Here is a 144,179-nt window from a genome sequence, read left to right as displayed (position 1 = left end):
CTATTTTGTCACTCCTGGGCCCCACAATATCTGATGGCAGCCCTGGACATCTTGACCATTGTGGGACACATGTTAGTACACTTGCTGTCTCCCTTTATAGGGACAAGCTCTTTGACAACCTGTAGGGCCCACTTTGGATCTTAATATCTTGTCATACATACATACACACACACTGTATATACATACATACACACACACACTGTATATACATACATACACACACACTGTATATACATACATACACAGGGGCCAGACATTACACTGACCTCTGGAAAGGTACTCTGGCTATGCATGTTGGTTTCTCCTCACAGCCAGTGTTTTATGCTGCCTTCCATCTGCGTTAGGCAGCTCAGCCTCTGCACTCGCAGGCTGACTCTTCTAAGCAACAGGGCACAATGCTATCTCTGACTGGATCGCACTCTTGCTGATTCAGCACCATGGCCAGCTTTGTGCACATTTTTTTTCTGTGACTTTGCTTCACTAAAATCATCACTGCTTGGATCTCTTTTGTCACAGATGAATGGTTTATACACCTAAACTTTCCTCGACCAATGCTGTATAGAATAGTGAAAACCCCATCAAAATCCGTCCACTGGTTAAAGAGATTAGCCCAAATGAATAGGCAGACTGCTAAACCAGGGACTTTATTATACAGGTATAATCAGTTTAGAGAGAGAGCGAGAGAGAAGAGATATATATATACACACACACATGTGCTGTACATACTGCATATCCATATAAACATATCATATATATGTTATATATAAAATATACCAAATAATAATTTGGCTCATCATGGCGAGGTAGAGGAGTCCCAACAGAAGTAACACCTCAACCCGCCACTTGCTGCAGTCCTATGTGCCTTTGGAGGAGGGGACTGTCACCATATTGGAAACCGAGGTCCCGGTGGGGCAGCTTTACACTTAAGTGAGAGCTATGAGGCTTCCTGGCTTAAGACAGCCAAGTACATCAAACAAGTAAGTGAGTGGTTGTCCAGGAGAGGTAGCGGCTCATACAGTGTGGAGAAGCCTGGACCTCTAGTAAGAATGTCACATATCCTATCCTATTGTATATGCAATCATATCAACTCTACATTGTTTTCTGAACCACACTTGCCAACTTTTGAAGAGCTCCCTCCGGGAAAGTTCCAGAGGAGGCAACCATGTTGGAGATGGGGGATGTTTTTTTTTTTATTAACAGCTCTACACTGTTGAAAGCCACAATTCACAGCATTGTACAGTATGGGGCTGGACCCTTATAAAGCAATTCATATTATTCTGATCCTGCTTTTTCCTAATTATTTTAGAATATAACCAGGGCTAAACTAGTCAGTTAGTATTTAGTTATATAGTGCCATTTTACATTCAGTAAACAGGGTTCTTGTCTGCAGGGTCTCTAAGGTGGGCAGGCAGGGTTGGACTGGCCCACAGGGGTACAGGGGAAATCCCCGGTGGGCCCTCAGATTCCAGACCTCAAATTATAGATTAGACGGTCAATTACCTGGAGGAGCAGGACCGCTGATCAACATAGGGGCTTGGTTCTCTATATAGAAACACCAATAGTTACTTAATGGTTAGCCATGTATCTGTGGTGGCTGACCACACCACTTCAGGTGGATGATCATACCCCTTAACCACTGCATTACCCCAGTGGGCCCTTCATGCTTCAGTCCGACACTGTGGGCAGGTGATAAGAAATGGTTTGCTATTGTTGGTCACAGACAATCATTTGTAGTAGTAGCACCAAATAAATGTCTGCCCCAGATGTTACACACTGACATTAATTAGAATGCAGTCCCTGCTCCTAATAATACTTATAGTGCTAATAATGAAAGTCAGTTTCTGCTTTAAAATGCACTGTTAGTGGCAGGTAGCATTAGTCTCTACCATTAAGTACGCTGTCACTGACACAATTACAAGGCTATCTCTGCTTTAAAATAAGCTGACGTTGACAAAAGGTAGTCTCTAATATTTTAGTACATTGATAGTATTAATTAATGGACTGTGTTCTCCCTTTCTAAGTAAGCTGCCAAAGATAGTACGAAAGTATATGCTTTTAAATACAGTGACAGTAGCAGTTAATACAGTGGATGGCGACCTCTTTCTAAAAAAAAAAAAAAAAGCTGGCGCTGGGAGAAGTCTGTGCCCATCTAGTATAGTTCATAAAAGGCCAATGAATCCTTAATAGATTATTTGCATTGGCTTTCTGTTAGTCAGGATTCCTTCTGTGCAAATACATTCTACTTCAGGTGCTACAAAGGGTGTGGTATGACTTGTCATCATTCAGAAGGTCGACAGTCAGAAAGTCTACAGGTTCTGAATGTCAACAGAATGTCGACATGGTCATAAGGTTAACAATCAATATGTAGACATGTATTAAGGGTGACATGGTAAAAATGTCGACACGTTCAGCTGACTCGCAACTACACAATTATCCTCATGCCATGTCATATGCCAATTATGATATTTCTTTCCTATTAACACAGAAAATAAATACATTTGTATTAATATCTCCACCTGGAAACACTGCAATTGGTAAAAGTGGGATCTGTATGAATGACCCACCGGACCTATGTCCAGCGGTTCAAATCCCGATGCCGGAAGACCGGCACCAATGAAGATCCCGATTGGGAAGTAAAGTAAGTATACCTAACCCTCTCCCCCCCCTAACCCTCCCTTAGGGGTGCCTAACCCTAACCTCCCCCCCTAGTGCCTAACCCTAACCCCCCCGGTAAGTGCCTAAACCTAATCTACGCAGCCTAAACCTAACTCCTGGGGGGGTCCCTGACCCTAACCTCCCCCTGGGGGTGCCTAACCCTAAACCCCCCTCCCCCTAGCCTAACCCTCCCAGGGGGGTGCCTAGCCCTATGTCCCCCCCAGGAGCCCCTAATCTAACCCTCCCCCCCACGGCTGTCTGCGCCCGCCGCCTGGCTTACCTTCGTTCGGTATGTTGGGCTCCCGGCGTAGGGATAATAATAGGCATCGGGATTTCAACGCCTATCTTTAGCCCCCTGTCGGGATTGGACAGTCGGGAAGCCGGTGGTCTTCATTTTGACCATCGGCTTCCTGACTTTATCCCGGTAAAAGTAATATAGCTATTTCTCTACAATGAAAATCCAGTAGACAGAGGACATTCTAATATATGGTAAAATGTTTAATGCCAGAGTATATTGAAATTCTGAATCCATTTACCAAATAACAAAATGACTCAGATCCTTAGATACTTTACATTCTGCCCTGGATGGTATACTCTGAATGTAATGATATTGGTATCATGGGTGCATGTCTCTGCCATTTGGGTAAAGGAGACCACGTGAAAACTCTGCACCATAGGAAGGAGTAACATATGACATCAGGATTCTTCCAATAATTGGTGGTATGATTGAATATAAAGTTAAAAAAAAAATGATAAAAAATCAAGAGAGCCCCAATTCACCAGCACGCCTGAGTCCCGGCTGCTATATCAAAGTATATGTCAAGAGGACCTGTTCAACACGTACAATATGATGCTATTTACTTATGGATTAACAGAAAATTAATGCACTTATGCATTTAAATTTGAACTAGCCACATGAATATTTCACTGTAGATTCACTTTTTATAAATACCCTTTATTGTAAAATGTATATACTGTACAAATCCATCAAATCACATTGTTTTATGTCAGTAAAGGTTTCAAAGTGAAATACTTGTGGAATTCTTTGTCTGAGTTTTTAAATGTTAGGTGTATCTGGCCTTTACATTTAATAGGAGATTACTGTAATTATCGCTCCTTCAAGATTCAGTAATACAATTTATAACCTTTTTTTTACCACTTGCTGTGGTCTACAAAGCTTCCCTAAGATGTTTGCTCTTTAATGGCCCTATTTACCACAATGCGCATCTCAGTTGCAGATGTGATGTGATAAAATTGCCAGGATGCACAATGCGATATTTGAATACATTACAAGGATGTATCCAATATCATATGCAGGGACAGAACTTGCGAGAAAGCTCTGTCCCAGTGAATCCTCTCCTATTTTTCGCAGCAGTCTCCTCTGCCTGCACATGATAGGAGAGGGGATCGAGATCTCCCCCCTCTGGATCTACCTCTGGCTGAGGGGCCCAATGGCGATGCTACAGATGCTGTTTTCTTTTAGGTCATGTTTCCTTCCCAATGACCAAACCTGGCTAGACCCTCTACAGCCCTGCCTAGGAGCTACATTATTATTCGTGAGAGGGACCTGAAGGATCTCTCCCCGTTAACTGCCGCTTGCACATGCGTAGTCCTCTGACCGTGCATGCACAGTAACTCTGCTAGGTCAGAACCTGGAAGTAAAGTGATTGCATTACTTTTTATACAACGCAGGGAGGGGCTCCTATCTGTGTCTCTGCATGTGATTTTGTGATGAACTCCCCTGAAGCATAGTTTTTTATTGCCTTGATATGCACCAATATTGTTTATTATCCATCTGTTCTGTACATTCCTATGGTATGGTACTTAAACTGTTTGCACTTTTCTTGAATTCATTGGAACATTTTTTGTGTTTTTACTTTTCTGATATTTGTAACAATTTTACTATGTGTTCATTTTATTCTCTATGTGACTGTTTTTTTAATAAACATATTTAAAAATAAAAAACAAGAAATGCAAACTATAATAAATATGACCCTTAAAGAGGAAAACAAAAGATGTTTGTATTTAATATAAATTGTTCTTTTAATTTGTCGCCGTCTCTGTATTTAATTATTTCTTACATGGTAAATGCAACTGTCACATTTACTGATAAGCTGTCCAGACACTATACTCTCATATTGATATGACACTTCATTATATTATTATATTGTATAGAAAGGACAATTAGAACATTTACTACTCTATGCTGCATATGTATACGGTCAGGGGTTAAAGTGGGCAGGAACGGGATGTAACTGAGTTCCGTCACCTCTAATGGTAGGTGGAACTAGTTCCATCTCCACCAAGTCCTTGCACAGAAGTCCCTCAAACAGAGATCCACTCACTGTCTGCCTAGGGAGGCTCTATTTCTTCAGAGAAACCAGCATATAGGTAAGGAAAGAATCAAGCAAAGGCAATACATAGGCAATACATAGGGGTTGCAAAAAAACATTGGGCATCCAAGTTACATAGACTAGTTTGTGGGGACCCCATAAAAAAACTCAGAGGCAGAAAAATAACACTGATGATACAGAACATTTTTTTTTTTAAGGGGTCTATTTACTAAGCAGTGTTAGGAGACAGCCTGTGAGATGACAGTTGGGAGCTGATTGGCTGGCACCTTATCACTTTCTTATCACTGTTCACTCTGTCTCCTAACACTGCTTACTAAATAGACCATTATGTGATCTAACATTGTATTTCACACTGTCATAGCTCCCAAAGCTTCTGGGGGCTTAGCCTGGCGTCCCCCAGCCATTCACTTTACCGTTTCCTATACACAACAGCAGGGGCGTATCTACCCATTGGCCAGGATGGCACTCGCCAGGTGCGCCGACCAAAGGGGGGGCGCCGTCCGGCAGTGCCACCAGCAGCCAAGGGGTGGACAAGTCCGCTGGCCCCACAAGTGTAAGGCAGACCGCAGTGGTAGCGGTCTGCCCTACACAGTTTACAAACACGCAGATGCCAGAGGCAGCTGTGTGTTTGTAATAGCAGCCAGCTAATGAGAGTCAGACAGACTCTCATTAGCTGCTGCATCGTCCGCTGAGGGAGCCGGCTGGAGCTCACTAATGAGCTCCGTGTTCCGGCTCCCTCTGCAGCATGTGATCAGAGGGATGTCATGACGTATGACGTCTCTCCCATGCAGGAGAAGAGCGGCCGGGACTCAGACTGGCAGCGGTGGTCGAGTCAGGAGCGGGGATCAGGTAAGTTGTATTTTTTTTTCTTTGTGTGAGTGTGTCTGTGTGTGTAGGGGGGGGCACTGAAATAGGGGGTGGCCGCTACTGGGGGCAATTTCTGGGGGGGTGCCCGCTACTGGGGGCTCTGTATAGGGGTAGCCACTACTGGGGGCACTCTATAGGGGTGGCCACTACTGTGGGCACTGAAATAGGGGGTGGCCGCTACTGGGGGCACTTTATGGGGGTGCCTGCTACTGGGGGCTCTGTATAGGGGTGGCCACTACTGGGGACAATTTAGGGGGGTGGCCACTACTGGGGGCACTGTATAGGGGTGGCCACTACTGGGGGTAATTTAGGGGGGTGGCCACTACTGGGGGCAATTTAGGGGGGGTTGCCACTACTGGTGGCACTGTATAAGGGGCACTAATACTGGGGGCACTGTATAGGGAGGACTACTGCTGGGGTCAATGCAGCATAGGGGGGACTACAACTGGGGTCTACTACTGGGGGCACTGTATAGGGGGGACTGATACTGGGAGCAATGCAGCATAAGGGGATTGCTACTGGAGGGTTACTACTGGGGGCACTGCATGGGGGGGTGCCAGTCCATTACCTTGCATGGGGAGCTTGGATCCCTAGATACACCCCTGCACAACAGTGTGTGTATGTTTTGTCTGTTTGTGTACAGAAATGTTTTCACGCTTGTTTTGGCCTGTCAAACTAGCATGGCCGGGGGCGGGGGAGTAGGTGGCGGGAGAAATGAGTTCCACCACCTCTCCAGGACCACTTTAAGCCCTGTATACGGTATACATACATGTTACCCCTGACGTAAAGAAGATGCATATGCATATTTAGCTGGACCTGAGACGTGTGCAACTAGGCATATCCAGGTAAATACAATCTTCCATGCCTGCACTCTTTAAGCAGAAATGCATCCAACTCTACATGAGGCCCAATTATATTTTTATCTGTTTTCTAAAAGTAGTATTATCTGAGTGTCACTGTTACTTCCTTCTCTACTACGCAGGACGTCATATTAATTACTATTTTACTTAGGTTTTCTAAAAAAAAGACTTTTTTTAATGATTTTAAAATAGTATACTTTTTCAAATGTCTATTTCTTAAAGATTTGCGTCTGGTTGGACTTACCTGAGCAGGGAGGACGTGTGACTGACATTCTAGTGGTAATATACATCATTGTACAATTCATTATTAATGACCATTTATTATTTCTACAATTATCTAAGTAAAAACCCTCTCTTTGGTCTTTAAGTTTAGTTTGAACAGCAAATGAAGTCTCTTTAGAGAAATCAAAACCCCCAGACCTTTCTGAACACTACAGTTTTTGTCATATTTAAAATGTTTAAAGAATTCTGAAACTGCAAACCTGTTACTGAAAGCAGCAGCACTGTGTTTCCTCCAATACAGCGCGGTGAGACAGCAGTGGGGGAGGAGTCCACTGACACCCACCTTACACCTTACTCAAACCTGCAATCAATGTGAAGTGGCTGCTTCAAGGGCAAGCACAAGTCATGCTTTCATCTGCATTGCACTTACCAGATGTTTGAAGAGAAGAATTACCACAATGAGACTCAATTAAAATGGCCTGTAAAATAGAAGAGATATGCTCCTGTGTTTCTTACTTTTTTATTTCTTTCCTGTTTTTCTTCTCTAGAGAGATTCTCATTTTCAAGTTTCTCACTTTTCATTTCATATTTGACATAAAAATAAATCAAACTAGACTGTACACGTCAAATCATAAAAAAATTATTTGTATGATACATTACACCTTTAAAGCATCAATAGCGCCTGCAAATGGAATTTTTGTCAGTGTCAAGAAAATGATGTAAATTCATTCTGCCACTGACCTCTATCTGAGATACAAATAGGTTTGATAAGAAGGAAAAAGGTGGGTTTAATTTATCCTTATACTTATGGTAATATATGCTATATTCATCCTTCATGTTCATCATGCATAAGAATCTGCAACACACATTCTCAGCTTTCTGTGTGCAAGGGTCTATAGATACATAACCGCTGGCACTCCGTCCCATAAAAGGGGTACCTTGCTCTGGTGCCTTCCTATGGGGACGGCGCCCCATCCAGAGCCGTAACTAGACTTTCTGGTGCCCTGTGCAGAGAGAGCATTGGCGCCCCCCCCCCTCCATTTTTTAAATAGGGACTTAAGATAGTGCACCTGAAAAAGGCCCATGGCCTCATGGGGAAGGGCCAGGGAAGACATGGGGAGGCGAGGAGATGCTGGGGATAAAAGAAGTGGAAGCTACAAGTGAGAATGATAATAAACAGGAAACTTGACTGGCCCAAACAGCGCCCCCTGCCCTGCAGTGCCCTGTGCCATGGCACTGGTGACACTACCCTAGTTATGGGCCCCAACGTAGAAAACTTTTTAGAATGTAAAATTGATTTTATATAGCAAGTTGGTAAAAGGTGGGAAAGGTGTCAATGCAGGATTTATTAAGTGTTACCACAAATTATTCTCAATCTTTTGTCAGAAACCTCATTATGTTGGTAAATTTACAGCAATTTTAAACCAATATAAACAGCATAAGAAATGAATGTTGATGTTAATACTCAACATTATATTTGCTCTTAAAATATCTGTGGATTGGAGACCTTACAAAGTGCTGAAACCCAGAAAATAATTAAACTAAATGCTCCTTACTATGAGATAATAAGGAGTTTGTTGGGGACAGAATGGGAAAAGATATGGGTAATTACAGAAATGTGTTATAAAAAAAATCCAGCCATTCAGGATATATGTGTCATATATGTAGTTCTATGTATATGTTTAGTATGTTTAGATAATTAAAAGATTCTGCTAATGCTCAAATCTGCCAATCTTTTTATTGCAGTATTTAAAAAAATGTGTCATGTGTAAGAGGTATGTCACACTAAGATGTAAGTCACATCAAATGGTATGTGTCATCAAAAGGCATGTCCCAACAGGAAGGATTTCTTATAAAGAGATCTGTCAAATCAAGATTTATGTCCCATTAAGAGATATTGCCCATTAAGAGATATGGCCCATCAAGAGGTACAGTACATCCGGAAAGTATTCACAACGCTTCACTTTTTCCACATTTTGTTATGTTACAGCCTTATTCCAAAATGTAATAAATTAATTTTTGTCCTCAAAATTCTACACACAATACCCCATAATGACAATGTTTAAAAAGTTTTTTAGCAATTTTTGCAAATTTAATAAAAAAAAATAAACTATGAAATCACATATACATAAGTATTCACAACCTTTGCTCAATACTTTGTTGAGGCACCTTTGGCAACAATTACAGCCTCAAGTCATTTTGAATATGATGCCACAAGCTTGGCACACCTATTTTTGGGCAGTTTCGCCCATTCCTCTTTGCAGCACCTCTCAAGCTCCATCAGGTTGGATGGGAAGCGTTGGTGCACAGACATTTTCAGATCTCTCCAGAGATGTTCAATTGGATTCAAGTCTGGGCTCCGGCTGGGCCACTCAAGGACATTCACAGAGTTGTCCTGAAGCCACTGCTTTGATATCTTGGCTGTGTGCTTAGGGTCGTTGTCCTGCTGAAAGATGAACCGTCACCCCAGTCTGAGGTCAAGAGCGCTCTGAAGCAGGTTTTCATCCAGGATGCCTCTGTACATTGTTGCATTCATCTTTCCCTCTATCCTGACTAGTCTCCCAGTTCCTGCCGCTGTAAAACATCCCCACAGCATGATGCTGCCACCACCATGCTTCACTGTAGGGATGGTATTGGCCTGGTGATGAGCGGTGCCTGGTTTCTTCCAAACAGAACGCCTGCCATTCACGCCAAATATTTAAATCTTTGTCTCATAATGGTCTGAGAGTCCTTCAGGTGCATTTTGGCAAACTCCAGGCGGGCTGCCATGTGCTTTTTACTAAGGAGTGGCTTCCGTCTGGCCACTCTACCATACAGGCCTGATCTGATAGGTGGATTGCTGCAGAGATGGTTGTCCTCTCTCCACAGAGGAATGCTGTAGCTCTGACAGAGTGACTATCGGGTTCTTGGTAACCTGGGCCCTTCTCCCCCGATCGCTCAGTTTAGATGACCGGCCAACTCTAGGGAGAGTCCTTGTGGTTCGGAACTTCTATTTACAGATGATGGAGGTCACTGTGCTCAATGGGACCTTCAAAGCAGCATATATTTATATCTGTACCCTTCCCCAGATTTGTGCCTCGAGACAATCCTGTCTCGGAAGTCTACAGACAATTCCTTGGACTTCATGCTTGGTTTGTGCTCTGACATGCACTGTCAAGTGTGGGACCTTATATAGACAGGTGTATACCTTTCAAAATCATGTCCAATCAACTAAATTTACCACAGGTGGACTCCAATTAAGCTGTAGGAACATCTCAAGGATGATCAGTGGAAACAGGATGCACCTGAGCTCAATTTTGAGCTTCATGGCAAATGCCATGAATACTTATGTACAGATGATTTCTTAGTGGATTTTTTTTTAATTTGCAAAAATCTCAAAAGAAATGTTTTACACGTCATTTGGGGTATTGTGTGTAGAATTTTGAGGACGAAAATGAATTTATTCCATTTTGGAATAAGGCTGTAACATAATAAAATGTGGAAAAAGTGAAGCGTTGTGAATACTTTCTGGATGTACTGTATGTCCCATCAAGAGGTATGTCCCATCAAGAATTATGTCACATCAAGAGATATATCACATCAAGAATTGTCACATCAAGAGATATATCACATCAAGAGATATATCACATCAAGATGTATGTCACATCAAAAAGGTTGGGAACCACTGGCCTAGTCTATATTGTGCAGTATGTATTTTCATTGTAAATTGCTACAGGGAATGTGGAATCCAACAGACTGGAACAGAAGTTGCAGTTCTATGGAAGTTCAGGGGTAACTGGAGAGGATCCCCCAGAGTTAGACTAGTTGGACATTGGTTGAAAATTAGATTTTGGTTTGGTCAGAATGAAGGGTCTGATTATGGGGCTAACGAATCTCTGTGCACAGACACAAACAAATGTGAATTTACTTATTTCTGCGCATCTCCTATTTTGAGTTATATGGATTTTGTTCAGATCTGTTTTCCATGAAATCAGGTGTTTTGGTGTGCCAAAAATGCGAGCACACGGAACTGCTTTGACTTGTGGGAGTGCCATGAGAGTGTCATTTGTGTATAGTGTCATGCTCCATACAATTCTGAGTCATGCGTATGGGGAAGCCTGTTTGTGACTGATCTGCACATAGCATGGGGCTGGAGCAAGTGCCAATACTAAAGATGAACTTTGCAGCATTTGGCATAAATATAATGGTTGGCATGGGTTTCTCGTGGCAGACACACACACTCCCATTATCCTTATTCTCGCATTAGCATAAGGTAGTAAATCAGGCTTCCGCAGCTGTACATAACTACAGCCACTTTGTGTGCAACTAGGAATCAGCCCCAGTATTTTAATGAAACCTTTTTCCCAGATAACAAGGATTCTAATGCTGGGCATCCACTATACAATTTTCTGTCAGATATCGGTCCAATACATTACCAGGTTTTCAATTCCAACCAGCCAGATTGGACAGATATCTGACAGAAAATTGTATAGTGGATGCCCAGCTTAAATAGTATGAAAAGTATATTTTGTCAATAATGTAAAATAAAATTATAAAAAGCATCAATTCACTGCAGAAAATGCATGGTAGTGCCTCTCATTATAACCCCCCCCCCTTCTCTCTGTATTTGTATATATAAAGTATGCTTGAAGGTAGAGACCCCTCCCATCTGCCCTTAGGTGATTTTAATGAGTACAGGTCCATGTATTGGTGTCTACATATAACAATGAGCAATTATGAGTAAGTCCTGGATAAATTGACATAATGTGTTAGTATTGGGGATGTTAGGGACCCATTCCATGAGGTTCACCTTGAAGTGGTAGATGGGCACGCATTTTTGGCCACATGTGCTAAAGACCTTATTTATACTCCATGTTAGGACCCACGATACTTTTTCGCATGCCGGACTTTTCACCTACATTGCATATTTTAGCAGCGGAAACTTATCGTGCGCGTCCCCGCTATTTGCCGTATTCAATTCCAAAAGACGTGAAAACGGAGACACGCGAAGTCAGAACAGGCGAAAAGTGGTGTCAGAATCGGGGAAATCAGCCTGTACCCAAAAAGAGATGCAGAAACATTGGGGAACAATGTAGTAGTGTCCGATTAGCACTAATAAAACTATTTGGGGTGCATAAGTTTGCACAACTGCCACGAATTAGCGTATTTGTACAAGTGGTGAAGAATAGCATAAAGTAGTATTTTTTGGAGAAAATAAGTAGTCCTGGCAAATTTGGAGGACGTGAAAATGGGTGCAAGCATATTTTAATATCTTCAAGGTGAACTTTTAAATAATGTGAATTTGCACCCCCAAAAATGCACCTACAATCCCCAAAACACTTGACCCCTTCTTAGTGCACCCCCACTAGCTTATTTCACTAGTTTGCAAAGTTGTACCCCCACTTTGCACTTTTCCCCCCAAAATTCAATCAACTTTTTTGGGATGTTATTAATTTTTTTTAGGATTTGCTTGATGCAGTTGTCCTTCCGGGGGCTGTCCCAAGGGTTCTGGGTGGTTTCCCAACCTTTGCACCCCCAAACAAAAATGTTGCACTTATTTTCTCCACTTATTCAGAGGCAAATCTTTTTCGTCTGTTACAATGCTTTGCGTGTTCGCGTACGCGAAAAGTGGACGGAATTGAATACGGCGATACTTTTCTGACAAGCGAAAAGTCGCAATCAGCAATACTTTTTCGCGGATCTCGACTTTTCACTTCTAATTGAATACGGCCCGTATTTGTAAACATTATCTTAATTGTTTTAATTATCACTATTCTTAGTGCATAGGGTGTGCACTTGCATTCTCTTTTTTCTGTATGGCACTACAAGTCTCAGCATGGTAGCAATTTTCATTATGTTTAAAATTAGGGTAAGCAGTCCAGCCTACCACCCTGCTTTTTTCACTCCACATCAATAAGGCACTATCACATTTCTTGTTAGTTATATTTATTTCTAGTCTGTCTACTTGGCTAGTAAAGTTTATGATGATTAAAAAATGTATTTTCTTTTATTATTGACCTATTAATATTTAATACTTTCCAGTGTTCAACACTACAGTGTTCTGCTACAGTGGGATTGTTGATTTAAAACGTATTCCTAACTTATCATGAATGTTGACCTGTTGGTTGTGGTTGGTAATAAGCCTGCTCCCTTTCACCATCTGTATGATAAGGGGAAGAGAGAACATCACGATTTGAGATTAGTAGGGGTATTCAATATGGAGCGAAAACTCAGTTTTTGCGATGTTTTCGCACCAATTACGTCATTTTCGGAGGTTTTGGTTTTACACCGTATTCAATTTCAAAGACTTTTCACAGGTGCGAAAAATCTTGGAAAAAAAACGGGGATAACTTTTCACCACTGAATAGGTGACGAAAGAAAGTGCAGAATTGGGGTTTAGGGGTGCAGGCTTAAAAAAAATAGCCTGCACCACTGGGAATGACATTTTAAAAATAACTGTGTCAAAAAAAAAAAATAGGGACACCCCAAAAAATTTATTTCAAAATTGGGGTGAAAAAAAAAATTGGGAAAAAAGTTTTAAAAATAGGGCAATAGGTTCAGGGCTATTCTGCAAGTATGCAGCAGGTGTTTTCTATAATAGGCTATTAGCGGCAGGTGCATAGTTGCAGAATTTTTTAAAACTTATCTTTAGGGACATAAAGATATGCTAGCACCCATTTTCATGTACCCCAAATTTGATGGGACTACTTAAAAAAACAAAAAAAAAAACACCTAAGTGCTCTTCTGCAACACTTCTTCTATGTCGGGAAAAAACACCTGCTGCGGCTATTTAAATCCCCGACTTTCATTTGCAGGCTAAAACGGGGGTACCCATAGTGATCCCCCATGTTTTTACAACTTTAGGGGGGTCCTACAATTCCAGGAAAATTAAATTTTTTTACGCAGATCCCACTTCGCAGCTTCCCGTTTTCGTAGGTTTTATATTGTATACGGGGATAAAGCGGGCGCGCGCCCGATACTTTATCCCAGGAAAATCTCCGATGTGGAGCGAAAAGTCCAGCACGGACTTTTCGCTCCCATATTGAATACCCCTCTAGGAATTGGGAGGGTTGATTTAGTTAGACAAGTGTGCAGCTGTCAGTTTAGAGAGAGAATTAGGCATCAGTTGTTTTGGTAACTTTTCCATGCTTTTGCTTTTAAAATCTTAGGGGTCTATTTACTAAGCAGTGTTAGGAGACAGAGTGAAAAGTGATAATAAAGTGATAAGGTGCCAGCCAATCAGCTCCTAACTGTCATCTCATAGGCTGTTTGAAAAATGACAGTTGGGAGCTGATTGGCTGGCACCTTATCACTTTTCTCTCTATCTCCTAACACTTAGTAAATAGACCCCTTAGTAATATACACACTGTTTTCGGAGCTATAGACCACCTAGGAGCTACTACTTTTCTTATACAGTAATCTGGTCAATCCTTCATCACTTTACAGTCAGTATTCAAATAGCAGGTTGGCAATCTGAATCTTGCAAGAAACAGATCTCAGGGTCTGATTTATCACAGATTGCAACTGCAACAGCGTACGCAGATCAGCCGATAGTGAGTACTGCACATGCGTATGCTGCGAAGTGCACGTGCGCTGGCCAGTATTGAGATCGCACTGTGATCATGTACGCAGATACAATGTCATCGCAGAGTGAATTACGGGACATCGGCGTTTGGGGGTGGTGACGGGGGAGTGGTTGCAGAAACACAGGTGCTCCTATCCGTTTGAACGCAGCATGAGTACTTACTCACTGCGTGCGACAACAGTTGCAATATCTGAGTCAGGTCAGACCTGCTGTAATTCTGTGTGAGGGTCCGATGTTACTCAATGTTACCGATGTATATGTAGGATTGCAAGGTCTTACGTACGTGAGAAAGCGGTACTGGGCGTCTCTATTCCGGGTGAGCAGTTGCAGACATTAGCATATTTTCACAGCAGAACTGCGTGCATAATCGCAGCTGCGATCGCAATAGCAATCCCTAGTAAATCAAGCCCTCATTATTTCCAGCTTTGAATTACCGGTCTTAGTTTAAACTGAGAGTTGTCCTCCCAATCACACAAATATATTCCTCCAGAATTAACTCAGCCACTAATACAAACTGACAGGACTGGTTTCTTGAAAAACATCCCAGTCTACATACAGTATGCAACTCTATTTACTTATACATATCAGCCTAAAATGCCCAATCTCACTAGTCATGGGTAACAGATGGGCCTGAAGGGGTCACAGGAATCCTATTTATGGACATTCTCAACAAAAAATTATAATGCTACATTGTGGCTTCAAAATACCCTAGTTGGCGCCTCAGACATAACCTGTTACTATAGAAATTCAGTGGGGTCATTGGAAAGCCCCTATTTTTCTCCTTGGCTGCAAACTAAGGTCAATTATTCCATTATATTGGCGGCAGTCACTAACCTTTCTATGCTTCTAGCAATACTAGACAGCCATGCAATCATATCCATCTTGGCACAAACCCCATAATACATGTACAATGACTTCAGAAAAGCTTTTTTTCCAGCTTCATATAAAACCTTTACCAACTTTTTCTACTATCTTGTGTTGATATTTATACATTAGCCAGTTATCTGTTACATAAATCAACAGTGACCTCTGCAGGCAAAAAGATATTACAGGAGCAAAACATATAATAAATAAATATACATTTCTGATTAAATACAGTAAAACATTTTGGTTTTCAAAACATAGTTTTAGATATTATCTTTCTAAAATATGATATACAGTATAATATTGTACAGTATATGTAATTATTATATGTCTGTGTTCCTCTATGAGAGGCAATGGGTAAGTCCCTGCTTTACAATACAACTGTACATAAGCTGCACAGAGACAATGATGCTGTACATAACTACCATTAGGACAGCCTCAAATTTGAAAGATTTTTCACAGAAAACTCTTAGTATTGTCCCTGCTGCCCACCAGTACAGTACATGGGCCTGATTCAAACTTGTTTGCAAATGCCGTTGTTTGCGCAGTTTGAGCGATTGTTTGCCATTATACATGTGTGTAAGCCGCACTGTGCACGTGCAGCGATTGTATTCCGGTTACACTCACAGAGAGGATTTGCAAAGTGAGTGACAGGGAGTCAGCAATTGGGGGCGTGGCTAGAGAAAGGAAGGCGTGTCACGATTGTTTAAACACTGTTTTCTGGGCATGCATAAATTAGCTACAGCGTCCTTACTTACAACAGGACAGCCCTCTGCGTTTCTGGAGACCTGCTGTGTCTGTGGCAGCTTAGACTTACTCAGAAGATTGGTGGCCACCTGACCGGCGCTGATGTTACCAATGTTTACGCTATTGTATGTCGTCAAGGGCAGCAGTGGACGTTCCTATGCTTGAGAATTTTACCCATTTACATCAGTCCCTACCCCAGTGGAGCTTACAAGTAAATTGTGCTTACCTGTCATCCTTCGGTTCAGTTATGTGTTGGTGGACAGGTTTGCACTTCTTTTTGCCCACATATTTACATTACACTGACCATAAATAATTTGATTTGGTGCTGGACAACCAACCTGAGGTACCCCTGCATGTGTCCCGAGGCACCCCAGGGTGCCAATGCGCACAGTTTGGGAACCACTGCACTATGGTTACATTTAATTGGGAGCCAATTAACCTACCAGTATATTTTTGTTAGTGTGGGAGGAAACCAGAGCAACCGGAGGAAATCCACGGATGCACAGGGAGAATATACAAACTCCACACAGTTTTGGCTGTAGTGGGAATCCAACCCACAACCTCAGTGCTGTGAGGCAGTAATGCTAGCTATTACACCGTCTATTGGCTATGGCGACATTAGCATATTTTCACTGTTGTGATCCAGAAGAGATCGCAGCTGCCATGCCACTTGCGTGTGATCTGAATCAGGCCCCATATCTCTTCTTTTGTGTGCTGGAAAGTATTTAATATAGAATACAACTGCATTGTAATAATGCCTCTTAGTTATGGTATTCAGAGACTATGTATTAAATGTAGTTAATTGCTGCATAGTTGCCATCATGTTAGGATAATTATAAGGGACACATTTTAAAATACAAACTGAAAGAATAGGAATGTTCTGAAAGTGGGCACTCTGGGGTAATTCTAAGCAAACCCAAAGAAGTCAACTTTAATCACAACATGCATCAGCAGGTGGGAAGGTGGTACTAAGCCTGGCGTGACCCTCTGGTCTTGGTCATCCAAACAAGTCATTCTGCTAAATGTGAAAATAGTACTCAACAAATGAATGTTGTGTGAGTGACATTGGTAGCATTAGCTGAAATGGTTACGTCACAGAATATGAGTAACAGAATATGAGTAACAGAATATGAGTAACAGAACTCCTATATTTCACTTGAGTCATTAGTTGTGGATAATAACTTCCTATTCCCCACATTGCAAATCTATTCTAGTAATAACTTCAAAGCAGCAGATTATATTCTAATATATATTATATATTAGTGGTCTAGCATTTGGTACAAGCATCCATTAAATAACTAACATAGCTAAATAGCATCAGATAACTGATACATTTTACACTATTTTGAGCAGATACAAATATTTACTGTTAAGCTGGGTACACACCTTGCGATGGTGTGACCCAAGGATGTGGCGAGCGATGCAATGATACTTCAGATGCGTCATACACACTGCACAATCCGGCGTACGATGGCGCAATGTATTATTACATGCTGCATGCAGGTACACCTCATCATTCATTACATCATCCCATCAGAGCAGATAGGATGATCCCATGAACGATGGCTGGGAACGACGGATCTGGTGTACACACTATAGAATGTGTGCGATATATCATTTGGATCTGTTTTGGTTACACTATATCCATGGTGTATACCCAGCTTCAGTCACCTACAGTTGTTTCCAATATTTTCATAAGCTCTGGACAATCTAAGTGCTAGCTAAGCCTGTAACAGATGAACATACGACATTTTGCAGAGCGTTTCTTCTATGTTACAGGCTTTCATACGCTCTGGACAATCTAAGTGCTAGCTAAGCCTGTAACAGTTGAACATACGACATTTTGCAGAGCGTTTCTTCTATGTTACAGGCTTTCATACGCTCTGGACAATCTAAGTGCTAGCTAAGCCTGTAACAGATGAACATACGACATTTTGCAGAGCGTTTCTTCTATGTTACAGGCTTTCATACGCTCTGGACAATCTAAGTGCTAGCTAAGCCTGTAACAGTTGAACATACGACATTTTGCAGAGCGTTTCTTCTATGTTACAGGCTTTCATACGCTCTGGACAATCTAAGTGCTAGCTAAGCCTGTAACAGATGAACATACGACATTTTGCAGAGCGTTTCTTCTATGTTACAGGCTTTCATACGCTCTGGACAATCTAAGTGCTAGCTAAGCCTGTAACAGTTGAACATACGACATTTTGCAGAGCGTTTCTTTTATGTTACAGGCTTTCATACGCTCTGGACAATCTAAGTCTTAGCTAAGCCTGTAACAGATGAACATACGACATTTTGCAGAGTGTTTCTTCTATGTTACAGGCTTTCATACGCTCTGGACAATCTAAGTGCTAGCTAAGCCTATAACAGATGAACATACGACATTTTGCAGAGCGTATCTTCTATGTTTTTATACTGTGCATGCTTTGGAACTGTGAGCACGCAAGTCAGGCAATGCTTAGTCATACACATTTTTATTGCATCTCCACTTATGTTCTTGCAGTAGCAAAGTTCAGTGTCACTGCAACTACAAGTTGGACATAAGCATAAAAAGACCTGTTTTCAGATGTACTGTATCTTTAGCCTAGGACTGGTGCAAGTATTACACCAAGCATACAGATAGGGATGCTCCACAAGATGAGGGTATGGGCAAATATATGCATTTTGTTTCTGTATATTCAAATAGACCGGGTTTAGCCACGTCAAACTAAAGTCGTTGTTAGCACAGCAAAACGGCCATTTTGACGGCCAAAACCTGGACTTTTTGGCGATTTCTGCTCACCACCTCAGGAGGGTGTGAGCAGAAATCTGCGCCCGTGGCATTCGAGCCTGATCGGAGCAATTCAATTAAATTGCTCCGTCATGTGCCCACTAGTAATAGTTGTGGTCGCAAACAATTGAATCGCCCTCAAAGTGCTTTATAATATTGTGATAAATATATAGGCTTGGGGAGGGTATGACTCATAGCTGCAGAGATGGTTTAATGCATATCTAATATTGTTTGGTTGTATTTAGAATCACAGATCCCAGAAGCGCCCAATTGCAGAATGTTCCTGTTCTTTCTGTCTGTATATTCATGTTTCTATTCTGAGGTGCACTATCCTAATAACTGCACATTAGTGTAAAGGTCATTATAGGACGTGGGTTTTTTCTCTCTCTGAGGATAATGATGGACTTGTAATATTAATGATGGTTATTTCTGTGCGATTATCCTTATCAGTAGAGACACTGCCTGTGCCTCAAGCATTTCTTGTGCAGTGTTGTCTAGGTCAGGATTTCTGTCTATGAATCATGTACCCTTTATGGCTGTAAATGATTACCAACTACTGCCTATTGTGTATCATTTTATCTGAAGTATTGTTGTTTAGAAATGTTTGGCAAGTAACCCTTTTATGTCTTTAATTGTTTAAAAAAATTCACTTGCTCATTAATTGTATTCATGAATTAAATATTGAAATGTTATTTGGAGTTTAATAGATGAAAATATGAAAATACCCCTTGTATTTGCTGTATGCTTTGGGTTATTATGCAACTGGAATGTGAATCTCCCAGGTGTTCTATGGGGCTGATTCAGACTTGTATGCATACCGGATGGCTGTGAATGTGAGAGATAGCGCATGTGCAAGATCTGTACTGCGCATGTGCAGGTCTCTATCTGAAAATTGGGGTCAACCCCATTTCCTTGGAGTGGAGAATCTAGGGTCTGCTTCTACCACTGCAGATTTCCTGGCCCGGCTGACCAGTGTCGGCGGTAATTCAGGGGCGGTCATTCAGAGTAGGCCTAGGCTTACTCAGATGGCTGATGGCTGCGATCATCGCGACCAGGTGATCCAATGCTGCATCTTCGAACACAGCACTCGGATCTGCAATGCTGTCAAGGGGCTTCTTTTGTCCTCAGACACCTCCTGCTGCATTAGCATACTGTATTTTCTCTAAAGTACAAATGTCAGAACGCAGTGTAGAATCTCTGGCGCACCCTTCCCAATGAATAATCGTCTACTTGGAGGGGTTTAAACAGCATAATTTGGTCAATAAGGACATGTCAGTTTCAGGTGAATTTCTCTAGGAAGCTCAATAATGTATTAAATGATGTGGGACAGGTATGTGGGGGTATAAATGATGTGGGACATCTATGTGGGGGTATAAATGAAGTGGGACAGGTATGTGGAGGTGTAACTGATATAGGGCAGGTATGTGGAGGTGTAAATGATGTAGGACAGGTATGTGGAGGTGTAACTGATTTAGGGCAGGTATGTGGAGGTGTAAATGATGTAGGGCAGGTATGTGGAGGTGTAAATTATGTGGGGCAGGTGTGTGGGGTGTAAATTATGTGGGGCAGGTATGTGGGGGTATAAATGATGTGGGACAGATATGTGGGGGTATAAATGATGCGGGACAGGTATGTGGAGGTGTAACTGATATAGGACAGGTATGTGGAGGTGTAAATGATGTAGGGCAGTATGTGGAGGTGTAAATTATGTGGGGCAGGTATGTGGGGTGTAAATTATGTGGGACAGGTATGTGGAGGTGTAAATTATGTGGGAAAGGTATGTGGAGATGTAAATTATGTGGAGCAGGTATGTGGAGGTGTAACTGATGTGGGACAGGTATGTGGAGATGTAAATTATGTGGAGCAGCTATGTGGAGATGTAAATGATGTGGGACAGGTATGTGGGGGTCTAAATTATGAGGGACAGGTATGTGGAGGTGTAAATTATGTGGGAAAGGTATGTGGAGATGTAAATTATGTGGAGCAGGTATGTGGAGGTGTAACTGATGTGGGTTTTGTCCATCTTGGTGGCTTACACTTGGTGTCACCCCTTTGGCGTGCGGGCTCAGATTTGGAGGACAGTCTGTTCTACACAGAAACATAGTGTGAGGGGTGGGTGCGGTGCAATGCCTGCTGCCGTGCAGGTGTACGTCTGTTACTTACCTTGCGTCGCACCCTCTCACCTTCAGGCTGTGTGTTGAGCAGACGGTCCTGGAACCTCCAAATAGAACACGGACACGATGACCTAGGGGGAAGGAGACGAGGTGAGTACCGTCCTTCCTCACGTCGACCGACGCGTCCTACCGAACCGGGGGATAAATTCAGGTTTTAAGTGAAGATCATCATTGGCACTTTTGGCCTCAGATCCCGAATATTCACCTATCGGTACTCACGCACCAGGTGAAGATCCGTCCTTGCACCGGGTTGCAAGGTTCACCGTCCGCCCAGAAGGAAGGAGAGATAGATAGTGACAAACAAACAAAGAGAGACAGTACACACAGATATTCCTCACCGTGTCCACACTTGCTCTTTGTCCGCTCACTCGCCTACAGGTCCCTGTAAGGAGATACACAACACAGCCGTGCAGGGCCTAAACCTATGTCAAGCAACTACACAGACTAAAACGGCATCACCCTCAACCTACAGTGTGTGTAGTGCGACAGATATAACAACAACTAAACATTTGCCCTGCACGGAACACCAATCACAGACTAAATATACAAGAGTCAAACACAGTACTGTCTCTTTAAATGTCTGCTACCTACCTATCCAGAGCTGGCCAGCTCCTCTTCTCGGTGACTGGGGAAACCACTATCTCATGGGTGGAAGCCGTACAGCTCTCCACCACTGCTCACACCTCTCATCCGCCTCTCTGTTAGCGCTGCAGATAATGGGCTCAGGGCCCTGGGCCTAACGCCCAGGGTCTTACCTGCGGCTCAGGCCTAGGTGCCTGCCAAACGGTGGGCTCTGGTAGTGGTCTGGGCCTAATGCCCAGACCACATTTTATGGGGCTCAGGCCTATTTGCCTGCCTGTCTGTGGGGCTCGCCTAGCGGTCTGGGCCTAATGCCCAGACCACCTTATATTCTGGGTGCTCGGGCAGTTGCCCGCCTACTTTATTATATAGTGACCTGGGCCTAGTACCCAGGCCACTCACACCTAGTTATGGGGAAAGTCCTTTTATGGGGCCTAATGCCCGCTACTGTGCCCCGGGCCTTGTGCCCGACTAATTGCCCACGTGCCTAGTGCCCGACAATGCTCCACGGGCTTAGCGCCCGACAACCCTGGCGGTCTAGGGAGGGGGTATATGGTGGGCCTCACGGAGGGCCTACCTGCTACGTTGGAAGAGGCTGCGGGGGGGAACTTCGTGACGCTCTTTCACTTCCCTCCCCCGCAGTCCTCTCCGGTCCTCAGCCGTATTCTTCGGCCGCTGGCCCGTCCTGGCCAGCGGCGCCGCCTCTTCTTCTTCTCTTCCAGCCGGCGCCGCCTGTCTTCTTTCTTGACAGCGGCGTCTTCTGGCCTCTTCCGCAGCCGCCGCCCCTGTTGCCGCGTCGATCTTCCGCTCTTCGGGAGGTCTTCTCTCCTCCCTCTCCGCCGCCGAACTAACTTTCCCCGCTCTGCGCCGTCTAATACAAGACGGCACGAGTGGGCGGGGCTATGACGTGGCGAGCCGCGATTGGCTCATCGCGTCCGCCTCTGATTGGCTGCTGGCCAGCGAGCCAGGTTTGGCTCGCGGCCAGAGCCAAACGCTCGCTGCACTGACTGCCGCGCCCAACGCCTGACCGGCGCTGGGAGCAGGTACTCTCTCCCAGCGCCAGCTACCCACCGCTTCTTGGCTGCCAGGCGCCAAGCTCCGCTGAGCTTGCGCCCGGAGCCAAGCTTCTCCCGGCGCCAAAGTACCGCCGGCACTGGTGAAAGGGTCCAGGCGGTCCATTCACCAGGTGCCCGCGGTATCTGCACCGACGCTAGGGACATTACTGTCCCAGCGCCGGCAACAGATGTGTCCCGCAGAGGACACATCCCTTCTGCCTGCCCCTGCACCTCGGCTGATGCTGGGATCAAACACGTGATCCCAGCACAGCCTTCCACATTTCCCCCCCCCTTTTTCCTTTGTAGTCCCTACAAAGTCTTCTTCCATCTCCATCGTCCGCGGGTCAGGGTATTCTATGGTCCCTCCAGCGAGGATCTGTTCAAGGGCCCAGCCGGGACCGACCATGACCCCACATTCCTTCTCCACTGGCTCCGGGCTCTCCATCTTCGTACCTCCTGACTTCACTCTGCGGATCCTCTGTGGGAGTGGCAACTCGGAAGTGCCACTCACGATGGGCCACCATGGGGAATTTTCTTCTAAGGGTACCGCAGCCACCCACTCTTCTTCCAACTGGTCTGGTGCATCTTCACTGTATTCAGGGTGTGGCACTAACCACCACCCAATAGTTGCTTCCTCTGGGGCATCCTCTTCTTCCCGGGTCTCTGCCGACATTTTACAAGAATCTAGACTCTTCTCCACAGACTCCTGCAGCAGGCGACAATTTCCTTCTTCAGCGTACTCCATCTCTTCCGCTGACATCTCCGGGTATCCAGGTCGCGGACTCTTCCAGCATGGGGAGATCCTAGACTTCTTTGCCACTGGGTCTTCACGCTCTTCCTTATAGCGTGGCATCTTCACCTCCCAGTCATCCACATCCGTCCTCTGCGGGCAAGGATTCTTCTTCACTGGGACCTCTTCGGGGCATAACAGTGCCACTGCATCTTCCCAGGGACACTCATGCGCCAAGTGTCCCTGCCGCCGACACTTCCAGCATGGGGGTGCTGTTGCCATCTTCATCACAAAGGGGTCTCTACCCTTCGGCTCCTGCTCAGGAACAATGGGCACCTGCGAACGTACTTCCAGCAGGCTCTTCTGCTCCACTTCCCTGGCTTCTTCTATCCACTTCTGGGCTCGGCCATCCAAGATCATCTGGTTTTCGTCCCATGGACAATCTTGAAGCTCATGCTCTGGATCTCCACATCCTTCACACACGAATTCTTCGTCCTCCTGGTGCCACTCTTCATCACGTGGACAGCTATTATGCTCATGCCCGTAGGTTCCGCAGAGCATACACCAGAGTCTCTTCTTCACAGAGTTCTTCTGACCACATCTCTGGAGCGCTTGCTGGGCCATCTGTGTGATCTCCAACGGGGACATTTCTTCCTCTTCTGTCGCCCTAAATTCACGCCAGGGACATTCGCTGGCATCATGTCCCAGCCGCTGACACGTCTTGCAGGGGGTCACAGCGGATTTCTTGCGCCCCTTCTCCTGGTGCTCTTCCTTGCCGCGCTGTACCGACCGCTGCACCATCTTCATGATGTCTTCTCCCGACACCGTAATCCAGTCACTCTTGTCCTCATACGCCCGGGGATGGTTCCACTCCGGAGCTGTCTGTAGGGGGGTCCTCTTGCCGGTGGTCCACATCGTGTACGTGATCCTGCCGACTACGCCAAAATGTGAGGGGTGGGTGCGGTGCAATGCCTGCTGCCGTGCAGGTGTACGTCTGTTACTTACCTTGCGTCGCACCCTCTCACCTTCAGGCCGTGTGTTGAGCAGACGGTCTTGGAACCTTCAAATAGAACACGGACATGATGACCTAGGGGGAAGGAGACGAGGTGAGTACCGTCCTTCCTCACGTCGACCGACGCGCCCTACCGAACCGGGGGATAAATTCAGGTTTTAAGTGAAGATCATCATTGGCACTTTTGGCCTCAGATCCCGAATTTTCACCTATCGGTACTCACGCACCAGGTGAAGATCCGTCCTTGCACCGGGTTGCAAGGTTCACCGTCCGCCCAGAAGGAAGGAGAGATAGATAGTGACAAACAAAGAGAGACAGTAGACACAGATATTCCTCACCGTGTCCACACTTGCTCTTCGTCCGCTCACTCGCCTACAGGTCCCTGTAAGGAGATACACAACACAACCGTGCAGGGCCTAAACCTATGTTAAGCAACTACACATACTAAAACGGCATTACCCTCAACCTACAGTGTGTGTAGTGCGACAGATATAACAACAACTAAACATTTGCCCTGCACGGAACACCAATCACAGACTAAATATACAAGAGTCAAACACAGTACTGTCTCTTTAAATGTCTGCTACCTACCTATCCAGAGCTGGCCAGCTCCTCTTCTCGGTGACTGGGGAAACCACTATCTCATGGGTGGAAGCCGTACAGCTCTCCACCACTGCTCACACCTCTCATCCGCCTCTCTGTTAGCGCTGCAGCTAATGGGCTCAGGGCCCTGGGCCTAACGCCCAGGGTCTTACCTGCGGTTCAGGCCTAGGTGCCTGCCAAACGGTGGGCTCTGGTAGTGGTCTAGGCCTAATGCCCAGACCACATATTATGGGGCTCAGGCCTATTTGCCTGCCTGTCTGTGGGGCTCGCCTAGCAATCTGGGCCTAATGCCCAGACCACCTTATATTCTGGGTGCTCGGGCAGTTGCCCGCCTACTTTATTATATAGTGACCTGGGCCTAGTACCCAGGCCACTCACACCTAGTTATGGGGAAAATCCTTTTATGGGGCCTAATGCCCGCTACTGTGCCCCAGGCCTTGTGCCCAACTAATTGCCCACGGGCCTAGTGCCCGACAATGCTCCACGGGCCTAGCGCCCGACAACCCTGGCGGTCTAGGGAGGGGGTATATGGTGGGCCTCACGGAGGGCCTACCTGCTACGTTGGAAGAGGCTGCGGGGGGGAACTTCGTGACGCTCTTTCACTTCCCTCCCCCGCAGTCCTCTCCGGTCCTCAGCCGCATTCTTCGGCCACTGGCCCGTCCTGGCCAGCGGCGCCGCCTCTTCTTCTTCTCTTCCAGCTGGCGCCGCCTGTCTTCTTTCTTGACAGCGGCGTCTTCTGGCCTCTTCCGCGGCCGCCGCCCCTGTTGCCGCGCCGATCTTCCGCTCTTCGGGAGGTTTTCTCTCCTCCCTCTCCGCCGCCGAACTAACTTTCCCCGCTCGGCGCCGTCTAATACAAGACGGCGCGAGTGGGCGGGGCTATGACGCGGCGAGCCACGATTGGCTCATCGCGTCCGCCTCTGATTGGCTGCTGGCCCCCGCGAGCCAGGTTTGGCTCGCGGCCAGAGCCAAACGCCCGCCGCACTGACTGCCGCGCCCAACGCCTGACCGGCACTGGGAGCAGGTACTCTCTCCCAGCGCCGGATACCCGCCGCTTCTTGGCTGCCGGGCGCCAAGCTCCGCTGAGCTTGCGCCCGGAGCCAAGCTTCTCCCATCAGGGGGGGACTGCCGGTACTCGAGTACCGGGCCCGGACACTGGCAGTACGGAAGGGGGCCCGGGCCTGCTCCTGCAACTGCTGCATAGTCCCTCGCACTACCCCCTTGACTGAAAAGGAAGTGGGGCACTGCTACCAATCTGAGAAATCCCTCCCTCCCTTACTTCCTTCACGATTCCCCTACTTCTCTCTTCAGTCGGCTTGAAATGGGGGCGGAGCCAGTGTCAAGCCCCCCCGAACACCCGCGAATCACGTCGTTCCTTAGGGGCGGGGCCTAATAATGCAAGATGCCCACCACCCATTAGCAACCAGCTGCTGTGCAGAAGTGTAAGTAATAAATATGTTTGTGTTTGTATGTGTTAGTGTGTATATATGTGTATGTACTGTATATGTCTATGTGGTAGTGTGTATATGTGTATGTACTGTATATGTCTGTGTTAGTGTGTATGTACTGTATATGTCTGTGTTAGTGTGTATATATGGGTATGTACTGTATATGTCTATGTGTTAGTGGGTATATATAGGTATGTACTGTATATGTCTGTGTTAGTATGTATATATGTATATGTACTGTATATGTCTGTGTTAGTGTGTATGTACTGTATATGTCTATGTTAGTGTGTATATATGGGTATGTACTGTATATGTCTGTGTTAGTGTGTTTATATGGGTATGTACTGTATATGTCTATGTGTTAGTGTGTATATATGGGTATGCACTGTATATGTCTGTGTTAGTGTGTATATATGGGTATGTATGTCTGTATGTGTTAGTGTGTATATATGCGTATGTATATATCTGTATGTGTTAGAGTGTACATATGTGTATGTATGTTTGTGTGGGTGTGTGTGTATGTACGTACGTTAGCGTGGATATATGTGTATATGTGTTATATATAACATGTACATGTGTGTCATGCTGTATATATTATATGTGTATGTGTGTGTTTAACAAAACACACACACATATATATATATATATATATATATGTGTATGTATATATAATATTAAATTTTTTTATTAGAAACCCCCCCCCCTCCTCAGAAAATCCTGTATTTGCCCCTGCACTTGTTTAATACATTTTTTTTTCCTTTGGAGTTGGGGTGCATGACATCACGCCACTGGATGGGAGATGTCAAATGAGCCGCGGCGTGTGAGGAGCAGCGCCAGCCAGCCCAGGAGGAGAAGAAGCCAGAAGGAAGAAGCACAAGGTGATAAGGTAAGTCATAATTAATTAGACCTAGCAGTAGCGGGAGGAGGGGCCCAGGGGCTCTGCCTATTTTGTCAGTCCTGGGCCCCACAATATCTGATGGCAGCCCTGACCGCCGGCACTGGTGAAAGGGACCAGGCGGTCCCTTCACCAGGTGCCCGCGGTATCTGCACCGACGCTAGGGACATTACTGTCCCAGCGCCGGCAACGGATGTGTAACCCGCAGAGGACACATCCCTTCTGCCTGCCCCTGCACCTCGGCTGATGCTGGGATCAAACACGTGATCCCAGCACAGCCTTCCACAATAGCACATTTTCTTTATTGCTTTATGAAAGAATTGACATTGCAGGATGATGTTTTAAGCAGCAGATTGTGATGTCAGTAGCAAATGCTTCATATCTGTTCATTTTTATTAAATGGTCAGTAAAATAATTTTAAAGGATTAGCACTTCTGTGATCACTATATAAATTCTAGAGATGAGTGGGTTCGGTTCCCAGAGAACCGAACCCACCCAAATTTAGCATATCCGAGTCGGATCCAAGCAGGCTCGGAGGTTCCCGCCTTACTCGGTTCTCGAAACCACGGCAAAACTATATAAACGGAAATCTCGCGGTTTGCGAGCTTTCGTCTCTATGATCAATGTAGTATATAAGGACCACGCGACAGACGCCATTTCACTCCGGCTGTGGAGACTGAACAGGGAGGGTGGGTAGTGTAGGGCTGGGAGAGGTGCTGGTGCTATCTGCTGTGTCCTGGGCTGGTGCTGCTGATCCATTCTGGTCTCTGGTTACGGTGCTGTCACTGTCACTGTGCTGTCTCCTGAGTCCTGATCCATTCCGGTCTCTGGTCACGGTGCTGTCACTCACTGTCACTGTGCTGTCTGCTGATCCATTCTGGTCATGGTGCTGTCTGCTGAAACATCAGAGCTGTCTGCTGTGTCCTGGGCTTGTGCTGTGTTCATCTCTGGGCCCAAGTTCTGGACTTCAAAAAAAACAAAAAGTAAAAAAAAAAAATCAAAGTGTCTTTATTATATATTTCTGTGTGTGCTCATGGGTGTTAGGCTTAACCGCAGTAGCGCACAAGAGCCAGCCAGTGCTGCCCGACTCCAGTCGTGCTCAATCAAAAAAAAAACAATACAAGTGTCTTATATTTTTTTCTTCTGTGTGTGAGTGGGTGTTAGGCTTAACCACAGTAGCGCACCATGTACAGCGACTCCAGTCATGCTCAATCAAAAAAAAACAATACAAGTGTCTTATATGTTTTTTCTTCTGTGTGCTCGTGGGTGTTAGGCTTAACCGCAGTAGCGCACAAGAGCCAGCCAGCAAAGCAAGTTGCAACCTTGTGCTGCCCGACTACAGTCGTGCTCCAAAAAAAACTCTGGGGCCAAGTTCTTCTGGAGCTGACAAAAAATAAAAATCATAATTTGTCTTTTTTTCTAATATTTTTGTGTGCGCGCAAGTTTGTGAATTTTGGAACCGCACCTTGGCTACACTATTGGTGATTGTGACACTGCTTCTAGACTGCAGAAAATATGGAGGGCTGTCACATGACAGGAGAGCAAGGCCAAGAACCACATGTTGTAGCTGCCGCCAGCAGTGCAAGGCCGTCAACTTCCTCGACTTCTAGGAAGGCCCATGCCCCAGGGCTTAAGTCATGCCATCGATATGGTAAAGCAAGTTTTACTGAAATTTTAAAAAAAATATTGAAAGGATATTTGCCTTTAGATAAACAAAAAAATTGCCAATATGCCATTCACTACACGGAGTGGAAAGGAAAGGATAAGGCCTTGGCCTTTCTTTATGAAGACTGCTGATAGCCCTTCTGCTTGTGGTAGTAGTGGTGGTGGTCGAATTAAAAATGTGAAAGTTGTTAAGACAGCTCCGGAAAAACCAACTGTGTGCCCTGAGAAATCGAAATTACAAATCCCTGAGGAGAGTGCAAGTGTGTCCGCGGTTGCCATGTGTGAACCCGACCTAAATACTAGTGTACTGGAGGATCCTCTAAGTTCCAACATTTGTGTGCCCTCTGTAAAGCCCATTGTTGTCATGCCAGGACAAAAGACAAAAAAATGTACTTCTCACGTGTGGAATTATTTCCATTGCGATCCGGACAACAGTTGTCAAGCCATATGTGCCCATTGCCATGCAAGAGTGAGTAGAGGGAGGGACCTAAACCACCTAGGAACCTCCTCCTTGTCACGTCACTTGGCGCGCATTCATCAAATTTCAAAGTGTATGTCGCTAAGTTCCAAATCTCAAAACGTAACAAGTCCAGTGTCACCTACCTCCGCTCTCTCTGTGAGATCCAAGCGCCTTCGATCTCAAACAACAACACCTGCATCATCAACATCCTCATTCGTCATCGGAAGTAGTCCTGCTGCATCCAATGTTGGTATTCGAAGCATGATTGACTCCTCTCCTATCCGTGATTCCTCAGAAGGATCCTTGATGACTACGCCTGATGCTGCTGCTGTTGCTGTCAGTGGATCTTCATCCCAGAAGGGGACCAGGAGGAAGACTACTTATAGTGTATCCTCCAAAAAACAATTAACTGTTAAACAATCGTTTGCAAGGGCAAACAAGTATGACAGCAATCACACAGTTGCAGAGCAGATTACGGACACCATAAGAGCTATGCTGGTATTAGATGTGCGTCCAGTATCCGCCATTTCTGCAGTGGGTTTTCAACAGTTAATTCAGGTCCTGTGTCCTCGCTACCAGATCCCTTCTAGATTCCACTTTGCTAGAAGAGCAATTCCAAATCTGTACAAGGACATTAAAAAAAACCTTATTAATGTCCTCAGAAATGCCGTTGTACCCACTGTCCACTTGACCACTGATATGTGGACAAGTGGGACAGGGCAAACTAAGGATTACATGACTGTGACAGCCCACTGGGTAGGTGTATTGCCTACAACAGCAACGGAAGCAGCAGCAGCAACATCTCCCAAAAGACAGCTGATACAGAGGCAGGCTACTCTTTGTATAACTGGTTTCACTAAGAGGCATACGGCTGAGAACCTCTTAGAAAAACTCAGGGAAATTATTGCTAAATGGCTTACCCCAATTGGACTCTCCTCAGGATTTAGATTTCGGACAATACCACCAATATTGTGAGAGCATTACATCTGGGTGAGTTCCAACATGTCCCATGTTTTGCTCACACAATTAATTTGGTGGTGCATAGTTTTTTAAAAAGTGACATAGGCCGTGAAGGTGGAATGCACCTTACTCAAGCGCAGTGGAGAATAATTTCCGTGTTGTGCAAGGTTCTCAAACCCTTTGAACTTGCCACACGTGAAGTTAGTTCAGACACTGCCAGCTTGAGTCAGGTCTTTCCCCTCATCAGACTTTTGCAGAAACAGCTGGAGAAACTAAAGGAGGAGCTGAAACGGAGCAATTGCGCAAAGTATGTCGGACTGGTGGATCAAGCCCTTGATTCACTTCACCAGGATCCAAAAGTCGTCAATCTGTTGAAATCTGAAAAATAAATTTTGGCCACCATTCTGGATCCTAGGTTTAAGTCCTACCTTGTGAGTTTTTTTCCGACAGACCAAAATCTAAACTATGGTCAAAAATTTGTCAGCTGCAGCCGCATGTGAAACGCCTTCATCTTCTCTTTCAGTTTCAACAGCTGCCAGGAAAAAACTACATTTTCCTTACAGAATACCTGCTGGTCATGCAGATCAGTCATCATAAAATGACATCTGGTCGGGCCTGAAAGAACTGCCTACTAGTGACATGTCTTCTACCGTGACTATGAGTGATACAGTCTCCATTCACAGAATGGTGGAGGACTATTTCATAGATAACATCCTAATAGACATGTCAGACAGTCCCTTTCAGTACTGGCAGGAAAAAGAGGCAATTTGGAGTCCCCATACACAAACTGGCTTTGCATTACTTAAGTTGCCTACCCTGAAGTGTGTACTCCGAAAAAGTTTTCAGTGCAGCTGGCAACCTTGTCAGTGATCGGCGTAGGAGGTTACTTCCTCAAAATGTGGAAAAGATGATGTTCATTAAAATGAATTACAAATTCCACGAGGAAGGCCTCTACCAACAATTACATCAAAAAATTACAGAGGTGCCTATGGTGGATTCCAGCGGGGACAAATTAATATTGTGTGAAGAAGAGGATGTACACACTGATGGGGATGACGAGGACGAGGGCAACTTGTAATGTAAAGCCAGTTTGTGTATGAGATCAGCTTGTTTTATGTGGGGTCCAAACAAAACAATCATTTCAGCCACAATTGGCAGTCCTTGTCACTGAAATGATTGGTTTGTTAAACTGTCCTGTTTCGTATACAACATAGGGGTGGGTGAGAGGGCCCAAGGACTATTCCATCTTGCACCTTTTTCCTTTCCATTATGTGCTGGTTGGGGCATTGCTGCCTGACATTTTAAATTAATATTATGGTTGGTTTAGGAACCAATTAATTGTTTTTAAATTAATTTATGATCAATTTAACAGCCAAGGGCTGCACCCAATGAATTGTTTTTTAATTTATTTATTAGCAATTTTACACCTGGTTGTCACTGTCAACGGCGTAGCTGCGCAGGGGTGCTGTGCTCCTATCTGTCGAGGGGCTGCTGCCCAAAATAATAAATAAACAATTTTTTTTGTGTGTGTGTCAGCCACACCTGTCATTGGCATAGCTGCGCAGGGGTGCTGTGCTGCTGTCTGTCAAGGGGTTGCATGAATATTGCAATGAAAACTTTTTTTTAAGTTATTGGGTTACAAAAATTTTAATTTTTTTAATTTTAAACATAGCAGAAATGGTATCCTAACAGCCTATAAAGTTATATGCTCTAAAAAACTAAAGCCTATATTTGTAAAAAAAAACTAAAGCCTAATTCTGCCAAAAGAGAGACTGACACCAAGGCTAAACACAAGAGTCACCTTCTGGATGTGAATTATCTCATTTGCATGGGGAAAACCCGACCCTCAGATGAGATGGATCTCAGCCAGTGGACAACATTGAAATCACCATTAAAAAGTCACAATGGAAGACTACAGTGTGGAGGATCTTTCTTCACAGTCAGTAGAGGCCTCAGAGAACATGAAAAAAAAGATGCTGTAGGTGCTGAACTTCAAGGGATTTCTCCATCATGTTCTGCAGTGTGGAAAGGTTTCATTCACATGTTTTCTATAAAGCAGTTCAAAGTTACAGCCTTCAAAGTGTCTGGCTATAACACCCACCTTTGCCAGGAAATACCAAAGATTATTCCAAGCAAAGGATTCATCTGTCCAGAATCTGTCTGGGAATTCATGGATTATATTTGGTCTGAATGCACTAAGATATCCAGTGATTCTGTCACTGTGTTCTGTAGCCCACTTTATTCCTACCTGAATCACAAACTGAAATACAGAATAGTAAGCACAGACAACATGGAGGCCTTTGTTATTCCGCTGCCTGCATGCCAACCAATACCTTCCAGACTACACCCACTGGTGGGACCAGGTCTTGATAATGACCATCCCCATCTTTTGCTAGGCCTTCTTCTTTCAAACCATCCATGCTGGACTTCTTGTCCAAAAAGGGTAAGCAGGGTACAGAAAGAGGAGCTAGATGTCCCCAATTAATTTTTTTTTTCTTCTATCATAGATGATGTGGAGAGATAAGAGCTTCAGATGTTGGAAGTACAGGGGCTCCCACCTATTTGGCTTCCCTCCAGAGAAAAGAGCTCTGTTCCTCAGGAAGTGTCTATGCCTGAGCTGATAGGTAGGTAGTCTCTGTCTGTTGGTAAAATAAACACCCTTCAGGAGATGGCAACCCAGAATAACAACAACTAATGTGTCCACTGATAACCAGCCTGATCCCTTAACAGCAACATACCCCATATGGCCAACTCATAACATGACACCCAGTTAAAAAGCCTCCTCTTCCTTATGACACTAATTCAGTCGCCATGGTTGATCAATCAGCCATGTGTGGTCCACCCAATTTTTGGCCTTCCACATAACATTCACATATCTAAGAAGAAGTGGACAGTGGGAACAATGGCAATTTGAAGACCACTAACTAACTCTGTTTTTTTTAATGTCCCTGTACAGATCGGAAAATTCCGTTACAGAACAGAAGGTTTGCAAAGGATTATTTAAGTCAATTGTCTATTTAATTTTGGAAAGCACGCTTCCTGGTCCCCTTCTGGGATGAAAAATATCAACTCCCAGAAAGCAGGCATGGCGCTCAAGAAAGACACAACGTAATACTTAAACCTTAGGTCTGAAATGTTGCATTTGCTGCTCTGTTCCACTTGTTCACAATATATCTCATATGGTTAAGTGGACAGTGGGAACAACGGCAGTTTGAAGGCCACTAACTATGGTTTTTTTTATGTCACTCTACAGGTTCGGAAATGCCAGTTTATAGAATATTTGCAAAGCATTATTTAAGTCAATTGTTTATTTATTTTTGGAAAGCACGCTTCCTGGTCCCCTTGTGAGCTGTGAGGTGGTCAAAATTGACTGGAAATGAGTGGAAATAAATGTTATTGAGGTTCTTAATACTGTAGGAACAAAAAAGGCCCATTTTATGTGATTTTAGCTGTTTTTTTTATTTTTTAAGAAAAAATCCAGATCCAAAACCAAAACACGAAAACAAAACACGGAGGTGAGGTTTTGGCAAAACCAATCCAGATCCAAAACCAGGGGAGATCCAGATCCAAAACCAAAACATGAGGGTCGGCGCACATCTCTAATAAATTCATACATTGGTGTTCATTAATTTTATATCTTGTACTATTGTGCCACCTAATGGCTGATACAAGATAGACATGTTAAAATAGTAGATGATTTACAGTAGGTGCAATTTTACCAATGTAATAATAACATTCAAATGTACAACATGTAAAACAGGCTGTCCTGATGTCCCCTCATGACATAAATGAGGCTTGGTAGAGCAATATTTTACAAGGTACAACTTTATCATTACACTTTTTCTCTTTACACTGTGCATTTCCAGCTTGGCCTGCAAACTCTCAGTAGGTTGCACAGAGTATTTTTACAAAGGCAGCACTTTAATATGCACAAGGCAGACATTCAGGTCCATATGTGCTAAATAAAATACAATTAATATTAGCGTATTTCTCATTTGTTAGTGTCCTACAGGATACCTGAAAATGTATGTTTAAGTAAGTTGATTGCTGGAAGATCATAAGAAAATATATGCACAAAATATGTAAAATGTTTCAAAAGTGCTACTAGCCAAAATGTTTTAAATATGTTAGTTATATAAATATTTATATGACCATTATTTCATTATTGAGCATTGTAGTGTATACAACCCACATACTGCCTCATCACTGGACAAATCACAGTAGCCCACTTAGGGCCTTATTTATTAATGAATTTTATCATTCACGAGTGATAAATCTTGTTGCGTATAATAATGGTACTCCAGCCAATCAGCTCCTAACTGTCATCTGTTTCTAAAATGAAAGTTGTGAGTCGATTGGCTTGAGCACCATTTATCATACGCAGTGAGTTTGATCGCTCGTTGAGAATTATAAAACTCATTAATAAATGAGGCTTTTAGGCACTCAACAAGACTATGACAGCCTCAAAAATGGGGAGAATATACCTCTCGTTACAGAGCTATAGTTTAGCGTGTTCCTAAAGAATTACCCCACACCCACTCCCCAGATGGGTCCCCCCTGAGTGGGAGTATACCAGCAGTCCAACTGGTATACATGTGAAGGGTGACCCTGAGGGATTCACCTGATAGCAAGCATTGTGACTCAACTGTTTTGTGTATGCACAATAAATATTAATTCCCACCAAATGCGTGTCAGGTCTTTATTCACACCATCTGGGCCAAACATATACAAACTCACCAACAACACATCAAACCAAACACATATTCACCAACAGTGCCTAACACTCCACCAACCACCCCCCCACACCTCACCTTATTTGCAGCACTGTCTCGCTCAAAACAGGGCTGGCTCCAGGGTTCTGAGCACCCTGTGCCGGCTCTTGAGAGAGTGCCCTAACCGAATTTGGGGGCATGGCCTAATTACCATAGGCCACGCCCCCTGTGTGACATTATTTGGAGGCGTACCCGATGAATCGTGTAAAATATGGACAAATCGTGAGTATCCACTCTTGATCACGATGCCGATGCGCGTCCCCGCTCGTCGTATCTCGCATTTTCAGATCTGCCGTGCTGTAGGGCAGATTTGCAAATCTGAGACACGATGGGTGACGATCGTGAGTACTTTTGTAGTCACGATTAATCGTACAAATCATCGTACATTGCGGAATTTGACAGACAGGAGCCTGCACACGCCCATCTGCCATCTTGTGCAGCATCGTGATTGCAAGAAGAAGGAAGCACGATCAGGAGTCTGCACAACAAGTCTGGATTTCAGCACTTTGGTGAGTATTGGTACTGTATTAAATGCAACCCCAATGCCCACCATTGTGTGCCACCCACCTACCAACCAATGTGTGCTACTCACTTATAAATGCATGACCCAGCCACCGCCCGCCGGAATGAGGCGGGCGGTGGCTGGGTCATGCATCAACCTCCCACTGCCCACCAATGTGTGCCACCCACCTATAAATGAATGACCCAACCACCGCCCACCAGAATGAGGCGGGCGGTGGCCGGGTCATGCATTAACCACTGCCCACCAATGTGTGCCACCCACCTATAAATGCATGACCCAGCCACCACCTGCCGGAATGAGGTGGGCAGTGGCTGGGTCATGCATCAACCTCCCACTGCCCACCAATGTGTGCCACCCACCTACCCACCAATGTGTGCCACCCACCTATAAATGCATGACCCAGCCACCTAGCCAATCACTGGCCACTAATGTCATGGACAACCTAAAAAATACCTGCAAAATCAGCAAACACTAAAAATGTAATAAAATGCCAAAAACATATTTAGTTCAACAACAAAAAATAAAACATTACAACAATATCAATACATATATTAAATGTGTTTTTGTTCGTGTGACACATTTGTTTATGATGGTTGAATATACCACTATAAACAAATATACATCAACAACATAAACAAATACATTGCACCAATAAAATAAAAAACATATTACAATACTTTTAAAAACATATTACATTCCTGTAATAAAAAAAATAAAATACAAAAAAACATTAAAAACCAGAAAGAAACATATTACAACACTTTTAAAAACACATTACATTCATGTAAAAAAAAATATTAAAACTAAAAAAAAACACATTAAAAACCAGAAAAAAAACATATTACATTACTTTTAAAAACACATTACATTCCTATAAAAAAATCATATTAAAATAGAAAAAAAACATTAAAAACCAGAAAAAAAACATATTACAATACTTACCAAAAAATCTGGAAAACTGTAGAAATATACATTAAAAATGTACAAAACAATTCACATTTTTAGATTAATAAAATGTCCTTATTTTTTTTTCTTCCTAGCAATGTCTATCAATAGTGAATGGGAATTTGTGACGGGATTGCTAGAGATCCTCCAATCAAAGGAGTGTCTATGGTGGATATCCTATCGACAGTACCACAACAAATCGCAGAAATTGGCAACTTTGGGGGTGTTGTTGGACTACACCCAAAATTTAATTGCGGATGCTGACCTAAAAACAGTCAGACACAAAATCCAGAACCTGCGCACCGATGACTTGTACCAGCCAACACTCTGGTACTATCACCTGATCAGCTTCATTAGTGAACAGGAGCCACAACGCCAGTCAGTTGTCCTGATGGCTGAGCGAGAGGGAGGGAGAAGAGGAGGCGGCAGAAGTGAGTGGACAGTCTAATGAAGTTTTGGTAAGTAGAGACACAGGGCCTAATTCAGGCCCGCTCGCGAGCGCTGAGCTATGCGAGCGACCTGGAGGCCGCTCGATTTGTAGGTAGGTGGGCCCTGATTCAGAGCGAGCGCTCTGGTCAGAGCGTCCGGCTCTGAATCAGACCCACGGTTCATAAACCAAAACCTGTTATTGATTTTGTAGTTCAATCACAATTGTCCAATATAGTCATTTATCTCACAAATAGTCCTCCTGCCATGGCACCGCACCTGGTCCATTGAAATAGGCTATATACTCATCCCTCACTTCTTTGGCACATGCTGTCAATGTTGTAGAAATTGGTGGTGCAGACAAAGATGTAAACTGGGCAATGTCCATAGGCAAACGCAGGGGGGGTTTCCGGCTGCCTGGAAACCCCCCTTCCCTGCCTATGACCACAATAGAAATAGAATTTTTCTAGTGCTTCATGTTCTTCTCAGTATCACAAATTAAATAATTAGCACCACCTGTAGATCTTTTAACATGTATCACCCAGTAATAAATAACCTGTACACCAACTAGGAGTTATAGAAAACATGCACTGTTAGGGATGCACTGCTATAGAGCCCAATATGTACATATATGTCCAGGGCAGTGCTAGGTTCTTCTGCTGCTCCTCCAGGCTCCCGGACTTGCTCCAATACTCTGGAATGGTGCTCACATATAAAATAAAAAAATTCAGCTCAGGCAGGATGGCCCTACTGACGCATCTAATGGCTTACTGTGATCGCTGGTCCTGTATATACTGGAATTATGACACACAATACACTTTGTATGATGCATATTAAAACTGGTTAAGTACAAATTCTGCCCTCTTCACGGACTGGCCACACTCACTCAATCAAGCTTTTGGAAACCCCCCTCTAGAAATCCTGCGTTTGCCACTGATGTCCTATGGAGGTCCTACATCTTCTGGTCTAGCTGTGACTGGTCCTCGCTGTTTAGTTTTCCTTCGCAGAAAGTTATGCCGCACACAGTACGCCATAAAGACACAGTCTATCTTCTCCACGCATAGGTTTATGGTGGTGTGGAAAATGCGGAACCAGTTGCTGAGTATGCCAAACGCATTTTCCACAATGCGCCGTGCCCGTGATAGACGATAATTGTAGATCCTCTTCTCTCTGGTGAGGCCCCTCTGTGCAAATGGCTTCATTACATGTTTATGTAATGGAAAAGCCTCGTCTGCGACGAAAACGTAATATAGGCCATGCTTTGTCTCGTCCAGTGACGGCAAGTTGAGGGTTTTGTTGGTGAGTCTCTGGTAGAAAGCCATCTGTTTAAAGGGCCCACCATCTGAAGCATGGCCATTCTTGCCAACATCCACAAACAAAAATTTGTAGTTGCCATTCACCACTGCCACGAGAATGATGCTGAAGAAGCCTTTATAGTTGTAGTAATATGATCCGGTGTTGGCAGTTGGGTTGATGTGGATGTGTTTTCCATAGATGGCTCCTCCGCAGTTATGGAAATTCCAATGTTGCTCAAACTCTTTAGCGATGCTCTTCCACTCCTCCACGGTGTTAGGAAACTGGAAAAATTGTTAAAAAATGGGTTAAAACATGACTATAATATTGTTTTTCTTTTTTTTCCAATATAGACTCCCACCCAAGAGCCTGATATGTCCTCAATGCCAGACCAAAGTTTTCTCAGGGACAGTGAAGGGGATAATTTGACCCCAGTGGCCACACCCATTCTACCAGGACCATCATCTTCATCGGTACCACCCAAAAAAAAAAAACAGGGAAGACAGCAGCAGCACATTGAACAGGAGGACTTGTTTCTCCAGCAAGCTGTAAGAATCCTTCATAAACCACCGGATGATATCGACAATTTTGCTGCATATATTAATAGTCAAATTAGAAAAATGGATGAGGTAACTAGTAAAAATTTCCAAAGGCTCACGTATGATCTTTTAAGTAGGTCACTCAACAGAAATTCGCACGACTCCACTTATATTGCTGACCCACTGCTTTATTTGCCTGCCCCAAACACATATGTCAGCCCCCCCCCAGCCCAGTTAGAGATTACTCCCCCACCCAGCACCCCAAGAACAAGCCATACCATTTATAATGCTCTACTGGAGTTAGAGGAATATTTGCCACGTTACTCTTAATTTTTATTTAATTTTTCTACTTCTTGCCTTTACTATCACCATATTTTATCACTCCCAATAGGTGCTGACTGTATGCTATACGGTGGTGATGACACTAATTGGACAAGGTCACTACACACACTGGCGCAAGTACAGATTGCTGGAAGCCGGGGCTACAATCTGTACTTGTGCCATGTGTGTATTGGCCTGTTCAATCTGGTGTCTGACCCACCGTACAACATACAGCAGGTTACCTATTGGGATTGATAAAATTTGGTGATAATGCTGTTTTGTACAATTTATATACATGTTGATTTTCTATATAAAAAAATTAACTAAAAACTATGTTATTGCCTACAGTTCAATGCACAATCTGGTTTATGCAGAGTTTAAATAAAAAACACATAACGATTCTTATTGACAAAGTGCAAAGCAGTGTTATTGCCACAGTGCCAGTTTTAAAGAGTTAAAAAAATGTAATTGACTACTATGTAGTGTTGTTGCCACACATATGTTAATGACTGCTATGCATTACAGTCTTGTTAATGCTGCCTTATTGGCTGTCACAGTTATGATACAGAGTTGAATTTAAAAAAAAAAAAATATATATATATATATATATATAAAAAAAAAAAATTATTTGACAAGAAACAAATGTATAGTGTGTTTTTGTTTCCTTACCTTGCAATACTGGTACTGCAGCACTTTAACGATAGCCTTGCAGGTCTCCGGAATGATGACACCCAATGATTGAGGTGAGATGAGTGTCCCAAACTTCAGGTCTTCAAATGACCTTCCTGTAGCCAGGTACCTCAGGGTAGCCACTAGCCTCTCTTCAGCAGGGATTGCCCTCCGCCACCTTGTGCCTTGCCTCCAGATGTGGAGGGTCACCTGTTGTTTCCTTTGTAAAGCACAATGAAATATGCTGCGCTATATAACAAACTGTTAATAAATAAATAACCAAAGAGAGAAAATATAATAATACTCTAATGTATAATGTACTTACATGAGCAAAGAATCAATGTAACATCTGTGGACCAATAATGGACCCTGCAAAATACAAACTGGTGAAAAAAGAATATAGAAACAAGACAAGTGGGGGAGGGAGGAAAGTGTGAGGGGAAGGCCACATCAACTGTATCTAGAATTCAGTCGCCTTTTTATAAGCCTCAGACAATTTAAACTACAGCTAGGGCATTAATTTGCACTAAAATCTACACATTTCTCAGATCCTAAACAAAGGTCCTCCATATTTATATAGAGATCTATCCTAGTAAACGATTCCTTCAAGGAGGGCGGGACTGTAGACTTCCAATGAACCAGAATCACTGTCTTTGCCGCGTAGTTGAGGAATTTAAGCAAAAACTTTTTGTAAGTCACCAAGGAGCCAGAGTACAAATTTAATCCAAAAGTCCAAAAGGACGGGTCAGAGGGGACCACTCAGCCCAAGATAGGTGTAGAAACCTGCTCCCAGAAGGGGCGTAAAGCTAGAAGTTCCCACCAGATATGTATCGACAAGCCCTCGGCAGAGTTGCATCTGTCAGAAACACTAGAGAACATTTTGGCTAGAATTTGGGGGCACCTATACCAGCATGAAAGAACATTCTACTGAGTTTCTATGACAGAATATCTAACAGAGCTACCAAAGGAATGAACAAAAATTTTGTGCTGATATATAGTGTCAAAAGAAACCTGCAGATCCTTTTCCCAATCACTAAGGAATTTAGGGCATTCGGAGTATGTATGTTCAATCAGTAGCTTGTAACAATAAGAGAGAATGTGACAGGCATGTCGGAGCTAGGACCATGGACTCAAAAGAGGTCAATGGTCTACTGCAGGCCAACCGCATGTCTCTACTATGAGCAAAATGTTTAAGTTGCAGGTAAAGCCAAATCTCGGTATTCGGCAATTCCAACTTAACCTGTAATAAGAAAAAAGGAAGCACTTCTTCTGACTCCACCAGCTGGCCGAACCGGAGATTACGCCTTTCAGCCCACAACCGAAATAAAGCACCCAAGATACATAGAGGGAAGTTGAGGTCAGTGGCATCACAAGGGGGGAGCGACCGCACCCAGGTGTTGACTGTAGCAGCACTTGACTACTGATATAGTGAGGGAGTCGGCACTGCAAACAGACCGGTCCAAGGGGGCAGTCTGCATGTCCAGGACCCCCAGAGTGACAAAAATGCCACACCCCATGCCCGCAAGGCCACGCCTCCTTTTGGGGTTGCCAAAAAGTGGGATCAGAGCCTAGATCAAAGTGGAAATCCAGGGAAGCCTCCTCAACTTATTCCATCTAGCCAAAGTGGAGTCTACAGTGGGATGAGATAAAGTGGACACCCTGGATCTCCATGAGTATTTTGAGAGGGTAGAAGAAACAGAATGACGCCCATCACCCATCAGCCTCATCCAATTATGATAAGAAGTGTCTGCAGTAGCACTACACAGGATGGGTATGAAATCCCAGCTGTCGGGATGCCGCTGGTCAGAATACCAACAGCGGCATCCTGACAGCCAGAATCCTGACACCTATAGGGAAGACAGGTTAGTGTTTTCCTTACCCTAACCCTTACCCTCCCTCCCCAGTGCCTAACCCTAACCTCCCCCCCTAGTGCCTAGGCCTAACCTCCCTGCACCCTAAACCTAACACCACCTCCTCGGTGCCTAAACCTAACCTCCCCCCTAGTGCGTAAACCTTACCTCCCCTCCCCGCACACCCTAATCCTAACCCTCCCCGGTGCCTAACCCTAATCCCCCCTAGTGTGTAACCCTTGCCCCACACCCTAACCTCCCCCTAACACCACGATACCTTCAGGATGCCGGCGGTCAGGATACTGGTGCCGGTATTCAGACCATCGGCATCCCGCACACTGGGATTTTGACTACATCCCCACTAAACTAACTCTACCCAACAAAGAGAAACATTTGACACCATAGTCCCTAATCTCAGACTGGATAGTGTAAAGTAGGGGCCTAAAATTGTCCACAAGTAAGTAAGAGATAATTGAGGCTAGTTCATTGCCAAGAAAATGCAAAGGGCTGCTTCAACACTTCTACTAAGGATGAGGGAGCTGTCAAGTTAACTGCAATGGACTGAGTAATCAACCGTAAAATTAGATAAAGCGACAAACTTGTGAAATTTGCTTAATAATCTGGGGACAGAAACAACTGGATTGACAAGATTGGACCAAAAGGACATCTGCAAATAATGCAAATTTATAGTCTACAACCCCCCCTCCCCCCACCCATAAAACCCGTCACATCAGGGTTAGAGTGACTAGCACGAGCAATGGCTCCAATGCAGAGCACAAAGATTAAGGGGGAAAGGGGGCAAACCTGTCTAGTGCCATTACTAATATTATCCGGGTCTAAAGGGCACCATTAATCCTGGAAGGTGGTAAAGCACCAAAATGTTATAAAGGATTGCAGGACCTCCGTGGGACAAATCCCGCCTGATCCGAGGGTATAATATTAGGGAGCAGGAGCTTAAGCCGGGTGGCTATAATTTTTGCAAACAATTTAATGTTTGTATTAAGTAACAAAATCGGGTGGTAACTGGAACAAAAGGCTGGGTCCTTACCACCCTTATGGATTATGGTAATGTGTGCCTCTAAGGATTGGTGAGAGAAATAACGGTCTGCAGTAATTGCATTAAAAGCCAGGAGCATTTCAGGGAGTAGGGAATCCATAAAAATCTTATATCATGTACTTGTAAAGCAATCAAGACCTGGACTCTTCCCTGAGTGGGTTGACTTCAAGGCTGTCTCTAGTTCAGAGAGGGAAAAGGGAGAATCTAACCAGGACCATTCGGCTTCAGAAAGTGTTGGATAGCCCACGTTGTGGAGATATTTTTCAAATAACACTTGGAAAGAGGCTGTCTCACCCAGGGATTTGGGATCAGATAAATTATACAATTTGGCATAATATAGGCGAAATGCAGCTGCAATATCCTGAGTGAGTGTGTGAGCAATAGCCATAGAATATTTAACCTGCTGGATGTAGAGAGTGGGCCTTTGTGCTCTAAGGGCCCTGACTAAATATTTGCCCAGCTTGTTTTACCACTGGAAAAATCAACTAACACACAAACAGAAGTCACATTTTACATGATCAAAAAGTAGGCTCTAGTTGCAACCAAGTCAGAAAGGAACTAGCCAGAGTGGGAGGACTTATGCATCGTTTCAAGAGTTTGCAAGAGAGTATGTTTTGGCCCTCCTTCTCCTTTTTTAGCATTGTACCCAATTAAATCAATTTCAAACAAAACACACATTTATGGGCTTCCCAGACTGTGACCCTGGAGACCTCCAGCTTTTCATTAAAAGCAAAATGGTCAGCAATAGTGTCCACAAGCTGAGGGTTAGCAAGAATTTGCTCATTAAGATGCCAAACACATTGTTTCATATGAGAGCAAGGTCATAGTGGTTGTGTCATGAAGGAGGTGAAGAAACCTACGCAGTAGAAAAAGGTATTTTGGAATACACGTCATGTGGGCTAGAATAGAACATATAATATCTGTCACCTGGATGCTGAAGCCTCCAAGAGCCTACCAGCTGGTGGTTGTATAAAGTATGCCTAACCTGTCTATGCAATTTTGTGGAGTGTCTGACAGAGGTGTCTAATTCTGGATAGACAGTCCAGTTAAAGTCACCTCCAATGATCCGAGGTGTCTAGTTCTGGATAAACAGTCCAGTTAAAGTTACCTCCAATGATAGGGATACCTTCCACTAGGTGCTCCACCTGACCAAGGACTCTGGCAAGAAAGACAGGTTGATTCTGGTTAGTAACATAGAGATTAATAAAAGAATTTGAATGGCCATACAGTGAGCATTTAACCATAAGTGCCCTACCCTCTTCCAAAAAATTCTGAACAAAGTCCTGAAAAGGGAGTCTTCTAGAAAACAACATAGCAACCCCTATAGTTTTGGCTGTATTATTATTACTAAAGGAGGTGTGGTAGTTATGACCCTGAAGCAGTGGGGCCGCCCCTGCTTTTAAATGAGTTTCCTGGTTAAATATTATTTCTGCCTTAGCTGAATTAAATCCAGCAGGGCCTGAGAGCGTTTCTCTGGAAAGTTTAGCCTCTTAGCATTCAGAGAAATTACTCTTAAGGTGCGTACACACGGGACGATTTGCTCCCTGAACGAAAACCGTCCTGTGTGTCCCCGGCAGGGGTGTGCTCAGTGTTGTTAACAACACTGAGCACAACACTGAACTAAATCAATAACGATTTCATTCAATGCCGGGCTTCCTCCCTCATCCCCGAACATGTTCAACCTGACATTATCGACAGGTTGGACACGAAGTTCGGACAATGAACGAAAACTACGAACTACAAATGGGAGTGCGCATTTGTAGTTTTTTGCTCATTGTTATACCTCAGAAACTGAACGATTATTAACGACAAATTGTTAAAAAATCGTCGCGTGTGTACGCACCATTAGAGTCTTGACACCATCCTTAACTGCCATCATAATCACTAAAAGGACAGCTACCAGGGGAAAGGAGAATAACATGAAGGGCAGGGGAAAGACAGACACAACCGTGAAAGTAAGTATCAACATAAAGCATATATTACGCAAAAACAGAGAGCTATATGAGAAAAAAATACCCCTTGGAAGCTCGGTCATACTAAGTATGACTAGGAATTTAAGGACAAACTAGGTGGTGTAGGGGTCACCAGGGGTTGACAGTAACAACCTTTTAAAAAAATAGCAAATAGAATACAATTAACATACAATTTACGAGAAATATGAATATAAGCATGAATATGAATATAAACATAAATACAATCTGTCAAGCAAGAAAATAAAAATATGTCCTAAAATCAAAAGACATAATAGGTGCATATTAAGCTATAACATATAATAGCATATACTCCTAAGCATAAAGACCATGTCGGAATGTGATAAAAAGGACAAAAACATAAAATATAGTCCCATAAACCTGCATAGCAAAAAAAAATTTTAGACATCAGGAATCTCAGACAATGTCATACTTACAAAGTCCTCCTGGATGGGGAATTATAAATGAAAACAAAACCTGAGGGGGAAACTTCCGGAGAGGGCATTCATAGAAGAGCTATAAGGCACCTAATGTACTGTATATAGGTTTTGGGACATAAAACCTGCCAGGGCCCTAAGACAATCTTTAAGATGGAGTAGAGTACGACTCAGTACGCCGTCGCCTGGGGGGCTTTAGGCAACGGCCCACAAGTTCCCAGTCACCATCAAGAGGAGAAAGCTCAGGTGGAACAAAACAGAGAATAAAGTCTTGCCAATCCGGTAGATCAACTTGGGGAATTCCCAAATCAGAGCAGAAGGAGAGAAGATCCCTGGGTTCCTTTAGAACAGACAATTTCCTATTGTGGGAAACTTGTAGGCTAAATGGCTATGTATATATATATATATATATATATATATATACATAATATATTATTATATTTAACTTTTCACATACAGTCATACAGTCAGGTGCATAAATATTGCGACATTGACAGAATTTTCATATTTTGGCCTCTATTCACCGCCACAATGGCTTTGAAATGAAACAAACAAGATGTGCTTTAACTGCAGACTTTCAGATTTAATTTGAGGGTAATTATATCCAAATCAGGTGAACGGTGTAGGAATTACAACGGTTTCAATATGTGCCTCCCACTTTTTAAGGGGCCAAAAGTAATGGGACAAACTAAACAATCCTAAATCTAACTTTCACTTTTTAATACTTTGCAGGCAATTACAGCCTGAAGTCTGGAACGCATAGACATCACCAGACGCTGGGTTTCATCCCTGGTGATGCTCTGCCAGGTCTCTACTGCAAATGTCTTCAGTTCCTGCTTGATCTTGGGGCATTTTCCCTTCGGTTTTGTCTTCATCAAGTGAAATGCATGCTCAATCGGATTCAGGTCAGGGAATTGACTTGGCCATTGCATAACATTCCACTTTTTAACCTTAAAAAACTCTTTGGTTGCTTTTGCAGTATGCTTCGGGTCATTGTCCATCTGCACTGTGAAGCGCCGTCCAATGAGTTCTGAAGCATTTGACTGAATATGAGCATATAATATTGCCCGAAACACTTCAGAATTCATTCTGCTGCTTTTGTCAGCAGTCACATCATCAATAAATACAAGGGAACCAGTTCCATTGGCAGCCATACATGCCCACGCCATGACACTACCACCACCATGCTTCACTGATGAGGTGGTATGTTTTGGATCATGAGCAGTTCCTTTCCGTCTCCATACTCCTCTTCCCATCACTCTGGTACAAGTTGATCTTTGTTTCATCTGTCCATAGGATGTTGTTCCAGAACTGTAATGGCTTTTTTAGATGTTGTTTGGCAAACTCTAATCTGGTCTTCCTGTTATTGAGGCTCACCAATGGTTTACATCTTGTGGTGAACCCTCTATATTCACTCTTGTGAAGTCTTCTCTTGATTGTTGACTTTGACACATATACACCTACCTCCTGGAGAGTGTTCTTGATTTGGCCAACTGTTGTGAAGGGTTTTTCTTCACCAGGGAAATAATTCTTCTGTCATCCACCACAGTTGTTTTCCGTGGTCTTCCGGATCTTTTGGTGTTGCTGAGCTCTCCGATGCGTTCTTTCTTTTTAAGAATGTTCCAAACAGTTGATTTGGCCACACCTAATGTTTTTGCTATCTCTCTTATGGGTTTGTTTTGATTTTTCAGCCTAATAAAGGCTTGCTTCACTGATAGTGACAGCTCTTTTGATCTCATATTGAGAGTCGACAGCAACTGATTCCAAATGCAAATGTCACACCTAGAATCAACTCCAGACCTTGTACCTGCTTAATTGATAATGAAATAACGAGGGAATAGCCCACACCTGTCCATGAAATAGCTTTTGAGTTGATAGTCCCATTACTTTTGGCCCCTTAAAAAGTGGGAGGCACATATTGAAACCGTTGTAATTCCTACACCGTTCACTTGATTTGGATGTAATTACCCTCAAATTAAATCTGAAAGTCTGCAGTTAAAGCACATCTTGTTTGTTTCATTTCAAAGCCATTGTGGTGGTGAAAAGGAGGCAAAAATATGAAAATTCTGTCAATGTCCCAATATATATTATGCACCTGACTGTAGTTTATAACACTTTTTACATAGTACATATAAAAGTCATCCTTCCATGATGGAAGTTTCACTTATAACGTTGCCCTCACAAAGGCTAGCTTGTTAACAATCAATCAGAGTTATTTTGGACAACAATATCACCCACATATTGTACTGTATATAGGCTTGGCATACCATCCCTTTAATTTGGGACACGTGAATTACACAGGTTTTGTGCCTGATTTAGACCAGTTGAAATGGAAACTTGAAGTCAGCCAGCCACAGAATCTGTGTAATTCACGTGTCCCAAATTAAAGGGATGATATGTCTGTCTGTCTGTCTGTCTGTCTGCCTGTCATCTATTTATCAACCAGGCACTCAAAAGGGACTTTAAAAAAAACTTATTTTATGGAAATTACATTTTGGCCCAGGACATTACTTTTGGCATAGCCTGATTCAGACACGCTCGCAAGCGCTATGCGCTCGCCAGCGGGTTGATGTTAGGCCACTGCGCATGTGCTCGCCAGAGCCGGCTCCGACGTGCGCGTGCGCGAGACCCGGCTAGCAACGGGCGCTCCGTCGCTCTGGGTCTCGCACCAAAAGGGGGCGGCTGACGATTTTGATCGACAGCTCGCACCGTTTTGGAGGTGTGGCGTGGGGGTGGCTTCACAAATGGAGGCGTTCCCATGCAAACGCTCTCTGGAAGCCAGAAGCTCTCTGGGGCTTGCGGCCACGAAACCCTACCACAAGGGTCTTGTCGCAAGCACGATGGTCGCGATGGTCTTGACCATCGCGACCATCATCCTGGCCGCTCGCAATAGCTGTGGCTGGTCACCCACAGCTATGCGAGCGCCAGGAGGCCGCTCCAAAGAAAAAAAAAAAAGAACTAATTCAGAGCGGGTCCGGCTCTGAATCAGGGCCTGAGTTCCTGCTTGTTCCTGCTGAAAAATAGCACTGAGAGTATTATTTATCAAGTCTATTTTTCATAAAATTATACAGAAACAACAGGTTTTGCATAATTTTATGTTTCCCGCTTGCTAGCGTTATTGTTGCAAATCGCAGTCCCCATTTTTCTCAATGGAGACTGCAGTTTGAGACCTACGTACCAAGCTCCAAAAAGCAAAGCTTTTCAGAGCTTGGTCTCGAAGGATAGCTGCTTTATGTCTATGGATGCATTTTCAGAGGAGTGGGATTTTGTAGTACCTCTCCAGCCTCTGTCCACCGACGAGGAGTTTCAGAAAGTATGCGCAATGTCAAAAACTCTGGACTCTTTCGAAAACACACATCTCCTCCAACGTTGTGGGAAGTAATTTACAGGGACAGCTCGTTATCGAAGCGCTGTACTTGTAGAAATTGTTAGTACATAGAAGGGATAATAATGGAAACAATTATTATTCCTGGTGAAATATGTACTGATTGTATCGATTATTACTACATAGGCCACGAAACCTCTTAAGAAATTCCTGTATACAGTAGGTGATAAAAAGCATTGGGAGGGCTTGTATGTTAAAAAACCCATCAAGTTCCTTGTTGTAACTAGCTAATTTGCCTTATGAAACACTGTGAATTCAGTGATCACCTTAAAGCTGGGTGCGCGCTGGAGCAATGGGCATTCGTTCCGACTTCGGAACAAATGGCCTTGAATGGGGATTGCCTGTCCACACTTGAACGAGTTAATGAACAACAGAATGATCACTGCTCTGTCCTTCAATAACTTTCTACAGGTCGCTAGCGGTGCACATCAAACCTAGCAACCATGGTGCGCGCAATCGCCGGTACACACAGAGCGATGTAGGCGATTGTCATTACGAAATTACTAATTGGCCCAGCATCACTCCAGTGTGTATCCAGCTTAAGCATTTTCACTTGCTGCTTTACCCATACCAGCAAGCATAAGGGACACAATTTATTGACCAATATTTCATCCCTAATTCACCCAGTGAGGTGGTTCACATATTCAGGCAGGACTTCCAGTAGTTCAGCCCTGCAAGGTGGGTCTGGATTCTGATGATGAATTTTCAGCTAACCAACGAACACCTTATGAGGCATAACAAACTGCAAGCATTCTATCACTAGTCCGTTTCTATTGTTGCCAGCTGGCTAAACTGCAATGTCTCTGCTTCACTTGAAACATACAAATACAGGTTGACTCTCCTATATCCGAAAATCCAAAAACCGAAATATTCCTAAAACCGGAATATTTCGGGGCATCTGTGACGTCACAACGTGATCTGACATCATGACGTCACTAGTATAGTGGCCAATGAATAGCGGCGTGGGCGTGGTCCACACACCAGGCCACCCCCCCGCAGCACCTGTCAGACCCCCAGCGGCAGCCGCCAGACCCTTCAGCGTCACCCGCCGGTCCTTTCGTGACACCTGCCGCACCCGCCGGACCCTTTCACCTTACCCTTCCGTCTCACTCGCCGGACCCCTCACGACACCTGCTTCACACGCCGGACCACCGCAACATCCACAGCACCCGCGCGACACCTTCCGGACCCACCCGCAGCACAGGCCGGGCCTCCCGTGACAGCCGCTGGGCCCCCCCTCAGGTATTTTCGGAAAACCGTAATAATCCAAAATCCGAAATGCTCCTGGTCCAGAGCATTTCGGATATGGGAGACTCAACCTGTAAAGCTATGCTGTCATATAGCAGCAAGCTTACGAACATGTGCTCAATATTGTGCAATTGTTTCAATCTAACTAGCGCCCAAATGTAAAAGCTTGTGAGTTGCAGGCTGCTGTTAGAATTAAAGCAGTAAATTTTTAAAGACCAATCTGGTTTTTGCTTTTTAATAAATCACCATAATCTTGCATCTTGGGCCTACGTGTTGTATCAGATGTTCATTGACCCCGTTTTTCCATCCAATATATAAAAGACTATTAATATTGTCTACTGTTGACAGGTGGATTGTGCTAGTGGTCTATTTGCATCTTACAATATATATAGGGTCAGACGATGTGGCAAAGCATTTTATTGGGAACATCTTTCAAGCTAATACCACCTTAGCCAACTGACTCTCAATATATTTCCATAGGCAAACGCAAGGGGGGTTTCCAGTTGCCTGGAAACCCCCCTCCCCAGTCTACACCATGACCACAATAGAAATAGTAATATAATAGAATATTTAACAAGGGTTTGTGAAGTAGTTGAAACCTTGCTGAAATTTTCAGGTTTTAACTACTTCACAAACCCTTGTTAAATATTGTTGATTTATTTGACTCTTGGGAGCAGTATTTTTATACTACTGATATCTGGTACAGCAGATATACTGTATACAAATTTCTAAAGTCCAGTGCAGAAATAATACCCCGCCCAACTTTCTTCTCTTCCCAATATATTGACGCCCACCAGCGCACGTCATCTCCTGGAAGTGCATGAAAACATTGGTACATCGAGCACCATCGGATGCGATCGCAGCGCTAGAGGTGACTATACCCACATGAGGAGGCACATATTGAAACCGTTGTAATTCCTACACCGTTCACCTGATTTGGCTGTAATTACCCTCAAATTAAATCTGAAAGTCTGCAGTTAAAGCACATCTTGTTTGTTTCATTTCAAAGCTATTGTGGTGGTGAATAGAGGCCAAAATATGAAAATTCTGTCAATGTCCCAATATTTATGCACCTGACTGTATATATATAGAGCTATTTTTCTGGAGAAATAGGTTCAGGAACCGTGGGTGGGGCTATAGAAAAACATATATATCAGCAGCAGCTCCTGCCCTCTTACCTGCTGGTTTGGGTCCCGGCGCCTTCACAGTAGATCTGGCAGGCTCCGGGACCGGCAAATGCACATGATACCGGCTTGTGGGGGCTGAAATTCACTACAGCCCAGAGAAGCCATGTAGGGCTGCCCGAAACGGCAGAGCAGCGGCTTCCACTGGAAGCCACTCTCTGCTAATCATAGCCTGAGCTGGCAGTCCCAGGGGGAGGAGACACCTGTCCTGTGCGTGACTAGCAAGGTGGCACTTCCAATGGGAAGCCATCTCCAGTCATAGTGTAGCTGGTTCACTGTAGTGGAGGATATATATATATATATATATATATATATATACACACACATATATTTATGGATGGCCATATATTCCACCAATATGCTGATAACGCTCATCCACACTGTATGGATGAGAATAACTGCTTTTCACTTATGATGGCTTTTTATATGATGGCATAATTTTGGTACTATATTAAAATCATTTGTGGTTGTGGGCTGGTCTCCTCAAGTTTACTGTTGTTGGATAACTTTAGGTGCTTACACTGGTTAACCTGACCTAGCACCCATATGCTTTGACTTTAGGTGTGTGCGATTTGCTGCTTGTATATATAACTGCAGTACGCAGTAAAGGTATGTACACACTACACACGGGACAATTTTTTAAATGATTGGTCGTTAACGATAACTAATGCGCGCTCCCATTTGTAGTTGGTAGTTGCAGTTCATCGCCCGAACCTCCCGTCCAACCTGACGATATTGTCAGGTTGAACATGTTCGGGGATGAGGGAGGGAGGCCGGCACTGAACGAAATCGTTCTTGATTTTGTTCAGTGTTTGTGCTCAGTGTCGTTAACGACACTGAGCACACCCCTGCCGAGGACACACCGGATGATTTCCTTCGGGGAGCAAATCGTCCCGTGTGTATGCACCTTAAGATTAGGGATGTGCGCTGGACCATTTTTGCCAGATTTGGATTTGGTTCTAATTCATCGTCCGGCTTTGGATTTGCCAAACTCAGGTGGCTGGCTTTGGATTTGGATTTGGATTTTTTTACAAAAATTGACAAAAAAAAAGCTAAAATCACATTAATTGGTCTTTTTCTTCTTCCTAGAGTATTATTAACCTCAATAACATAAATTTCCAGTCATTTACAGTCAATTTAGAACACCTCACAGCTTATAGTATTGTTTTCAACATTATTGGCCAAAGGTTGCAGTGAGCTGACTGGTTACCAAGCGACAAAGCAGCGGCACAGACACCACAGTTTAAAGCACATCTATGACACATTACCACACAGCAGTGGCAGAAATGAAAAGTAGTGCAAGATGGAATGGTCCTTGGGCCCTCCCACCCACGCAGAGGGGTACGGCCAGCAGAATCACAGTACTTGTATACAAAGTGGGCTACGGCCCTAGGAGTCACAGTGCACAATCTTATTCACATTACACCGTACATAGTGCCCCTAATTCACATTACACCATTAAGTAGTGTCTCTTATTTATGTTACGACACACAGTAGTGCCCCTTTTACACAATGCCCACAGTAGTAATGTCCTTTATGCAATGCCCACAGTAGTAACCGCTCATCTCTACTTAAGATGCCATTGTTTAGTTGTTCTCTTGTCCCATTGATCCAAGGTTATGGAGGACAGCTGTAAGGAGTCTGTCAGAGACAGACACAGCACCTTCCATTACATAGAAAGATCTGGCAGTTAGGAGTATGCAGGTGAGGTCGTGTGATCATGGGCAAGCATGTGACACAGAGTGCTTTCACAGTGAGTGCAGCAGGGGAGATCACTTTTGGCAAATTTATGCAGGGCATACACTGCCAGATAAAATGCCTGTCAGACCAACAGACATTTTATCTGTCAGCTTGCAGATATCACGGGCATATACTACGATATCTCACAGTTTATTGGACACGATATCCGTTTTCCTCCCGTGGGGAGGAGAAATTTCTCCGTTCCTTCCCTGTGAAGGAACAGGGGAAATGTCTGTCCCTGTCGGTTGGCTGCGGGCGACATGCAACTTACAAAATATCACATCGGATGGATGGGCATGCTGGACAATCCGGCATGTCTGACCGATCAATATTTTGCCCTCAGTCGCCCGCACACACAGTGCAATTATCGGGAAGATCCGCTGATATCTGGCGGATCGCCTTGATAATTGTATAGTGTATGGCCGGCTTTAGAAAACAAATGTATTACACTTGCCTGACAGAAAAAGGTTATTTTTTCATTATAAGTAATACCCCTTTTCCCCTGCTGCAATAACCAGAGTTATTGCTGGCTCTGCTCAGGTCACAGCTCAGTTGAAAAGGATTCAGAAAAAAATAACACGGGTCTAATGACCCGGGAATCCAACCAAGGTAGCGACCAGGGATAGACACGGCAAGGACCCGGGTTAAGGGGCAGTGTAAATGGGTAACTCGGCTCAGACGAGCATGTGGAAATCCAGATTTCCCAGCACTTAAAGATGATTTAATCTCAAAGCGCAGGCAGAAGAGCGCCACTGCACCCGGCCCAGGTGCAATGTAAAAGAAGCTGAGCTGGTAATAACTCCAGGCAGCGCGAGAGTGTGAAAGGGGTCTGACCAGATTTGGAAGAATGTTCCAAATCTCGGGTCGGACCTGGGCTTTTGCTGAAAATATAAGATTTTTACTTACCATTAAATCTCTTCCTTGGAGCCCATCTGGGGGATGCCTTACATCTGGGTTATGCATAGTGAAGGGTGGAGTTGGACACTAACTAATTGAAAACTGTCTCCCAACCCCTCCCCTTCCACCGTAAGCTCAGTCTAATGTTTAACAAAGCCGGAAGAGACCCATTAAGAGAATGGAGAAACCGGTTACGTGTATCTAGTATGAAAACCAAACAAGGGAGGGTCCTTGGGACTTCCCAGATGGACTTCAAGGAAGAGATTTTATGGTGAGTAAAAATCATATTTCCTTTTTCATCCATCTGGGGGATGTCTTACATCTGGGATATACCAAAGCAAGCCAATTAAGGAAGGGGAATGTCAGAACCGACCACTCTAAGAATTTTCCGATCAACACTGGCATCCCTTGGGCCAAATGTATGGGAGTGGAAATGCATACGGATGACCAGGTAGCTGCTTGGCAGATCTGCTCAACCGAGGCACCATGCCATACAGCCCAAGAGGCTCCGACAGCAGGAGTTGAGTCTGGAACCGTCACACTCAAGGACAAATATGCCTGCCTAATGGCAGAAGTGACCCATCTAGCAATGGACCCTTTTGAGGCAGGCCAGCCTCTTTTTGGTGCATCAATGAACACCAACAGGAAATCTATACGCCTCAAAGACGCAGTATGGTCCAGGTAAATTTGTAACGCACTTACTACATACAACAGTGCTAAGTAAGAAGCTTCACTAGTCACTGAATTCTGGCGAAAAGCCGGAAGGACAATGTCTTGGTTATTGTGGAAAGCCGATACCACCTTTGGCAGAATTGAAGGCTAAGTGCTTAACACTCCCCTATCCTCATGAAAAATAATAAGCGGAGCTTTACAGGAAAAAGCCTCTAATTCAGATACCCTTCTGGCCAAGGCAATGGCCAAAAGGAAAACAGCCTTTAGAGTGAGATATCGCATTTCTACCGATTCCAAAGGCTCGAATGGTGCCTTTTGGAGTGCCTCCAAAACTGAATTCAAGTCCCAAGGAGGAACCGGTGGGACATAAGGAGGCTGTATGCGAAAAAAAACCATGCACAAAGGTCTGAACTTATGGAATGGTGGTCAATTTCCTTTGAAACAGGATCGATAAGGCTGAAATTTGACCCTTAAGAGAGGACATTCTCAGACCCTTTACCATCCCCTCTTGCAGAAATGACAAGAGACGAGACACTCGGAACCTTTCAGGTTTGAACTTCTGTTGTTCACACCTGTAAATTAGATCTTCCATATCCGATGATAAATCTGGGAAGTAACTGGATTGCAAGCCTGTATCATGGTTTTCACCACAGATTCTGAAAACCCTCAAAATATTGGATTCAAGATCCATGCTGTCAAAGCCAAGCGAGGCAAATTGGGGTGATGGCATGTACCCTGAAGCAACAGATCTGGACGTAGAGGCAGATGATATGGAATTGCATACCAATGACGGCGCGGCCAGTCTGAAGCCACCAGAATGACCAGCCGTGCCACCAGTCGAATCCACTGAATTACCCTTGGTAATATTACCAGAGGAGGAAAGATGTAACCCAGCTGGAACACCCAAGATGCTAAAATGGCATCCACCAGAGATGCCTGAGGATTCCTGGACCAAGATCCGTACCTTGGAAGTTTCTTGATGAGACGAGATCCCCAACTGACAACTATTTCTGCAAACACCTCCTGGTGTAATTCCCATTCCCCTGGGTGCACACTGTGGCGACTTAAGAAGTCCGCCTCACAGTTAACCTCCTCCGGAATGTAAATTGCTGAAATAGCTGGAATCCAGTTCTCTGCCCATTGAAGGATGTAAGAAACTTCCCTTATTGCTAGTCAGCTGCGTTTGCTACTCTGCTTGTTCATGTAAGCAGCTGCTGTGGCATTGTCTGATTGGTTTCGTACTGGTAAATTCTGTAGATAACATTGAGCCTGAATCAATGAATATCAAATTTCCCTTAATTCTAGTATATTGATGGGAAGAGCGGTTTCCTGTATAGACCAAAGACCCTGTAAGTGTCTGTCCAGACCCACCACCTCCCCCCCCCCCAACCTGTTAGGCTGGCATCTGTGGTGACAATACTCCAGTCTATTACTGACAATTGGTCCAGTCTATTACCTACTGTAGAACAGATTTGCATCCTGCAGCCACCACCGGAGAGACTGCCAGGTCAGCAGTGATAACCTGAACATCTGCCCCTTTAACAGATGATCTGATTTTATCCATCGATGAAGCGATTGTTTTTGTAGAGATCGGGCGTGAAATTTGGCAAAAAGAACCACTTCGAATGAAGCTACCATTTTCCCCATTATCTGCATAGCCCTTAGAACCTAGATATGGGATATCTGTAAAATGGTCCTTATTCTGGATTGTAGATCCTGAATCTTTGCCTGTGGAGGAAACACTCTGTGACACTGAGTGTCAAAGAGAAGACCCAAAAATACCATCCTCTGAGATGGAATTAAATTTGATTTGGGAAAGTTGATGATTCAGCCGAATCTCTGGAGCATGTCTAAGGTGATGTGAAGATGTTATTGCAATAGAGCTATTGAGGGAGTCCTTAGCCACAAATCATCCAGATAAGCCAACACATTTATCCCCCACTCCTAAGTAAGGCGATCATGTGTGCCATAACCTTTGTAGATACTCTGGGAGCAGTGGTTAAACCGAATGGCAGAGCCTGGAACTGAAAATGCTGATGTCCCACTGCAAACCGCAGAAGATGCTAATAGGAATATGGAGGTAGGCATCCATGATATCTATAGAAGTCAAAAAAATCCTCTTTTTCTATTGAACAAATGACTGACCTTATTGACTCCATCTTGAATTGTAACAAGTGAAGATAAGCATTTAACCCGATGAGGTTGAGAAAGGGACGAAACGACCCATCTGGTTTGTCTACTAAGAAAAGATTGGAGTAGAAACCCAGGCCTTGCTGTAGTACTGGAACCGGAATGATTACTCCGGAGTCAGAAAGCACAGAAACTGCCTGCCTCAAAGCAGCCTTTCTGAAACCCTCCACAGGGAGAGGAGTGGAAAAAATCTTTCTGGAACAGGACCCTCTAAATCCAAAATGTAATCCCTGGTTACTATTTGATTTAACCAAAAAACTGGATTGGAAAGAATCAATCAAATTTTTCCAGAACCTGAGTAAACGACCTTCCACCAGAGGACGGGTCCCAGTCTTTTGACAGTCATGTGGATAGACTAGCTGGCTTTGCAGCAGGGGGACTAGTGCCGGGGACACCTTGTTCCCTAAATGTCCCTCTTCAGGAACCCCTAGGCACACCTTGGAAAGCCTGAAAGCTTTCTCTGCCTTGAGTCCGAAAGGAATGAAACCTAGGAGATTTTGATTTAGGAGTAATTACAAGAAGGTAAGGACTTTTTCATTCTGCAACTTGAGAAATCAGTTTTGTTAACTCTGGACCAAAGAACGTCCTTCAAAAGGCAATGCCTCTAAAGCATGTTTTGATACTATGTCTGCCTTCCATGTTTTAAGCCATAGCGAACACCTTCAGAAACAGCCAAGGCTGAAATATGAGACTGTACCTGAATAGCATCTATTAAAGCATAACCCATATAGGTTAGCGCTTCCAAAATCTGATCAGCTAAGGAGTTAGCTTCAGACACATCCCCCTGTTTGAAAACCAGTAATCAACTGATTCATCCAGGGACCTATAGCCTTTATCACCCAGATGCTGGTCAGAATTGGCCGCAGCGTTACTCCTGGCAAAGTGAATAAAGATTTAAGTACAGCCTCATTCTTTCTTTCCATAGGATCTTTAAAAGTTACAGTATTCCTGACCAACCTAGCAATAGGAGCATCCACCACTGGTGGAATTACCAAAGATTGGTATCCTCTTTTGATTTTTTTTTTCGGAATACGAAATTTGGAAATAGGCTTTAACCAGGCTTCTTTTAATATTTCCTCAAAATATGTACATTCTGGGAAAACAGATAAATGTTTATCTTTATGTTTAAAGAAAGAAAATGCACTAGTCCCTGGAATAGCCGCATCCTGTAAATGCAAAGTTTCTAACATCCATAGGTATTCGCATGGATACCATGGGGATGACCTAAAGCAGTTCCCCTAGGGTGGGGGACGCTCCTGAGCAGAAAGGTGAACTCATCGGCCAAAGGAAGCATTCTGAGAGGCAAAAGTATCAAAGGCATAGAACCTAAGCAAAGTGTGGACAGAAGACCACATGGCTGCCTTACACAACTGTTCAGCAGAAGCATTACGACTAAATGCCCATGATGGCCCTACAGACCAAGTAGAATGTGCTGTCACCATGCTTGGGACAGGGAGATCAACCTGTGTGTACACCTGAGATAGTTATATGTAGCCATCACACCAGAGTCTGCTTGTTAGCTGGCCATCCTCGTTTGTGAAAACCATATAATACAAAAAGAGCATTTGATTTTTCTAACAGAATTTGTATGCTCTGCATAAATACGGAGAGCACAAACTACATCCAGCTAGGCTCCACCCACAAAAAGATCTGAAAAGCTGGAACTACAATTTCTTCATTCAAATGAAACGGGACACTACCTTAGGAAGGTAACCCTCCCTTGTATGAAGAACAGCTTTATCCTGGTGAAATAGCCAAAACCGGGGAGCGACAAGAGAGCGCTGCCAAATCAGAGACTCTGCGCGCAGAAGAGAGCGTAAGGAGAAAAAGGTGTCTTTGCCATCAACCATTTCAAAGGGTTCAAATGGGGGAACTTGTAGCCCCTTAAGAACAAACAACAAGTCACACGGTGCTACCAGTGGAACAAAAGGAAGGTGATCTCGCAGAACTCCCCGAAAAAAAAAAAATTCTAAATATCTGGTAATGAGACAATCTTCCTCTGGAACCAGACTGCCAGGCGGAGACCATGGTCTAAACCAGCCTGGAGAACAGCTGGTACCCTGAAAATCCTGAATACCTAAGGATCATACTTTGTGGGCAAACCACTGACCAAAAGAATGCCAAACCCTGTAACAGATGCGGGCAGGTGCAAGCATTCATGCCCTAAGCATCGTCTGAATTACAGAACTGGAAAAACCTTTTGCTCCTAAGATGGAAGATGCAAGAGCCACATCGTCAAAGCCAGACGAGGTAAGTCCGGATGCCGGCAGGGACCCTGTATTAGCATATCCTGCCATAGAGGAAGAAGATACGGACTGTCTATGGATATATTCTGTATGTCAGTGTACCAGTGATGTCTGGGCCAAGCCGGAGCCACCAGTATAACTGTTCCGCCTTCCTGCTTGAATTTCCTGAGAACTCTTGTGAGGAGGGAAATTGGAGGAAAGAGATATGCCAGCTTGAAGTCCCATCTTACTACCACAAAAGCTGCTGATGGGTCTCTGGACCTGGACCCATACCTGGGGAGCTTGTGGTTGACATGATGCAATGAGATCTACATCTGGTAGACCCCATTGTTTACCAGAATCTGAAACACTCTCCCGGATGGAAAGACTACTCTCCGGCGTGTATGTCCTGGCGACTTAGGAAGTCTGCTTCCCAATTGTGTATTCCTGGTATGAATATTGACGAGATGGTTGGAAGAGGACGTTCTGCCCAAATCAGAATCCTGGTCACCTCCTTCATGGCTGCATAACTTCTCATGCCTCCCTGATGATTGAGGTAGGCCACAGTAGTCACGTTGTCAGACTAGCAGGGGTATTCAATATGGGTGCGATAACATCGTTTTTGCGTTAATATCGGAGGTATGACGTCATTATCGCAGGTTTTACTTTTACACCGTATTCAATTTCAAAGACTTATCGCAGTTTTGAAAAGTCTTTGATAAAAAACGGGGATAACTTTTCACCATTGAATAGGTATCGAAAAAAAGTGCAGAATTTGGGTTTAGGGGTGCAGGCTTAAAAAAAATAGCCTGCACCCCTGGGAATGACATTTAAAAAAGAACTGTGTCAAAAAAAAGTAAAAAATAAAATAGGACACCCCAAAAAATTAATTAAAAAATTGGGGTGAAAAAAAATGGGAAAAAATTGTTTAACAATAGGGAAATAGGTTCAGGGCTATTCTGCAAGTATGCGGCAGATGTTTTCTAGAATAGAATTATAGCGGCAGGTGCGCAAATGCAGAATTTTTAAAAAATTACTTTAGGGAGTTAAAAATATGCTAGTACCCATTTTCATGTACCCCAAATTTGATGGGACCACTTAAAAAAACGAAAAAAATAACCTAAGTGCTCTTCTGCATCACTTATTCAATGTCGGGAAAAAAAACACCTGCTGCGGCTATTTAAATCCCCGACTTTCAATTAAAGGCTAAAACGGGGGTACCCATAGTGTTCCCCCATGTTTTTACAACTTTAGGGGAGTCTTACAATTATTTTAAGGAAAAATTCGTAACTTTACGCAAATCCAACTTCGGAGTTTCCCGCTTTTGTTAATTTTATATTGAATACGGGGATAAGCAGGAGTGCGCACCATACCTTAACGCAGAAAAAAACTCTGATATGAAACGTTAACTTCGACAGCGAAGTTAACGTTTCATATTGAATACCCCTCTAGATCTCAACCGGCCTGCCCTGGAGCAGGTCCTGTGCCCTGACAAGTGCTTTGTATACTGCTCGCAATTCCAGAATGTTTATGGGCAGATGACTTTCTTGATTTGTCTATCTTCCCTGAAAGGTGTGATGACCTGTCACTGCCCCCCATCCTCGAAGACTGGCGTCCGTGGTGAGAAGCACCCAATTTGGAATCCAGAATGGATGCCCTTTGTTCAGATGATTCTTTCTTCGCCACCACAGGAGGGAGTGACGAACCTCTGGGATCTTATTAGATGACACTGTCCTTTTCACCTGGAGAGGATCAATATTTGCAGAGGCCCGGAATGGAACTGAGCATACCCCACCATGTCAATGGTGGATACCATTGATCCTAGGACCTGCATCACTAACAGAATGGATACCCTTCACTTGTGTAGCAGCTTGCGTATTCGCAATGATAAAACAGCAATCTTGTTCTCTGGCAGAAACACCTTTTGTGATCGAGAATCCTGAAGAGCTCCCAGATGTACCATCTGCTGCGTTGGAGAAAGCGATGATTTCTTCCAATTGATGATCCAGCCATGCTTTTGTAGGCAGGCTATGGTCAGTTGAAGATGGTTTTGTAAAACCACCGAAGTCCGTGCCAATATCAGAAGGTCGTCCAGATATGGTAGTATTTAGTCTCCCTGACGCCTGAGACAGACCGTCATGACCACCATTATTTTGGTAAATACCTTGGGGGCTATAGATCGGCCAAAGGGTGGTGCCTGAAATTGGTAACGTTGATGAAGGACAGCAAACCGTAAGAATTGTTGGTGAGATGCCATAAAAGGAATATGCAGATATACATCCTGAATGTCTAGGGAAACCATATAATCCCCAGGCTCCATTGCCATAATAATTGACCGGAGAGTTTCCATATGAAACTTGGGTACATGGATAAACCGATTGAGGGTTTTTCTAGATTCAGAATAGGGTGATAAGCCCCATTCGGCTTCTGAACCAAGAATAGATTGGAATAATAACCCCTTCCTTGTTGCAACACAGGAGACTGCATCGGAGGCTCTCTGCAGAAAAAACTTCTGGGGTGGATGCCTCCTGAAACTGAGGGCATACCCGAGAGACCACTTCTTGGACCCATGCACCTGATGTTGTCCTATGCCAAAAATCCGCTAACTGAAGCAGTCGGCATTCAACCCTGGGATCCCCCAGGAGGAGACCCGCCCCTTCAGGCCGAAGGTTTGTCATCTGGTTTAGAAGCTGGATGTCAGCCGGCCCAGACCTTAAGCTGCATACACACGCAAAGATTTTCTGTCCAACCATCCAACTAGTTGATTAGTTGGAATGAAAATCTGGTAACGTATGGGAGTAAATGATGATCAGCAATTTGCTCCTAAATGCCAGAAAACAGATGAAAATGGTCATTAGGCAAGTTTGTTAAATGTTTGCTCTAAACAATTCGTTCAAACAAGTTTATCCATTTTTCAGCGTTTGGGAGCAAGTTGCTGATTGTCATTTGCTTTCATACCTTACCAGATTTTCATTCCAACCATTCAACTAGCTGGATGGTTGGCAGAAAATCTTTACGTGTCTATGCAGCTTTAGTTTGTCACCGTGTAGTCCTGCGAAAACTAGACGGTTTAGAGAAAGACTGTTCCCTTGCTCATCCCTGAAGATGGAAGGTCCGAAAAGAAACCTGCTTAGACTTTATTGTAGCCGTAGTTGGCAGACCTGCTGACTTTGAAGCCGCCAGTGTAGCTATTATTTTATCTAACTTTGCTCCAAAAGGTACTATCCCATAGAAAGGTAAGACTCCCAGAGCCACCTTTGATCCTGTATCAGCTTTTCATGATCTTAACCAAAGGGCCCTGAGTGCCACTATTGAAGCTGCTGTTGCCTTAGAAGCTAAAATTCCAGCATCTACTGCAGCTCCTCCCAGATATGTATCTCCCATATATGGGAAGGGACTTCCTATCTGTTCTCTGGTAGCATTTGGTAGAGAATCTTCCAATGCCCCTATCCATTCTTCAACAGCTTTGGCTACCCAGGTTCCAGCCATAGCTGGAGGAGTAACAGCTCTATATAATGAAAATATTGTCTTAAGATATGCTTCAATTTTGCTATCTGTAGAATCCTTCAGAGACGCTGACGAAATAGGCAATGTAGCATTTCTGATTGAGTGCGTCTCAAGCATCCTCAGCAGGAGGTACTTCCCATTTCTACATAGAGAAGCTGGGAAAGGATACAATGTTATTTTTTTATTCACATAAAACAGTTTGTCTGGGTTACTGGACGCAGTGTGGGAAAGCCATACGATCCACAAACTGCTTCATTACCTACCTGTGACAAAGAGGATACCCAAGATGGCTCTTCTTCAGGAACAGGTAAACTGGACTGGTGAGGTGGCTTTTTATAAAAGACAACACACAAAGCTATCCTTCACATCCCCAGGAGACAAAAAAAACAAAAAAACAAACAAACACATAGATGATTTACATGAAACCAGCACAGGGGGCTCCCCTTCCTGTTTTCCTTTATCCTTTGATATGTTCAAAATAAAGGCAATAAATGCAGTGTTATGAGACAGCCTTCACAAAATCTTCATGAATGTGAAGTACTCAAAGAAAAACCTTCACCCCAAGGGGATAGTGAGAAAATATGAGATATGGTAAGAACTTATCTTTGTTATCTCTATTTCTACAACATCCATAGGGTTCCACAGGTACCTTGGGGTATAGGTGATAACTCTTTGGTGCCCGATGCCTGACGTCAAGTTTTCAGCCTCCCAGGATGCACCAGGGTCCCCTCCTATACCCCACCCCCGAGCCAAGGCATCTCAGTTATGTACCAAGCCATAGGGCGGAGGAGGTGAAGGAAGAGAGAGAAGAAAGATCTGGACACACACAAGAATCACATTTTCACCAGAGGGAGATGAAAAAAAAACGGTGACCAGAGTAAAGCCCATCTGCAGCACAGGTGCGACAGGGCGGGAGTCCTGTGGAACCCTATGGACTTCATAGAAATAGAGATAACAAAGGGTAAGTTCTTACCATAGCTCATATTTTCTACATCAGGGTCCATAGGGTATCCACAGGATACCTTGGGGATGTCCCAAAGCAGTATCCTTTAAGGGTGGGGACGCTCCTGTGCTGAAAGGAGAATCCTGCACGAGGTGACCTTGGAGAACCCGATGTGCCTGCTGGAGAGCATTGAAAACCGCGCAGAGTTCCAAGATGTTTATTGGAAGCTCCGTTTCCGCCTCAGTCCATCTGCCCTGGAACAAGTGTGGACCAGTGACAGCTCCCCAGCCCCGAAGGCTGGCGTCCGTTGTCAACAGGACCCAATTCGCCACCCAAAATGGACGACCATTGTTGAGATGGTTCATCTGCAACCACCAGGTTAGGGACAGGCGAACCTCCGAAGTGAGCACCGTCGTCTGGGACTTTATACTCTGAGGCAGTCCATTCCATATGGACAAGATCAATTTGCTGCAGAGGTCTGGAGTGGAACTGGGCATACTCCACCAAGTCGAATACTGACACCATGGAGCCCAGTAACCTCATCGCCGAGTGCAGAGACACACGGCGACTCTGCAGACAACTGCGCACCCTCAACTGTAAGGCAGAGATCTTTTCCCCCGTCACAAAGATCCTTTGCTGTCTGGAGTCCAATAAGGCTCCGAGGTGCAGAATCCTCTGAGACGGGATCAGGGTGGTCTTCTGCCAGTTTGTTAACCAGCCGTGCCGTTGCAGTACCGCAATAGTCAGGTCCAAGTGGCGTAGAAGGAGCTCTGGAGATCCTGCTACCAACAGAAGGTCATCTAGGTACGGTAACATGCAGACTCCCTGCAGCAGCAGGGAAGCCGCCATGACCTTGGTGAACACACGTGGTGCTGTCGCCAGGCCAAGAGGTAACGCCCGGAACTGGAAGTGATAGCGATAGTTGCGGATTGCAAACCTGAGGAACTGTTGATGGCGTAAAAAAATAGGGACATGCAGGTAAGCGTCCTGCATGTCCAATGACACCATGTAATCCCCAGGGTCCAGCGCCAGAATGATGGACCGTAGGGTCTCCATCCGAAACCTCGGCACTCGCAAGGACTTGAGTGCTTTGAGGTTGAAGATTGGACGGTATGACCCATTGGGTTTCTGCACCAATAGAAACCCTGGCCCCTCTGGGAGAATGAAACAGGCACTATAACTCCAGTCTGGAGCATAGTGTGCAAAACCTTCCGTAGCTCCATGGCTTTGTTCCGGTCTGATGGAAGACCTGTGGTGAAGAATCGGGATGGGGGCCTGTGCCAAAAGGATACCCGTGAGAAACCACCTCGTGAACCCAATTGTCTGTCGTGGTTACCGACCAACACTGGGCGAACTGCAGCAGGCGGCCTCCGACTTTGGGATCCCCCAAAGGGAGGCCCGGACCGTCAGGCCGCAGGTTTGTCATCTGACTTAGGGGCCGGATGTCTGGTACTCCAGGCCTGTTTCCTGGGCTTGGCCGATTTCTTGGGGCCAGCCTATCGGGGAAAAGACACTGCTTTAGGCCTGTCCTGGGCCCTGTAAGGCCGACATACACAAACTGGAAGGGACCGCAGCCGACAGGAGACATGCAGATTTGGCTGCCGCCAGCGTGGCTACAATTTTGTCCAGATCCGGACTAAATAGGCCTTATCCATTAAAAGGTAAAGCTTCTAAGCCTTTTTAGAATCATCGTCCGCCTTCCAAGATCGCAACCATAAGGTGCGACGCACAGCAACAGCTGCTGAAGAAATCCGAGATGTGAGGATACTGATATTCAAGGCCGCTTCATTGATGTAAGTGGCCGAATCCCGGAGATTGCCTACCAACTCTGCCTGCTCAACCGGTCAGAATCCAAAGACGCCTCTAAACTATCAGCCCAGCGCTCCATAGCTCTGGCTACACAACATAAGGCCATAGCTGGTCTGGATGCCCCCTGCGAGGGAATACATTGACTTTAGGCAGATCTCCACCTTGCGGTCCGTAGCATCCTTCAACGAGGGCATGGGCAATGTGGCACTTCGGACTAGGCGTGTCACATGAGAATCCACCTGTGGAGCGGATTCCCACTTAGAAAAATAATTGTCCGCAAACAGATAAGCCACCGGTAAGCGCCTCTGAGGCTGATACCGTTTACCAGGGTGTTTTTTCCACGCCTCCTCTAAATGGTCTACTAACTGACCCGAAAGAGGAAACGCTGTGGAGTCAAACTTAATATCCTTAAAAAAGGCATATTTGGACTTTGACACCAGAGGATAGTCATCCTCAATAACTAAAGCTGTGCGGATCGCCCAAATAAGGCCAGGAATATAAACCTTGGACTTAGCGTCCGACTCTTTAGTACGGAGAGGTTCTTGGTCAGATAGATCCAGAATCTCCCCATCATCAGACGTCACGTCGTCATCCTCATAAGGAGCAGAGAGACGCCACCGGCCGCAACAGACTCCCCTTGTAAAACATCCGACAAATGCTGTACTGAAGTTGTCAAGAGAATTAACCCACGCAGGCTGCTGAGAAACCTGGGGGACTGTGGGGTACCATCAGTTGTCGTCTCGGGAAACCCTGCATGGGTTACGACACCACTGACTGCTGAGACAATCCCATCTGGGAAAACGCAGGTTGAGGAGCTAACTGGCCCACTAGGGTTGTAAGCGCCTTAGCGAAACAAGCCCAGGGAGGTTCCTGTACCGGAGCAGTGACAGTAATTGGCCGCGCCAATAAATAACACTGCCGACATAGCCCCTCCACGTTACCCTCCCCCTCCGCTATAGGTACATTGCACTTAGTACACATAAGCTGGAGACGAAAATCACTCTCAGACATGATGGAAAGTATGTGACTCCTCTCACTGATACTTATTAGTATAGTGGGAGAAACACCCTGCAATTACCACACCGCAAGGGCTTTAGCAGAGTAAGAGCAGGGACAGAAAAATGGCTGACAGTAGAAAATGAAAGTACAGGCAGCAGCGCTAGCAGTAGTCACATACAATGCAGAAAATCAATTCCCTGCACTGTCAGCGCTGATTTCAACTACACAGAGTCTGGTAGGACACAGCGCCGCATACACAGACCTGTAATCGGAGGAGAGGTATGCAGGGGGGACCCAGACCATGATGCCGCACTCAGCTTCCAGCAGCGTTCACCACCCTACAAAGATGGCCACCGAGGAGCAGAGAGGGGGCCGGCCTGGAGGAGGAGCGCTGCCACAAGACCAATCGGCAGCTGTGCAGAGAGGACAGTGTGCAGCAGGGGAGATGCCGGCTGTTAACAGGGAAGGCACGCTCCCCTGGCATGCAATTATCCCCCGGGACGCCGTATCGCTTGCCGCTCAGCCACGGCCCGCTGTCCCTGGGGTATAGTGAAAGCGCAGGCTGTTTGCCTGGCTCCACGTGCAGCCAGTCCCCAGGGAGCCCCCTGCCTGGGGACTTCTGGATCGTGTGCTCAGCGGGGACCCACCGTGGGACCCCACTGCTTACCTGTCCCCCTTGGATCCAGCCACGGTCCAAAGCAGCTGGGGTCACCGCTAGGTGTGACCCCAGATACTTCCAGCATCCCCGGATCAGTACCGGCGGGGTGAAGGGGAGACCGCATGGACATCAGTACTGACTGTCCATGCTGTACTCCCAGATGTGCAGCCACAGCTGCCGAATTTTGAAGAAAACTTCAGGGGCTTCAAGTCCCCCTCTAGACATGTGCTCTGACTCAGAGCCGGGCACCAACGAAACAGATGCCTTGGCTCGGGGGCGGGGTTTAGGAGGGGACCCTGATGCATCCTGGGAGGCTGAAAACTTAACTCTATGGTGCCCGATGCTTGACGTCATCACCTATACCCCAAGGTATCCTGTGGATACCCTATGGACCCTGACGTAGAAAAAAGTGATAGCTATAATTGACAGACATAACAGTGTCAATACAGCAGCTAGCAATCAGTCACATACAATGCATATGTAATATAATTACAATCAACTCTAAAACAACTACACAAACACCAGGAATGGTAGGATATATAGAGCACTATATACCTTACCCAAGGGAGAGGTATACAGGGAGACTGACCCAAACCCTCCTGAGACCAACAGCTACAGCAGCGCACTGATAGTGAACCGTGAGGGTCTCATACACATGGAGGGTAGGCGGTCTAACCCAGACATGAGACTGCATCACGGTCGGAGCCGCCGGGGGGAGCTCCTACCTCCCCTAAGCTGCATCAACCATCCGGGTACGCTGGCCTCATGGCAGCAGAATTCCATCTGCTGCCATTCCCAGGCATCAGACGCTAAGGCCCCAGCGGTTTAGTGCGGAAGCTATCGGGCCCTTACTGCAGCGGCTTCCGGTGCGTCTCCCGTAAGCAATCACCTTACCAGACATCTCCATGCATCCGGTTGCAGTCTGGATCCCAGCATCGCTACTAGCAAGCTCTGCCGAGCCCCACCGGAATCACCAGCCCTGTTACTGGAGGTAGATTGAGTCGCAGTATATGAGTCTTAATTCAGACGCTTAGTACTGTTAACCCAAATACAAGAAAAGCTTAGGACTTCCTGAGCATGCCCATTACAAATGTGTGTCTTAATCCTGCCACACCAAACTAACAACTGAATGCCTGTGGCTAGGGGTGGGGTATATATGGGAGGAGTACCCAAAGCATCCTGGGAGCTGAAGCTTTAACTGTTTGGTGCCTGGATCTCTCCAACCACAATATCCCCATGGTATCCCTGTGGATCCCAAGGTAAAAAAAAAAAAATTATTACCTGTCAAATATATATATTTTTTCTCTCATCATAACACTTCAACCGCCAGCAAGATAATCCTTGCAAAAAATCTCTCTATTCAGAGTCCATGGTAAATACAGAGAGTACCATATAATGTTAATAGGCTATTGTTTACATATTGCATGTTAAATTATTTTTGATCAAAAAATGACTTGTTCTACAAATTGGTTTAAGAGTGGTTTTGCTTTTTCTAGAAAATAGTATTATATTTGTGTGAATATGTATGGTCAGTCTTCCTTAGATTACTGGGTTTTCATAACAGAAATTGTGTGGCTAAGTGTGGTACTAATAAACCCACCAATAAGGGATTTTTTTAAAAAAATACTAGGCTCCAATTCCAGATGCAGAAAAAAAAAAGTCAATTTCTCTTCAAGTAATAAATTCGGCCATTTCAATTTTATTAATGATTTGTCAGGTTACTTGAAGGCCACCTTGAGGATATTTGCTACATAGCTGTGTTTATAACTGTAGACACATCAAGTGCTTTAGAAAAATAAAAATCTGGGTTTGCATATGGCAACCTGTTCTAATAGAGCCTTAAGTGCAATGAACTATAAATTGGCCCATAAGGAAGTCCAGTTCTGGAGGATAACCACCAAATAGGTATGTATAATGGTTAAACAGGTGTTGCATTGTGAGCAAGTGAAAAGAGTCTTCGTCACATGGGTGCTGGCTTACATATAATCACCTGAATTTCACACTCTTAATTATATGCCATAAGACTATATTTACCTGACCAATTATACTTGGTGACACTTTTTTCCCCAATAATGGTTGGTGTATTGACTATTGTACAATTAATATAAAAACTATACGTTTTCTACAAATCTTTAGCAAGAAGGCACATTTAAATCAAGCTTTAATGCTTCCCATTCAGTGCTTTATTTATATATTTTTTTTAAATTAACCCCACTCACAACAGGTTCAGGAAAAAAAGCATTTTACAATACCTTTCCAGTGGATTTATATTACTTTAACAGGTTTAAAATCCATTGGTCATGAAATAAAAAAAAAAAAGAATAGCACACCAATGCATTACTTTTTACAACTGTACAGCAGAGTAGCATGTCATTAATAGATCACACGACCACCAGACCATAAGGCAAAACTAAACATCACACATTTGTGCACAGAATATCCATTATTTCAAAAGCATTACTTTGTTTCTGTGCTACAGTTTTTAGCAAAAGTTGACCAATAGTGTGGAAATTGCAAAGTTCCCTTTATTTATTCCAGTGTTCCGATACAAAATATTAGTGATCTCTTTATATATATTTACAAGATTTGCACAGCTACAAAATAAATTACACATCAGGCTTGGCAACAGGATGCTCCACAAAATGTACACGCAGGGCAATATACATTTTAACATGTTCGATTTAATTCATGACCCCTCTTGGAATCTCAAACCTAAGAGTCTAATTCGGTCATCTGGTGCCTAAGTGACAATACTGCAGTTTATCTGATGACTGTGGAATAAATACAGGTTACCCAAGAATGTTCCATGGAAATACAGCAGCAAGTCTCATGGCTACACAAATATGGCTTTCTAGGCAGTACTTTGAATTGTCTAAAGTTTATTAGGTGTTGTAGACAAACGATGGATTATTAGAAACATAAGGTGGAAAATTAAGTGCCTTCATATGACAAGTCTGACTGTACAAAAGTTCATCTTTAAAAATGGCATCGGGACAGCTAATAGCCGTCTATCCACTGTGCGAAGCCTCTTTCCACAAGAGTCCGGTTAATGGACACCACCTACAAAGCAAAAAATACAAACTTTATCATCAAAGATGTGTGCTCTGCACAGAGATAACTTATTATAAAATGAAATCCAATAAATACAATTAGGACAGTGAGGGTCATTTGTGAAGCTGAAATATATGTAAAAGGTTCCTGCACACTACAGTCTGTAAGGACAGCACACACGTTAGCCCAGCCAGGTGGTATAGATGGTGACAGGTGTATATTTCACTGCTTCAGCTCATAAATGCCAAGACTGTTCAAATTACTTTAAATATCCTTTATGGCAGGGGGTTGCATTTTTTTGTAGAAGGAGATCTTTTTTTTGTGGCTGTCCATAAAGTCACAGGCTTCAGAATTCTAAGTCAAATTATAGTAGCATGTATAAGAGTATAGAACTGCGCCTGAGGAGATTAGGTTGTTATGTAATCGGCAATCTTTGGCGGTGTTTCTAAATAAGTAATAAAAGTAACAATAGTCTGTTTTGATATTTGCAAATAAATCCTTTATTAGGCGACACAGAGCTCCATGATTATTCTATGTCCCAGTAAAATACAAAGAATAGTCAGTCTGATCTTATTATAGGTGTACCTCAAGCCAGCAATTCGGGGGAAATGGATAGAAGGGGGTTAAGGTAAGGTTTGGGTTAATGGGGACACACGTAAGGTATGGAGTGATCAGTCCCAGGGTGGTGGTCCAGTGCTAATAGGTGGGCATCCTTCACCTCTGCTTAATAAATGGACATAGCGGTGGATAACGAAGAAGAGTCTAAAAGTAAATGTCTCAATATGCAACAAGTCTTAGGGCTCGATCCAATTAAGTGCGATGTGCCGTTGCAACAGCGTCAAAACACCGGCAACGGCCCAGCACATCGCACCCCGACTCGCCATTGAATTCGCCTGAATTTGCTCTCTGCCCTATGGTGCAGTGAGCACTTTCAGGTGAATCCGGGCGGCAGTCAAGCACAGCCACTGTGGCGATGACTCGCAGACGCGAGTACATCGCACCTAATTGGATCGAGCACATAGTGAGGCCTCACCTGTGTCCTGGTAATGTCCTCTTTCTTCTGGTCGCCTGGAAAGTTTGGACTGTATTCTGGTGAGCATGCAACTCACTAGCATGGTTCCCGCAGTATACACTTACTTCACTTCCGGGTGCCCACGTTCTCCACTCCCGGGGTCGCGGGAGGGATGGATAGGGTTCCAGTGGTGGCCTGCGCGCTCAACTCTGCCGGATGACCGGGTGGCAAGGAGACTTGGATATTAGAGTAGTTCTTCAGTGGTGGATTTTGAAGTATGTGTGTACAGATTAACTCCTACATGTGTCGGCCTAGCTGGCCTTAAGGGAGAAAATGAGTGGTAGCCATATTTGTTGTGGGTATTTAACATCCCAGTTAGTGACTTAACCCTGTCCCGCTATTGTATTTCGTTGGAGTGATTGTTTTGTTGTGGGAATGTGTCAGTTTATGTATGCGCCTTACATTACATGCTATGAGGCGAATAGTTGCCTGAGTCACAGTCCCTATAGTGCGAGTATACTCAAAATAGAGAGGGTGGGGGAAAGGAGAGAGCAAGGGAATACAAAATAAAACTATATTATTCCTAGGTGGGTATAATCTTTGTATACAGTCATCTTGAGGTTTAGAGAGACTAATACACGCATCAGTATAGTCTTCTATGGTATGTTTTTGAGCATGATAGGAAGATTGTCCCATAGCCAGGGGATTAAGATGCACTTGGCATTGTCCTGAAATAGGCTTACCAGCTCACTACAACTGGTAAGAACGCCAATAATTCATATAACATCTGCCACCCCAGTCCACCTCCAAAGAGACTGTTGGAGTGGCTTACCACAAGTCTAAACTAACCTGTATATTATTGCTAGAATATTCAGATCCATCCAAAATAAGTTATAAAACTAGCCTGAAGAAAGTCAGAAGACTATACTGATGCATGAGGAAGGCCAGCTAGGCAGACACTCGTAGGAGTTCATCTCCACAAATATACTTCAAAATCCACAACTGAAGAACTACTCTAACATCCAAGTCTCCTCGCCGCCCAGTCACCCGGCAGAGTTGAGCATGCAGGCCACCTTGGGAACCCTATTCACCTCGACTGTGGAGAACGTGGGCATCCGGAAGTGAAGTATGTATACTGCGGGGACCACGCTAGTGAGTTGCACACTCACCAGAATACGGTCCAGACCTCCCAGGCAACCAGAAGAAAAGAGGACATTACCAGGACACAGGTGAGGCCTCACTAAGACTTTTTGCATATTGAGATTTAAGTTATCCACCGCTATGGCCATTTATTTCGCAGAACAGTCTAAAGTAGAAGTGAGGAATGCCAACCTACTAGCAGTGGACTAACGTCCTGGGACTGATCACCCCATACTTTACATATGCCCCTATTAACCCAAACATTACCGTAACCCCCCGCCCCCTTCTCTCTATTTCCCCCCAATTGCTGGCTTGAGGTACACGTATAAGATCAGACTGCCAATTCTCTGTATTTTACCGGGACATAGAATAATCCTGGAGCTCTGTCGCCTAACAACAAGAGACATGGTAAGAACTTACTTTTGTTATCTCTGTTTCTACGAAGTCCATAGGGTCCACAGAGTTGACCTTGGGGGTATAGCTGGATCTGGATCCATGGGCACCACGCAGTTAAAGCTTTAGCTGCTCCCAGGAAGCACTTGGGTCCTTCCTCCTCTATACCCCGTCCCCGAGCCACAGGCACCTCAGTTGGTAAGCAGCCCAGGCCGAAGGAGGAGACTAAACAGAGAGAAGGAAGACTGGAACACACAAGAAACCATACTCACAGAAATGGGACACGGAAAACCGGTGACCAGCCACACAGCCGATTTGAAGCCAGGTGCGTCAGGGAGGGCGCCCTGTGGACCCTATGGACTTCGTAGAAACAGAGATAACAAAGGTAAGTTCTTACCATATCTCTTGTTTTCTACTTCAGGGTCCATAGGGGGTCCACAGGGTTGACCTTGGGGATGTCCCAAAGCAGTTCAACTAAGGGCGGGGACGCTCCTGTGCTGAAAGGAGCACCCGGCGCCCAAAGGATGTATCCTGAGAGGCGAAGGTGTCAAACGCATAGAACCTCAAAAACGTTTGAATTGAAGACCAAGTGGCCGCCTTACACAGCTGAACAGCAGAGGCGCCACGTCTAGCAGCCCAAGAGGGACCCACAGAACGAGTGGAATGAGCCTTAACAGAGGCTGGCACAGGTAAACCCTCCTGTGCATAAGCCTCACAAATAACGGAACGAAGCCAACGGGCTAACGTTTGTTTGTTGGCAGGCCAACCCCTCTTGTGAAAACCGAAGAGGATAAACAAGGAATCAGACTTCCTAACCTAAGCAGTCCGGTCCACATAGATTCTAAGCGCCCGGACCACATCTAAGGAAGTCTCACCAGGTGAAAAATCAGGGGACTGAAAAGCTGGCACAACAAGTTCCTGATTAATGTGGAACTTCGAGACCACTTTGGGCAAAAACTCAGGACGAGTGCGGAGCACCGCTCTGTCCTGGTGAAAAATCAGGAAAGGAGGGTGACAGGAAAGCGCCCCCAATTCAGACACCCTCCTGGCCGAAGCAATTGCCAGGAGAAAAACAGTCTTAAATGTCAGCCACTTCAGTTCCACCGACTCGAGAGGCTCAAACGGAGGACTCTGAAGGACCCGTAGAACCACCGCCAAGTCCCAAGGAGCCACAGGAGGCACGAAGGGAGGCTGGATCCTGAGAACACCCTGGAAAAAGGTGTGAACATCCGGCAGTATAGCAATCCGCCATTGAAACCACACGGACAAGGCGGACACATGAACCTTCAGAGATGCAAGGCGTAAGGCGGTTTAGAGGCAGTCTTACTCGCAGACTGTCTCGGGAAGGACTGACCTTTTGCCTTACCCTGAACCCGAAAGGAACGAAAAGCCGAACTCCGAACCTTAGCAGGCAGTGCCGCCGAAGGGAGGAAAGCAGACTTGGATTTAGCCAGGGTATCCACTATTTTGTCCAAGTCCGGGCCAAATAGTAATTCTCCATTGAAAGGTAAGGCCTCCAGGCCTTTCTTTGAATCAGAGTCCGCTCTCCAGGACCGCAACCATAAGGATCGGCGGGCAGACACCGCTGCAGCCGATACCCGCGAAGTCAGCAGACTAGCATCTAAAGAGGCTTCCCCAATGTAATAAGCAGCGTCCCTCATCTGTCCCAACAACGCCCTCTGGACATCCGGAGCGTCGTCCGGAAAGGTATCTTCCAATGCATTGGGCCCACCCCTCAATGGCCTTGGCCACCCAGGAGATGCCATGGACAGTCGGGCCACCACCCCGGAGAGGGAGTAAATAAACTTTAAGCAAGTCTAAACTTTCCAGTCCGTGGGATCCTTCAGCGAGAATAGAGACTGTAATGGTAAGGTAGCGCCCCGAGTTAAACGGGTGACATGGGAATCCACCGCCGGTGGAGTTTCCCATTTTTTACAATATGCCTCAGGGAAGGGATAATTAGAAGCCAACCGCTTCTGAGGAAGGAATCTTACTGGGCGCCTGCCAAGCTACCGCCATATGATCCGTCAACTGATCCCACATGGGAAACACCGCAGAAGCCACCTTAGTTGTTTTGAAACTAGGATACTTCGACTTAGGAGCCGGTGCCTCATCCTCTATAAGAAGAATGGCTCGCACCGCCCTAACCAGTGCTCGCACATTAATGGACGACTTGGTATCCATTTCCTGGATCGAGGCGTCCGATTCAGTGTCATCAGGGACCTCCCCATCATCTGAGGATCCCTCTGAGTCCGATACCTGAGCCACCCGCGCCATGAGTGGGCGTTTTGCAACCCTAGAAGGCATGTCAGTCTGCAACACTGACTGAAAAGCCGAGGATGCGGCCGCCAAATTTTGCACGGAGTTGGAGAGCACATTCACCCAAGGTGGAGGAGTCGCCAAAGGGGCCTGAAAAGGTACCACAGGCTGCTGCGGCACAGAGGAAGCCTGTATATACATAGGCAACCCCGTATATGGACCCACAGACTGAGTCCCAGGAGGACTCCGCAATAACTGCGGGACACCCGGGGAATGGGGGATGGTCGGCTGGGGTAACGCCCTAGCAGGGAGAGCAGTCGGGACCGACAGACGGTCCGCAATAGACACCAGCACTTGAGAAAACATCGCCCACGGTGGTTCCTGCGTCAGAGAAGGTCTTGATGGGCCAGGAGCCACCTGGCAACGACTACACAGGCCATCCTGTGACAAATCCTCCCTATCCACTCCAGCAGAACAGCGTCCGCAGGAGGCCAACACCGGAGCCACTGAGCGCTCAACCTCCTCGTCTGACATGACAAAATATATTATATAGACAAAAATATATCTGGCAACAGGGCAGAAGTAAACGCACTCACCGGTGTGCTGAACAACAGCCCACAATATGGCACTGTGTAGCACACAACTGTATGTGACGAACCTCATAAATACTATATAGGTGAGGTCAGTAGAAACGCCCCTCCCCCACACACCTGTAGGGCTTGTAGGAGAAGTAAAGGGATAGGTATAAGCTGACAGTAAGCGGAAAATAAGCACAGACAGGCAGCACTAGCAAAAGTCACATACCATGCAGAGAAGATATACTCACTGCACCTTTCCACTACAATCAACCTGCCCAGATTCAGTGTCTGGGAGGGCTATAGTGCTGTGTACGCTGTCCTTAAATCGGGGGAGAGGTACACAGGGGTACCGGTCCGCATGCTCCCTGAGATCTGCGTTGCCACAGAGAAAATGGCCACCAGAGACCTCAGAGGAGGAGTGGCCGAAGAGTCTGCAGCTCAGCGACGCCAGACTGCGTGCTGAAAGGCGCACTGAGCTGAGGGGAGGAGCCGCAAGACAGGGAAGGCTTCCTCCCCTGGCTAGCCTATTAACCCCAGGGCTTGCCGGCTTCCTGCTTGCCAATATATCCCTGGTGGTCTAGTGGTCCCACGGGGTATTCCTCCTCAGAGGGGGAGCCCGCCACCACCGCTAGCAGCCCCCGGTCTGTCCCCAAGGACCAGGGGCAAAGGACTGCATTTGCAGGCAACACCCGCGAGCCGCCGCTAATCGGCGACTTGCGGCTTACCTTATCCCCGGCGACTCCGGCAGCAGTCCAGGGAGGTACCCAGAGTCCGGCTAGTACAGACTCTGGCCTCCCGCCGCGATCACCAGTGCAGTACTGGCGTCGCGGCGCCAGCGGGGAAGGAGAGCGGCAGCGTGGGCGTCTGCATAGACAGCCTGTCGCTGCCACACTAGAGAGCCTCTGTTTTCAAAAAAAAAAAAAAAAAGCCTGTTAGATTTTTTTAAATAAAAAGCTTTTGGGGGCTGCTCCTGCAGCCCCCCTGCGCAGGTGACCCGACTCCGGCCGGGCACAAACTCAAACTGAGGTGCCTGTGGCTCGGGGGCGGGGTATAGAGGAGGACGGACCCAAGTGCATCCTGGGAGCAGCTAAAGCTTTAACTGCGTGGTGCCCATGAATCCAGATCCAGCTATACCCCCAAGGTCAACCCTGTGGACCCCCTATGGACCCTGAAGTAGAAAGGATTTATTGGCACATATCCAAACAGACTATGGTAACTTTTATTGCTTATTGAGAAACACCGGCAAAGATTGCCAATTACATATCTACCTAATCTCCTCATGTGCAGATTACAACAGTTCTATTTATGATATTTAAGGGAGGTGGAGACCTCACCATCTAAACATCTGCTGCCACACTGCAGTGAGTGCTAATTAAATTTCTCGATATGTATACAAGTATGCAGCCACCATTGCATGTTGCTGTATACAAATATGCACAACACTATCGCATACATGTGGGGCTTCTGACCATTCTTACAGTTCAAGGACTCTCAAGTGACAGTTTCCTAACCTAATGTCACTGTGACAACACCAGTTCCATTACCACCACTATTCTGACTGGAAAATGTGAAACTAATTAAATATAGAACGCCCAGAGGAAATCAGTTACTGGTCAGGATGCCAAAAAAAATAACAAATATATGTTAAAAGGTTTTTTTTTTTTTTATTCATCTAATCTACATCTTCACATAAGAAATAGAAGCACTAAAGAGCATTTTGTGCCACTGACTTAACTTATTATAAGAACAAAGGGCAAAAATTATGACATGTTTTTCCCATCACAAAAGGACATCCCTAAAATGTCCTATAAGAATCTATAACGAAGGACTGATTAGAGGACTAGGAAACTGTTTAAAAAAAAAAAAACACAAAAGGATATATTGTTTTAAAGACCTCACCTCATCAGCCATCATACTCCATAACTGCACAAGTGGAAGTCCTGTTGCACCATCATAATTTGTAACCTGTAAAATAATATACAAAAAGAACTTAATATGATGCGTTTTAGAGATGAGTTATGCAAGATAATTTGAAAAAGACTCCTTCAAAACAATCAGAGTAGCCTAACTGCATCATTTCAAATGGGCCAAGGAATCTGTTCCTGCATAACAAACATACAGGTCGCCATTTTGAGAACACACATTTCAAAGATCAGGATAAAAGACCTTTTTGCACAATTTGAAACCACTTGACTTAATCTAGGCACATGCACACGGGTTTATGAAAAACAAAAAATTGTAATATAGTTACCATGAACACAAACAAGAATAGGAATTAAACACAGTTAAACTGTAGCATACTTTCTAAACGGTTCGGGTATGAAATCCCGACTGTCGGTATGCCGCTGGTCAGAATACCGACAGCGGCATCCCGACACCCATATGAAGTCATGGGTAAGTATTTTTTGAACCCCTATCCTTACCCACCCTCCCCGATGCCTAACCCTAAACTGCCCCCCCCCCCCAGTGCCTAAACCTAATCTCCCCCTCCCCACACCCTAAACCCAACACTCCCTACCCGGTGCCTAACCATAACCCTCTACCTAATGCCTAACCTCCCCCTAACACCCCGATACTTACCTTTGGTATGCCGGAGGTCGGGATACTGGTGCCGGATCCCACCTGTCGGGATTTTGGCATCAGTATTCAGACCATCGGCATCCAGAACGCCGGGATGCCGACAACATCCCTTTCTAAACTATGCGCTTTCTTTTTTTTTATTTTTTCAAACATTCAGGAAATAATCACCAATGTCTATTTTTATAATGGAATTCATTTTGAGAACAACACTACTAGAGGAGATTGAGTGCTTCAAGATCAAAAGCAATAACTGGCCAATATTACTCTGAGCATGCTATCGGAACACGTAAAAAGGAGTATTATGGTAAAACCTTACAATTGTTAACGCTCTTTCTTCGAAGTCCATAGGGTCCACAGGGAAACAATGGGGCGTAGGTGGTAGTTGGGAGGACCAGACACTAACAGCAAAGCTTTTTTCTATACCAGGATCCTCCAGTCCTTCCCCCTATACCCTGCCCACAGCCTGAATGCAACTCAGTTTTGCCCAAAGCAGGAACAGGATAGGAGAGAAGGGAGACTGGTACACTGAAGAATCACACTCACACAGAGAAGGAAACAAGTGACCCAAGAGAAGAAATCCATAGAAGCCAGGTGCGTCAGGACGGGTGCCCTGTGGACTTCGAAGAAAGGAGTTAGGGTACGTTTTACCATAATTCCTTTTCTTCTTCAGGGTCCATAGGGCTCTCAAAGCAGTTCAAGGGCGGGGATGCTCCTGAGCTGAGAGGAGAACCATGCGCCCGAAGGAAGCATCCCGAGAGGCAAATGTATCAAAGGCATAGAACCTAAGAAAGGTGTAGGTAGAAGACCACGTTGCCGTCTTGCATAGTTGTTCGGCAGACGCGCCACGACGGGCTGCCCACGAAGGACCCACAGAGAGTAGAATGAGCAGATACTGTAGCCGGCACTGGAAGGCCAGTCTGCGTGTAAGCTTGTGAGATAGTCAGGCGAATCCATCTGGCCAGAGTCTTAGTTGGCCACCTCTTCTTGTGGAACCTATATAGGACAAAGAGGGAGTCAGATTTCCTGATGAAAGTAGTACGGTCCACGCAGATCTTCAGAGCACGGAGCACATCCAAAGAAGCCACACCTGCCAAGAGGGCTTTTAATTGAAAGGCTGGAACCACAGTTTCCTTAGTAAGGTGGAAACGAGAGACCACCTTGGGAAGGAATCCAGTGCGCGTTTGAGGTACAGCCCTGTCCCGATGAAAGATTAGAAATAGGGAGACAACACTGTTTATCAACACCTTGTCTTTCACATTTGCAGGAAATTCATGTGCAGGTATATTTATACCTGTGCCTTTGCCCATTATTATTTTCATTACTAATATCTAAATATTTATTCTTCTTTTTACTGATGCACATATACATGCACAATTTATTAAATAATTAACTTCAATAATTTTCTTATTTTTAATTTTCTTTACTATATGATAGAGGTTACACTAATACTACAAATCTTTATTAATTATTATGATATTAATTGCAGTTGATGACTTCTCAAATACCTCCCCAAGTAAATAACTGTGTTTTTCTGTCCAAAAACAAACAAGTCGTTTATTATAAGAAATTTTGCCTAATAGCTGTATTATAGTTAAATTAAATAAGCTGTCCAATATCTGTAAACACATAATGACAGCTTGTATTTTCTTGCACTGGGATGTTAATCCCGCCCCCTGGTCTTTTATTAGCCTATGATGGGTGTATTATTCACCGGAGACTATATTTGAGGACAACTCTGTCAGAGCATTATATCCAATCCCAGGGCAGCCAGGGGTATTTACATCCGGCTCTTGTACTTACAGGTGTGCCTCCTTGAAAAAGCCATCAGGCGAAACATGCGTCGGGCCACGTTCTTCACGGGACTCTGTGCGCACAGGATCTCCTCACACCACGGACATTGTTTTGTGGCACACATACCCTTTCCCCGCTGTTGTGCTGACAGGTACTCTATTTCTTCTCCCTCACGAGACTCATCAGTTGCCGGCTATACACGAACCCTGCAATGCTATGGTAACAGGGTGAGTGTACTGCCCGCACTGACAGCAGAGAAAGTACTCTATTGTTGCTTCACTGTGCCCTCGGACATAAACCCTCATTTCCAGTCCAATGGTAATTACAAGACTGGTAAAAAGCAGATCTATGTTCCTTTAAGTGCACAGGCACTATTGTCAGTTTCTCAGCACACTTTAATCAGGGGCATACCATTAACAGGTTTGTGCAGAAAGACGACTCATGCTATTATAGTTTATTAATTTAGAACTATAATGTCCATGTTGTTATGGCAATTATCTATCATTATATTATGTAATTATTGAATGGTGACATTTGTTTAATATTACTGCATTTTCGCCTTGACATAGTCATATTTACTAACAGCAATTGATGTTATCTTATGTGCTTTTCCAGAATGTGACATACAGAATTAGAAGGTATGCACATTCCTGACTGTTTTCCAGGAATCATTTATGTAGCATTCACATATTCCATTATACGGTTGCATACGGCTTTTAGGCATACATGCAATGGATTATAATGCACTAGCACTTTATTAACAAATTGCTGCTATTCATGTGTTTTTTTTGCTCAGGTATACATGCAATGGATTGCAAAGCACTAGATTAACAAATTGCTGCTATTCATGTCCTTTTTGAATATCACTATATTTATTCATTTTTCATGATTGTTTCACATGTTATAAATGTCTGTTTGCAAACCGCAAATATATCATGTTTCACTAGCACTTTTGATTTGCTCACAATACATTTTTTCATATTGTTATTTATATTGATTTAATATTTCTGCATTTTTCACCGTCTGCATGTACATAGTGAATACTTTGAGAAGCAACCCTAATATTTATCTTCACATGTACAATAGTAGATGTGAGAATACGCCACATTATATGATGGTATAATTCTCTGTCTTTTTCAAGGATTAAAAAATAAGTTTGTTTTGTTTTCAGAGTTCCAACTAATGAAATTTTTTTAGATATAATAAAAGTTAATTTTTAAATATTAATATATGACTCAGTGTGCCCCAAACTAGGGAGTTGTTCTTTTCCTTTCTTCTTTTCAGTAGAAATGGGGAGCATCAGGAAAGCGCCCCTAAATCAGATACCCTACGGGCAGATGCTATAGCCAGAAGACCAGTGAGCCATTTAACATCTACTGAATCCAGGGGTTCAAATGGAGGTTCCTGAAGTGCATGGAGAACCACTGAAATCCCACGGAGCCACAGCAGGGACAAAGGGAGGTTGTATACATAGAACACCTTGCAGGAAGGTGTGAACATCCGGTAGAGGAGCAATTCTGTACTGGAACCAGATTGACAGAGCAGAGACGTGAACTTTCAGAGAGGCTAGACGGAGTAGAAGATCCAATCCAGCTTGAAGAAAGGCAAGGATTCTGAAAACCCTAAAAACCTGAGGTTCATAGTTTCTAGTAGCACACCACTGGAAATATGTATGCCACACCCAGTTATAAATCCTGGCAGAGGCCGGTTTATGCGCTCTGAGCATTGTCTGGACCACAGAGCTAGAAGACCCTTTAGACCTTAGGAGGCATGTCTCAAGAGAAAAGCCGTTAAAGACAGATGGGCCAAGTCCGGATGTAGACAGGGACCCTGAGACAACAGGTCTGGTCGTAGAGGAAGTTAGAGAAGAACGTCTATGGAGAGACTTTGAACATCGGAATACCAATGGCGTCTGGGCCAAGCCATAAGCTACCAACAAGACCATGCCCCCCTTTTAAGGCTTGAACTTCCGAAAAACCAGAGGCAGAAGGGATACTGTAGGAAAAAGGTATGCCAAATGGAAGGTCCACCTCACAGATAATGCGTCCACAAAGGCTACGTCGGGTCCCTCGTCCTGGCCCCGTACACTGGAAGCTTGTGGTTGTGCCGTGAGGCCATGAGGTCCACGTCCGGTAGACCCCATTTGTCCACCAGTAGCTGAAAGACTTCTGGATGTAGAGGCCACTCTCCTGCATGCATGTTGTGACGGCTGAGGAAATCCGCCTCCCAATTGAGAACCCCCGGGATGAACACACAGATGGCTGGGAGAAGTAGTTTAGCCATGTGAGAATGCGAGACACTTCTGCCATTATTGACCAACTTAGAGTGCCTCCATGGCGATTGAGGTAGGCTACTGTCGTGGTGTTGTCGGACTGTACTTGTACTGGCCTGCCATGAAGACTATCCTGAGCCAGAGTGAAAGCTTTGTAAATGGCTCGAAGTTCCAGGACGTTGATTGATAAGATTGCCTCGGCTGGAGTCCAGCGTCCTTGGAAGGAGTGCTGGCTGGTCACTGCATCCCAACCAAAGAGGCTAGCATCCATGTTGAGGAGTGCCCAGTCCGGGATCCAAAAGGGGCGACCCTTGTTTAGGTGGGACATCTGTAGTCAACAGGATAGGTACAGGCGAACCTCTGGGATCTGAGCAGATGGGGCAGCCCATTCCACCTGGAGAGGATCAGGTGTTGTAGGGGCCTGGTGTGAATCTGAGCGAACTCCACCATGTCGAAGGTAGACACCATGGCTCCCAAGGTCTACATTGCAGAGTGAATTTACACTCTGTGACTGGAATAATATGCGCACTCTGTGTTGTAATACAAAGAATTGTCTGCTGTCAGGAACATTCTCTGAGCCTGAGCGTCCAGGAAGGCTCCCAGATGTACCATTCTTTGAGAAGGGGTCAGGGAATACTTATTCCAGTTGATCAGCCAACCGTGCGTTTGTAGAATAATGGTTACTTGTAGATGGTGGTTAAGAATTTCTGGGGAGCTTGCTAAGAGCAAGATATCATCCAAGTATGGGAGCAGTCTGATCCCTTGACGACAAAGATAGGCCGCCATAATCTTGGTAAAGACCCAAGGAGCTGTAGAAAGTCCAGAAGGCAGTGCTTTAAATAGGTAAGGTTGCTGCAAACTGGAGATACTGCTGATGAGAAGGCATAAAGTTCCCAGGCTCAATAGTCAGGACAATAGAGCGTAGGGTTTCCATACAAAACCAGGGCACCCTGATAAAACTTGTTCAGAGACTTGAGTGTAAGGGTAGGCCGATGAGACACGTTGGACTTCTGAACCAAGAAAAGGGTAGAATAATAGTCCTTCCCTCACTGTGATGAGGGGACCGGAATTATTATCCCCAAGAGCAGTAAGGACTGAATGGCCTTCTTGAGGAGCAGAGCTTTGCTCGAGTCCGATGAAGGTCCTGTGCAAAAGAACCGCTGGGGGGGGGCCACCTCAGGAATGAGAGGGTGTATCCGTGGGAGACCACTTTTTTACCCAGGCATCTGAGGTGGTCTGATGCCAGAAGTGGACAATATAAAGAAGTTGGCCTCCCACCCAGGGAGAGGTCCGTCCCGTCAGGCTGAAGCTTGTCCTCAGATTTGATAGGTGGACGTCTAGTAGCCCAGGTCTGTTTGGTCCTAGGCTTGGAGACCTTAGTGGATGCAGACTGCCGTGGAAAGGACTGACCTTTAGCTTTTCCTTGGCGACGAAAGTATGACATCCGAGGCTTCGTAGTAGATGCAGAGGGCAAGAATGCCGTCTGGGAAGCTGCCAAGGTAGTCATAATCTTTGCCTTAATCTGGGGAGATCCTGTTTGGCCCAGAATTGGACAAGACTCCAAAGCCTTTTTAGAGTCCGAATCTGCCTTCCATGAGCGAAACAATACGGCAGGCTACCACGGAAGTAGCAGATGCCTTGGAAGCTAGGAGACCAGTTTCCAAAGCAGCCTCTCCAAAATAGGTGGCGGCATCTCTAATGTGAAATATGTAGGACAGCTATTCCCTCGCAGCATCAAAGGGAAATGTGTCTTCTAGGGCCTCTGCCCAACTCTCAATGGCTTTTGCCACCCAGGCCGTAGCCCTGGCAGGACGAGTAATAGCTCCTGTAAAAGAGTCTATAAACTTCAGGGAAGCTTCAATCCTTCTATCCGTGGTCTCCTTTAAGGAGGTTGCCGTATGGATAGGTAAGGTAGCGTCCTTAACTAGGTGTGTCACATGCAAATCTACTGCAGGGGGGGAACTTCCCATTTAGTGCAATCAGTAGCTGGAAGAGGGTAAAAGGAAATAAAACGTTTAGGCAGCTGAGACCTTTTACTTGGCATATTCAATTCTCCACACATAGAATCAGATAGCTTATCAGAATGAGGAAACTCTGGCAAAACTACCTTCTGTCGCTTAAATAGTGGCTCTTTTGCCTTAGGAGTGGGTTCTGCCTCTTCTCTTTGAAGAATATATTTTACAGCTCTCACAAGTGCAGGTATATTTGATTTAGAAGGGTGCTCCTCCCCTCCTGAGGGGGAGTCAGAGTGAGAGAGGTCTGCATCTTCTGCCTCCCCAGAGGATAACTTAGAATCTGATAAGCTGGGTGGACTGGAAAGATAACACAGCATGCTTAGTAGGTTTACTAGGTAAGGGTCTCACTTTTTGCAGCATTTGCTGAATGGCTGTAGAGGTCTCCGCCAGACTCTGCACTGAGGTAGAAAGTACGTCTACCCATGGGGGAGGAAAAGGTTTTGCAGGGAGTACCTGTTGTGGCCATCTTATAGGGGGAGCTACCACAGGGACCGCTAGGTGGTCCGCAATTTTCGCCAACACCTGTGAAGAAGCAGCCATGGGGGGGTCCTGAAGAGAGGATGCATGGGCTGAAGGGCCAGGTGCCATATAACAAGATGCCTATAGACCATCTTGAATGAGATTCTCTGAAGCTAAGCCTGCTAAACAGGACTTGCAAGACACCAGAGTGGGAGCAGCAGGCTGCTTGTTATGCTTGCCTTTGCTAGACATCGCTGCAAAGATAATGTAGCGCACAATCTGGCACAGTGCAGAGAGCAACCCAGATAGATGTACAATATGGCACAGTGTAGTGCGCAACACAGATATACAGTATGTGATAGCCCTCACAAATATAGGTAGATGTGAGGCACAATGAACCCCCTATACTCCAGTATTCCAGGGTTATAATGAAAGAAAGGGAAAGGTATAAGCTGACAGTTGGGAAAAAATAAACAGACAGCAGCGCTAGCACAAGTCACATTCAATGCAGAGCAAACAATACAACTGCAATGGGCACTAAATTCAACTACTCAGACCTCAGGGGCTGGTAGGAAATAGCGCTGTATAACCTGGCTCCTGGGAGAGGTATACAGTGAGACCGTACCCAGTGTTCCCGGAGACCTGAGGCTGTTGCAGAAAATGGCTGCCAGAGTCTCTGAGGGGGTGGAGGGTGAGGGAGGAGCAGCTCAAGGGCGGCAAGACTGCAGTGGAATGGCACCCTGAGCTGGGGGAGGTGCCGCAGGGAGAGGGCTGACATCAATCACCGGGTTCCTGGCCTTAGTAGTCCCCTGCGTCAGTATAGGTTATACCCTGGTGGTCCCAGACGAACCGGTGTCCACATCAGTGCCTCCGGTCTGTATCCTGAGATCGGAGGCAAGACTGTGCATAGACAAGTGGACCCGCCTTACCTGTCCCCTTGAGTCCCGGCTGCAGTCTGGGGTCCAAGGAGGTCTACTAGCTAGGTCCCCCTGGAGCCCCGCCGAGAGTACCTAGCCGAGGGCTGGAGTCGTGGCGAGGTGATGGAGCAGCAGTGCAGACGTCCAAAGGACTGTCTAGCGCCACTTCCAATGTATGAAAAAAAAAAAAAAATCATAAAAATAAAAGCTTGGGCTGCTAAACAGCAGCCCCACTTTTCTAACGGTGATCCAGCTCCTGCTGGACACCAACGAAATGGAGTTGCCTTCAGGCTGTGGGCGGGGTATAGGGTGAAGAACTGGAGCATACTGGGATAGAAAAAAAGCTTTGCTGTTCACACCTCCAAGTACCACCTACACCCCATTGTCTCCCTGTGGTGCCCTATGCACCCTGAAGAAGTAAACAATTTTACTTTAGGCAGCCTTTTTTTCAGTGAAGAGAAGGTACAGATGTGGCCTCACTCATTTGCTGCAGTCATGTCAGTCCCTCGTGGTGCAACAGGTCGCGTGTTCACTTATGCCAAGCATATCGCGCTACATGGCATATCGAGGCTAGGTGAGCTAGGACATCTGTATAAGAATTAGAAAGCCTGGTAGAAAACAGAATTTAAAAGCCAGTCTGTTAAGAAAGCTAAATAAAAAGGGCAATAATTACCTGTGCAAGCAAAGCTGTGCCTCTTGTCATCTCATTAGCAGCGACATCTGCCTCTGTGGAGAAGTGATCCTCATCTAACAATAAAAAAAAGTAAATGTAAAATCACATTTACAGTCACCAAACCAACAAAGTGAGGGATAACATCTAAAAACTCAACCACATACACATATATAAATATATATATATATATACATACATATATATATATATATATATATATATATATATATATATATATATATATATATATATATATATATATATATATATATACACACACACAAACATATACATATCTAATATACACAGTGGTCTTACTAAAGAGTTCAACCCCCTAAAAAAAAACAAAAAAACAGGTTTGTCCGCATTACAAATGACACTTGCACATATGGATTTCCAGTAGTTTGAACAGTAGGCTCTTGAAGTAAATTTTCAAAGTCAAACTCATCTATAAAATAATCGGCCAAGGTCCATCCCATCTCAGACATGCCCAGTGGGAGCTGGGGTGCAAAAGCCCACCTCCAATGACTCTTGTGCAGGTACAGGGGGTAAGCATACAGCGGGGAAGTAGTGGGACCGAGGTGACCTGGCATATGTCTGGCTCCTTTACTAGTGATTAACTGTCGAATGCAATTTTCAAACATTGTTGAACTGCATTGAGATATATGGGGGGGGAGGGGGAATGTTACTAGCCTGCAGGCATCGACGGGATCCTGACGACTGACTTATTTTTAAAGCAGCAAGATTTTAAAAGGCAAAACCAACCTGATTTTGCTTTAGAAAAATCACTTGTGTTTAACCATGCCAGTGCTGCTTGTTAACATTGTTCTATTGAAAGGTGAACTTTCTCCCAAGTTTGAGTTTTCTAGCAGACTGAAGCAGGTTGTCTTGCAGTTTCTATCTGTATATTACACAATCCATTGGTCCTTTAATTGTAACAAGATGCCCATTTCCTGCTGAGGAAAAGCATCCCCATAACACATTGCTGCCATCACCATACTACACTGAAGGTGTTTTCTGAGGAATGGGCAAGTGTTAGGTTTGTGCCACAGATGACATTTTAATTGGGACCAAAAAGATCCATTCAGTCTCATCCGACTACAAAATCTACATTTTAAGTAGGTCGCTGATGTTTTCTGGCAGCTCCATATGTGCTTTGTGGTGGTTTTTCATTAATGTTTTTTTTCGAGCCACCCTGCCATACTGGCCAGCTGTATGTAGAGCTCTTGATATGAATGACCGGTGCACTTCACTTCAGCCATTAAACTCCAACTCCTTAACAGTTATCGCTGGTCACTCTGTGGTTTTCCTCAACTTCCATTTCCTCACAATTGATCAAACAGTGTGTATGTATGTGTATATATATATATATATATATATATATATATATATATATACACACACACACACACACACACATATATACATACACACACTAATATATATATACATACACACAAATGATTTTGTTAGATATATTGAGGCTTTGTATATTTTCATTCGAAAGGCAACACCAGTCAATGCCCAGATAACTTGGAGCTAGTTAAAGATTTACCTGTGAGTGGAATCACATTGTCCAAAAGAACTTCAGCACCCTGGAAGGGCAGTGAAACAAAATCTGACCTGAGGGGAAGAAAAATACAAGAACCTTAAGGCCTACCTTTTTTTTTTTTTTTTTTAGTTTTAGAACAATGAACAATTAAAAGGAAAACTCAAGGTGTTTATTAAAGATTCTTCCCCAAGATGTTTATTATAGATCCTTTCCCAAGCCAACAAGGCCAAGTAATCCCATCTTAGAGAATCTCTCTCTACTGGCAACAACCTTCTGCTGGATCTGCTCTTCAGGCAATGCCTGGATTGTTTTAGAGAAACATGTCGGGAAGCAGATTGTACAAAATGGCAAACCTTCCAACACAGTGTTAAGCAAGACAATGCTAGAGCTTAATTTATATGCTATCTCTGTTTGGGATGATCACCAAACCATTGCACCTATCTTCTATCACAAAAGGCTGGTGACAAGCTTACAGCTTCACATCCAGCAGCAATTACAACTTAAGTCTTCAGCTTATGTAAAGATCTGTACACAATAGACCAGTGGTCTCCAACCTAAATTGCGGTGGGAGCGACTTGAGAAAAATTAGACATCTTGAAGAGCCACTTTTTATATTTGAAAACTAAAATTTGGCTAATAATCAAATTTTTCATAAATGCATTGTTTTTCAATGGAAGAAAAAAAAAAAAAAAAAAAAAAGGTGAGTTATGGTAAAATTTACCTTCGGTAACTCTCCATCTTCGAAATCCATAGGGAGACATTAGGGTATAGGTGGGACCTGGAAGATCACCAATAGCAAAGCTTTTCAGTCCTAGGATGCTCCGGTCGTTCCCCTATATCCCCGCCCACAGCCTGGGCACTTCAGTTTTGTTAACAAGTCCAAGGCAGGAGCATCACAGGAAAGAAGGAAGACTGAGGAATCACACTCACGCAGAGAAGGAAATAAGTGACCAAAAGAACAAGCCCATAGAAGCCAGGACGTGTGCCCTGTGGACCCTATGGACTTAGAGGAAAGTTAACGAAGGTAAGTTTTACCATAACTCCTTTTCTTCTTCAGGGTCTATAGGGCTCCACAGGGAGACATCGGGGTTGTCCCAAAGCAGTTCAAGGGCAGGAACGATCCTGCGCTGAAGGAAGCATCCTGAGAGGCAAAGGTATCAAAGTCATAAAACCTAAGAACGGTATGGACAGAAGACCAGGTGGCCACCTTGCAATAGCTGGACCCACAAAGTGAGTAGAATGAGCAGAAACTGTAGTCGGCACAGGAAGGCCAGTCTGAGTGTAAGCCTGTGAGATAGTTATGCAAATCCATCTGGCCAGAGTTTGTTAGCTTGCCATCCCTTCTTGTGGAAACCATATAGGACAAAGAGGGAGTCCGATTTCCTGATGGAAGTCGTACAAGTCCACGGAGATCTTCAGAGCACGGACCACATCCAAAGATGCCTCACCTGCTGAGAGGTCTGGTGAATTAAAGGCCAGTACCACAATTTCTTCATTCAGGTGGAAGCGAGAAACCACCTTGGGAAGGAAGCCTGTGCATGTTTAAAGGACAGTCCTGTCCTGATGAAACATAAAAAGGGAGGAGCGACAAGAAAGCGCCTGTAAATCAGATGCTACAGCCAGAAGAAACAGTCTTCGCAGTGAGCCATTTAACATCCACCGATTCCAGGGGTTCGAATGGAGGTTCCTGAAATGCTTTGAGCACCACTGATAAATCCCATGGAGCCCCAGGAGGGACAAAGGGAGGTTGTATCCGTAGAACACCTGGCATGAAGGTGTGAACATCCAGTAAAGGACCAATTCTGCGCTGAAACCAGAGACAAAGCAGAAACCTGCACTTTAAGAGATGCTAGGCGGAGGCCTAGACCCAGTCCAGCCTTAAGAAAGGCAAGAATTCGAGAAACTTTAAAGACTTGAGGGTCAAAGTTTCGTCGAGCACACCACTGGAAATATGTATAGCATATTCTGTGGTAAATCCTGGCTGAGGCCGGTTTCCATGCTCTGAGCATGGTCTGGACTACAGAGCCGGAGAAACCCTTAGCCACTAAGATGGATGTCTCAAGAGCCAAGCCGTTAAAGACAGACGGGCTAAGTGTAGACATGGACCCTGAGACAACAGATCTACTTGTAGAGGAAGTTGAAGAGGAACGTCTATGGAGAGCCTTAGAAGATCAGAGTACCAATGACGTCTGGGCCAAGCCGGAGATTTTAACAGGACTGTGCTCCCCGGAATCGGTATGATTTACCGCCGGACCCATGCCCGGCGGTTGGAATCCCGACAGCGGCATCCCAGCAGAGGAGGAAATCCCGATCGTCCTAAGGTAAGTATCGACTAACCTATTTCTACCCCTAACATTTCAGGGGTGCCTAACCCTATCCCCCCCCCCCCCCCAGTGCCTAACCCTAATCCCCCCCTTCTCCACCGCCTAAACACAAGTACCCCGGGGGGGTGCCTAATGCTAAAGACGCCTGTCTTTAGACCCTTGCCGGGATAGGACAGTCAGGAAGCTGGCTGTCGGGATTAGGTCCGCTGGCTTCCCGACTGCATACCGGGTCCCCCTCCAGTCTAAATTTCAAAAGTACTTGAGGAAGCAGGGATACTGGGGGGAAGAGATGTCAAATGGGAGTTCCATTTCACTGACAAGGAGTCTATGAAGACCGCGTCGGGGTCCTTTGTTCTGGCTCCATAAAGCGGAAGTTTGTTGTTGTGTCTTGAGGCCATGGGATCCACTTCTGGAAGACCCCATTTGTCTACCAGAAGCTGAAAGACTTCCGGATGTAGAGACCATTCTCCTGCATGCACGACGTGACGGTTGAGGATATCCACTTCTCAATTGTGAATCCCCGGGATGAACACTGCGGAGATGGGTGGGAGATTGTGTTTGGCCCATGTGAGAATGCGGGACACTTCTGTCATTGCTGACTGACTTGAGTGCCCCCTTGGTGATTGAGGTAGGCCACAGCCATGGCGCTGTCGGACTACTTGTACTGGCCTGTTTTTCAGAATATACTGAGCCAGAGTGAGAGCTCTGTAGATGGCTCGAAATTCCAGGATGTTGATTAGCAACACTGCCTCGACTGGGGACCATCGGCCCTGGAAGGAGTGCTGGCCGGTTACTGCACCCCACCGTCGGTGGCTTGCATCAGTGGCGAGGAGAGCACAGTCCGGGATCCAAAAGGGACGACCCTGGATCAAATGGGAAGTCTGTAGCCACCAGGCTAGGGACAGGTGAACCCCTGGGGGAAGGCTCATCGTCTGGGATTTGAGCAAATGGGATAGCCCGTTGCATTGCATTGCATTGCAGAGTGAATCGACACTCTGCGATTGTGAAGCAGTCTGCATACTCTGTGCTGTAGTGCTGAGATCTTGTCTGCCGTTAGGAAGATTCTCTGAACTCGAAAGTCCCAAATGTACCATCCTTTGAGAGGTTGTTAGGGAAAACTTTTTCCAGTTGATCAGCCAACCATGCATTTGTAGAAAGGCAATGGTTACCTGCAGATGGCGGTGAAGAGTCTCTGGGGAGCTGGCAAATAGCAAGAGATTGTCCAAGTATGGGAACAGTCTGATCCCTTGATGACGAAGAGAGGCCACCATCACTGCCATGATCTTGGTAAAGACCCGAGGGGCAGTTGAGAGGACAAACGGCAGAGCCTAAAATTGGTAATGTTGCTGCAGTATAGCACACCGGATATATTGTTGATGAGAAGGCGCTAGGTACATGTAGTTAAGCATCCTGAATGTCTAGGGATACCATAAAATCTCCAGGCTCCACAGCCAAGATAATAGAACGAAGGGTTTCCATTCGACACCTGGGTACCCTGATAAACTTGTTCTGAGATTTGAGGTTGAGGATAGGCCCTTGAGACTCATTGGGCTTCTGAACCAAGAAAAGGGTAGAATAGCAGCCCCTGCCCCGTTGTGAGGTGGGGACCGAATTACTACTTCTGAATTCAGTAAGGACTGAATGGCTTTTTGGAACAGCAGGGCCTTGGTTGAGTCCGATGGAGGTCCTGTGCAAAAGAACTGTTGGGGGGGGGGGTGTCGCCTCAGGAAGGTGAGGGCATATTGTTGGGAGACCATGTCTCTTACCCAGGCATCTGGGTAAGAGTAGGCAGCGTGCATAAGGGGAGACATAAACCATACACCCTGCTATAGGAATGCTGTATGGCTTTTTCTTCCCCTTGTGTATTACATAAGGGGAAGAGTAAACCATACATCCTGCTATAGGAATATATAAGAGGACGGGATAAAGATACCTTGATGGGCCTCAAAATCCATCCTTTTACGGTTTACATTTGTCTCCTAGTCATTGGGAGAATACAATCAAGAGGGAGGAGGAAGACCTAAAAAGATACCCAGATAGGAGTACCCCCCACTTGTCACATTGTGAGTCGGGGTACGACACCTGTTTTTAGTGGTCTATTTTTGATTGAATTTAAGAAATATTCCCACTAGAAATATTCCTTAAAGGGAATTTATGGTATTCTTTTAAGTACACATGAAAATGGAGTATTTCAGAAGATTTTGATCTGTAAAAGAAGGCCATCTACTTCTGAGTAACTGGATTGAGGACTAAGTCTCATTTGTGTTTGAACATTAACATTTCTCATTCTTTTTATTTTTTTCCATCTTATTTTTTCATTGTATATCCAGCACCATCCTATTCTCAGATTGTTTGGAAAAATTCAGAGAGGGGTCTGTCTTCTGCCTCCCCATATGATATATCAGAATCAGATAACAGAGTGGACTGGGAAGATAACAGAGCACTTTAGTAGGTAAACGCTTTTCAGTTTGCAACATTTGCTGAAAAACCGTAGAGGTATTCGCCAAACTCTGTACGCCAAACTAAGACAGTACGTCTACCCATGGTGGAGGCAAAGGATTTGCAGGGAGTACCTGCCGTGGCCATCCCACAGGGGGAGCCACACGGGGACAGCTATGTGGCCCGCAAGTTTTGCCAGCATCTGTGAAAAGGCCGCCCAGGATAGGTCCTGAGGGAGACACACCGGGGCTGAGGGGCCTGGGGCTGTGTAACAATTAGTACAAGGACCATCCTGAATGAGGTCCTCTGGGGCGAAGCTCGCTGAGCAGGACTTACAGGACAACAGTAGGAGCAGCAGCCTCAGGCTGCTTGTTATTCTTTCCTCTGCCAGACATAGCCACAAGAATAATAGAATACACAGTATGATACGATGCAGTGAACAGGGATCGGTATATGAATGACCACCGGACCTATAGCCGGCGGATCAAATCCCGATGCTGGAAGACTGGCACCAATGAAAATCCCGATTGGCAAGTACACTAACTACAACTAACCCTTTCCCTCCCTAACCCTCCCTTAGGGGTGCCTAACCCCCCCCCTAGTGCCTAACCCCTCCGTCCCCGCAGCCTAAACCTAACCCTCCCGGGGGGAGTGCCTAGCCCTAACCTCCCCCTGGGAGTGCCTTACCCTAACCCTTCCTTCCCCTAGCCTAAACCTAACCTAAACCTCCCCGCGAATGGGGTTCCACTTTTCCTGTCCCCTGGATTCCAGGCTACAGTCTGGTCAGGGGAGTCTGCTAGCTAGTCCCACTTGGAGCCCTGCCGGAAGTACCAAGCACAGGCTTGGTGTCACTGCGCCGCGGAGGGAGCACAGACGTCTGGAGGACAGACTGCTGGTACTCACCAGTAAATTAAATCAAAATTAAAACTTGGGCTGCATAATGCAGCCCCGTTATAATGGTGATCTAGCTTCTGCCAGACACCAACAAAACTGAAGTGCCCTCAGGCTGTGGGTGGGGTATAGGAGGAAGGACCGGAGCATCCCGGGATTGAAAACCTTTGCTGTGTCCTGTCCTCCAGGTCCCACTTACACCCCAATGTCTCACTGTGGAGCCCTATGGACGCTGAAGAAGAAATTTGGTTATTAACTAGAATTTGGTTTCAAAAATAAAATGTGGCGCTCTAACAGCCAGGGAGCAGGGGGCTGGTAGATATTTTGTACAGGCAGGACAGTGGATGGCCAGGCCCCATACCCACTTTCAAAGTGCCGAACTCTGATGCTTGAGAGCTGACATCCGGGAAGCAGGGGCTGCTTGATGGACTGTGTGCAGGTGGGACAGTGGATGGCCAGGTCCCACACACCCTCCAAACAAGTGCTCGGTGTTTCTTAATGTGGTCAGCTGCAAAGCACGCGCCTTATGCGCAGCTTGAGCGCCATCAGCCTACTGCCGTAAGGAGATCACCTGCCGTGCTACCACCGTAAGGCGAGCCAACATGCTTGCGGCCACGAGCTACCAGTGGCTCACGAGCGACGAGCTGGCGACCGCGGCACTAGACGATAGGTCGTCTGATCCAGCCAAATCTGACAACATGACGGCAAAGTCATCTATTGTGTACACTCAATGTCGCAGACGATGCGCGCTCCCGCCCATGCAGGTCCTACGGGAGACAGTCAGCAAGGGCCATGCTGCAGAAAGGGTATCCATTTGCTGATGCTTGGACACCGGCCGGGTCCCGTCGCACAACAGGTCGGCTGGGTACACATTGTGTACCCAGCTTAACGCAATAGAATTTTCAGTTTGTCACCGCACACTACAACCATTTGTATGATATATATTTGAAAACACTGGGTTGGCTGTGAGAGCTTGACAATCAAAATGTCAACGATAACAGGGATAAATGTGTGGTCGAACCCGGGAAGCAGACATGTTCATAACGCGATTTAAAGTATTAACAGTGCCGGCTTTACAACTTCAAACAGGACATTGTGTTTGAAGTTGTAAAGCAGGAATCACACCGCCCACATTCTCGTCAACATTTTGATTGTCAAACTGGCCACTACAAGCCTTAAACACAAAAGAATAGTATGAACTGCTGCCATTTTAAAAAAGGGTACTGATGACAAGTCTCACACTAAGGGGAAGATGTATGAAGTCCTCTAAAGAGTATAGAAGGGGACAAGTGGAGAGGTTGCCCATAGTAACCAATGAGCTTCGAGGTAGCCTTTACATTTACATAAAATGATAGGTAAAATTGGATTGGTTGCTATGGGCTACTTCTCCCCTCCTTCAAAGGCTTGATACATCACTTCCTAAGAAATATGTACTGACCTGATCTGTCTGAGTATCTCAATCTTTACTCTCTCATAGCCGCCATAGTCAACATAGCGTATCTCTACTTCCTCAGAGTCACAGTAGTAAGCCACCACCTGTGCCCTCCACCACGCATTATCTCCCATCGGTGCTGCACAGATCACACCAACTGAAAAGAAAAGAAAGGTTTAAGTACACAAATACACTACCATTGTTCATTAAAAATGTTGACTTTTCTCACAAATCAACTGCACACAGCATAAAAGAACAGCATGTTATACAACGTTACAAGTTGATGCTAGTGAACAGTGCAGAATATCCATAAACATTAAATGCAGATAGAGGTGCAGGAACTCACCTTCTACTGGAGTGGGTAATGTTGGAATTCCAGACTGCGAATAACAAAGAAACATTTGCTGATCCAAGCCTCGGAGCGCATGAAATGTAGGATGGGTATGCTGTTGTACAAACATGTGTCCTGCGTTCACTACATTCACCACAATCACTTCAACTGTGACCCCATCTGGCAGCATCAGCTACAAAAGAAAGTCACATTGGCAAAGGTCAAGAAAACCTGTGCACACGAATGTAAGATGCACGGATTACATCAAATTAAATGGCTTTTATTATTAGTAAGTAATGGTAAGCTAAAGCTAGACATTACTCTGATAGGAATCATGAATTTAATTATGCAATGGTATATTGGTGGTATAGTAGTCTTTAGACACCAAATTAAAGAATAGGTCCACTATTGCAGAATAATGTCGCAAACAAAATATGCTAATCAGCAGCGTGAAGACCTATACTGGCGTTCAATCAGTTCAATACACGAAAAACGTAAACTCAGCACTGCACAGAACCACACAGACGTCACAATAGGTATCGATACTAGCGTGATGTGAGTAAAATGCATCCAATTTGATACCACATTGAAGCAAATACAATAGCATTTAACTCACCAATAAATCAATAAATAATTTGGCCAAGACATGTCTGTTTTCAAGGGAATTGCTCTAAAAAGCTCAATTGGTTAAATTATGTAAGACATACAGTATATGTGGATGTGTATTGATGGGAGAGGGGTTTTTGATCTTTATTCCAACTTTTTACAAACATGTATAAAAACACTAGAAAAATGACTACATTTTGGGGTACATCTTTTTTTTATACTTCACTATCACCTTTTTCCCTTTTTCGTGTGATGCCCTGGGGATGGCCCTTGGCTGGAATTTTTTTGGGGTGCCTTGCTTCTCAGACGTGAGCCCCTTAATGTTAGGGACGCCAGTATAGAGGAGCCTTGACGATTGGCCTGGCGCTTATTCATATATTTGCAAATGTGTGTAACGAATATTACATGATAATAGAGATTTAGAGGTATTTAAGTATTGTTTTTGCTGCAGTGTGCTGGGGGGCAAATCTCTTTTTTTCTGTGTTCGGTACAGAATGTTTGCAAAGACTTTCATTTGCTGAAAAACACTTGCTTACTATAATTTTTTAACCATTAATAAAAAGTGCACAAATCAGCCATTTTACAACTTTTAAAAACCTCCAGTACTTTCCTTACGGTCACTATCAGCCTTCCATATGGATTTACATTTTTGGGGTCCAGGGTGGTTTCCCCACTTTTTCATGCACTTCTCCCACTTTGCATTTTGTAGAAAAGTCGCAACCCGCCGCCGTGACTACAGTGAACTGGCATTTCTAATTGGATCTAGTATTGTTCAGGTGGGTGCATTTGTGCGATGTCTGCATGTTTCATGAATCAAACTCGCATTTGCAAACTCGTACATAATAGGATTGAGCCTTTCATCTACAAAATAATCTGAAACTCATTCCCTCAAAACAGTCATCCAAAAAATAAAGAAAAACTCACTCTGAACAATAAGCATAAGGGAGGGACCAGAGTTATCCCCAGATAGCATCTAAGAAATAGATTTAATACGAGTATCAAAATAGTCTTTCACCTAGTCTGGGGGATACTGCTATTATGGCGATGTACCAAAGCAGTCTCTCAAGGGCAGTGTATTCTCAGACCTAGCTATACCCAATACCAGTAGTCAAAAGGAAACCACCTTAATGGAAAATTTAAAAATGTTAACCTGTAGCAAGTACTATGTGGCAATAATGAGAGCTATGGTAAGAACTTACCTTTGTTAACTTGCTTTCTTCGAAGTCCATAGGGTCCACAGGGAGACCTTGGGGTGTAGGTGGTGACTCTGGAATCTGGGCTCCAAGCAGTTAAAAGATTTCAGGTCCCAGGATGCACTGGTCCACTCTCCCTATACCCCGCCCCCAAGCCAGAGGAACCTTAGTTCGTAATAAGTTAAAGGCCAGAGGAGGATAAGAGAAGGAAGACTGGTACACACAAGAATCACATTCTTACAGAGAAGGAGACGGGAACCCGGTGATCAGAAACATAGCCCATATGAAGCCAGGTGAGTCAGGGCGGGTGCCCTGTGGACTTTGATGAAAGTTAAACTTAAGTTCTTACCATAACTAATTTTCTTCTTCAGGGTCCATAGGCTCCACAGGGAGACCTTGAGGATGTCCCAAAGCAATCCTTTTAAGGGTGGGGACGCTGCTGCGCTGAGAGGAGAATCCGGGGACCAAAGGAAGCATCCTGAGAGGCGAAGGTATCAAAGGCATAGAACCTCAGAAAGATCTGGACAGAAGACCACGTGGCCGCCTTACAAAGCTGAACAGCCGAGGTGCCACAGCGAGCTGCCCACGAGGGACCCACAGACAGAGTAGAATGAGCAGTAACAGTAGCCGGTACAGAAAGGCCTGCCTGCGTGTGAGCCTATGAGATAGTCTGTGAAGCCATCTAGACAATGTTTGTTTGTTGGCTGGCCATCCCTTCTTTTGAAATCCATATAGCACAAATAGAGTCTGATTTCCAAAGTGAACTGGTACGGTCCACTCATATCCTGAGGGCACGACCACATCCAAGGAGGCCTCACCTGCCGAGAGGTCTGGTGATTGAAAGGCCAGGACTACAATTTCCTCATTAATGTGTAAACTAGTAACAACTTTTGGAAGAAACCCAGTCCGAAGTACTGCCCTGTCCTGGTGGAAAATTATAAATGGGGAGCGACAGGAGAGCGCCCCTAAATCAGACACTTTTCTGGCTGACGCTTTCCACAGAATCCAGGGATTGAAATGGAGGACCCTGGAGTGCCGAAGAACTACTGACAAATCCCAAGAAGCCACTGGAGGGACAAAGGTACGTTGAATCTGGAGGACACCCAGGAGTAAGGTGTGGATATCCAGTAGTGGGGCAAGTCTACGCTGGAACCAAATGGACACAGAGCAGAGCCATGCACTTTCAGTGAGGCCAGGCAGAGTCCTAGGTCCAATCCAGCTTGAAGGAAGGCCAGGACTCTGGAAATCCTAAACAACTGGGGGTCGTAGCTTTTGATACACCACCATTGGAAATATGTATGCCCCATTCTGTAGTAGATCCGAACAGAGGCTGGCTTACGCACCCTGAGCATCTGGGCCAAGCTGGAGTCACCATCAGGACCGTGCCTCCATCTTGTTCGAACTTCCGAAGAACTCGAGGAAGAAGGGGGACTGGAGGGAATAGGTACGCAAACTGGAAGGTCCACTTCACTGATGCATCTACAAAGGTTACCTCGGCTGAAAACCCATTCCACCTGGAGGGGGATCAGCCTTTGCAAAGGCCTGGAATGGAACTGAGCATATTCCACCATACCGTAGGCGGACATAATGGATCCCAGAATCTGCATTGGTGAGTGGATCGACATTCGGCGACTGTGGAGACATCTGCGCACTCGTAGTTGAAGTGTGAAGTGTGGAGATTTGGTCTGATATTAGAAAGATTCTCTGATCCTGAGAATCCAGCAGGGCTTCCAGTTGAATCACTCTCTGAGGGTTTCAGGGAGGACTTTTTCCAGTTGATTAACCATCCATGCTTGTGCAGGAAAGCAATGGTTAACTACAGACAGCGGTGAAGCACTTCCGGGGATCCTGCTTAGAGCAGGAGATCGTCCAGGTATGGTAACAATCGGACACCCTGACCACGCAGGTGGGCCGTCCTGTTGGCGATAATTTTGGTAAACACCCGTGGAGCTGTGGATAGTCTAAAGGGTAGAGCCTGAAATTGGAAGTGTTGCCGTAGCATAGCAAACCGGAGATATCGCTGATGGAAGGGCGCTATACAGTGCGTTACAAAAGTACTCATCCCCCTTGGCTTTTTATTTTTTTTGTTACATTACAACCTGTAATTTTTTTTTTTTTTAATCTGAAATTTATGTAATGGATCTGCACAAAATAAGTCTAATTTGGTGAAGTGAAATGAGAAAATTCTATAAAAAAGAATCAAATAAAATTCTGAAAATTGGCATGGGCATATGTAATCACCCCCTTTACTATGAAGCCCCTCAAAAGTTCTTGTGCAAACAATTACCTTCAGAAGTCACAATTAGTGAAATTAAGTCCACCTGTGTGAAATCTAAGTGTCACATGATTTGTCAGTATAAACACACCTTTTCTGAAAGGCCCCAGAGGCTGCAACATCACTAAGCAAGAGGCATCACACCATGAAGACCAAGGAGCTCTCCAAACAAGTCAGGGACAAAGTTGTTGAGAAAAACAATTCTGGGTTGGTTTTTAAAAAAATATCCAAATCTTTGATGATCTCCCGGAGCACCATCAAATCCATCATCAAATGGAAAGAACATGGTACCACAACAAACCTGCCAAGAGAAGGCCATCCACCAAAACTCACAGACCGGGCAAGGAGGACATCAGAGAGGCAGCACAGAAACCAAAAAGAAGCTGCAGAGTTCCACAGCAGAGACTTGTGTATCTGTGCATGTGACCACAATAAGCCGTACACTCCATAGAGCTGGGCTATATGGAAGAGTGGCCAGAAAAAAGCCATTACTTAGTGATTAAAATAAGAAGACACGATTTGAGTTTGCCAAAAGGCATGCGGGAGACTCCCCAAATGTATGGAGGATGGTGCTTTGGTCAGATGAGACTAAAATTTTACTTTTCGGCAACCAAGGAAAACGCTATGTCTGGTGCAAACCCAACACATCCCATCACCCCAAGAGCACTATCCCCATAGCGAAACATGGTGGTGTCAGCATCATGCTGTGGGGATGTTTATCAGCAGCAGGGACTGGGAAACTGATTCGAGTCTAGGGAAAGATGGATGGTGCTAAATACAGGGATATTCTTGAGCAAGACCTGTTTCAGTCTGCCTGAGATTTGAGACTGGGACGGAGGTTCACCTTCCAGCAGGACAATGACCCGAAGCATACTGCTAAAGCAACACTCGAGTGGTTTAAGGGGAAACATTTAAATGTGTTGGAATGGCCTAGTCAAAGTCCAGATCTCAATCCAAATGAGAATCTGTGGTCAGACTTGAAGATTGCTGCTCACAAGCAGAAACCATCCAACATGAAGGAGCTGGAGCAGTTTTGCCTTTAGGAATGGCCAAAAATCTCAGGGAAAGATGTGGCAAGCTCATAGAGACTTATCTAAAGCGACTTGCAGCTGTAATTGCCGCAAAAGGTGGCTCGACAAAGTACTGACTTTAGGGGGGTGAATCGTTATGCACGCTGAAGTTTTCTGTTATGTTGTCCTAAATGATGTTTGATTCACAATATTAAAAAAAAAAACCACAACTTCACAGTTGTAGGCATGTTCTGTGAATGAAATGATGCACACCTTCAAACAAACAATCATTTTAATTCCAGGTTGTGAGGCAACAAAACATGAAAAATGCAAAGGGGGGGTGAATACTTTTGCTAGGCACTGTAGGTATGCGTCCTGAATATCCAGAAATACAATAAAGTCCCCAGGCTCCATAGCGAGGATGATGGAGCGTAGGGTTACCATCCTGAACTTTGGCACCCTTAGGAATTTGTTCAAGGATCTGAGGTTGAGGATAGGCCGATGAGACCCATTCGGCTTCTGAACCAGAAAGAGTACAACCACCACCAGTCCCTCACAGAGAGTGGGACTGGCACAAATACTCCTGCTTGCAGCAAGGACTGTATGGCTTTCTGGATGTGCAAGGCCTTGTTCGGGTTTGACTGAGGGCATGTATAGAAAAACTGGTTGGGAGACAGTCTGAGAAATGAGAGGGTGTCCCCATTTGAGACCATTTCTCATTCCAAAGTATCCGTGGTATTTTGACACCAGCACTGGGCGAACTGAAGTCGGCCTCCCACTCTGGGATATCAGGCTGAGGGTTTATCCTCGTGTTTTGCAGCAGGGCGTCTGGTGTTCCAGTCTAGTGGAAGCCTACGAAAGGACTGACCTTTAGGCTTTCCGAGGCCTAGTAGAGGTAGTAACAATCTTGTCAAGGTCTGTGCCCAACAAGATCTCCACATTGTAGAGTAATCCTTCTAGGCCTTTCTTGGAATCCGCATCAGCCTTCCATGAGCGTAGCCACAAGGTACGGCGGGCAGACAAAGCCACGGCCGAGAATCTGGAGGTTAGGAGACTATCTAATGTCGCTTCTCCAAAATAAGAAGCTGCATCTCAAATGTGAGCAACAAGAGACATCTGATCCCTAGAAGCATCTGAGGGGGAAAAAAAAAAAAAAAAGTCTTCAAGTGAGTCAACCCAGCTCGCTATAGCTTTAGCCACCCATACAATAACCATGGTTGGACGGGCAACAGTCCCTGAAAGAGTATAACGATTTCAGGCAAGCTTCTAATTTCCTATCCATAGGATCCTTCAAGGAAGTAACTGTAGGAATAGGTAACGTAGCGCTTTTAATTAAACACGCAACATGTGAATCCACTGCAGGGGGTGTTTCCCATTTTGCAGAATGAGCCACAGGAAAAAAAAATAGTAACATGAGGTCAGTATGAAACCTCTTACCAGGCTATTGCCAGGCTGCAGCCATGAGTTCAGCTAGATGATCTGATAGAGGGAATTCTGCTGAAGCCACTTTGTAGTTTAAACAGGGGGTGCTTGGATTTAGGGGCAGGCTCGTAATTTTCTATTAAGATGGATCTGACAGTTTGTACCAAGGCAGGAATATTCATTTTTGACCGACTCATCCTCCTCCAGAGGGGAGTCAGGATTAGAAAGAGCAGCAACTACTGCCTCCTCAGATGATATTCAGAATCTGAGAGTTGCGTTGACTGTGTCGATAACACTACGCTTAGAGGGTTTACTGGGTAAGGGCTTCTCACCTTGCAACATGGGTTGAAAGGCATTAGATGTAGCTATGAGACTCTGCACAGAGTTAGAGAGTACGTCTACCCATGGTGGGGGTACCTGTATCGCCTGAACCTGTTGTGGCAACCCCAAAGGGGGAATGCCAGGTGGTCCGCAATAGTAGCCAGAACCTGAGAAAATGAAGCCATGGGGGGCTCTTGTAAAGGCGATGGGTTGTCTGATGGGCCTGGCCCATCTTCTATCAAATGCTCCTCACTTAAGTCTGCAGCACATAACTTGCATGATAGCAGTATAGGTGCAGATGCCTGTTTGTTACTCTTGCCTTCGCTAGACACAGCTGTAGAGTAATACTGCACACAATATGGCACTGGGTATAATGCAACCACCGTGTATGTATGATACTAGTAGGAATGCAATACACTGGTCCTGTCTTATGCTTGGGTAAGCTGCAGGAGCATGCAGCCCGAATATGGCATAGTCAACGACCAACTGTATGTGACAAACCTCACAAATACTTAGTTCTATATATGTGAGGTACAGGAAAACCCCAGAATACACCTGTATGTCTGGGTAAAGTCAGAAAAAAATGGAAAGATATATACTGACAGTAGAATAGAAAACAGACAGGCAGCGCTAGCAACAGTCATATATAATGAAGAACTACCAGTGTCTGGTAGGCTATAGCGCTACATATGCTGACTCCAGGGAGAGGTATGTAGGGGGACCGGACCCTGCATATCCCTGATAGCTGTGGCTCTGCTTTAGAGAAAATGGCCGCTGGAGACTTCAGAGGGTGCATGGTCTGAGGAGGAGAGCAGCTCAGGGAAGCGAGACCTCAGTGGCGTGGCGCCCTGAGCTGAGGGGCCGCTTTAACGGGAAAGGTGACCTGCCCTTCCGATTATTTACCAACCGGGACACTGGGTCCCGCACCATGTGTACACTGGTGGTCTAGTGGATCGCGGTGGCTGGAGCCTGTGTCCACGCTCTACACCTCCGGTCTGTCCTCTGAGACCGGAGGTATGACTGCCAACATGTGGGTCACCGCAAGCGGTGACCCACCTTACCTGTCCCCTTAGTCTGGGTCCTCCCACAGGGCCTTGGCTAGCACTGACCCCGGGATGCCCGCCGAGATCCCCAGCTCTGTACTGGCGTCGAGGCATTTGAGGGGTGATGGAGCGGCAGCGCAGACGTCCCACGGACAGTCTGCTGCTGCGCGCTCCAAGTATAAAAGTAAAATAAAGAAATAAAAAATAGAAAAAGCTTAATGGCTGCCTAAGCAGCCCCCCACGTAATGGTGACCCGACTCCGGCCAGGCACCAACGAAACTGAGGTGCGTCTGGCTTGGGGGCGGGGTATAGGGAGAATGGTCCGGTGCATCCTGGGAGCTGAAAGCTTTTAACTGCGTAGCGCCCAGGTTCCAGATCCACCACCTATACCCTGAAGAAGAAAATTTTAAGTTTCCCTATTCAGAGATATCTGCAGCTCTAACTAATAGGCAGAATTCCACCAAATTTGGCAAGTATACTATTCAAGGCATAGGGAGAAGGAACTTGTGAAAAAAAAAAAAAATCACAAGAATGTACCAACAAAAGAATACTTAAGCGAAACCTAAAATTTTAAAATGTTAATTTTCCTCATTAGGACAAAAGCCTGATAGGGAAGGTGTTACATTTTTTGATGGGATCACCTCTTCCTAGGTCCAGTCCAAAAGGTCAGGGTTATGAGAGACTCCTCTAGCCTTTATTTCCATAGAAGATGCCACCTGCCCACCCCTTCATTGTTAATAATGGGATAGCTACTGAATTGTATCAACCATCATCCACTTTAGGAAGGCAGAGCACAACAATAACTAGGTAACACCAGCACATAACTTCAGGTCTCAATTTACTGCTTGCTACGCCGTTAAGCATAAAAACACTGCCAAAGCCCACCCGAGAAATGGGGGGGGATGTGGAAGTAAGGTCCTGACCAGTAGCCCCTTCGTCTGCGGTGCACCATGAAGCACCACTGCAATCTAACACTTAAGTGGGAAACCTACTGATTTCTGCTTGTAAGCCACAAAACCAAGACAAAATGATGCTAAGCACACTGAAGTAAAATACTGTAAACTTGAAGTAAAATGCAATTAGTAGCCATGTACAGAAGCATACTCTTTGAGGCACTTGGTTTACATTAAAGAGGGGGCTGTAGATGGGAGGTATCTTTAGTAGTTAACTCCGAAGTGTCCATCTCCTAAACAGCCTCTACATAACTATAGGTAGCAGTGTCTCAGACTGGATGGAGAAAAACGATCTATTCTATAGCATGCATTTCAGTACAGAAAATTATTTGTGAATTAACCCACACAAGAATTATGATTATAAAGATTCCAGAGTTAACCTTTTAGCTGTGACTGGATTCAACTTTACAGAGCACACGTAATGCAAAATATACAAAACCCAGACCACATGAACTCATTACACAACTTACCCACGATGTCATAGGAAGAGAATGCAACGCCATAGAAGGGGGAGGTGCAAAGATGTTAGTGAGGTTCAATTCTTTGAATTTCTTGCCAATCAGAAATAGTGCTCTGTCAATCTGCTGCTGAGCACCTGTAAATGACACTTTATGAAAACAGCGCATACAAGTGTACATCATAAGATATTGCAGCTGAAACTATAGGGTCAATCCAAATAGATGCAAGTTGGGATCTGCGTGCCGTTTCATTTACAACCCAATTCCAAACTCACATTGTTTTGTCAGAGGAATTTAGCTTTTTTTGTGCGCAGCCCCCAGAGCAGGTGAATAGATAGGGAAAATCTAGATTTTAAGGTAAAAATGTCGGGACACAGTGCAGAACCTCTGGTACACCCCTACCAATTCCTAATCAATACTTGGATGGTTTAAATAGCATAAATTGGCCAATGTAGACATGTCAGTTTTCAGAGGAATTTTTATGAAAAACTCAGTAATGGATTAAACTATGTGAGACAGGAATGTGGAGGTAAAAGTGTTTATTCCAGCTTTTTACAAACTTGTATAAAGACACTGAAAAAGTACTCTTTCCAGCATTTGGGCTACAGAAAAATTTCTGCAGACTAATTTGCTTAAAAACACATGCTCAGTACCATTTTTTCAATCATTAAAAGTGCACAAATCAGCCATTTTATACTGTTTAAAAACCTCCAGCACTTTCCTTAGGGCCACTAACCGCCTTCTATATGGCCCGGCTATCCCTGTTGTCACTGTTTGGGGTCCTGGGTGGTTTCCCCACTTTTTCATGCACTTCTTCTAGGTAGCATTTTGTAACAATGTTGCACACCCCCGCCACGACTACAGCAAATTGCAACTTCTATTTGGATCTCACATTTCTCGGGTGTGCACTTTAATGCAATGTTTGAGAGTTTCATTGAGCAAACTCACTTTTTCAAACTAGCACCTAATTGGATTGAGCAAAGTCTGATAAAAAAAAAAAAAAAAAAATTATATCAAATCACACTGCTCATTTGAAAAGAGAAAAAATAAATGTAAAAGAAAGCTACACTTACCTTCTAAATGACACATCTGGTAATCCTGTGTGTAAGGCACGGTACAAATGTATATTTTGGCACCAGAAGACTCTTTCAGAAAGCTTACAAATCTGCCTTGTTTCCCAATTAATCGGCCAACCAAATGCTTCAAGGGAATCAGAGAGAGAGGAATTTCAATTTCAAGGGATATTACCCCACTTTTGCAGTCACAGTTCTAAAACATTAGGTAAATGTAACTTCTTGTGAAAGGTGGAACTTTAATGTACCAAAGCAGCTGCCACATGGATCTGACACTTACATATTAATATATGTTTATTTATAACCATGGGCAGACATAAGCTAAATAGTCCCTATTTTTGGCGTAACCATTCAGTTTTACTCCTGCCTTGCTATTTAATTCTTACCCAAGAGGCTGTTAAACTGATTGCAATTCATGAGATGCACTCTGCACAATTATTTCATTCTTGCCGCAGTCTTTACCGCATTTTATTATCACACCTCATTGAATGTAGCTCTAGCTGCCAACCCAGCTGCAAAAACTGGCCTATGTTTAAAAATTAGGAAAAGGGAGAAAAATCTGTTTAAGAGACCAACCTCAACTACAGGGTGTCCTTTAGGATCGCTATGTCAAGAGGGATCGAAGTCCTACGTAATGCAAAACTTGTGTCTTTAGATGGAGGGGATTCTAACAATTCCAAATCGCAAATTGAGTAGTGGAGTAACTAGGCTGCTGCAAATGATGTGGCAGACACGCCGACGAGCTATTCTACAATAGGTCAGTCACATCACGTGTGCAGGATCTCATAGGTGCAATTAATTTAATTCAAGAGTCTCAAGAGGACAGCAATTGCACTCCTGCAGGATCCCACCACTTTGGAAGAACACAGATAAAACATTTAATTTCTTCCAATATGGAACATCCCTGTCCACTATTCTGCCCTCACTGCCTGGGATACTAAGGCTTGGTAAGGCTACAACGGTACACAGTGAGACCATTTCTTCGCTTGTATTTCTCTGTATTTTAACCACCCAGTGCCCTCCCTACCAACCTACTGCATGTAACCGCATTTGCTACCCCATCCTACTGGTGAACAAGAAACATTTATATAGATAGAGTTTAAGGGGCCTATGTATGTTTGTTACATAAAATTATGCAGAAACTGCAGTTTCTGCATAATTATATGTATTGCTCCTATGCACTAAAAGCACAATGCAGGAGATTTCACAGAAAACTCTCGCAAAGTTCTAATTAGCACTGCAGATCGCAGGCCCCAGTATCATCATCAATGGGGACTACAATCTGACCCTATGCACCAAACTCACCAGTAGTTTACACCATACTCACATTGTGTAAACTAGTATAAGGCTATGGGGGCTCCAGGGGCAGGAGAGTGATCTTTCAATCTCTCCCTCACAGCCCCTGGGCAGCTCTGAAAGCTGACACTCTGCGCATGCGCAGTGTCAGCTTCCCCAAGGGAAGTCTTTCATTTCTGTGAAAGACTTCTCCTAAATGCTGGGGAAATGACTTGCAAGGACAGCGGTTACTGCAATCGCTGTCCCTGCGAGTTCCCCTTTGTACATAATGAGAATATTTTCATTAAAAATGGAAAAATCCCCTGTGAAATGGATAGCAGTGTTTGAAGACAGTTTCCCTCTGTCCTACGGAAGCAGACGGCATAAATGTAAAGTATAACTGATGTACAGCCAAATAGTTACCTTTGGCACTTCAAATTCCCAGATGATAAATTCTGTCCTTTTTGCTCCATTCTTCTGGTTTACATCCTGGGCCTCCTCAGACTTTCCCAGAGCATAGCCACTATCCACAGAGTCCATACTATTTACATCTGAACCTGCACACACACAACTGTATTCAGAAAGTTCAATCTGTACAACAAATCAATCTCAAGAGTGTAAAAGCCATCTTCATGCAAAAGCTAGTTTAGAGGCTAGATTTGTATTTTTTCCTATACTATATATCAAAATTCTAATATGCACTTCATTGCCCACTTTGCTTCTTTACCAAAAATGTAAGTGTGAACAAAATAAAATCCAAAACACCACATTACAAAAATACATTAAATTACTTTAGTACTTTATCACCTTAAGATAACCAATTTGTAAAATGTCCTCATGAAACTTTTACAAAGGGATTTATCAAGTAAGTTGGGTCAGCTTGGCTCAAGTTGCATTCCAAATGCAATGCCATATGAGCTAAACATTGTGAAGTAGTGCAAGTCATGACTAGAGCAGAGAACCATACTTTGTGCATTGTGGTGATCTAATGATCATCTCCCCTCGAGTGAATAGTAGAGGAGTGTAGGCACTGGTAAGACGGTTCCTGATGCCTGCATAGAGATGTGTCCGCATACACCCAGCCTCAATCGCCTTGCAACATGAGATGCCTGGTGAGTCTTTGCTTTCAGAGAGAGTCTGTTTCGCCCGTCAACGCATCTTAGTCTGAATCGGATGTGACAAGCCACTTCACGAGACTGCACTGATTAATTTGATATGTGACACTTGTATAGCTGTGTGCGACTGAGTCTGAATCTGTATATGAAGTGCATTTTCGTGCAAAAAAAAGACGCCTGACGCAAGTCATGTAGAGCGGGACCAGGCGCACAGAGAAGGGCAGTTTTGCGCAATAGTATGAGGACACATCACTAACTTTCAAACTTTTTTTTTTCTTTACATCCAGGGTTCTCATACCAGAATGAAGCCCTGGGATACCCTGCATCATAAGACCATACAATCCACCATATACTTAATTTTGGGTTCCAAATAAATTTTAGGTGTAAAAAACTATTTGACAGATCTTTCATTTCATTTGTGTGGGTGTATCAGGAGTCTGGCAAAATAGGGTATCGGGCAGGAATAACAGGGATACAGAGGAGCCCTAAGAACATTGGATCTCATCTTTCAAGCAACTTCTTGAATAGCAATGTTTGATCTCAGTTTAAAAATGTGCAGAATGCAAACAAATAATTAAATCTACAGTTTGATAACGCTGACTTAAAAAGCTAATAAAAATGTGAATGCTTTTCTAATAGGAAAAAAGTAAAGCATTACATTTCCATAAAACCATTGAGAAAACTCCAAATTGTACACCTCACCTCCTGAGTGATCAGCTTCTGTATCGCCAGTCCAAGGGCCTTCTTTTTTCATATCAGCAGGACATTTCTTCACCTCTCCATTACTAGATGATATAGTCTTGTTTTCCACTTCTCCAACCTTTTTTGGTCTCTCACGGAACACATTAACATTTTCTGTTGATAATTCAATGCCCGAAGAACTCAATGAGTCATAAGAGCCAACGCCAACATTCGACAGCACGGTGCTTTGCAATTGATCCTCCATGCTGATTCCATCTTCTGATGTACATACACTAATACTTGAATCCTCCATAGCTGCTTGAGATTCATCAAAAAAATCTGCACTTTGATGAACTGGGCTAAAGTTTGACAGTGATTGTGTGGCGTTTGCAATATTTGGTATAGTTTGCGCGCTCTGCTTTTGAAGCTCCAAACAAGAATCATCTTTCACTTCAGTATTTCTAAAGTCTTTCACTTGGGACTGTTCTGTTTGTGTATATTCACATGTAGCGTTAATTTCTGTAACATTCCCACTTGCATTTGTCTTGTTTTCGTCCAGTGCAGTGCGCAGACTTTGGGATTCCTTTTGGAGGATTTGTCCATTCTTCTCAACAAGTACCTGGCAGGTTCCAGACATATCACTTGTTGAGCCAGACAAGATTTCCTGTTTAGCAGCTACAATTACTTTTGAAATTATGTTCATTGCCAGCTGCTCAACAATTTTGGCCTCTAAGTTTCCTAAAAATGTATTTGCCTTCCCTTCACCCAAACAGGCTACTGCTGAGCCAGTTGTCTCAAGCTGATCATTTTTCCCCAAGCACTGGGAAAAGGCATCCAGTATATCTGTACATTTACCCTCGCTCAGTATTTCTTCTGAGGATGGTTTTACACAGCTGGTTGACAGGACATCTGATGTTGGTAAAACATTACCCCTAATTTCACAGATCTCTGCTTCCATAGGAGACCACTGATCTGACTTGGGTTTACTCAATGCTACCTGCTCTGCTCGACAGTATTCTGAAGATCGAAAGCTACAGTGATCTGCTTTTTCTGTGGACATTAATTCTGTCTCATTAGCCACTGACTGAGGGCACTGCAGTAAAAGGGACATTTTGACCACGGCTTCTATCTCACCAACACACGCCTGGACACTTTGCTCTGTGGAAGGCACAATATGCAATTCTTCAGATTGAATAGTCTTTAAAGCTTCAACCTCAGAGCATGCTACTGTTGGTCTGAAATCACAAATGGCTTTATTCTGCTGAATTTCACTCTTTGTAGTTGAGGCAGTAACATCACAACAAAAAACTTCCTCCTTCACTAAGTGGGTCTGATTTAATGATGTAACATCAGGTCCCAATGTCTGAACAGTATCACATGGCCGTTTACACAATTTATCTGTATCCTCAGAACCCAATGCAAAGTCACAGACCATAATATTGTTTGATTCCTTTCTGGAATTATGGAGAGCTGATGGTGTTTTGGTATCACAGTTTTTACAAAATGCTTTGTGATTCCAGTCCATTAATGAACTTGTAGTTTCAAGCTGTTCATTTTTTTCCAAGCTCTGACAAATGGTATCCAGTAGGTCAGGACAATTACCCACTCCAACCATTTCCATGGAGGAAGTTTTTATAGGGCTACTACATAGCTTGTCTGCTGCTGGTAAAACGTTACCTGTAACTCCACAGATGGCTGAGTTCCTAGGTTCAGAACCTGCTTCCATAGGAGGAAATAAATTTAGATTAGGTGGTTCGCTACATGCTATTTGCTCTGCCCGATTACATTCTGGAGATTGGGCGCTAGCGTGTTCTGTTTCTCCAGTCTCATTAGCCACTGATGGAGGGCACTGCACTAAAATGGACATTTCAACCACAGTTTCTATTTCATCAATACATGGCTGTACACCTGACTCTATGAAAGAGTCAACATAATATTCTTCAGATGTATTATTCTTGAAAGCCTCGGAGTATGTTTCGGGTGGTCTGAAATTATAAGTCGCATTACTCTGAATGTGATTGGTCTGTTGTAAAACTGACTCACCCACATCAAAAGATGGCAAAGCTTTATGGGTTTCTGCTGAACATACCCGAGGCTCACTGTGCGAGAGCAAATATTCAGCACATGAACCAATTAAAGCTTTTTCTGATTTATCAGTTGGCTCATTTGCCTGAACATGGTCACATAGTGAAGTGGTGCATACTTCAGCTACATCTCCTGAACATAACCCTAAGTCACAAACTAGAATTTTGTGGGTCTCCTTATTAACATTATGTACAGCTGTAGGTGTACAAACATCTCCATCTCCTGTCTGGATTCTGAATGTTATTGCTTCAGTTATCTCCTGATGAGAGGATCCTTGTAAGGCGTCCAGGAGCACATTTTGTGTGGGGTACTCACTTTTCAGGGTATCCTCAGCCTTGCAGTCAGACTGAGTTTCAAATAAAGGAGTTAACTGTTCTGTTGAGGGCAAAGAGCAGGTCAAGCTGTCCTGTGAAGCACATGCCTCTCCATTTATCTGCGCAGGCTGTACCCTTGAACTGGTCTGCAATACATTTTTAGGAACTAGTCCTTTTAAGACATCATCTGCCTGCAATTCTGCAGGTGAAACCAAATGCTTGCGTTTCTTATTGTGCCCCTCTTTCTTTCGGGAAAAGAACCACCAACAACCAACGAGTGCCAGCACTCCAGGCAAGGCGTAGGGGAGAATTAAGCGCATGCGTAGTACCATCTTTAAAAGAGCCCAACAGTGAAACCTGTAAGAGAAAAATGCATTAATACATAATACACACACACATCCTGCAGAAACTTAAATTAGTACAAGAATAATGTATAGCAAAGGTTCTTAGCCTTTTTAAGTGCTCGTATCCCTTCAGCTTCAGATTTGTTTCTCAGACTATGAAATATACCTTGTCAATTATTAGTATGTATGATCATTTTGTAAAAGAAAGTAAACAGTGCTACAAAACGTAACCTTCATTGGAGGTCATCCATTACAAACTTAAGGAATAGTGAAAAAAAATTACTTTTGTTTGTAAATACTTGATATGCATTGAAAAGTTAAGGAACGGTGGGATGAATCAAATCTAAAACGAGTCCAAAACTCAATGCTATATATTCTGGAGCTTGGACCCGGTAGACATTTCCATCTGTAGATGGCGTTGCCTAATAGAAGCCTATTAGGCATTTTTTAGCATTCTACTCTGAGAAGGACCCATTCAGATCACTCCCAGTGTCCTCCGAAAGTCCTTGTATCGCAAACAGCTGTTATCGGGTGAGCTGTCCTTTGTGCATTTCTAGGTACATACTAGTATTAACACTGGAATGTACCCAAAATGCGAAATGTAGTACATTCCACCCAGGGTGCGTTATTAACTACTGTTAATCTGTGTTAAACTGTATATAAATGGAACAAAAGCCTCAAACTTGTCTGTACATCCACTACCTTTAAGTGGGTTTTGTGGTAACAGCTATTAAGAGCTACTGTGAACTTGTAAAAATTATTATTCCCAACGTTCCTGCTCTGTTCCTCCAAGACACCTACAGTACTTCCTGCCAAATACAGGATACTCTGCTGGCTACCAAACATCTTATATTAAAGTAAGTAATCTGGAAGAACCAGCCAGTTACATTACTTAGAATAAAGCAGTTTAATGTGCTAATAAAGGGTCTGGTGGTGGCAGCGACTCATTGATCTTCCCAGGGCATCTTCAATGGGACACAGCCAAGCAATTTTCTTAAACCACCCAACTCACAGTCACAGCACCAGACACCAAGGGCTGGCTTGACCTACATAAGAGTATGCTCTTGTGCCAGCCAGCAGATGGCGTGCTTACTGAACTGTCGGGAGATGACCCCAGCCCACCCTGCACTGAATGCAAGCTGTAAGCATAGCAGACTCACAGCAAATTAGCAATCAATGAAATAAAAAAGCGGTTGCAACAAATGCCAAATAAGAACAAACAAAATCTCTTATTAGGGTTGCAGCCCCCAATTTTGCCAAGTATATACACTTTATTTAAATGATAAATTAGCAAACACATTGCAAAGCTATGAACTTGGGTTTGATAACCCTGATCATTAAGGGATTAAAAGGTATGGCAAGGTACTAAAGACTTCAACAAAACTACAAAGTATACAATACATAAAAAAATTCCGTGGGCAAGTATGGTGTGAATAAAAACTATCTGGAGAGCTGGTGTGATCATGTGCAGTTGTCTTCCCATGTGTCCCGACTTCTCTGCCTATTCTGGATTCCGCCACAAATGTGCGCGCCAAATTGGAAAAGCCCCTTTCTGTGTGGTCAAGGATGAACAGACATAGCACACAAGTCTTCATTGTTTTGTCAATGGAATGAAAAGCATAAAATAGGTGATATTGGTGATGCTATACAGAAATGTTTAATAATTCAATGAACGGTGTGGTGTCAAATAAGGTGTTTTTGTCAAGCAGTAGTGGTAATTGGAAAATATATAAATTTTTACACTTAGGGGGGAAATTGAATTAGTTGTGATAACGTACTGCGGCTAATTGATCCCCCAAAGGCTATTCAATTAGCCCCAAAGTGTGGCTGCCGGTAGCCCTTATCGGAGATTTTTTTCAGGAGCAAAGCAGGCTCCGAAAAAATAAAAAAATCACCGATAATGACGCTATTGGGAAGCCGTCAACAAAAACATATAGGTCTGCGAACTCAACATGGATCCTGTGTGTAATGTGTGCACTACATAGATCATTTAATACATTTTAATGTGTGTGTGTGTGTGTGTGGGGGGGGGGGGGGGGGGTGGCTCTATTTTTCCCTACACATACAGTGAGTAAAGTCTCACTTGCATTAGTGGGAACTTAACCTGCAGTATATGAGGTTTAATTACTTCATTTTCAATTGTTAATAAAACAGATACAGGCTTCTGCATTTCTTCAGACAGCAGAGATTGTTCCTCCTGCTCTGCAAGTAGTGGATGTCAGGCTGAATACTACAGTAAACACTCTTGATACACATACCCTTGTAGGGTTTTACTAGCAGCTCCAGTATCATGTGCTCTGGAGCAAGCAAGAGAGGACACCAACAGCAGTGTAGATACATTAGTACCATGACAAGATAAATTACTTCTTAACCTCCTAAAAGTCACAAGGACATTATAAATCTGTATATACACTTGTGGCCAAATCCAATCCTAAAAACAATGAAAAAAACCATCCGCATCCTGGAATCATTCCACTATAAATTGGAAATATTTATCAAGTGTGAATTATATATTTTTCATGTCATACTATGCATATTTACCTAACATTCCCGTTTGTGCTCCACCTTCAGTAGTAAAGTTTAAAAATCAGCACAGCAGACATACTACAACACCTATATACCAAGATCTAACAAACACTTGAGCCTATAGTACCGGATCAACAACTTAATCCCATCAAGCACCAGACCCAATTGCAATACAAAAAAAAAAAAAAAAATGTATAATAAATATATATATATATATATATATATATATATATATATATATATATATATATATATATATCTCAAAACAGCATAGTCCTTTATAAATATAAAAACCTGCCTCACACTTTGGTGAACAAGTTGATATGCAAAAAAAACCCCTGAGTCATCTAATGCCCTCACTTTAGATGCAGCTCCCGTCTAAAGTGATAGACAATATTGTTGTGCTGCCGAGGGCGAGAGGACTATCGGCTTTACTGTCATTCTATGCTTGCAGCTTAAACTGCCAAATCACACTACACAGCCATTGGGCGGAATTCAATTGTTTTCGTGGCCCACATCTCCCATCTAAAGTGACAGGAGATCGCGGGCCGCTACAAAATTGTTCTAGATTTTCGTGCTGATCGCATAAAGCAGCTAAACCCAACCAAAGTGCTGGGCGCGATCGCGAAAAGTGATGTTTGGGCGCCCAAACATGTCACTTTTCGCACATTTCAGCTCTCATCCCCCAGGGGCTGCGAGCTGAAATGTAGCGCTGCCAGCTGATCGCGCCCGACAGGAGCAAGAATTGAATAGCTCCGTCGGGCGCGATAGGGGCTGGAATCAATTGAATTCCGCCCATTGAGCTCAATATGTGAACAAGTTTTAGCTTAGTTTTTAAGAGGACTACCAATATCAAAATCCAACCTCAAAAATACCACTACACAGAGAGGAAGATGTGACAATTTATATACAGTATGGCCTGCCAATCAGCAGAGCAGCCTGACCCAACCTTTGATCCCCAGAGACACATACTGGAGTGATGCAATGGTGCAAAACGTGTGCCAATCTTCACAAAGCTCTCCAATAAACTTCATTTATAGGCAGGGAGTTTAAACATGCAATGAAGACACAAGGGGGCGATTCAATTCAGCGTGAATTGAATAGCACCGGGAGGGGAGCCGTTTAGTCCGACTAAAGATTTCTTCTTACACCCTCCAGAAGGTTCGAGGAGAAATCAGACTAAAGTGCCCGCCATGAGGCTGATCTCGCGGCCGGCACTTTAGTTGGGGAGTGCCGGCTCGCGCGACTAAACAGCCATGTTAAGCCGCGAGAACCATCATTCTCCGACTTAACTGCTCTCCGTAGGAGTAATGAAGTAGTGAATTGAATAGCTCTGGGAGCTCCCTCCCGGCACTATTCAACTCCTGTTGTATTGAATAACCCCCCCAAAGGGGGAAACTCAATTAGCCGCAGGACTTACAGGGGGGTGGGGGGGGGGGGGGGGGGCCTTTATTTCCCGGGTTATGAGCCGGAGGTATTCAATTATTGTCTGTGCTAAGCCCCATGGGTGCACTTAAAACAAAGTTTAGTTTGCATCTTTGCATCTCAAGAGGCTGAGAACATAAATCCACGTTAAGTGCATCATTTGGGCTTACTAGGCGCAGTAATTGCATAGCTCTGGACACTCAACCAGGAATCTATGCATTAGAGCACGTTAACTGCAGGGCTTACTGTGGGATATAATTGAATAGCTCTGGGCACATAACGCAGGCTTTAAGCTCCCGGGTTAAGTCCTGCAGCTAATTGAATTCCTCTCAAAGGGGCTTATGCAGAACTGGGAGCAAGGCAAATATACAATTTTAAACTACAGAAGAGGGGGATTAAAGTATGTGGACAGATTTATGCTTGGGAATTGTGTCCTAACTCAACTTTTACTCGTGGTGTACAAATTAGAACAGTTTAGTATTGTGAGATACATCCAAAAAAGTGTGTGCCCTGCATGGAAATAAATGCATTTGCACCACTTGAATTGCAACATGGTTTTCAAAGAGCAAAGTTGCTCTTTTTTTGCTTTGCTCCCAACTGCATCAGCCTCATTTTGAAAATGAAACCCATATCTTGTTACCAATTTAAATAAAGATCTAACAGAGTAACAAAGGAGGAGGTACTTTACTCCATGGACGATATTGCTGATTGGCAGCAGTGCCATAGGCCCTATTACTTATCGTGCACCGGGATTAACTGCATAAAGCGGCTGAACCCGTGCAAACTACTAGGCGCACAGAGTTTGGGCGCCCAAAAGCACGATTTTGGGCAGATTTCTGCTGGCGACCTCAGGAGGGTGCATACAGAAGTAGTGGGTGTCTACGGAACTGGCATCCATCTGCAAAATGCAAAAATTGAATATCGCCTGTCGGGCATCCAAAAACAATTGAATTCCCCTCATAAGAGAAATGTATGTCAGAGGCACAAGAATGTCTAGATAATCCCTAACTACGGAACAATGGGGAGCCGCAGAGAATTCTCAGGAACAATTGGGAAAACTATTTGTGAAACCTTCAACAAGGTGTTTATTGAAGATGAACATATATATATATTTTATTACCTATGTTGCATAAAAGGAATGGACAACTCCAATCTCAACCAAAATTTAGATTTTTTTGTTTTGTTTTGTGTGTAAAAGCTTTGGTCATAGGTGATGAATATCTCTCATCTAGTCTGGTTTATGTTGGATCAGTAGTGACAAACAATCCTTATATACATATTCACTAGACATGAGGTGGGTTACAGCATGGGTCAGTATTTTCAATTTGAAGCGAAAAGTCCAGACTTTTCGCCTCCTTCGTCTGCTTTCCAGGCGGAAAAGTATCGCACGCGTGACCGCTATTCCCCGTATTCAATTTTCAAGTAGGCTAAATCTGGATCAGGCGAAACTTGAATCGGCGAAAAAATATGGGAATTTTCGGAAAATAATTGTAGGACCCCTATAAAGATGCCCAGACTTGGGGGATCACTATGGGTACCCCCGTTATTGCCTACAGAAGAAAGCTGTGTGTTTAAATAGCCGCTGCAGGTGCATAAATGTCACTTTGAAGAAGGTGATGCAGAAGAGCATTTAGATTTTTTTTGAGGAAAAAAAACAATTCCTATCAAATTTGGGGTACATGAAAATTCGCGCAAGCATATTTTTAAGTCCCTAAAATTATTTTTTCAAATTCTGCAAAAATGCACCTGCCTCTATCACCCACACTGAAGAAAACACCTGCCGCATACTTCCGACCCCCTCTGAATTAAATTTACCTATTTTACAAAGCGCATTTTCAGGTTTTTTTTCACCTCACAATTTAACATTTTTTTTGGGGTGTCCCAATATTTATTTTTACTTTTTTCCACACAGATCGTTTTTAAGGGACATTCGCAGGGGTGCAGGCTATTTTTTTTTTTAAGCCTGCACCCTTAAACCCCAATTCTGCACTTTTTTTTTTTTTTTTAGCTTGCAAAAAATGATCCCCTTTTTTTTTTAAGATTGACTTTTCGCACCAGCGAAAAGTCAATGTAATTGAATACGGGGATAATTGAAATAGGCGAAAATGACGTCATCGGCAATAAATTATCGGCAATTCCGACATTTTGCCTCAAATTGAATATGGCTAATAATCTAAAATCTCACTCTTTACATTCCTGTAGCATGGCCTCCAAGTTCACGCCAAGTTTAGACAATTTGTAGTTTATTGGGAAATTACATCGTCAAATGTAATTTTGGTTCTATATTGTCATTACATCAAATTGCCACGTTTTTATCTTGTATTGGTCTTGACTTCCATATACCTGAATTACACATCTGAATATTTAATTTACTGGTATTTACTTCAGAATTAAAGAATGAGAAAAACCTAAACATTTTAGTCTGAACCATAACTGGGATAACAGGATTTAGCGTTAGTACAGGCAAATATTTCAAACCAAAAACAGGAAAAGGTTTTCCATGTTTTAAGAGATATCACCACTTGGCACAAGAATATACAGAATGGCCATTTTAGAAGAATCAAGAGGAATATGCTCTAATATCTTGGAATTTAATATACAGGGGACTTTACTTTGCAGTCTTAGGGTTCTAATTATCAAGCAGTTATCGCCCATTTCTCCAGCGTTTATGCCAGAGAAATATGGATAAGGGGAAGTTCTAGCAAAAGTGTAGAGTGTCACAAGCAGCTCACAACCACCAACAATGGAGAGGTCTACATGAAAATCAGCGACGCTTCTTTACCCCAATTCACAGGGAGTGCAACTCAACTGCTCATCCCTGGGAATTGAATACAGGCCCAATAACGACAACAGAAGGTCTGAGACTGAATTTATGTGTCCTGAGAGAATTCTACAAAAATATAATCTGCATTGACCCTCGATTAATTTCCAAAATTAGGGAAATTGATGACTAAATTGATTTATTTTGTTTTAGATGTCAGAAATCTGGGAGTTGGCAGAAACCGCATACCTGGATGTGGAGAATTAAGGTTGACCACCGCCAAATCCCACGGGGCCACAGGTGGAACAAAGGGAGGCTGGATTCTTAAAACACCCTGGAAAAAGGTGTGTACGTCCGGCATAGCAGCAATCCTGCGCTGGAACCACACCGACAGAGCAGACACGTGCACCTTCAGTGAGGAAAGACGTAATCCTAAATCCAAACCCGACTGAAGGAAAGCCAGAATACGCGAAACCCGGAACACCTGGGGATCATATCTTCTGGCCTCGCACCACTGAAAGTAAGTGTGCCACACTCTGTGGTAGATCCTCGCGGAAGCAGGCTTGCGCGCCCTCAGCATGGTGGTAATAACGGAGCTAGAAAAGCACCGAGACCTCAGGACGGCTGTCTCAAGAGCCACGACGTCAAAGATAGTCGACCCAGATCCGGGTGAAGACAGGGCCCCTGAGACAACAGGTCCCGCCGTTGAGGTAGGAGGTACGGAGCGTCGATGGACAGGCTCCGCAGATCGGAATACCACAGCCTTCTGGGCCACCAGGATCAGTGTGCCTCCGTCCTGCTTGAACTTGCGCAGGACCCGAGGCAGCAGAGATATTGGAGGGAACAAGTAAGCCAGGTGAAACAGCCATTTCACCGACAGCGCGTCTATCAGACTTGCGCCTGCGTCCCTTGTCCTTGACCCGTACACGGGCAGCTTATGATTGTGACGGGACGCCATCAGGTCCAGCTCTGGCAGCCCCCACTTGTCCACGAGTAGTTGGAATACCTCTGGATGAAGCGACCATTCCCCGGGATGCACGTCGTAACAGCTGAGGAAGTCTGCCTCCCAATTGAGGACTCCCGGATGAAGACTGCTGAGAGAGCTGGAAGATAGCGCTCTGCCCAAGCCAGGACGCGGGACACCTCCGACATCACAGCTCGACTGCGAGTCCCTCCCTGGTGATTGATGTACGCCACCGTGGTGGCGTTGTCTGGCTGCACCTGAACGGCCCTTCCGTGAAGAGAGGTGCCGGACGACTGCAGGGCTCTGTACACTTCCCGCAGTTCCAGGATGTTGATGGGAAGAATCACTTCCTCCGCCGACCAACGACCCTGAAGTGACAAGGAGCCTGTCACCGCCCCCCAACCCCGGAGACTGGCATCTGTCGTGAGCAGAACCCATTCCGGGATCCAAAAGGGGCGCCCCTCGAGGAGATGAGCCGTCTGTAGCCACCAGGCCAGGGACAGACGCACCTCCGAGGACACCACCAGCATCTGAGAGCGGATCCTGTGTGGCAATCCGTTCCATTCCGAAAGAATCAGCCTCTGCAGGGGCCTGGAATGGAACTGGGCAAACTCCACCATGTCGAATGCCGACACCATGGACCCCAAAACTCTCATCGCTGAGTGCACCGACACTCTGCCCCTGCTCAGACAACTGTGAATCCGCAGCTGTAAGGAGGAGACCTTCTCTGGAGTCAGAAAAATCTGTTGCTGACGAGAGTCCAGCAGGGCCCCCAAATGAACCATCCGCTGTGGTGGGATGAGGGAGGACTTCTTCCAGTTGATCAACCACCCGTGCGCCTGTAGACAAGCGACCGTCAGATGGAGATGCTGGATCAGTACCTCCGGGGAGCTTGCCAGCAAAAGGAGGTTGTCTAGATACGGTAGCAACCGTATCCCCTGGCTCCGAAGGTGAGCCGCCATGACCGCCATCACCTTAGTAAATACCCTTGGTGCCGTGGAGAGGCCAAAGGGTAGAGCCCTGAATTGGTAGTGGTTGTGGAGAATAGCAAACCGCAGAAACAGTTGGTGCGATGTTGCTATAGGCACATGGAGGTAGGCGTCCTGGATATCCAGGGAGACCATATAATCCCCCGGTTCCATCGCCAGAATGATGGAACGCAAAGTTTCCATTCTGAATTTGGGAACCCAGAGAAACCTGTTCAGGGACTTCAAACTGAGGATGGGGCGATGAGAGCCATTGGGTTTCTGCACCAGAAACAGCATAGAGTAATACCCCATCTCACGTTGAGATTGTGGTACGGGTATAATGACCCCCGCCGTCAGCAAGGCCTCTATGGCTTCCTGGAACTGCAAGGCCTTGTTTTTTTCCTGAGAAGGACTCATGCAAAAAAACAGGCGAGACGGCCTGTGCCGAAAAGACAGGGCGTACCCCTGGGAGACCACTTCTCGCACCCAGGCATCCGTGGTGGTATTGTGCCAGCACTGGGCGAATTGAAGAAGTCGGTCTCCCACTCTGGGGTCCCCTAGAGGGAGGCCCGTCCCATCATGCAGAAGGCTTATCTTCTTGCTTGGAAGAAGGGCGCCTAGCACTCCAGGCTTGCTTCTTTGGCTTTGAGGCGGTCTTGGTTGCAGACTGCCTCGGGAAGGACTGACCCTTTGCCTTGCCCTGAACCCGAAAAGAGCGAAAGGCCGAGCTCCGGACCATAGCAGGTGTCGTAGCTGAAGGGAGGAAGGCTGACTTGGATTTTGCCAGGGTATCTACTATTTTGTCCAGGTCCGGAGCAAATAGTAACTCTCCATTAAAAGGTAAGGCCTCAAGCCTTTCTTTGAATCAGCGTCTGCTCTCCAAGACCTCAACCACAATGATCTGCGAGCAGACACTGCTGCCACCGAAACCCTAGAGGTCAGCAAGCTGGCATCCAAAGATGATTCTCCAATGTAGGAAGCGGCATCTCTCTTCTGTCCTAAAGCCGCCCTCTGGACATCCGGAGCTTCATCCGTAAACGTATCCTCCAAGGCGTTGGCCCAACCCTCAATGGCCTTGGCCACCCAGGAGATGGCCATGGACGGCCGGGCTACAGCCCCTGAGAGAGAATAAATAGACTTTAGACAAGTCTCCACCTTCCTGTCCGTAGGATCCTTCAGCGAGGATATAGACGGCAATGGCAAAGTAGCACTCCTGATGAGGCGCGTTACATGGGAATCAACCGCAGGCGGAGTTTCTCATTTCTTACAATGCGCCTCCGGAAACGGATAATTGGACGCCAACCGCTTCTGTGGCAGGAATCGCTTACTGGGCGTCTGCCAGGCCATGGCCATGTGATCCGTCAACTGATCAGACAAGAGGAACGCTGCAGAAGTAACCTTAGCTTTTTTAAAACTAGAATACCTCGACTTGGGAGCGGGTGCCTCATCCTCATTCAGAAGAATGGCCCGCACCGCCCTAACCAGAGCCCGCACATCGATGGAAGACTTAGTGTCTACCTCCTGGACTGAGGCATCTGAGGCTGAGTCATCCTGCACCTCACCATCATCCGAGGACCCCTCAGAGTCCAAAAAATGCGCAGCCTGCGCCATAACTGTGCGTTTAGACGCCCTGGAGGGCACGTCACTGCGCAACATCGACTGAAAAGCCGAAGATGCTGCCGCCAAATCTTGGACAGTGTGGGAAAGCGCATCCACCCAGGGTGGAGGAGCTGCCACAGGAGCCTGAAACGGCCCCACAGCCTGCTGCGCCACAGGGGTGGACTGTATATACATTGGCAACCCTGCATAGGGACCAACAGGCTGAGACCCCAGGGGAGTCTGCAATAATTGTGGGACACCTGGGGAATGGGGGATGGTAGGCTGGGGCAACGCCCTAGTAGGGAGGGCAGTCGGGACCGACAGACGGTCCGCGATGGACACCAGCACCTGGGAAAACATCGCCCATGGTGGCTCCAGCGACATAGGAGGTTTAGACGTACCAGGGATCGCCTGGCACCGTCCGCACAGGCCGTCCTGTGACAAATCCTCCCTATCCATTCCTGCAGAACAGCGCCTGCAGGAGAACAATACCGGAGCCACGGAGTGCTCAATCTCCTCCTCAGACATGACAGACTATATAATTACACAGTTATGACATAGGAAGAAAATGTGCACACTCACCAGTGTGCTGGACAACAGCCCACAACATAGCCCTGTGTAGCACACAACTGTATGTGACTGACCTCACAAACACGTGATCTATATAAGTGAGGTCAGTAGAAACACCCTTCCCCCGCACACCTGTAGGGTGTGTAGGATAAGGAAAGGGATAGGTATAGGCTGACAGTAAGTAGAAATTAGCACAGACAGGCAGCACTAGCAAAAGTCACATACCATGCAGAAGTAATACTCACTGCACCTTTCCACTACAATCAACCTGCCCAGATTCAGTGTCTGGGAGGGCTATAGTGCTGTGTACACTGTCCTTTTGCAGGGGAGAGGTACACAGGGGTCCGGTCCGGGTGCTCCCTGAGAGTATCTGCGCTGCCACTGGAGAAAATGGCTGCTGGAGACCTCAGAGGAGGAGTGGCCGAGTATCTGCAGCTCAGCGACGCCAGACTACTAGCTGAAAGGCGAGCTGAGGGGAGGAGCCGCTAGACAGGGAAGGCTTCCTCCCCTGGCTAGCATATTAACCCCCGGGTTGCCGGCATCCCGCTTGCCGTGTTATTCACCCTGTTGGTCTAGTGGTCTGGCGGGGTTTGCCTCCAATGGAGGGGGAGCCCGCTGCCACCGCTAGCGCCCCCAGTCTTTCCCCTAGACCGGGGGCATGGGACTGCGTTTAAAAGGAACCCGCGCACCGCCGCTAATCAGCGGTGCGCGGCTTACCTTGATCTCCCCGGCATCTCCGGCAGCAGTCCCGGGGGAAACCAGAGTCCGGCTAGTACAGACTCTGGCTTCCCCCGCCGCGATCCCCAGTTCAGTACTGGCGTCGCTGCGCCAGCAGGGAGAAGGAGCGGCACCATGGGCGTCTGTACAGACAGCCCATCGCTGCCGCTCTGGAGAAAAAAAAACTAAATTTAACTAAGTTAAAAAAAAAAAAAAAAAAGGGGGCTGCTCCTGCAGATCCCCCCCCCCACCCGCAGGGTGACCCGACTCTGGACGGGCACCAGCATAAACTGAGGTGCCTGTGGTTCGGGGGCGGGGTATAGAGGAGGATGGACCCAAGTGCATCTTGGGAGCAGCTAAAAGCTTTAACTCCGTGGTGCCAGAGGATCCAGCTATACCCCAAGGTCACCCTGTGGACCCCTATGGACCCTGAAGTAGAAAGATGGGTTTACCTTGATTTAGGTATATCTGAAGTGTTAGCGACTAAAACTGGATACACAATGCCGCTCAACAGAGCAGATAAACATTCCGTTGACCAGAGTGTTTATCCGACCAGTGTGACCCCCTTACACACTGAGCCATTTCTAGCTCGGTGTGTTAGTTTCTCAATGGATCGGGAAGTCTAGCATCTTAAATATTACACTGCTCATAAGATGCAACCTCCCTATCCGACTGTTTGCAGGAGCGTTTTAAGCCATTTACCGGCTAGCAGTCCTGCATACACATCTATACAATTATTGGGCTGATCAGCTGATATCGTGTGATCAGCAGTATGATTGTATAGGTGCATATCCAGCTTTAATCAATTACTCTTAAACCAGCAAAATTCTGAAGATACTGAAGCAACTCTAATAAACATTTAAAAAGTGCCAGGTTCTTATGACCTTTTTTAAAAGGTGGTGGCTGTGGCGGACTAAAAATACTTAAGAGCCGTAAGCAATCCATTACCACAATTATAGATTCTATCGTCATATTAACTACCAGGTGATTCTTAACTTGTGTTTGTCTTCAATCCAGTATTTGATCTCCCATGCCACTCCATAATTCATGCTTCCTATACTGAAGCTGAATAGCAGCTCGACTTAAATGTGCACCAAAGGTTTCACTCATGTGATAAGAACATTAGCACTGGTAGGCTTCTGCAAACAATGCAAGCTTGTGCCAGCTGCCATAGCAAACAAACCTACTAACCTTGTAAAAGAACATAGCACTTTCCACACAAATCAACAACTGGGCTAGAAAAAAAAATGATGAATTCAAATTACATCAGCATACAATATGAAAATACACTTCAAAATCAAAAATTTATTTATTGCCAGTTTTTATAGCGCACACATATTCCGAAGCACTTTACAAGGAATATTTAACCATTCACATCAGTTCCTGTCCCAGTGTAGCTTACAGTATGTTCCCTATCATGTACACACACTAAGGTTAATTGGCTCCCAACAAACAATAACCTATCAGTATATTTCTGGCATATGGGAGGAAACCAGAGTACCCAGATGAAACCCACGCAGGGACGGGGAGAATATACAAACTCCACACAGGGCAGTGGTGGGAGTCAGTGCTGAGAGGCAGTAATGTTAATCATTACACCATACATGCTGTAAGCTTATTTAGTAGAGGCAGAAACAATAGTAAAACAATAATCCAATACATATGACTAGATTGTTTTGCATTTCCATTATCACTTCAATTACTTCAGTCTATGGTATTTTTTTCCCCCACAAAGCACCAAAGTAGGCAAGCCAAAGCTAAATCAAGTTAACTGACTATATGTTGCCAACACCCAAATTGTCACTACGCTTAGAAGCCTGGTGTGTAGACTGTTCTGAGCAGCAACATACAACCCCCACCTAAAATAAAAAGCCTTAGGGATGCCTTGCAACAGCTGAAAATGACAACTGTATCAACATACAACATCTCGATATGCATTAGAAATGGTAAAAAAAAAAAAAAAAAAAAAAAAAGATGCATAAAGCAGTTCAACAAATTAGACGTGATGTCACAGTAGAGATATAACAACTAAAACTTGGAAAATGTTGGTTACATGCGGGATCAGCAGGATTAAGGCTGCAATCATTTTCCTGCAAGCCTATAAATCAGAGACTGGGAACCCCAGGCCCGGGGGGCGTATAAAGCCCCGGAATAATTTGGTCTGGCCCTCCTAGCTTGTTTCGGCTAGCAGGGTGCCTAGAATAGCACCCTGCAGACAAAATCTACGCAGCAGTGTCGCCAAAAGCGTCCTTATGATGCTGCCCTTACAGTAATCACAGGCAATTGTGGCCCTGCCCCTGTACCAGGCCCACGAAAAATGTTATATATATCAAAATGGCCCTCGGCAGAAAAAAGGTTCCCCATCCCTGCTATAAATAGGTCAAATTAAGCAGTTTGGGCTGTAACCAATGAAAAGTGTGACATAGCAAGATATGGAGTAGTCTTTGTAAACTGCAAATATATGCAATTTTATACAATGATAGTGGTTTTAATATTATGCAAAGTCAATAAAATAGAATTCTTTAAACAGATACAGCAGGGAAAGATCTTGGGTAAAAGCCAGAAGTCATAGTAAATGCATTGAAAAAGCCAGAAACCATGTAAAGTGTTTTGAGAAAGCCAGGGATCATTAAATGTATTAAAAAAGCTGGTAACTGTAGAAAATGCATTCAAATAACTGGAAACCATAGTAAATATATTGAAAAAGTCAGAAACCAATATGGTTTTGGGCTCTCTCAATGCATTTACTATCATTTCCAGATTTTCCAATACATTTAATATAGTTATCTGGCTTTTCTAGTACATTTAATATGGTTTCGGTTATTTTTTATTTAATTTTTTTTAAATACATTTAATATGGTTTTCCAGCATTTTCAATATACTTTACGGCTTTTACTCACACCCGACAGCAGGTGACAGGTTGAAAGCTAAACAAAGGTATGAGGCCATTATATTTTAAATTAAAGGTGTAACATCCAAGTTACTAACAAATACAAAACTGTAGAGTTTAAGATAACTGTTTCTTAGTAGGTGGTACCTCCTTTATAAACAATTGCACAAGTATATTTTGGCAAACAGTGAAGCAGTTTGGCAGCTGCATAAATGTGCTGAATAGTATGACCATTCAGTAAACATACATAAAACTGAAGCACTACACACTTTCCATAGAGGGAAATAAAGTGCAGAAGTTACTCATGAGTATCAAAACAGAAAACACGCTGTAAAGTGCTAAATAGTGACAACTGGTGGTAAGTGCTGTGATTAGAGACAGGAAGGGGAACCATCCCGCACACACTTCATTCACTTTTACCAAATGCCACAAAAGTACATCCTCGGGGCTGCCATAAACAAACTATGAGCAGCCACCACCATAAAAGCTACACAGAGCAGGCTACCTGTACACATAAGGAAGGGTGCGATGACCTTTGAAACTGTAAACTGGTGCGGGTTTGGGTGACCTTGGTGAGAGCACCTCAGATCACACATGGTACAGACATGGTCTCATTACACCGGGGTCACACAGCAACAATACTACTTCTGCTGCGCTGGCTGCCACCACTAGGCCATGCTCACTCACTGCCGGGCACAGGACTAGCAACTGCCAGGCAGAGGGTGAGCATACAGAGCTGGCACTGCCAGGCTGCCTACTGGGCACCGGTGCTCTCTCCCACGTCCCGTACAACTGCTCAGGTCACAGGGAGCGCACACTGACATGTCACTAGTGATGCCACCCTCATCCGCCATGTGACTGAGGTCACCCCAAGGCCTCACTCACTTAGTCCATGTACGGGCCATCCCTGGTTCCCCCAGATACACCCGTAGGGCTACGCTGCGCTATATATAAATGCATTCCTAGAATGATAGCAACTTCTATTTATAGCCACCACCAGGCCGCCCAGCGCCGGGGAGCTGCAGCCTGACAGGGCAGCCTCACCCGTCGGGTGTACTAGTGACAGATACACAACAAGCACGTGTGGGAGCCCACACCCGGGAAATCACAGCACCCGGCAGCCACGCTCTGCCTCCCCCGGGCACCGCATACACGTGGGCGCACAGGAAGGACACGCGCCGCGGAGGGAGGTCACCCGGGCTGCACCGGCACCTGCCCAATATGCACAGGACGCCCGACTCCCCCGCACGCCCGCCACAGGCACCGTGCGCCCCTCCGTGCCTAGCTACAGAGCGTAGGCTGTCAGTACGCAGCGCAACACATGGCCGGAGCATTACCCAACCTCCTTCACTCACTCTCCTCGCCGGGACAGGGTCACAGCCTGAGCGCAGTAACCTCCTCCAACTTACCTCCTCCTAAGCCGGGCGCAGGAGGCGGCTCACTGTTCCAAACACCGTCTGGGGGGCGGGGACAGGAGCGGGGGCGGGGCGCCCTAGCCCCTCTGCCCGCTGCGGCCAATGAGCGGCTTCCGGGGGTGAGTCACACAGGGCAGCACGTTATTAACTGACTGTAGTGACAGTGGTGGGAGAGAGACAGCGGCGGCCGGGATCCCAATGGAAGACGCGTTACATCACGGAGCGCGTCGCTTCCTCTTCCCATCCCGGCTCCGGCACAGCCTCCTCCCGCTGCTGCACAGTGTCTCATTGCTAGTAGTAGCAGCTGTCATTGCCTGCTGCAGAGATTCTCCTCCCGTTCCAGAGACAGTATATCACCGTAACCAATGCACACTTCTTACTAATGAAATGATTTATTATATTTTTCCTATTAGCATCATTATTATGCAGACAGCACCAGGCCCTGTTTCTCTCCACGATTTGCTTCTGATAGTCACAATGTATTTTGGCTTCCAGATAAGGACCCATCACCTTAGTTACCATATCCTGGTGTCTTATGTTTTTGTCCAAGTCTTATGGGTTTGAAGAAAATGCTAAATTTTGCAAAACATTTTTCCTGCTGCAAAACTGAGTATATAAGATTTTGCCCAATGACTGCTACACCAATTCTAACCGACCACGGAAAACGGGCGATATAGGGCATTCTCACTATCCAATGAAGGTGCGTACACACAACGATTTTTTGAACGATTTAACTATAACGACGTCGTTATCGTTAAATCGTTTGTAAAATCGTTCATCTTTTTAAGCTGAACGATAATCGTTCATGCGCGTTCACGGTTGTAGTTCATCGTCCATTCTGACTGTCCAACAAACGATTTTCGTTCAAAAAAATCATTCATGTTGTGCAGGATGAACGATTTCTATTCACTGTATGCATGATTAAAAAAATGTTCATCGTTTTTGAAAATCGTTCATTATTTTAGTAACCAACGATTTTTAGTAAACGATTTTCGTTCACTTTTTCAAGGGAAAATCTGAACGAAAATCATTCACTAAAATCGTTGGTTACTAACATCGTTGTGTGTGTACCCACCTACATTGTTCATTTAAAAACGATCCTTTCTATTCCAAATCGTTTCGCCGATATAGTATCTCCATACACACGGCCATTGGCAGATCCAAATAGGGTGGCTAGGGGTGTAATAAGTAGTTCCGTCCCAGCAGGCCCCTCTGCCTCCCTGTGCTTCTCTCGCAGTTTGCACGCCACTGGAAAGGAGCTGGCCGCCATTAATTGGAACAGCCACCAGGAGGACGCTGTCGCCGACTAGTAAACAAGACCCAAGGCATGGCAAGCAGGTACGTTTGCTGGAGGGGAGGTGTGCTGTGAAGTGGGCAGTGAAGGGAGTAGTATGTTCAGCAAAGGGGGATATTGGGCTCGGTTCAATTAGGTGTAAGTTTGCAAAAGCAAGTTTATTCCTTCACAGTTGCATACATCGCACAAATGCGCACACCTGAGAAATGTGAGCTACAATTAGAAATGCCAGTTTGCAGTAGTTGAGGTGAGGGTGCGTGACTTTTCCACATAATGTGACCTGAGAAAAGTGCATAGAAAAGTGGGGAAACCATTCTGGACCCCAAAAAAGTGACAACTACGATAGCAGGACCATATAGAAGGCTAATAGTGAGCATAAGACAAGTACTGAAGATTTTTATCACTTAACTGACTAATATTTTTTCCACAAATGTTCCCGCTATAGTCGATTTTTTCTTATTATCAAATTATGTATATATTACTTTTTTAAACCTGTCTCAGTATATTGTTTTAAACAAATATGCAGATTTGTTAATAAAATTATACGGATTAAAGTTACTGCAGCAATTATTTATGTAATAATGTTTTTTGTTAAATCAACAATTTTGGGGACATTTGGGAAAAAAAGATGGCGAGTGCGATGCTTGACAAACAGCGCTAATCTTACATTGATAAATGGGGGCCTTAATTTTATATCTATAAATATTAACAAAGTAGTTTTTTATAACACTACTTCTTGCAGTCCTGAAAGAAGAGAAGCTAGCAGCAGGGAGTGGGTGATCCTGTGGAGTATGTGGTGCTGTGAGGGGGGAAGTATGTGCTGTGAGGGCAGTGAAGGGGGCAATATGTGTTTTGAGGTGGGCAGTGAAGGGGGAATATGTGGTTCTGTGAGTAGGGTCAGTGTGTGAGCTGTGGGGGGTGTCAGTGCTGGGAGGGGAGCAGGGGGTCAGTGAGTACTGTAAGATAGGTAGTGATAGGGTCACTGTGTGTGCTATGAGGGGCTCAGTGTGCTGTGGAGCGCAATAAATTAGCTGGGAGAGGGGCAGTGAGGACTGTGTGGGTGTCAGTGTGATATAGAGTTAGGGAGCAATAAGACAGCTGTGGATGGGAGCTATATAGAGCTTAGAATACCGCTGCAGCAAGTTGTCAAGGCTGCAGGTAAAACTTGCAGTGGCCTCGTTTATTGATGTACCCCCAGCCAAGGATGTGCACTCAGGGTAGGCAAGGGAGACAGAGCCTCCCTTGTCATACTCCTGAGATTTGATATAAAAATGATTAGAATAATACAAAGAAGATATTTATAACTTACAAACATCTTCTTTGTTTATTGTAACCATTTTTATAGTTAACACTCACCAGGTTTGTGGTGCTTCCTGGGACTGCAGGGAGACGAGAGATGAAGCAGCAATGAGTCAGCCTCGCTTCTGTATAGTCAGACACTGCTTGCAGAGCTAGGGGCGGGGCTACACTACAGGCAGTAAGCTGCACAGAAAGAGAGCTAATAGAGGCATGCCTCTGACTATGGTGGGGGCATGCCTTGAGCACTGATGGATACCTTTGGATGTGTCATGTGACCAGGTAGTACACTGCAGTGTTTAGAGATCGGCGCTCAGCAGCAAGAGAAGACACAGTGATGCAGGTAGGAGAATCAATGTACACTGAAGTTTAGTGTAGTGAGGGAAGAGTTACAGTGAGTAGGGGGGTGAGACAGGCTCCCAGCACTCAGACACATCTCCATGAGTGCCTCCCCAGGCATTGACCTCACTGTACATCACTGCCTCCCAGTGTGAAGAAAATGGGGTGTGTGGCTCATGGGTCCAACATATCCTGTGAGACCACGCCCCCTTTATTACAAAACTTTTAATAAAAAGGAATATAAAATAAATAATAACAAAATGAATATACAATCCAAAGTCACAACAAAAAGTATTGTACTGAGGTGTTTAAGGGTGGAACCCCCCTGCCCCCTTAGGGGCTTAGTGTTAGGCACCCCCCCGGAGGGTTAGGCTAGGAAAAGGGGGGGTTAGGGTGCGGGGAGGGGGGTTACATTTAGGCACCCCTGGGGGGAGGTTAGGGTTAGGCACCCCTAAAGGAGGGTTGGGGGGGAGGAGGTTAGGGATAGATGAGATACTTAACGTGTCGGGATCCAGCCCTGTCAAGCTCCGGCGTCGGTATTACAGCCGGAATGACGTCCGCGGGCTTTCATACCAATCCCGTCATGAACGGGTGTACTAGGTCTGCAACAATGTATAGGTAGGTGGAATCGCATCAGACAGGATAGCCTTCGCTCTCCATGCGCATCAATGAGTTTGGGTGTCCATGACCCTGTTGCCGGTTCACTGGTGGTTCTTCCTTGGAACACTTTTGGTAGGTACTAACCACTGCATACCGGGAACACCCCCACAAGACCTTTCAACTTGGAGATACTCTGAACCAGTCATGTAGCCATCACAATTTGGCCCTTGCCAAAGTTGCCTAAATCCTTACGCTTGCCCATTTTTTCCTGCCTTCAACACATCAACTTCAAGAAGTGACTGTTCACTTGCTGCCTAATATATCTCACCCCTTTACAGGTGCCATTTTAATGATATAATCAGTTTTATTCACTTCACCTGTCAGTGGGTTGGTTTTTTTTTTAAATCCAATAAATTTTTATTGTATTTTAATTTTGGTACATAAAAAGTTACAACAATAGAGCAATTGTAAACATTACAATATTACTATTAAACACTAAAACAACAATGCAAACAAAGAAATTGCAATTAAATACATGTGTGGTTTCTCTTCTGTCTATACAAATATCACTGTGCATCTCATCTCCACCGCATATGGAACTTTTAGGAAATAAATTTTACTGTCACAAATACACATAGTAATGACAACACATACAGCACTACAATTAAATTAGTGTACAACTATTTTTATAATTTGGAACTATCCAATATACGGGCAAGGAGTTACCACCCCCGACTCATTATATGGAGAATCCAACCATCTATCCCATACTCTATAGTATTTCAGTATTATATCCCTAGCGGTATAGACATATTTTTCATGTGCGGCAACAGCTCCGACCAGAGATATCCAGGTATCAAGGTTTGGCCCAGAAGATGCCATCCAATCTCTTGCTATACCTACTTTAGCAAGCGTGCAAAGGTTAATAGTGTAGCGCACAACAGGCTTGTCAATAATGTCTGCATCTATTACAGTCAGAACACATGCCGCAGGGGTAAGAATATCCTGAGGCACACCTGTAGAGACAATAACCCTGATCACGCTCTGCCAAAATGAATCACTATAGGACATAACCATAACAAATGCCAGAAATTACCATCTGAGGAGTTGCATTTGGGACAGTCCGTTCTACCCCCTATTCTCAATAACCGGATGGGTGCATATATACCCTATGTAATCTAAAATATTGTATTTGCTGATACCTTACAGACATAGTGACAAGGCGAGGACTGGCAAGGGCTACACTCCAATCATCCTCGACAATACCCCAATGTCATTTTCCCATTGTTGTTTTATGGATACCAAGTCAGACTTATGATGCTTGTTCAGTAAGTTGTTATAAATCACAGATATCAAGCGACTAGCACTGGCAGACTGTAATAGAGTTTCAATAGGAGATTCCTGTACAGACAGAGGAACCTCAGAGAATTGGGCATTAATAGCATACCTGAGCTGTAGATAACGAAAGAAAAACTGGTTAGGGACACCAAACTCTAGCTGAAATTGATGAAAGGACTTTAAGACACCCTCCTGAAATATCTGTCCCAGAGACATTACTTTCCACTGACCCCAAGCTTCTCTGACCTGGATGGCATAGAGTTCCTTGAGGCTTTTGGCATGAGCCAGCGAAGTATCTGGATCTATGCCTTCTGCTTGCACTATACGCGAAACAAGTCTCCAAATAGTGATGGCCTGCCTAATTAAAGGGACATTAACTATATGTAAATTATCACTCAATACTAGACGTAATGGCATTAATCCTGTTTTGGACTGAGCCAATACAAGGGCAGGTAGGGATTCAGTAGTTTTATCATTGGTGATTGTGGTGGTCTGGTAACGCCAGACCACCACAATCATGAGGTCTGGTCAGAGTGTCTAATTTTATCCTAACTCTCTTATTGACCCAGAGTAGTGAGGACAATAGACCATCAATCTGTTTGAAAAATTTCTGAGGAATATATACTGGAGAATGATTCAAAATGTATAGGATTTTAGGTTGGAGGACCATTTTGACTAAATATGCTCTGCCCGTTAAAGTTAATGGCAATTTACCCCATATCGGGACACGGGACTAGAGGTATTCAATCTGCGGTTGCACGTTCAATGATAAATACTTTTGCGGTATATTAGAAATCCAAATTCCCAAGTATTTAAAAGAGTCCACCCACTTCAGGAGAAGATCTATGATAGGGTCTTTGGGGCAGGTTCCCCTGAAAGGAAGGATACAGGATTTGTCCCAGTTAATTAGTAATCCTGTGTATTTCCCAAATAAATCAATAATTTCAAGGACCTTGGGCATAGAGATCTCATAACGCGAGATAAAGAGTAGTATGTCGTCCGCGTATAGTGCAATTTTATCTACCCTAGGACTTAGCTGAAACCCGTAAATGTTTGAATGACCTCTAATCATACAAGCCAAAGGCTCAATAGCCATAGCAAATAAAATGGGTGACAGAGGGAAAATCTGTCTTGTTCCCCTATAAAGTGAAAATGCCGTAGAAACGAAACAGTTTACCGACACTCTCGCTACAGGATCCATATATAAAAGTTTTACCCACTTAATATAACCCGGGCCAATACCAAAGCGTTTCATAGTTTCCCAAAGAAACAACCACTCGACCGAATCGAACGCCTTGGCGACATCCAATTAGACAATAACAGAGGTTTGTGCATCTGCCCGCTTTATTTGTAAATGTGTGAATAAACGGCGTAGATTGACTGCCGTAGACATACCAGGCATAAAGCCTGTCTGATCAGGATGAATCAATTGACTTATGACTTGACTAATCCTGGAGGCCAATACTTTTGCTAGGATTTTTACATCTGTTGGAAGGAGTGATATAGGTCTATATGAATCGGGTATGGTAAGATCTTTGTCTGGTTTAGGTAAGACAATTATTAATGCCTCAGACATTGATTTAGGTAATGTATTATTTATATACATTTGATTAAAGATCTCGAATAATTGGGGTACAAGTATTTTATTATGTTTTTTGTATAACTCGAGGGGGATCCCATCTAAACCTGGGGCTTTACCATTGGGAAACAAGTTTAATGCCACCTCAATTTCCTCTAGCATCAAGGGAGAGTCTAAAAAATCCCTCGCCTCAGGGGAGAGTGTCGGCAATGGAATAGCAGACAAGAATTCACGCACTTCTTGTTGAGTATACACTAACCTAGATTTGTATAATTGTTGATAATACCTTACAAACTCCTCCGCTATTTCTGGGGTGCGCACATATGTAACGGTATCTGAACCAACTAGCTCAACCACAGCATTAGATGACTTCTGTTCTATTCGAGCCAGGTTAGCCAAATAAGAACCAGGTCTATCTCCTGTTGCATAATGTACATGCAAATTAAATAGAAACTTATATTGGGCCTTGTCCATTAAGCAATCCTTCCAGAATTTTTGGGCAACACACCATGCTCTTTTATTTGTCTCTGATTCATCAGATGTATAGGCTAATTCTAACGATTTGCAGGAAGCTTCCAGATCCAATTCTGTTTTTTTGTAAAAAAAGACTTTAAATTAGCAACTCTCTGAATTAAAGAACTTAAAAATGACTTAAATGTATCCCACAAAACAGCAACGGATACAGTGCCACTATTTAATACAAAAAATTATTTCCAAGCGGCGTCCAACTCTACTCCAGTGCCCATGCGTGACAACCAGAACTGGTTAAATTTCCAGAATTGTTGACCCTGTAGATCCTCCATATCCAAACTGACTGTCAATGGGGAATGATCAGATATACCCCTAGTTTCATATACAATCTTATGAACCCTTGGCAGTAAACCTGTTGTAACTAATGCCATATCTATCCTGGAGAACGATGAATGTGTATAAGAGAAGCACGAGTACTGTTTCACATTAGGATATCTCATCCTCCAGGCATCTACCAAGTCCATTCCCCGAACCATACTTGAAAACCCGGCTCCCCTCCCCCATATATCTGGAGCAGACATGCTATGCCTATCTAACAATGGGTCTAGTATATTATTAAAATCCCCCAGGCACAGAGCAGGTGTGTCTGGGAATATGGCCATAAATTCAGCCACCTTTTTAAGAACCTCATGCGAGTACGGTGGAGGAATGTATATCGCCAACAATAATAAAGATAGAGTTAATTTAGCATGTTAGGAACACGTATATACCCCAGGCATCACATTGCACCTGTTCCATTGAAAACTGGACAGTTTTGCGCACTAATATGGACACGCCCCTGGATGCAGAAGTGTGTGTAGAATGATATGTCCAGCCTATCCACGTTTTTTTTAAAGACAACAATTTCCCCCCAACCTTGTGAGTTTCCAACAAAAAATTATATCTGAAGCATACTGTTTCACCTGTCGAAACACCATTGATCTCTTGACTTTGTCATTTAAACCCCTCACATTCCAAGTGAGAATATTAACCTTTTGCGATTCCGTCATGTGTCGTGCGCTTTAAAATATTCAAACAGTCTTGGCGGCATACGGAGAAAATTTATATGGTACCACACATAGCAGAAGGAAACCATTACACACAGAAACATAGTAGAATCTCCCATACCAACTAATATGGGCCTAACCCCTAAAACACCCCCCACCCTGTACACCAGACCCAACTTAGGCATACCTTGTACCTGAACGCTCTACCCCACACAATTAAACTAATCTAGGCAATACAATTAAAATATATCACCTTAATATTAACAAAATGTAATAAACAAAAAGCAAAATATATAATGGCAATAGAACAAAGCACATGGAGGCCTCTGTGCATGGAGTCGTCCCCCGGGGAAAAACACACATCTTTGAAAATTGCAGTATAAAATTATTCGATACCTATCTAGCTGAGTAACATAGATTACTCCACCACTAAGAGAATGTAAATCCGAGCACATAAATGGTCAGAATAATTATGTTACCCGGACATTGTAAAATACCGGATGGTGGAAATATGACCGTAAATATATGGTGCCAACAACAGTAGGCCCTATCTATATACATATTACGTCTATACATATAAAACAGAGCATTGAACCACGAACCGTGTATACTATATCATAGATAGAATAGACATTGGCCGTGTAATGACAAGGGACTAATGTAACACAAGCTATCATGAAATCAGTCATTAGCCAACGGTTCCCTGGTGGGTCTGCAGCGGTCCAGCCACAGCGCCGCCTCCCTCGGTGTAATGAAGAATTTGGTTTCACCATCTGCCACTACACAGAGTTTAGATGGGTATATCATGGCGTATGAAATATTGAGGTCACGTAGACATCTTTTAATTGGGAGAAATTGGGCCCTGTCCTTTTGTATTTCCATAGCAAAAAACGAGAACACTGAGACACGGTCACAATAGTGCAGGAACTTTGCAATTAGAGTACGCGGTAGCACCACAGGCGGCATGGGTCTAAAAGGTACCCTGTGAGCTCTCTCAACTGTGAAATATGATTAGAAGCAGAACCAAACGTGTCAGACATCCATTTTTCCAGGACTTTTTCCGGGTTGGGACCCTGCTCCTTCTCTGGTAACCCCACAAAATGGATGTTATTTAGCCTTAGGCGTCCCTCCATGTCAGACATTTTACTCTGTATAGAAAGAAGCTGTGAGTCCATAGAATTAACTCGGACACTTAAAGGTGTTATTTTATCTTCCAGGGTAGAAGTGCGAGTTTCCACCTCGCCAACTCTCTCACGCACGCATTGCAGGTCATGGTGTATAATTGAGAGATCTGACTGCACTTTTCCAATTTTTTCTGACAGCCTAGTCTCACAAGCTGTCACTGCCTCGAAAACGCATTGCAGCGCAGCGTCTGATGGCTCAGCCGAGGCCGTCGACGCTGCTGGGGATTTAGGTGGGGCGTTATCACCCCGTGCAGTAGAAGTGGACTGAGCAGGGGGTACCCTGGAGAATTTCTCCAACTTCGCCGCAGCCGCAGAATTCCTCCCCATCATGAGAGTATATTCACAGGAGAGGGTCTGGACGTATATTACTGTATAATGCAGAAAATAGTTATGTATAGGAGAATATATAGCCGGCCACTCCTTTTAAGTATATGACACAGACGAAAGATATATTGATAGCAGCAGTTGACAGGGGATATGATGAAGCGTAGGCTATTTCCGCCTTTATAATACTGTGAGGGTGTGAACAGCACTACTCTAGGTAAAAAGCACCAAACCCACTGTGAAGAACAAGGGGGAGCCACACACACTAGCAGCCACTGCAGGGATACCTCTGAATATAGTGCTGCTCCGCCGGCAGCCTCCGATATGAAGCGCCTCCGAGAAGACACAGGCAGCTGCCGGGACACTGCACTCGTGGGGAAGATGGTGCCGGCGGGACACGTGACCAGGCCCCTCCGCACTCGGACTCCGATTGCCGGATAAAACAGCCCCCGCAACCGCAAACAGGCTACTCTCCACAGCCACTATACCTTCAGCCAGCCAGGTATCGAGAAGGAATCCCGGGGGAGCCGACAGGATGTTCAATCCGGATAGATGGGACCGGAGAGTGCACCAAGATGTGTGCTCTTACATGCTCCCCGTGGCCACACCCCCCACCTGTCAGTGGTTTTAATGTTATGGATGATGGGTGCATGTATGTTTACTTATTATATATCCACTTATCACAACTAGCATAATATTCTCGGTGATGAACATTCAAGCGTTCTTTGTAGGCGACGACTAATAATCACAAATGAATGCACGCAGGCTAGTTTGCGCTGGACCAACTCAATGGCATGCTTCCTTGTTAACATCAGCCAGCCAATAAACATATAGGGCAGTGTTTGTGCCGTAATGCAGTGGTGACATGATGTCTGATGGAGGAGGAGACAGCAGACAGTAAAACAGGCAGGAAAAATTAGAAGGGGGATGGTAAGTGAAAAAGCAACACCCATGACTGATGGAGAATTGGAAGTGAAGGTCTGGATACTTGACCAGAACAATAATGATTGTGAGAAAATGTCTTTACAATAAAAAAAACTATTACAGCAAATAAAGAATTATGCAACATGATCAATATCTTGAAGAAATATTCTGGGAAAAAAAGGAGCAGATCCAGAAGTGGTGGTCAGGCTTGAAGCACAAAGAGAAAAGGAAGCTGAGTAAATTTTGTCATAACAACAAATGTAATATGTACCCCCTTTTTGTGCTACCTTTACCAGCTTCTCATTATAAAAGTGTGTATAGTGGTGTGACATGTTTGTTCCAGAACAATAGAGATGTGGTCTTCGAAAGAAGATGGACAATGTGTAACAACAAGGCCCAAAAGAAGAGCATCAGGGAGTGGTCAAAAGGGAGAAAAATACAGGTCAGCTTGCTTTACATTTTGTTCGTACAATTTAAATGTGCAACTCTATACAATGATTTTTATTTGTAGTTTTCAACAATTATAATTGTTTGTCCCAAAGATGATTGCTGCAGTGCACAGAAACACAGTGAAACTACAGATGTGCGTAGAACCATCCTCAAATGTTTTGGTTTTGGATTTCTTTACTATTGATAAAAACAGCTAAAAGCATGTTCGGTTTTCCGAAAAACCGAATCGCACGTCTCTAATTGAAACACCAGACCCTATAGAGGTGCATTAGTATGAAAGCATTTCAAGCACTGGGAAAGGTAACCATGTGTCCAATTTTAAAAGTGAATGAGATTATTAATTAGTTTTTTAATATTCTTCATATGCCCTATTTCACTATTATTCCCCTCCTCCCCTTTGAAGACATCATAGACATGACAGTGCTGAGGTAGAAATAGATCCATCCACCAACAAGACGATTGAAATGCAACCACATTTACACAGAGTACATGAGATTTTTACAGTTTTAAAAGGAATGTTGTGCAAAAATAAGTGTTATTAAATAATAAAAAAAAAAAGAACATTAGAGTACAAACTGCACATCATGCAAAGTGTACTCACAGACATCAGGGATGACAGCCCCGGATAAGCTGAAATGTATCATTTGTTATTGGGGTTTGTTGGTGTTAATAGCAATGTAACTGGCTAGGTCACCTTTTTATTTTCCTTGGTTTGTGTATAGATACAGTACGAGTGTAAATATAGAACTTGTAAAAACCAATGCTACACAGAACCGGGGGCCTGCTTTCTACCTTTATATTGTGAATCTTTTTAAGGGGAGTTTAAACTTGTAAAAACTGAGCTACATAGCACTTAGGAGTGTTCTCCCCTTTATTGTGTCAATCTTTTTACGTGCTACAAAGGTATTAGACTGATAAAAGCAATGCGACATAGCAACTGGCCATGATTACCCGCTGTATTTTGTTTATGTTTTGAAAGGGTTTTAAAAAGTACTACCTATGCTCTTGGCCATTTATATGAAACAACAATGTCATATATGGTGTACTATATTTACTGGAAATAGCAATGGAACGTACTATGCTGCCAATCATAATAATAAGAAAAATCTGCAAAAAAATGGAAATAAAAATAAAAACATTTCTTGAAACACAATATGGGTTTCTCAGTTTTTTACAGTACACATTATTTTAATCTTGGGGTGAAGGGGGATGCTACAGGTGGCTGGTGAAGGAAATAATAGGACAGGTGTCTGCACTCACATGGGGGGTGTAGTATGCACACTGCCACAGGTCATCCTAAAAGGGAAGGGGGTGCTCCAGGAGCCTGGTGAAGCAAATGACAACAATACTTGGGTACAGGTGTTACACTCACATGGGCGGTGTAGTGGGCAGACTGTCAAAGGCCATACCAAAGGTGAAGAGTATAGTAAAGAGGGATTCTACAGGAGCCTGGTGAAGCAGATGACAGGCATACTTGGACACAGGTGAAGAGAAGGGGATTCTACAGGTGCCTGGTGAAGCGGATGACAGGCATATTTGGACACAGGTGAAGAAAAAAGGGATTCTACAGGTGCCTGGTGAAGCGGATGACAGGCATACTTGGACACAGGTGAAGAAAAAAGGGATTCTACAGGTGCCTGGTGAAGCGGATGACAGGCATACTTGGACACAGGTGAAGAGAAGGGGATTCTACAGGAGCCTGGTGAAGCGGATCATAGGCATACTTGGACACAGGTGAAGAGAAGGGGTTGCTACAGGAGCCTGGTGAAGCGGATCATAGGCATACTTGGACACAGGTGAAGAGAAGGGGTTGCTACAGGAGCCTGGTGAAGCCAATTACAGCTATATAGTATTTTGGCACAGGTGTTTACATGCACATGGTAGGTGTAGTATGCACACTATCACGGGCCATCTTGAAGGATAGAAGTAAATTGAAGGGATACTACAAGTGCCTGGTGAAGCAAATTACATCAATACATGGGCACAGGTGAGTGCACTCACTTGGGGTGATGTAGATGGCATATTATTATCACTCCTGCCACCTGCAAGGGCTGCATCAGGGGATGATCACATGCTGCAATTAATCTGCCGTGGAACTACACATGCCAGCATGCCCTAACACAATACATGTTGCTGTGAAAGGCATGCACGTTCATCTGCTGACAAGATGAGGGAAGTCGCATAATAGCCGATTTAAATCCAAATGCCCTCAAGCAAGATATGTTGATGATAAATTGGGCAGAAGTCCATACACACTGCACTTTTTAAACGAAACCAAAACGTCGGGACCGACATAGCGTGTGCAGCATAGCATGTTTTTGGAACCGATCCGACTGGTTTTACACCAACCATCAGACCCTGGTGCTGCATACACACTGCACAAACACCGGCCAAGCTGGCAGATATATAGCCATGTCAGGTGTACCAACCTTAAGAGATTACAGAGATCAGGAGGTTATTTACCAAATGGTGCTTTTACCATGATTTAAAGTGCTAATTATTTTATAGAGATTGCATGGCTTTTATCCTATTACAAAAATAACATTAGTAAATAGGCTCCTTAATCTCATCCTGTACTTTTCATGGAAAACACATTGCACTTTCCACGTCCATTTCTACATTGAAGCTCATTTTTCTGTAAAGATTTCTTAAAAAATGAAACTGATGGAAGCAAAATGTATCCTATTGAAAGTGGATAGGTTTAATACATCACTCATCATCCTGCTGCTGGGAATTTCATCAACTATGAAAAGCTTTTCAAAAGTTGCCATTAGAAACAGGTGTGTCTATTTTAGGACTGAATAATAACCCTAGAATGGTCCTTTTAAGTTCTAAACAGTTTTTTGTACCACTGTTGGTTGGGTATCTATAGTCTGAATCCCTGCAATTTGATGTTACCCATTCTCAGTAATCCAGTGATTTTATGTGGGTTTCTGTGTGTGCAGGAGCGTATTCAGAACAAAATGACAGGGAGGCACCATGACAGGGGAAGGACGGGGCACGCACGCTCCTGCGAAAGTGGGTGTGGCCTCGCAAAAAGGAACATGGCCGTAAAGGGAATGCCGTATCACAAGCCACGCCCTCATTGACAGAAGGCAGCAGTAGGTGATACCAGGGGTAGGCAGTGGGTGATGTAGAGGGTGATGGGGAGTGGGTGACTGGAGAGAGGTGTGACGGGGAGAGGTAGTGGGTGACAAGCAGTGGATGATGGGGAGATGGTGATCCCTTGTAGAGGCAGAGGGTGATAGGAGAGAGAGGGTGATGGGAGACAGTGACGCAGGGGAGAGGTAGAGGGTGACAGGTAGAGGTAGTAGATCACAGGTAATGAGTGCCAAGGAAAGGCAGTGGGTGACGCCAGGTAGAGGGAGAAAGGCAGTGGGTGATATATATGGGGGCACTGGGCTGGATGGGAAGGGGGGTGGTGAGATGGTGGGAGGGGGAACACTAGATTTAAGAAGGGGGTACACTGGGATCAATGATGGGGACACTGACTGGACTAGCTGGGGGGTTCAGACTGACACTTTGTGAATGGGGGGCACTGGACAGAATGAGAAGGAGCAGTGAGAAAGGGGTGGGAGGGGGGATTACTGTGACTAGATTGTTAACATAGCACCTGTACCAAATAGAATTGCACGTGGGGCCTGATTCAGTAAGGATCGCTATTCTGCTATTACGCACGCAATGCAGTTACTAATATCAGCGGTGATATGCAAATGATTGCATTCACAGTGTGATCGCAGCCTAACATAAGGACGCCCACTTCCCCTTACATCTGTATACTTGGGCAACATAGCAAAATAATCAGTAACATCGGACCCATACGCACAGGTAGGGCGGGATCTGACCTCACTCAGGAACTAACTTCTGCTCATGCTATGAGGCCTCAGGGTATCGCAGTGGATAATTTATGCATGCCCATGCAACAGCTTTCAAACGCACTGGCGCTGGAGGTAAGAGGAGCTGTCATGCTGCTGAGCACATGGTCTTTGCTCGACAACACAGTTCCTGGATAATGGCGGCAGGTGCCAAGTAGGTGGGTAAACACTACTGCCATACTTGCACCGCTTTCTCTGTTCTCCTAAATTACATGGGGGGCATGTGCCTTGGTGCCCCCCACCCCCCTGAATCTGTGTGTGTGTGTAAAAGAAAATGATAAAAGCATCCAGTGTGTAATGTAACTTAGTAGGTATACAAATGTGAGAATAGACACAGATTTCCAGGTTGAGGGTTCTATTTACTAAGCCTTGGATGGAGATTAAGTGAACGGAGATAAGTACCAGCCAACCAGCTCCATCCTCAGGATGCTCTGGGCATTGCTGTAATCACAGGCGATTGTGGCCCCACCCCCGTTTGACATCACACGGAGGGGTCGTGGCCTGCACCGGCCCCGCAAATAATATTTCATAAATCAAAATGGTCCTCAGCAGCAAAAAAGTTTGCCATCCCTGCTCTACACTGACTGGCGGTTACTGCAGGAAACTACTAATTGTGTACCCGCACCTCCACTTCACTCATCAAGACTGCATAAACTTGCCAGAAACATGAGTTGAAAGACCATACTCATCAGGATATGTTGTAATAATAACCACATGAATTGTGCATCCTCTGTCTCTAAACACATTGGCATGGACAATATTTTTGCACATCTTCATTACGGTGTTTTTACTTTAAAGCTATACCAGTGTTTCCCAAACGTTATTGAATCATGGCGCCCTAGAGTAACAGCATTGTTTTCACGGCACCTGTAAAATTTAAGTTGTTTATTAAGAGATTCAGAAAAAAATTTAGTAAAGTAAACCTGTCATCCTTATGTTCAGTTATGTAGTGGTGGACAGCTTTGTGCTTTTCTTTTTCCACATATTTACGTTACATTGACCATAAATAATTTTATTTGGTGCTGGACCACCAACCGGAGGCACCCCTGCAAATCGCCACGGTGCACAGTTTGGGAACCACTGAGCTAGACTTTTATCTATTTATGAATCTTGTGTTTTAATTTTTAACTGTATAGTTGTAAATTAAGTTATGTAATTTGTGCGTGCACAAAGCCCTTCTTTATATATATATATTTGATATATCACATAATGTAAGACCAACTAGTGTTGTGTTACATTTCTAATATATTATTCACTGGTCTCTAGGAGACCATTGGAAGGCTGTGACACTCCTCCCCACAGCTACTTGGTAATTGCACCTTTAAAAAAAAAAAAAAAAAAAAAAAGAAAACTTATACATAACTCCCACACTGAATTCCAATATCAAAGGTTAAATTATAAGACCATGGGCTAAATGTAATAGGTTCCGTGTTTTTATTGCGGGACAAACTTGCACCTTCTCGCACATTTAGAAGGTGCGAGTTTGTCCCTAAACTTGCAAATTTAATAGGGTGCGAGTTTAAGTGTCCCAGTTTGACTCGCCTGCGAGTGCATGCAAGTTAAACTGAGGGTAAACTTGCATCTTGTAATGCAACTTTCATTACAAGGTGCGAGTTACACAGAAGCCTTCACAGATCAGTGAGATCTGTGTATGCTTCTGTGTGAAAATAAGTTAGAAAAGTGTAAAAATAAATAAACTACTTGAGGTCCCCTCCTAAAGGCACAACCAGCACAGGGCTTTTCTGAGGCGGTCCTGGTTGTGAAAATATGGGGAAAAAAAAACCTAGGGGCCCTTTGAATTTTCAGCAACCAGCACCAGACTCAGTGAGCCAGTCCTGGTTGTGGAAATATGGGAGACAAAATGAGTAGGGGTCCACATGTGGATGCGAGTTTTGCCATTGCGTGTTGCAGCATGCAAGTTTGCACCCTATTACATTTGCCAGTTTGGGAAAATGTGCGAGTTTAGTGCTAAACTCGCACATTTGCCAAACTCAGATCCTATTACATTTAGCCCCATATAGTTTACTACCAAAGGCTCACCACATGTGAAGTACTACTCCTATACTTTTTTTGTAAATATCATTGACTATAGGGCAGATCCATTGTTTGTATTTCTGCTGGCAGTCAGTCTACTTGTGCCAAGTATTGCCAATCATAGGCATGCAGAAGGATTGGTTGGGTGGAAAAAGGGGGCATGCGACTACAGCACACACACTGGTGAAGGCAAGGGCTGTAGAGTGAAGTTTTGCCTAGAGCACCTAGATACCCGGCCCTGGGTGTGTCGCGACCATTTCGGGGGCATTACATATTACATCTGCAATCCTGTACACAAGAAAAATTTCTCCGGCATTTCAGTTCCCACGGCCATTCTGCTCGACCATAGTGGTTCTCTGAAGACTGATAATCAAAGGATCTGCGACATATGCTGCATCTTTGTACGCAGATTCTTGGATATACAAAGCCGCAGGTGGCTCCTAGCGGGCGGCCCGGGGAGGCCGATGATGCAATTCATGCTGGATCGTGTCATCGTAGCCCCGTTATACAATGCCTGTTTTCTCTACACTGTATAGCATGCAAAGTTTGTTGCAAAATTATATGAACCCT

At 44.7% G+C, this 144,179-nt stretch overlaps 1 protein-coding gene across 2 annotated transcripts; it reads right to left on the bottom strand.

Annotated features, from left to right (window-relative positions):
* Positions 1 to 68,903: 68,903 nt before the first annotated feature.
* Positions 68,904 to 126,980, bottom strand: AKAP1 (A-kinase anchoring protein 1). 2 transcript variants are annotated; one of them, XM_088456114.1, is made up of 11 exons: positions 126,850 to 126,980; positions 108,299 to 111,033; positions 106,905 to 107,038; positions 105,207 to 105,333; positions 104,146 to 104,270; positions 94,868 to 95,045; positions 94,528 to 94,678; positions 87,439 to 87,506; positions 85,884 to 85,957; positions 77,076 to 77,141; positions 68,904 to 69,803 (listed from the first exon to the last, which is right to left on the bottom strand). In XM_088456114.1, the coding sequence occupies exons 2-11, from the start codon at positions 111,006 to 111,008 to the stop codon at positions 69,741 to 69,743; spliced, it is 3,696 nt and encodes a 1,231-aa protein (XP_088312240.1). In that variant the 5' UTR covers positions 111,009 to 111,033; positions 126,850 to 126,980; the 3' UTR covers positions 68,904 to 69,740. The 2 variants fall into 2 exon arrangements, with proteins under 2 accessions (XP_088312240.1, XP_088312241.1); XM_088456115.1 differs by having other exon boundaries at positions 126,796 to 126,854.
* Between the last annotated feature and the right edge of the window lie 17,199 nt (positions 126,981 to 144,179).

This window comes from Taudactylus pleione, unplaced genomic scaffold, assembly GCF_031769625.1.
Source record: "Taudactylus pleione unplaced genomic scaffold, aTauple2 ptg000687l, whole genome shotgun sequence".
In the NCBI taxonomy this organism is placed as follows: domain Eukaryota; kingdom Metazoa; phylum Chordata; class Amphibia; order Anura; family Myobatrachidae; genus Taudactylus; species Taudactylus pleione.
This window is presented reverse-complemented; position numbering and strand designations above follow the sequence as displayed.

Bases quoted from the DNA above. Each gene is read 5' to 3' on its own strand.
- AKAP1 (XM_088456114.1), bottom strand. From the start codon at position 111,008: ATGGTACTACGCATGCGCTTAATTCTCCCCTACGCCTTGCCTGGAGTG. The intron at 95,046-104,145 runs GTAAGTTGTGTA...TTTCTTTTGTAG, and splicing joins CTCTTCCTATGACATCGTGG to CTGATGCTGCCAGATGGGGT. The intron at 69,804-77,075 runs GTGAGGTCTTTA...TTTGCTTTGTAG, and splicing joins GGAGTATGATGGCTGATGAG to GTGGTGTCCATTAACCGGAC.